A 144,179-nucleotide genomic window follows, 5' to 3' on the forward strand; every position below is an offset into this window, starting at 1 on the left:
CTTCCACATGCTCATATTCGTTGGAGGATTACGTTATTCAAAATTCGATGACTCTATGTACCGTTGTTTTATCACAATACGAGAAATATACATACATTTATGCAGATTTTTCATTATTTAATTTCTTCAAATATAATGCAGGACTCTAACATTTTGTGGCAACAGTTTGAAAAGTGAACCGACATTTATGAGTCCGACGCAAAATGCCAAAACGAAACTAATAGTCCTTCGGGATTCAAATCCCTTTGGACTAAAAATAAACGAATTTAAAAATAGCGTATGTAATTTAATTTTAGTATTAATTTATAATTATTATCTTAGGACTAATTAATAGGATGGCTTTCACTTTGTTTTACTTGAAAAGTTTAAAATTGATTGTTTGGAATGTACACTGCTCAAAAAAAAAAAAAAAAAAAAAGGGGGGGGGGACAGTCCTATATCTCCCGATCTACTGGGCCGATTGACAAAATTCAAACTGCGTTCTTCATGTCTCGAAAGCGCGATTTAGGATATATATTAGATTTATATATAGCACTATTCTAACATAGGTATTTTGACACAAAATCGGACTTTTTCTGATATAACATACCAATTTTTTTACATATTTCGAATTACGCCTAAATATGAAATTTTGTAAAATTTGGAGCGAAATTTACGGAGAAATTCACAAATTTATGTTGGCACTTTTTTGTCAGTTTACGTCAAGAATACTTCACTTGGCGAACTTCTTAATATATGGCAACCTAGTTTCCTTTCCCGTGAGAGGAAGAAAAGTCACCATCGTTCCTTTTTTCCAAATAATATTCTTTATATTATATTTTTAATTATAACTTATTATTTTAAGTAATTTTTTCTTTTTCGAATTTCATTTTAATTGTTTAAGTTGCATTTTTTCTTCGAATAACTGTTTTAAAAATTTCTATTTACCTATTCGAACTGCGTAAATAAAGGTGCAGCGTTTATTTTTTTTCAAATAGTTTTCTTTATATATATTTTTTGTCATAGTTATTATTTTCGGTAATTTTTAAATTCTTATACTTTTATTTTAATTGTTTGTGTTGTATTGTCTCTACAGATAATTGTTTTAAAATTTTCTATTTATTCCTTCGAATTGAGCATTTTAAATAAATTTTCCAGAATTTGATTTTATTTATTTGAATTGCGTTTCTTTCGGAGGAATACTTTGTAACCCAGATTACGATGCGTTTGAAAACTGCATATATTAAAAGAGCAAATACAGTAAAGCATAGTTAACACGCCTTTCAATGTTCTGTTCAGAAAAGATATATATAAATAAGAGAGATGTATAACCGACATTTTAGATAACTTAGGATGACTTGCATACACTGCTTTAAACAGTTTTATCATTGTGCCCATTGCTTTACACAATTTTATCCTACATTTGGTTTCTTAAATGTTATTCATATTTTAGTCAAATATTTTATTTTTGAAATCGTAAAAATCAAATATCATAAGATTAAAAAGTTTTAAATTAAAAAAAAATACAAATACTAAATTTTACCCAAAAATTTATTTTTTCTTCTCTTTTTCTTCAGGCATTCTACTTTATTCTTGCTCTTTTTCTTTAGGCATTCCGCAAGTATATTAGAAAGCATCCAACTTTTCGAAATATCTTGATATTTCTGACAATCATTTTAAATAAAGTTATCGCCTTCCATTTCATAAAGCCCCACAAATGGCCGAGCGGTAAAGTCGCTGAACACTGGTAGTTCACTCCGGGGTTCGAATCCCGGTAAACGGGCTGTTTGCATGGGTGTTTTCGTGGATTTTCTCATGTGTACCGTGTATGCCAGCTGGTTTTCCTTTGAAAGTTCTTCACAAAGGCATCCTTCCTTTTAGGCAGATAACCCTGCTTTGACGTAACTTAATAATCCAATTTAATCCATTTCATCAATATTTGGTCAGAGCCTTTATCAGTCTTTAGAGGCTAAACATTTTGAAGGTATGAGATGAAAGAAAAGACTGGTTTCATCAAGAGGTTTTGGTTTATTTAATTATGACAAAGCACACTAGGGCTATCTGCCTAAGGGGAGGGATGCCTTCGTGGAGGACTTTCTAAGTAAAACTGGCTCGCATACACGTTACACATGGGGAAAACCACGAAAACGCCCATGCAGCCAGCCCGTTCGCGGGATTCGAACCTCGGACCGAACTACCAGAGTTCAGCGACTTTACCGCTCGGCCGCTGTTTCATCAGGAGGGAAAAAAAACGCCTTTAGGTGACATTCACATACAATACTGGATAAACTCCCGAATCTTCAAATAATTCGACTGAGAAAATCATGGGATTCTCCATTTATGGTACGATATGATGTTCTATAACGTAATTTAAATTTATACAACATATAGTCTAAAACCAGTCGCTCTTCACTTTAATCTGCAATGATATCGTTTTTGTCTTTTCTGATAACACAAGCTCAATTGATGGTATTTGCTGGTGTACACGCCCAAGTGTTTTCTCTTTGAACGCTTAAATTCTTTGAAGTAACCTGAAAGTATATTCAAAAGCGTCCAACTTTTTGAAACATCTTGGTATGTCTAAGAGCCAAATTTTCCCTGCAAATTTTTGCTTGCTTTTCTCCCTAATTTTCTTCTTTCCTTCTACAGTTATTTTAAGTGCTCACACAAGAAAATTAAGATTTTTCGATTGCTAGATTTTCATAAATTTTGCATTCTTGTCAATTTTTTAAAATATCAGTTGCATCAACTGTGTTTCAGCTGAAGACAGCTTTTCATTTTCTAGATATTTTAACTATAAACAAAGTATACAGCAAAGTCCAAAGAATAAATATTTTAATTAACAGATTTTTTGCTAAATGACAAAGAAATAAAACAGTCCAGCAGTGTTTATTCTTCACCACCGAGTAACCCGATTCTTATATCGGCTGAAACAATCTAAATCATATTAAAGATCATGTTTTTTTTATACAATCTATAACGCGAGGGAAAAATTAGCTTCTTAAAACATTTTTCCTAAGAAGATTAATATAAACGATTATATTTATATATATATTTTTAAAGCTCGGACTTGAACTAAACTGTCAAACTTTTAAAGTTTAATTTACATGGTGGTTATAATTAAAGTTCCAATTTGAAATGGTCATAAAAGGAAAACTACCGGACCAAATGTTATCAAACTTGGGAATCGTGTAAAGGAGGTTATGGGAATTTATTTTCCGCGGAAAAAAAAAAAAAAAAAGAGTTAAAAAACTCACCACCAGGGGGGAAATGGCGCTGTATACAATATTGTTAAATGAAATAAGACACGAAAACATCTGTTTCAAATGCGTTTAATATTTTCCGAAACGTGTTACAAAGCAGGTTTAATGTAGCGTCCAGTATTTTCCGAAAGCAAGTTAAATCCTGTTACTGCACTCTCGACAGCAGCTCTTAGCATATTAGGAGGAATGTTACGGACATGTCAGTGTATCACATTTTTCATTTCTGCCAAATTGTTTAGATTATCACCATAAACAGTGCTTTTGAGATAACCCCATAGCCAAGAGTCACAGAGGTTGAGGTCTGGTGGGAAGAGGGAAAGTGTTGGCTTATAAGACTTTCATTCGTGAAATGTTGCCTAAGTAACTGTGCGACACACGTGAGGTGGGGCCCAGCCCTGCATAAAATTCCTAGTATCTAAAATGCCACGTTACTGCAGTTCATGTATCACGAAACATTTTAACATTGACTCTAATTGAGCTGCAATCACAGTGGTCCAGCTGTCGACTCCTCTTCAGAGAAAAATGGTTCAGTTATAAAACTAGCTGTCATTCAACATTAAACGGTGTGGAATGACTGTTATGCAATCGAATGCAGTAGGAGAATGCAATGGAACTAGATAGATAACATGAGAGATTTCTTTGGCCCAAATCGATTAAAAGCGTTTAGAATTAGTATTTTCATTTTTTATGGCCGAACTCAGGCTTCAAAAATTACAAATTTGCGATCTGTAAGAAAACGATTTCCAGATTGTACGCACTTGTGCGAGTGATTTGCGATCTCACATTTTCTAATCGCTAATTCGTGGTTTTCACGGACGAATTTCTCACTTACACGGATGGCGCATTCCACTTTTATCGAATTTAACGCCTTTAAATGGTAATTTGCTTACTTCAAAGTTTCTTAAGGGTATACAACACATTAAACCCGTGTAACAAAAGGTTAAGTTAGATTCCGACCCATATTTCGTTTAACAATATTGCATACAGCGCCATTCCCCCCTGGTGGTGAGGTTTCGAACTTCCTTTTTTTTCCCGCAAAATAAATTCCTATGACCTCCTTTACACGATTACCAAGCTTGATAACATTTGATCCAGTAGTTTTCCTTTTATGACCGTTTCAATGTGGAACTTTAATTATAACCACTCTGTATATTATTAAATTTTAATTTGAAGCTATGCGTTATATGTATACCATGCGTAAAATTTTCGCTTTTATGGAAAAATAAAGAATCGAAGCAAATATACTTAGTATAATGGACCAAAACTGAAAAAAATTTCCCTCCCTCCGAAAATAAAATATTGAAATTTCGACCTTGAATTTATTGGGTTATCGAAATATTTAATTTGACTTATCTTCTAAGTCCTAGTTCCGATAGCAATTTTGTCAAAAATTCCGAATTACTTAAGCTGAAGTAAAAGATTTAGAATATATTCACTGTATGTTAATAAAGTAATAAGAGTGTAACAAAAAAATAGATTATAGAATTTACGCTGACGCAACTATTTGTCTGAATGCACAACATGTAATGGAAGAGAAGGCTTGTAGAGATCTGTTTTTGACATGCCTCTAAAAGTAGATGTCATACTCCTTTTGTCTCTTCAATGTCAAAAAACTTTCCTTTGAGAGGCCTTTAGTTTTGGGGAGGAAAAAATCATAAGAAGACAAATTTGAAGAACATGCAGGACAATTGAGTACACATACTTATTTTCGGAGCACAAGCGGTTCTCCGATTGGTTATTGAATAATGAAAAGATGCATTGTCATGCAATACAAAACATTTGGAATACGTTTTCTGACTGGAAACGTAAGATTAAAAGTCATCTGCTTAATTCACAGCCATTTACAAGTCAACTACTCGGGCAACTGCAGAATCGTTTTGATCCTAAGCTTGTAAGACAAACGTAATATCACTGGATTTAAACACTTCTTTAATCTTCCGAGAACGTTCCCTCTTTAGCTCATATTCCAAGAATATTAAGCGAATACAATTATTGCAAAAGAAATTGAATATTCATTTGCACTACGGCTTGGTAGTTTACTAACAAGTTAACAAAACTTAAATTCTGCTTTTTGTGTCTAAGAATACAGCAATATTTTAAATATTTACAAATAAAATATTAAATTGGAGATTTAATTGGAGCCTTACCAGTTGCTTAGCATTTGAAGATTGTTAAATACTAATTGTTTGTTGCGAAGTCTAACCCAGGCTTGCATGGTTGGTTTTCGTAGTTTTCTAGGTTCTCTTTACAAAGGTTCTCTATGAAAGCATCTTAATCAAATAGCTCCCATGTTCTTTCTATGTTCAAATAACCAACTAACCTAGTTTAAGCGCGATTTCCAAGGGAAGTTACTAGCAAAACCCGAATACTCATTAAAAATCAAGTCTCTTGCCAATAGGGAGTAACATGAAAGATACGGCGCCAATAATTGAATTGCTGTTACGGTACGCTGTTTCTAAACTTAGATGGTCATTCCTTAATTAAATAGCCCACCAGCGGCCGAGCGGTAAAGACGCTGATCATTGGTAGTTCGGTCCGAGATTCGAATGTCACACACGGGCTGGCCGCATCGGCGTTTTCGTGGTTTTCCCCATGTATAACGTGTATACGAGCCAGTTTACCTTAGAAAGTCCTCCACGAAGGCATCCCTCCCTTTAGGCAGATAGCCCTCGTGTGCTTTGCCATAATTAAATAATCCAATCCTTAATTAAATATAATTGATTTGTAACTTCTACTGGAACTGACGGTAAGAATCGAAGTGCAAATAAATAATATCGTGTGCAATCTTGATTAATATAAAATTTAAAATATTTGCAGAGAAAAATATTTGCATTCAGACAGAAAGTTTTTTGAAATATTTGCAATTACTTTATAAGAAGGATTTATTAATAACCGTAATAATTACTTATTATATTACTGATGATTAGGATTCAGTTCTTGATAATTACATTCTAAATTAGAATTTTAAGGATATAATGAAAATACGCTACGCACAAAAATACATTTTAGGATAAAAATGAGTTGGTTTTTTTATGTTTTAAAATTCATTTAATAAACATCGTATCCTCGTTGTTAATTGAATCCTGAATGTTGGGTGGCGTTTATAAAATTATTCTTACTTGTCCACAGAATCTGCTGACTTATCCAGCCATTAAGTAGCTGCAGATCATTTCTACATAACCATTGAACTTCCATTAATTCAGTCTCTAGAGGGCTGTATGTTTATATCATAATTTGACTTTTATAAAAATGATTATTCTAAATATTATGTTTCTATAAAAATACACTGTGCTTTAAAAATGTGGATGATAGTATCAGCCGCTCTTTCAGCCTCTTCGAAAGCAACAGTTAATGTCATAAAATTCAAATAAATATCAAACGAAAATTCTCAGTTTTAGACAATTCGATTTAAACGAAGTAAAGTAGCAGACAATAAAACGCCGAAGGTAAAAATTTACTCTTATTTTTTTTTTTTTTTTTTAAAGGAAGATAGAGAGAAATTTTAAAAAAATAGTTAAAAATTTTAATAATATCATCTATAATTTTAAAAAAATAGCTTTTCATATAGTATTAATAAATATTTATTACGCTTCATTGAGGGAAAAAATGTGATATAATTAATTCTTCGTAAAATCTTACTTGAAATTTAAGGTTAAAAATAGCTGTGGCAATTCACTGTAACAAAAATCCATAGACCACATTTGACGGGCGGCTAAAACCCGCCGGTAACTGAAGAAATTCAACCAATCAGAATAAGCTACCGCCGGAGACTGTTTTTGGCGACCAATTTTTATGCCAGCAATTGAAGGGTTTGTTTTGGATTTATTTTCCGCTCATATTCCTCTTTTCGTATCTTTTGATTACGTCTTTTTCGCATCAATTTATAATAGTTTTCTAACTTTTATTGCTATAAAAGACAATGTAGTGAATACGGAAAATTCGGTGGATTATCACGTGAAATGCGTAGTAAAATTTCTAACCTGTTCCCGCAAAAAAAGGTGTACGGTGTTGTATCGCAAAAGTTTTATGCTAAATTGTACATTTCACTTTATTTTGTGGCACTGAAAATTACAGAAAGAATTTATTTTTTGATCATCAAGAAAAAAATACACATGAAAAAGGCTTATTAATTTGGCCTGTGCAGAAGATGTGTTGCTTTTTTCTCTCTTTATATATATATAAGTATTTAATTAGGTACTCAAATTTAGCCAACAAAGCCACATGCAGAACATATATATATATATATATATATATTAGAAGATTCCTAAATAATAATAAATAATTTGATTGAACTTTTTCTAAAATGCATTACGTTTTTGTGTGATATTTGATTTTTAAGAAATGTAGCATGTTGAATAAATTGATAGTAAAAATCTCAAATGTACTGTATTTTTGAAAAGGTTAATATGAAATTTTATTAAATTGTTTTGTTTATCTAATAAAATCTTGAATTCTTTCCTAATTTCAAAAGAAGGATTAATGCATGTAACAAATAGATTTTTAGAAAAATTGTCATTAGCATAACATGAGGAGTGTAAAATGGGAAGATCTTTATAATGTAATATAATGCAGTTGATAATCATCTGAAAAAGAGCCCATGAATGGTAAGACTGCTGAACACTGATAGTTAGGTTTATATCCTAACTATATATTTGGACACCTTTTGCTTAGCTTATCTGGTCTGATGACCTGTATAAAATGGTAAATGAAAAACAAAGTATTTGTACCCAATATTAAGTCTGATCTGCAAACAAGATTACTGTGGCTGCGGAAACCGACATGCCAGTGAAATATATGTGTCGTGTAGATATTACACAAAATACATCAGCTAGAGTACTCTTATCAAGCAGTATGGGGACAGGTGCCATATAACCAAATATGTACATATCAAACATTTGTAATTATGTATTTTAAAGTTATAGGCTTCCAATACAATTAGAATTTATATTTCTGTAATACTTATGAGTCTTCTCTGAAACATGCTTATTTTGCTTAAATCTACTTCCAAAGTACTTTATTTTGATACAACCCATGATTTAGAAAAATTAATGTTTCTGACATTCAAGAGCAGATAAAAGTATGTCATACTTAACTGACAAAAACATATAAAATTAAAGTAAGGCAAAAATAGCAGCTTAACATAAAATCGTGTGTCAGTTTTAAGAAATAAATGACGTAGGTCCCTCTTCTTCAATAAAAATGAAAAAAGGTTTTTATTCCTGGCCTTTTGAAGAATATCGGATAACACTCAAAATTAATAAGAATTATACAAATTCTGCATCATTCTAAGCCTTCTTGATTTATTTTAATCTTGAAATTCATGACCTGACAAATTTTGTGACAACTATATATTTTTGAGAACCTGGGACCACAGGTGGATTTGTTCGAACAGCATTCCAAGTTCTTCGATTACATGCTCGAAATGACTCTGCATGAAAAATTTACAAATTAAATTCGTCAAAAGCTTTAGAAAGTGAAATCTAATGCACTCAGTAAATTTGTTTTTTCTGTGTGAGGAAATCAGCTTTTTCATTACCATCAGTTCTACAATGGAAATGAGCCTGCTTGGCAATTAGTCTGAGTTGAAAGTGTCTTGAAATTTCTAAAGATGTCTGCAAATATAGCTTTGATATATATACAAGTGAAATCTATTTAGCCTATTCTTAGTATCAGTAATATTAGGTGTTTTCAACATTAAATGGGGGTACAAAAAGTCCATTATGATGTCTTCAGTAATGAGATGTACGAAGTTTGCACGCGTCCTTTGCTCAATTTGTCCTTTGTTCTTTTTGTTTGCTTATTACTTATTCCAGGGAAAAACGTCTTCATGTTGTAACCTTACTTTAATAATGTAAAATTAATAATTAAATTTAATAATGTGAAACGTTAAATTTTACATTAAAACATGAAATATAAATAAATTATTTTAGGATTTCCATCAAGATGGTTTTAACATGAAAACTGCATAATGGAATTCCTAATAGTGTAAAGGAAGGTATAGTTATTATAAAGACTATTAGTATTAATAGAGGTGAAGCTAAGCAGGCTTTAAGCTTAACGAAAAGTGTTTCCACAATAAGACCTTCTTTGACTCACATGAAGTTTTAGATTTAAAGACAATGCTAAATGGGGAAACCTTTAGCAGAATAGAAAATTTTTGAAAAATCTCTGCTGGTTCTTAAAACCATACAAATGATCAACTGATGTGAGAAGAAAAGTGAGGGGCAACTTCTGGCACAAATTGTGCACATCATGAAATTTATTTGCTATTTTATGTAATTTCCATGATATTTCCTATTTATTTTTTTTTCATGCACAGTTACTATTTGTTTTCCGTTTTTGTAAAAATTAAAACATTTAAAAATTAAACATAATTTGGTATTTTGAATTTTATAAAATAAAGTGTGTGCTCTTTGTTAATATTTTAATAGCTCACCACTAGATATTTTAATCAAAATTTTATCTAGGTTGATAAATTACAATTTAATATATATTGCTCAAAATATCAGATTATGTAGCATAATATGAATATTTTTTAATAAATTTTTAAACTCTATAAATTTTCTTTTTTAATACTATATTTTAAAATATTTTTTGCGCATGGATCATATGGATAATCACAAAATATAACTTGAAGTTCAAAATTTCAAGTGTTTGTTTTCTATGTATAAGTAAGTTGTTTTTATCAATTTAACACTTCATCAGTCATTTCTTAACATATTAAATATAGCATTGGTCCCTAGGAACCAACCTTAAACCAAGCAAAATAGAATTGTTATTTAACATGTTAGATATCAGGAAAACATAACATTAATGTAAACCATTGTAAAACAATAAATGATTATTACTAATTATTGTAACTAAATGCACACTTATACTCAGATACCACCCATTTGTCTTAAAGCCGTTTTTGACTCTTATACAACACTGGTATAATAAACTGAATGATGTTAATTTATTAAATCTGCTTGGAGAATAATAATTATAAACAGAGTCCTTTGTGTGCAGTTATTCTGCTACTAAGAACAATTATTCCAGATGAGAAAAAAAAAAAAAAAAAAAAAAAAGAAGTTCTCCAATCAGTTTCAATATAAAGAATAAATTATGATATATCATGTAATGATAACTTCATCCAAAGATTCTGGAGCAGACTACAGTGAGAAACTTTCTATAAAATGGTCACAAAATTTTCACACTGAGAAAAATTATTACTATCTTCCATAATTAGTATTCATCAGCAGTCGAGTGGATAAGACTAAGAAGCACTAATAGTTTGAATACTGGTGGACAGGCTAGCTGCATGGGATATTTCTCTTGTGCCGCATGAACAGAAGTCATATTCTTTTAAACATATACTTCATGAAAGTCTTCTACCCTTAAGAAGATACTCTTTTCCTGCTTTGCAATAATGAATTAAATAAATTACTACCATTGATACAAAACTTTTTTAAAAAAAGAAAGAAAACACTTATACAATCTCTTACCAATTGAAATATTTTTATGCGTGCTCTAATATGCATAATACAGAATTGTGAAAATTCACCACAATTCCACAATCAGAAATGATAGCAAATTATAGGAACATAGGCAGCAGATGTGTAGACTACAATATACAATTTGTTGCTCTTTACAAAATAAAAATTAGAGGCATCCAATGGTGATTACTTGATAGCTGTTGGTAAAAGATCCAATAGTAAAAGATTACTTGATAGCTGTTGTTGGAATATTTTATTTGTACAGAAAAAGAAAATGCTTTGGATTTCAAGGAAACTTATACAGAATTTCTGCTAGGGATTAATACATGACATCTGAAATCATAAGCAAGTGGAATTAAAATTGCAGCTTAAAGGCTGTGCGATTTCCTAAAATATAATTAGAAACCCTGGAGACTAATGAAGGTGATAAATTACTGCATATTATTCAGAAAAGTCTTGGCAATGAAAGAAAATAATGTACATAGTAACACATACGGTGTAATATAAAGTGTAAAATACCCCACAGATTCATCATGAATAAAAATTACTTGATTGTGCTAATGTTCCAAGACTTTAAAAATTACATCTTTATTTTTACATAACACAATGAAATGAAACAGAATTATTTCGATGGAGAATAATGCATAAATAAGTTTCATGTTAATTTTTTTAATTTTTTTTTTTTTTTTTTTTTTTTTCTTTTGGGAGTTACTGGGTTACCTGGGTTATTTTATGAGTTATCCCACATCGGCATTTTAATATACAGATTCTCTGAATAATCATTGTATTTTCTATATTTCAGTAGGAGCTTTTGTTAATGTGATTTTTGCCTACGGAAAAATATACAAAAGAGAAATTTCTAAAAGTTTTAAAAGTAGTTTAAATAAAAAAAAAAAAAAAAAAAAAAAAAAAGACACATTCTTAAAATATTTTTCTTTATTGAATTTCATGATGTTTAGAGTACATGAAATAACATGAACCTAGATATCAACAAGCATTTTCAAATACACAAAGAGCCCAGAAATTTCACAGTAAGTAATTTTTATCAATTATTATTTTCACCCTTTATTTAAAAGTAAAGAAAAGTTATTGGGTATCGAGTTAGCCAATTGTGTGGAATATAAAGTTGTATTTGTTTTCGAAATTGAGATTTACATACTTTACTTATCGCTTCTACAGTAAATTAAATATTAAATCATATCAGGACAACACAAAATAACCAAATCAAATGAACTACTTCTACCCAAGAAATACGAACAAGTTACCATAACATTAACAACTGCTTTCTTGTATACCAGTTTTGCACAAAAACTGCGTTTGGCGATCGGAAAATGACGCCAAAAGTTCCTGGCGCAACGGTTGTCTCTGATTGGTTGAATTTCTCCAGTTCCCGGCGGGTTTTAGCCGCCCGTCCACATTTGGCGTTATTATCGCTCAAAAAAAAGATGCCAAATTTCAAAACTCGAAAATATGTAAATTCGTGTATATCTTAGAAAATTTTGAATAAAAAAGTATAATTTTTTGCAGATATGCTTAAAAATACACCTACTTTAAGAGGATGGTAAAAATTTTATAGGTTATAATTCCAATTTTTTTTTCGAAAAATTTATAAAAATTATTTAAAAATAGAAATTAAAAAAATAAAACACAAAAAATGGATAAATTTTATTTGGAATGAACCTAAATTTCGAAATGTGAGAGAAAAAATCAAAAAAGTTTAATGAAAAAAGAGAAATTAATAAATATTTGCCAAATTCAATTAACATTGAGGAGCTAAAATTTTGAGAGCTAATATTTTAAAAACTACTCGTACGATTTTTACAAAACTTGGTATTCTGGCATAATTTGAGACGTAGAATCGAAATATGGAAAAAAATTGGTATGTTATTTCAGAAAAAGTCCGATTTTGTGTCAAAATACCTATGTTAGAAAAGTGCTATATATAAATCTAATATATATCCTAAGTCGCGCTTTCGAGTCATGAAGAACGCAATTTGAATTTCGTGAATCGTCCCAGTAGAACGGGAGATATAGCACTGTCCCTTTTTTTTTTTTTTTTTTTTTGAGCAGTGTACAATCGCCATTTATTAAACTGAGCCGCTTAATAAATTCAAATACGTCTGGAACGGAAGGGATTTTAATAAGCGGCGATTACTGTATACCCTTTTGCAACAATAATTTTGATAGCGTTGAAATTTTTTCATTTTACCAGATCAATACTAATAATACTACTAATAATAAAGGCAAATGAATTCACAATAAAGGGTGTAAATGAATTTTCTTAAAGGCAGGGGGAAAAAAGGTGAAAAGGTTACGCACAGCTCATAGTCTTTCACACGATTGTTCAGCATGCATCCATTACTGCTCTTGAAGAAACTGTAAAAGGTTTTGGCAAAATCTCTCATTGTATACACACAATTTAAACTGTTATTACTAAATTAATATGTCCAAAAGTTAAAGTCAAAGAAATTTGAATTGTTGAACAAATGAAACTCTTGCAAGAATTTTGGAAATCTCTTGTCAAGGCTTGAAATATTGTACTTTGAAAAAAGCTCGGGAAATTTATTCGCCCATCAGACGAATGTATTCATGACAGATTTCATAGAAAAATTGACTTGTAATTATGTTATACGCAGCAATGTTTGATGCAATTAGTTCGTTTAGTCACATAGAGAACTGAACCCAGAGCTATGTTTCTCAACTTCAGCCACTCAGTATCTATTGTTAGGCTTGTTGTCCAAGGGACTGAAAATTAATACTTTTGGAGAAAGAGGTGGACCATGGACGAGGAACAAACGCAGCAGAATAGTAATAACTGTATTCCCTTTTCGAATGCAGGAGATTGAATGAGGAGGTTGTTTCTTTGTTTTTGTAGTTTTCCCACTATAAAGTAAACTTGTAGCTACATTCCTTGGTAATAGAATTAGGAAATGAAGAGCTGCGGTAAAGGAAGGGGAGAAAATTTATCTTGTAATCTTTCCACCTCATTTGACTATGCATTCTTGTCAATTTTTGCTTATGCTTTATTATAGTATAATCATATACGCAGAGCAAAATCCATGCATTACAGTTTCTTGACTGCACTGCAAATATAGAAATAGATGAGAAATTCATCTCTCCAAAAATCTTTAAACTGGGAAAAGAGCCACGTATACACTACTGGCCGACCAAAATGCAATACGAAAGAGGACAAGAGACATCAAAATGAAATTTATTTCAGAATTTACACATAGATCATTGTTAACTGATTATAACACAGTTCCTTTGAGGTGAGGAAGACGAGAAAATAAATAACGGGTGTTTTCACCAAGTTCAACAACCACCGCGGCACAATATATTGGATATATTGTTGGAGAATGGCAACCCATGCAGCCTCTTGACGTAGCCAAAGCTCATCTAGTGTACCCGCGAGTGCGTATGCCAAGCTAGGCGTTTTCCAGTCATTGACCAGACATGAACGATGGACGACAGATCTAGGGAATGGATAGACTAAGGCAAAAATGCCACTTGGCGGGCTAAGAAGAAAGTTTGAACATAACATGCAACATAAAGTATGAATATTGCATGCGAATGCGGTCGCTCATTGTCTTGTTGAAATGTGGCCGCAGACAAGACCTGAACGTAAGAAAAGAGAACAGGGTGGAAATTCTCACGTATAGCCTTAGCTGGTAAGTGCACCGATAGGGGGTGCGGGATTGGAACCCAATACTACCCTACATCATAACACCAGGTGTTGGACCAGTGTAACGATGCATAACTCTACAGTAGAGCAGCCTTTCTCTGCAGTTCTCCAAACTCTGAAATCCAGCTTCGTGGTATATATGTCCACCTCCGTCATTCAGTACAGTTCTGCAAACGCTTGTGGTTTAAAGACAAGCAAAGCAATGGACTCCTAGCGGAGTCTACTCGACTAGCGGACTCAGCGGTGTCTGTTCGTGCAGACACCGATTATTGTGTTACAGACTGTACTCGATGTTATATGATTTGATTGCAGATGTGGGAGAGTGATCCATCAGCTCCACGCATACAATATGCCTCTTTTCCGGTTGAATGGTGCAACGAGACGGTAACGATAGCTTTTGTCCGTTAGTCATTCCCTCCTGCATCCACTGATTCGATATTTCGCATTACTGTTACTTAGCTACATCTGATACGATGACCGATTTTCCAGAATGATAATCCGCAATTTCTGTATGCAATGATTTTGCTTCAGTCGAACGCAGAAACCTTTCGAATAATGCTCATGTTTTTCTACGAGGCATACTGAAGTAGCATACACAAAAAAATCTCATGAGAGAATAATTCTTGTTATTTAAAACGGACATCTTTCTTCTTTTTGTATAAGGATCGTGTGAAGAGCTGCATGATGTATGAAGGCACTGAAATCGCAATCATGTGCATATTCCATCGCAGTATACACATGATGCAAGTTTCATGCTATTTGGGCACTTTTTCTTCTTGGTGTTGCATTTTAGATGGCCAGCAGTTTAATTTATTTGGAACGACTGATATCAGTGTAAATTATGACATACCATTGGCTCAGCGGATAAAAGCACAGAATACTGATAATTCAGCATCGGTAAGAATTTATTCTGTTAGATGTATAACCCTGAAAATCTTATTCAATTAATAAAACCAAAAGAAAATTGCAAAATCACGTAATCATTCTTGGTATACGTGTAACTAATTTTCCCTGTGTACATTTCTGATAACGAAGCTGGAATTCGCAAATTGCAAATTAAGTAAGAATTAAAATTAAGGTTTAGCTTTATTAGTCACGTTATTTGGAGATAAATGCCACTTCTTGAATGTGAAATCTCATTTTTGTTTTCTCATTTCCAATACAGAAATTTCTTTTGGCAACTTCTTCCTTATAAACCACACATTTAAAATTAAAAAGGAGAAGTTTTCAACTAGAAAATTAATTTGAAGTGAAAGTTATTATTTTAGTTTTTCTGTTTTTCCATCATTTATTACTTAGACCATCTACGATGAGTTGCTTTTGATTTATCCCATTCGTAAAGGTCTGATAATTTTAAGACTTTTACTTCGAGTGAGTCAACAGCTACAAAACGATAAGACTTTCGAACGGGATTTCCGGAATTTTTATTTATGAGACCTGTCTTTGCTTCTCTGCTCTGAGAAACTTACGTATTTAAATACACTTTTCTGCTTAGCTAGTCAGCTGCAATTTCGACATATGATGATAAATATATTAAATTTCCTTTTTTTCGTACTTTGGAACTGACGCAAAGAAGTTTAGAAGAATTTTTTTAAAAAATATATGTAGATACATTGTTTGATTTTTCTAAGTTTGAATCATTAGCCCAAAACAATAGCGAATTCAGAAGGAGAAAATAGATGGATAATTAGTCCTCCAAATTTTTTTCGAAATTTTTATTTAAACCATTGTGTTGCTTGTCGCCATCTTGATTGGCAGGTTTGGTTATCCTTCAAACTTCAGACGGGTAACTATTGTCATTCGATATTATGCAAGGCATATGTCTTTCTCGCTGGCAGAAATAATTTCCAAATCAACAATACGGCGCTTAAATGCAAAACTCTGTTAATTATATGTATCATTCATCGTTAAAATAATCATTCAAGTAGGTTTTCACATTTGTTAATTGAAGTCTGTGTTCACATATACAATATTTCTTTAAGTTACTGAAAGCTTTATGAATGCATTCATAGCAAGTTCTAAGGAGACTTCTGAAGGTTAATTTTAGTTTTTATAGTTAATAATAGTAAAGTTAGATACAACTGATTGCATTATATTTGATATGAATATGTAGGTTATTATTAATGTGGGAATACCCGATATTAACACAGGTTGTTACTAATGTGAATTGTGTAAGATAATAATTTCTTTTTCTTTAGTTATTATATATACAATACCCGCCGTTATTAAAATTACAATCGTTCCAAACGTATCTGAGCTTGAAAAACGGTGATTTCTATACTGCAAACGTGATATAAGTTTTAAACTTTTCAAGTAAAATAAGAAATAATAACATTAATTAGCCCTAAAATAATAATTAAAAATTAATGCAAAAATTTAACTATTTACACAATTTTGAAATTCATTTAATTTTTTTAATAAAGCTATTTTTATAATTATGCTCTTGATGAAATCTGCTACAAAATAATATCGTGTCAGTGTTCGTTTCATATATTTAAATGACAGTTTTTCAATTGTATTCTCAATTTCGTAAAACTGTTGGTAGCTTTTCTGATGAGCACCTTTCAGCTTACGTTATTTTTCTTAGAATTTGCAGTGCTTTTCTGGATTCGATTAATGAGAGCATATCATCATCTTTTTCCTCATCACTTTCGCTGCCAGTTTCTGCAGTGTTTTTTTAAATTAGTGTAAAAATAGTGTCTTAGTAAACTTTTTATAAATTATTTCAATATTGTTGTAAATTGAAACGTATTCTAAAAATGAATCTCCATAACTTTCCTCACTGATGGCTGAAACATTAGCTATAGTTTGCGATTCCTTTGAGGCTTTTTACATAAAAGCTACATTTTTTAAAACAGCTTTCAACTCGTTTTAAGAGATTAAATTGTTACATTGACTATAATATTAGTGACTTTTCAAGAATATCGAATTGTTGGTTTTCATTGAAATGCTTGCATTTTCTAAAAAATCAATTCTGTTCATCATTTACTCAAAATGGTTTCTTTAATGACATTTGAAAGCTTTGATATTACCCTAAAACGATCAAAATATTCCAGAAAAGTACAGTAGACGGACCTAGTTGCGTTAAAGATCATTCACACTGGGGTTTATCTGAGCTAACAGAGACATCTGGCATAGCCGATGCAATTCCCAAACTAGTTTTTCTTCATAGCAGAGCGAGCTGAGAAATCTGAACTTCACATATAGTGCGCCAGAAGAAAGGGGGTACCAGACTTGGCATGCTCAAGCGTCACCATCGAGATAGATCTATCCTCGATGGTGACGGCTCAAGGCAGCCTTAAAACGGTTAATACTTCACATATAATAGTAGTAGTATTAGTAATGGAAGACGTGGGCACCATCCGACTACCATTACGGTTAATCGGTTCTGCCCACGTCCGCCCTTGTCTAGTGTTTATTAATAATTCTTAAAATTTTTACATTGCCATATAATGTGGCTGTTTACAAATAAAGTATGTACAGTAATTGTATTCACATTATTAACATAACTTATTACATAAATTTTGGTTGGAGAATTTTCTCTAATAAATTTCTTTCTTCTGTAATTTCTCTTTATTTTTAAGCAGTCTATATATTATTTCTTTATTGTGAAGGTTATCTTTTTTAGGATTTGTACCATTTCAACTGGAGTTTTTTGTATGTCCTCTTGCAAAATTCCTTTCATTTTGTTGCAGTTCTTTCATGAGTCTCTCAGTTTCAAGGTTTCTGTTGTATTCCTTATACATTGTGCTAATGTCTTCCAGAATAGTACTTTTTATTTCCAAAATTTTCGTCTTTTCCTTTTTGCATGTCGCTGAATCCTATCTCTCTTTGATCACACCGAATCAACATTGGTATGCTTTCTTGTAACCTGATTTTCAAGCTTATAATATCTTTATTTTTATGAAAATAAAGATATTATAAGCTTGCTACCAATTGGTCATGTCTTCATAATCGCGAAAAGTCAGTATTTATGTTTCGTAATTTGAACGCATGTACATATTAAATGCATATACATTTTATATATATATATTATGTATGATACTTTTTGCTAGAAATTAATCACTTTTTCAAATTATGAGCACTGATGTTATTCCCTTTAATTATAGATTGCATTTAGTACTTTACTCCTTTACTTATTATACTATTACACCTTTATTATAACCTGTTATATGAAATTATATTACTTGACATAAATCTGTGCCCAATTTTTTTTAGAATATCCGTTGTTTTGGGGATTTTTTGCACTGTGTATTTTTGTTTTGCTAAGAACTTACTAAAAGCTTCAATATTTGTTGTTGGCATTTTAATAGGAAAATCTTTAGTGAGTGGGCGGTTAGTAATGTAATGTTCAGACGTTACCAGCTGACCACATACAGGTACTTGCGTTTGAAATACCGAACCTTTCGAAATATTCGGGGAAAGGTTCATATCCTGAAACAAAGCTCGCGAATTGTTGGATTTGCAATTAGTCGTTGTGGGTTTACTTTGGCAAAGTGTTGATGTGTTCTTTTACCCGTTTCACTGTTATTCCATTCGTCTTGCCATTTTGATATGGTAATTGATATAGGATGCCTTTTTAGATGAGAGGTTGGCACTGGGATATCTATAAATTCTGCGTCTTGTCCTATAGCAGCCTCTTTAGCTAGTCGATACATGGAACCGACTCTTAGCTCAGACAAATCCCAGTATAAAAGGTACTCTGAAGGCGATTTAGAGTGAATGGCACACCAGTGTGATTCCAGTGACATTTCCGTTTAGCTGGCATATCCGACGCATCGCGATGTCAGAAATGATATTTCTTCATAACTCCCAAACTGATATTTCTTCATAACGGAGCGAGCTGAAAAATCTGAACTTCACCATATAGTGGAGCTAATCGACACATGGAATTGACTCTTAGCTCAGATAAATCCTAATATGAGTGGCCCTCTAAAGTTTCACTTAGAGTGAATGGCTCACCATTGTGAATTCAGTGACATTCCCACATAAGCTGATACGATGGAAGGACGAGGAGCTGGGCTAAAACGACCCTTCGTGGAAACATTTGATTGCCGAATTTAACTTCGGCGTTGTCTACCAGCATATGAGAAATACTGAACTCTAAGGCTATTTCACAAAATAAACTTTATACGAAATTCACCTTATACAGAATATAATTTGCATCAATGAAACTACGTTAAAAAAGCTAGAGGGAAGTTTTTGTATAGGTTTTGCTCTGGGCTTAGGGTTTTTCTCTGGGCAAGCTATGAATGCAGTTTGATACTGTACTATATTTTATAGAAAATTTTATTATATTCTAGGTTTATTTTAAAATTTTACAGTTACAATTCTAAAAAAAAAAAAAAAAAAAAAAAAAATGTAAAAATTTAGAATAAATAACGAAATTGCAATCTGGTCTTGATGCGCAGATTTTAATTTAGCACTTAAGCTAGCACAGTTTTAAGCTAAGCAGTTATACTAGACGCACTAAAACTGAACTATGGGATTTAAAGCGAACTTTTCAAAATAGCAAAATCAAATGGTACAAGAACACCTGAAACAAACTTAAAATATGTTGGTCAAAATGAGAAAGCCAAATGATAGAAAAACAAATTTGTCATATTATTTCACCGTAAATTAATGTCACGAGCAGATCTGTGCACTTATTTAATAAAGAAAAAATTTTAATTATTCAAGACGAAATGATGCATTTATTTTCATCGGATAGCCTGTATACGAGGTTTACTATAAATATTCCCCACCAGTGGTTTTGCTTTAAATTTAGCCGAGGTAATAAAAATTCCGCAATAAGCATTTCGAAAAATATTCCTTCGAGGTTCTTTTATTTTTTTATTTTATTTTAATTAATTAATTAATTAATTATTTTTAACAAAGAAAGGGAAAAACGTAAAGAAAAGAAAGTTGAGTTAAAAATAAGCAAAAGCTTTTTATTCTATCCATTCTGAATTTTTTATTCTATCCCTCTTATTCTGTTCCCTTCTGAACGCATAGTATCTAAACTTTTCCATTTTCTGGAAGAAAAAAAAGAACAAAATATGCACAAATGAAAACGCGAAAGAAGTTCCTTTCAAAACATGTACACAGTACATCTATTAAAATATAGGGTGGAAAAAATGATCATAGCTTTAATTTAAACACAGAAAACACCGAGAAAAAGCAGGAGTGAAAAATTCTGCCTCTTAGCTTTTCTTAGCAGTTTTTGTCTTTATACGTGATATAAATTATTTAAATTTAATATAAATATATTAAATGCACTTTTCTTTTCTATAATTTTCAAACTATTTGTTTGAATTCGTTGAATTTGTTGAAGGAATTTGTTTGAATATTCTTTAATTTCAAACTTTCTTTTCTATAATTTTCAAACCTCAAGTAGTATAAAGTCTCCAGCGCAGTTGAAAAGAGTTTAGAGACCGATTCTATTGCAATAAATAAACGCTCATACGCATTAATATCATGATAACATCAAATAGTAAAGTTCATGGAAGTATTATACTCCTTTTCCTTTTTTTATTTGCTCAATAAACCTGACACTTTTGTGTGTACTAAAAAAGGTGGTGGGTGGGAAAGGATGGATGCGTATCTAATCCCAGGCTACACAGTCGGTAGTAGGTAGTTCACAATGAAGCCGGCCGCCTTTGAAATGGTGAGCCCCAAATGATGCCTCAATTTTTTTTTTTATCGTCAACAGGATGTTCCCGCGGGCTTTAAGTCAGGACGGGGAAGATTTTCCCTCCTTCTCTCATACAACCCTCTTTCTTCTTTTTACTTTCTTCTATGAATACAGAATTCACAGCTGGTCATAAATAAGATCGCAATAAGCCCCTCGACAGAACAACCCCCCGTGAGCTTTCCGAAACAGAATAAAATAATAATACTTGTCCGTTCCTACCAGTCTGAAGAAAACATATTCGGTTAGCTCAGGTGGAAACATATTTGATTCAGGTGTAAAGGTATGTAATAGTTACCTGGGAAAGAAATTTCACTTTCACTTAAGATATCTTACCTTTCCTACAGATCTTTGATTGGTGAGAAGCTATGTGGACGATTGAAAAATAGAAAAACGTACTACAATAGTTCTCAAAACATATATCAGTAAATGACATTATATTGTGTACATAAAAGTTAATAAATAAATATATAAATACAAAATTACTGTTTACAATAATAAAATAAGAAATAATGACAAACCACTGAATGTACGATGTAAAAGTATTTACAAAAATATATACAACAGATCATTACAAGAATCGCAGTAAAAAATATACAATTTAAAAGTAACTATTAATGTAATAAACACATGTCATTTTGCCAAGGTACTGAGCCAACAGTATTAAAATAATTAAAAAATATATTTCGTATATACATGTAATTTGAAAGAAAACGTCTCTTTCGCCAATCTGAGCTATAACTGATTCCTGTTTGGCTTTCAAGTTTGTTTACCAAGTACAGATGGTAAGCCGTTTTGCAGAACTTCAGTTCCGAGAAATGTTTCTTTCGACTTTGTGTTCCAGCAATAAATAGCGTATGTGATAGGGGTTTAATGAACAAATAGTTCTTTTCTCTGAAGCAGGCATGGGCAAACGTGGTTCTTTGGTTCCGTAAATGCCAGCGTTGTAATAAACAGTAATTTTATTTTTAAAATATAATTGTAATTTGGAAAACAAGTCGTATTTTTTCACAGTCGATAATTGCATCGTGCGCAATGTGATTTTTAACGATTTCAAATCAATTGTGTGCTAGTCATCAAAACAAAGAAAAAAATGCAAATAATTACATATCTACGAGTTTCTGACATCGCGATGTTAACCTTAAGTAAGAAAGACAGATACGTTTGCGACACTTTGCGCTGATGATACACCTCAAATCTTAATGAAAGACAGGACGAAACGAACGTTCTGCGTAGTTGTAACTTCATTACAGAAGAAGAGGTAATTGATACCTAATTCTCATCAAATGAATTACGTAATTCAATGATTAATTAATTATAGGTAAAAATTATTAATTTAATAAATATGATAAAAATTCATATATATAAATTATCATTATATTTAATGAATATGACAAAATGTTTCTATTAATTTCGTGATTACATAATACCTTAATTTAATCTTAATTTTTTAGCCTTTTTGTGTCATGCGAGTTCAATCACGCCATAATTTTCTTTTATTATGAGTTTTTTAATAACAATCTGTGTCTACCGTCAGCTTTTCTTCCGAAGCTTATTTTATAATAACAGTAGTATAATCTCCTCTTGCTAACTATAGTTTTAAAAAACCTTAGATTTCTATCTTCTAAACAACTATTAGTATAAGATATTTGAAGGTCATGGAATAGATATGTAGTGGCTATTACACATGCATCAACGATGATACATGACTTTCGCAATGACACACATGCCTGCATTTACCAAAACTTGATGCAACTATATAGTTCACCATTGAGAAGTTCACTCGTATGAAGAACTGTGTCGAAATATTTTACTTTGTTATCATTTTGCGTCAGTTCGGTAAAAGTAATAAAATTGTAGGAAAGAGTATCTTTTTTTTTTTTTAAATAAACGTGTGTAATTGTTTCCCTTTTGTAAATCCTTTCAGACCATGAGATATTCATTTACGAACCATTACCACCATCCATCAAAGAGTTTCTAAGCCGAGCTAAAAAATATAGCCATTAAGGTAACAGATCAGAACATAGTTTTAAATACCCGAGTGACGGTTTTGATAGATAGTTATTAAGAAACGAAGTCATCCTGCTTCAAAATCGGCTAAAAAATCAGCTTCTAAATCATTTTTAATACATTAAGTTAATAATTTAGCTGACTATTATGTTGATTCAACATTTTCTAAAACAGAACATTATACATTAAGATGAAAAAAGAATTTTTTTAAAAGAAATGATGTGCAAAATGGAGGGTTGAATGGGAAGGGGAAGGGAAAGAAAGCAAATTTTAAGCCGATAAAATTTGGTTTAATAATCTGGCAATATGGTAAAAGATCTAAAATTTACTTTTATTTCGTTTTTTTTTTTTTTTTTTTTTTTTTTTTTTCAATCAACCCTCCATTTTGCACATCAATTCTTTAATTTTTTTTTTCCTTTCTCATTTTTTCATCGTAATACATAATATGTTCTACTTCAGAGAAATGTTGAATCAATATTTTTCTAATCTAAGCTTAAGTGTGAACTGGAAATATTTTCTTTTCACCAAACATTTGTGGTACTATGTACGTATTATGCATATATTAGTATAGATATTGTAATTCAATGTACTTACAGCTTTGCTCTTATCTCATAAAGAATGCTATACACATTTTACTTCCTCAGTCAATTTTTTTAAAAATCTTTCTTTTAATACAGCTAGAATGGGTGCAATTAAAAATTAAAGTATTCACACTGGGTGGTATTTCGACGTAGTTGCAATGCTCGAAAAAATTAAGCAATAAGACAAAATTTCAATCATCAGCTAACTCATTTATTGATGAAAAAAGTTGAAGGTAATATTTAACATACAGAAGAATGAGAAAGAAATAAGAAATAATACTTTAAGGGAAAAAATATACTTTCCCATTTGTGCTTTTCAATAGCTTACACAAATATTCAGAAAATTATTCAATATTTTGAATGCAATCCATTGTAATTAATAATAACTTAAAAAGTCTTTCCTTTACTGAAAAAGTACTGATTACTTCATTAATTATTTTGGCTTCTTCAGTCTGAATGCACATAATCTTTTGAGCATTGTATAAATTGTTTAATTTGTCATTAATTTCCCGTAACATTAATAACAAAACAAAGGTCTAATTAATCTTCACACATTCCGTGATAATAAGCTTCGAGAAGTTTCAACGACATGATTAAGATCATAACTGTGCAAGACATAATAAGGGATTTCAGTTTCAAGCCTTTGGGGTTAGACCTTAAATTATTCCTCAAAACTGAGATACACCGCCTTCTCACTTCACAAATTTACTAGTAAAGTGTAAATTGCCAAATGCAGAATAAAACATTTTGTAGCCATCTATAATATTTAATTGCAAATGAAATGTTTAGTTTCAATTGTGTATTGTTTGTTTTATAAATGCCGATCATTGAATAATTAGATTTCTAGCTCATTAATATTTTTGAACAATGCAACTCAAACGCATACTCTTCCCAATGATTAGTCGTCATTTGTTGTTAAGAAGGGCTTAAAATACAAGTAAGGAAATCGACAATCTATATCGAGGAAAGGCAAACATGCTTCGTCAAAAAGCTAAATTTTACGACATCTGCATGGCTTGAAAAATCCGAGATCACTGATGGCGTCATACAAGGAACTTTCCCACTGCTTTCGCTTATTATTGCATCGTAATATGAAACTGGAGATCCTGCAGGAAAAGTCTCCAGTTCCATATTACGATGATACCAAAGTATTCTGAGGCCATTTCAGTCAAAACGGTTGAATTTGATTTCGTTAATAAATATATATATATTTTTTTTAAGTTAATAGATTTATTTATATATCTTTTAACCAAAAGCAGTACTGTCTTGCTATGGAATTTTCCTCAGTATCTACAGTAATAATTAACGGTTTTAGAGTTATTTTGAATGGCACAAACACGTTTTACACCTTGATTCAGAAATAGTTCCAGCACGTTTTGTCCTTCGCATTTACATGATAATCTCTGTCAAAAAATTATGGGAGAGTTGAACCAGTTAATTCCATGAACTTGACGCATCAGGTAATCACATACTTAACAGTAAAAAAGTTCTTTTCTAAGTTAAGATAGCTTCAAAATGAAGAGAAAATAACAGTTGCCTTAGAAAATCGGCTACTTAGCAGACATTGCTAGCACATCAAGAAAAATAAAAAATAAATATATTATTGTCATTATTTATATAGCTTTTATTAAAGTTATATAAATAAAATATTTAGAATTTTGATCTGTCAGAATTAATAAATTGATATCTTTTAAGCTAATTATAAGTTATTAAATATTTTATACTGCTGAAAATTTTTGGCTTCAAAACTAGCAGAACTATCACTCTACCAGTGTGTATATTTTTAGATCACCATTATTTTGCTAATGCTATCACATACATATCTTAATTGCGCAATTAATTTGCATAATAAGACCATATTAGAAAAAAATGAAGTTAAATATATATAAATTTCCACAAAAATGTTTAAAAATGTCTACAAATTTCTACAGAAAAATTTTACATGCGGATAACTTTCTGCACTCATTGTATCGCTTCTTAGTATTATAAGGTTCTTGAAGTATTCATAACATTCCTACCAATAATAAACTTGCGATAATATAATTTAATCGCTTACCTCCATGAAAAAATAACTAAATTAAATTTTCTAATTATAATATTTATTGCAATATGAAACTATTATTTTGTATCTCTTCAAATTTTGCACTTCGGTTACGAAATTATTGAATAATGCAAAGTACATTTGATGCATCTCCCCGTAAATTACTTTTAGAAGATGAAAGTTATTTTATTTACTAGTAATAAGGTATCAACTTACCGATCTTATTTATCGGTCAACGGTCATTGATATTTCACTTTCTTTTATTATTGTCAGTGGACTTCAGAATAATGAATAATTAATTCATCGCGCTTCATAAAGAAGAAACTTCCCCGAATACGACTGTGATTACCATTATGATATCTTAAAAATAAAAACCTAATTGACGGAATGGCATATCAAATTTCTGAAGAGTGTGCAATTAAAATATTGATATACAACTAATTAATTCATATCAAAATCTAGTTGTATCTTCAGATTATGCATGGAAGATTTCTGCTCTGATATTGGCCACAGAGAAATATCTATTCAAGCGTAACGGGTATCAGTCAGTTTGATTCCTAATTAACCGTTGATCAATGAAACTTTATACAGTATAAGTGTTTGTTTTAGTTTTTTGAAGTTTCATGTCTAGATTCTTATGAATTTTCAATGACTACATGTTGGGACTTGGTTATTAATAATCCTCACTAAATTTACTTGCATGAAAGAAAATTTAGAATAAATTTGTAAAGAACAGGCTTATTTTTTAATAATATCTACATCTTGCTATAAAGATACTTCAGTTTAAAAACATCTTTTCATGTTTAAAACATCATATAATTTTGGTGAGCAAAGCTGCATATTATTACTTATTTTTTCATTTCTTTATGCATTTTTTTTTATTTTTAAAGTTCAGATTTCTATAGCAATAAAAGTTTCAATCTAAATTTTTGCTTAGATTTAAAAACAAAAATATCGAACTACAGAAAACGTGCAATCATTACCCAGCATGGAAATGCTATTCAGGCTGCTGCCATCTGGTCAACTCATTATTATGTTAGCAAATGAACAGGAAAACCTATAATTTACTGAACATCGCGTGCAAGCGGACTCATATACGCACATTGATCGTAGCTATTAGTGAAAAAAACAGCAGGAGGGAAATATTCGACTTATGTATTTGATATGACTAATTTATCAACGTTAAAGTAAAAGTACAGTACTCTACAAGCATTTCAGGAGAGGAGAACAGAAAGGAATATTTAAAGTATTAAAACAGTATGTGAGGGGGGAAAGGGGGAATTTACATCCGTTTTAACACTCATATAAATTACATTCATGTCATTCTGAAAATTTTTTGAATGTCTTCATAATGTAGGTCCCCCCTTTTTTTATTGTTTTCATAATGTACGCTGCTTTTCTCGGGTTAAAAGCTGAACTTCATAAAGGTAGGAGAAATCCTTAATACCTTTGCGAAGGTTTCAGTTATAACGAAAAGTGGTCGACTAGCATAAGTGCAGCGACTTATTATTATGCAGCGACTGTATTAAAATTTGCTGGAAGTTCACGGAATAAATGTTCTTAAAGAGAAAAAAATAAGATTAAAATGAAATCAAAAGAAATATGTTTAGAATTTCTATGAATGACAACACTTGCGTGAGCGTTTAGAAGGTATGTTATTCTTCTATAAATTGAAATTAATGCCACTGAAAATCCGCAGGAAAACTAAACAAACAAAAACAATAATAACAACAATAAAAAAAGGGGGCGTTTATAACTAGAGTATTCCTTTCACTATAACAGTTTTCCTTTTAGTGCTACAAACAAGACGAAGGAATTTTAAGAGAAAAAAATTGCATCATTAAATTTTTTAAAGACAGCAAAACATACAAAACTAAAATTTGCATTTTGGACTAAAACTAAACTAAAACTAAAATTTGCATTTTGGAAGACATAACAATTGCATTATATGAACCGTTAGATTGTCTGTGCTGAATAACATTAATGTACCTTCATAAAATATGAATGGGGTTTCTAATAAGTTTTCAATTCATTTCCTGAATCCAATAAATTCAATTAATGCAACATTAGTAATTTTTTGTTCATATAGCTTTCTATAGTCAGGCTATGAAATCATCGGGTCGAATTCTTTTATGTTTCACAAATCCAAACTGAGATTTTTTTTTAACTGCAAGATTTTATTGTAAATTTAAACTAACTGTTCGGATCTCCTTTCCTCATGTTTCTGTTTTCGATTTTCCGGAACTAATCATTCCAGATATACGCAAATTAATTTGCTATTATAAAGGATACTGTGGTTAATTAAGATAGCACTTAAATAAAATAATAATTCACAGTTTTGTAACAAGTTGGGATCGGTTACGTGGGTTAAGTGGACGTAGACTCAACGGGCAACTCAAAATTCGCGGACGTAGTGGTCCCTCCGAATTGCAGAAAATGAGAGTAAGGTATCGTAAACCAATTTCCTCCTTAAAATCCCTTCAATTCATTTCTAACGATTGGTCATTTATCCATCTGCTCAGATTAAATTATGAAGATAGCATAGTGATGCAAATTAAGCTTCTATTTATTTAGAGATTTGAAAGCGATTCGAAGCAAAGTAACTTTTTCTCCTAAAACTAAATTCATAGTAATTCATGATGGAGTCAGTTGAATTACTGTCAACTGGAAATGGAAATTCTTGTTTAGTAAGTGATCGTTATGATCTTTGTGTACATAGAATGTACAAAAAACGCATCTTTTAGGTATGTATAAAAGATAAAAGATATGGATGCAAAGAAAGTGTGAAGACCAATTTGCAGTACGGAGTCAAAAACACAAAATGAATCTGTAAAATAACCTGAAAATATTTTATGAATAAGGAAAAGATTATTAACTTTCAAATAAATTTATCTTTTTCAAAATAATCGCCAGAGGAGTTTACAAAATTTTTCTAACATTTCTTCGGGTAAACGAAACACTGCTTACAAACGTTGGAACTAACCGTTCGCAAAATACCTTCAACATTTAATTTAATATCAGAAATGTTTTCCAGTCTCTGTCCTTTCATGGCCATCTTAAGCTTCTGAAAAAGGGAAAAATCAACTTGCGCTAAGTTGATGACAATTTACTGATTGATGATGATTATTTTAATACGATGAGTGATTTATGACTGTAGTTGAATGCTTAGCAAGATATTGTTGTAAAGATAATGCTGTAGGGGGCCTAACATTATCGTTTAAAAGAAATCATTGCCCAGAATCTAGAATTTTACCTTATTCTGTTTCTTAATTGAAAGAGCACCTTCTTGTAAAAATAAAAACTAATTGATTAGTTTTGCAGGGACAAATTCAAGGTGAAAAAGTACTTTGTAATTAAAAAAAATCCAAATCCTTTATCCTTTGAAAGAGAGATTAGTTTCGAGTAGATTAACTTTCATTAAAATTCAAGAGCTCGACGGAGAGAGTTTGGTGTTGTCGGAAATGTCATGAACATTAATACCTTAGGAAAATAAATTAGTGCATGTGCCCATTATATCCCTCTATTCCATACCCGATATAACCCAACTGCGCGAATCAAAGTCCCCCACCCTCACCTGTCTGCCTACAGCCCAACTGAGTGAGTAAAGGTTTTCCCCTTTTCCTTGCCGGGGAATTTAACGACCTCATTCCGAAGAAGATCCCTCTCTTTCAAAATTATTATTATTATTAGTTAATGTTATGAGTTTTTGTCACATCTCATCAATTATTGTAATGAAAATTTAAAAAAAAAAAAAAAAAAATCTTAATCTTGCAGTCTTTCTCATGTTACCAAATCATTTTCTAAAGAATCTTCACCACATCTCTCATAAATCACTGAGGAGAAAGTTTCGAAAGCCAACAAAGGGGCAAAACAAGAAACTATAAATTTTGATTACTGTTTGAAGTGTATTAGCGAAGGACGTACAAGAAGTGAATTGCATTGAGAAATGGCATTTCAGTTCTTTCTCCCTCCACTTGTCCAATCGTAGTTCGAAGCAGGTTGCCTGTGTTATATATTGTAATATTTATGATTGAATTATTATTATTATTAAATATGAAAGAGCCATTACAGGAAGAGAGTTTGTTTCTCCCACTTCAACAAATGGCCATGAATCCTGGGCAAGGGACTCATTGTATGAAATCCAGTTCTTTTGCCTCTGCCAGAACACCCACCTTTCAGTCAACATGGCCGTGTCTTGGCAAGCCAGTTTTATGTGTGCGGTCTCGGTTCGCTGAAGCGTGAAAGCAATCTGCGTGCACGCTCTACCGTATCCTACTACACGAAACGACACTCAGATCTTGAATGGATCGAACTCAGAAGTCGGACCAAAGAACATAAAGGCAAAATCAGATTATTTTTGGATGGACGCATAGAAACCGTCGTAACAAAATATAATAAAAATTATAAATCTCTCTATATAGCTAATGGTAACATAAGGTGTTAAATGCTAATAACACTTCGATGTGTATATTTAACATTTAGATATATAAGCTTTGATATGATATTATGGCAGGAAGGTTCTCTCTAACTACACTCCCTCTAACTAATTAACATTCATGTGAAACTAAAAGCCAGTTAATACTAAACCAATAGATGTTGCATCTGCTTCTTGAACTTAGGATTCTTTGCCTGAAGGCAAGTTACGTAAATTTAGGCTTTGCTTTTAGGAAAAAAGTTTGTATGTTATTACTAGTTCAGAAAAATTATTGCCTAGTCAGAATAGAAATAATATTCACTGGAATACATACTAGCGCTTCTAATATTCCTAGAAGCACAGAAAGAATACTTGTTCTGATATCTATTATAGACTGGCCATCTCATTGTTTCTGATAGCTTAAAATGTTTAAAAACTTTGACACCGTGCAGGCATGTTAATAAAAGAGAATATCAAGGTCAGAGAATTAGAAACCTGGCAAATAAGATGATTGAGGCATGACAAAGATCAATTTTTGATGGTTGCACTTTTTTTTGTTAGTTGCACTTTTTTTTGTTAAACGGCTTTTACTCAAAATATAATATTGCGGTGAATGGTAGAAAAATATTTTAATTTCGTTTGCGCTACAACGCATAATTTCGTTTGCTGTGACGATTCAAACAATGTTACATAGCAAATTTCTTTCACAGAAAGTATGACAATCGTTTCAAGCAGCCAAATTCAAATACTATAAGTTTTATGTACCTGACTCGATATTTTCCACCGATTTTTTTTAATATAAGATTGCTAAATAATTTAGCTTAAAAAGGAATAATAAATTATATATTACATGATCATTATAACAGAATGAAATTACATATTTATGTAAATTAAATTTACTGAAGATTATAAGATTATTATTATTAACTCAAGTAATTGAAGATTATTATTATTAATTCAGTGCGTAAATTAATTTTATTGAAGATTATTAGCTGTTTATAATTTTGCGTCATTTTCCTCGCACTTGATGTAATAGACTTTAAATGAGATTTATCAGATATATTTATTTTGGTAACTGTAACAAACGTACCCGTCTACAAAATTTTGAACGGAGCTGTTTACATCCAACATTTTGGTAAAATTATAAACTACATAAAGATCTAATTTTCCTAAATCAGTATTAGTAAAGCTGAATAAACATTATTTGGTCTAAAAATTTACTTTTCCAGAAATTACTGCTTTCGATAAAAAAATCCTTTCCTTTTAAATTAATATAAAGGATATTCCAGTATTTCGAAAATAATCAATAAAAACATGAATACGAAACCGCAGTCCAGACTCTTATGCCTTTCAAATCAATATTAAAATAGCATATGACTATTAAGATATTACTAATTTTCTCAGCTTTTATTTATTAACGCATTCAATTAAAAAGTTCTATTAAAAACGTAAATTCGCTTATTATAAATCGTCTCACCTTATGATAACAATACAAGTCTCCCATTATATTTATCTTTTATTTTTTCTTGTATAATTATTTTTTGCCTTTAGTTTTGTTAGATTTTGAGGATCAGTTTTTGCATTTTAAGTGCGTTACACCGCCTTGTAATGAGCCTTTTAATAATCTAGGAAAATGCTATATTATTTATGTATTAATCTAGCTATGATTGTATAAAGGTTTCAATTTACAGTTGAGATTTGAACTACAATTCTCTTCGGCATGAGATTAGCTCGTTTCAATTTATTACCTGCTCCAAGTATGGCCAAATTACGTCTCGAGCCCCTTAGATATATTCGCTGAGTAATAAATAGTAGTTTTATTTTTAAAAATATAACTACTATAATTTGAAGCAAGAAATTGCGGCACTTCATGCAGTCTTTCCAAGATTTTGACTCTGTGATGTTTTGCAAAGTTATCAATCACCAAAGAGATTGGGAAGTCAGGCTCTCGTCTTTCTATCTGCTAAGTAGAGCTATTAGTCGCAAGTCTTCTTTAAGACCAATAGCTAAAGTGAAAAAATGAAAAGTTCTTCCTACTACTAATACTGAGATTATTCGAAGACTCTTTTTTTGTGATTGATTTTGCAAGGGATAACTAACTTAAACTCTTATAGTTTCGTCACTGAGATTCTTGTTGATAAAAATTATTGTTAAGCTACATAAAATTATGAGAAAAGTATTAATGTAATCATAAAAATCGAAAATTCTTAATAAAAATAAAAAATAATAATAAGGCGACTTTATTTTAATAACAACAATAGGAGAATATGAACACGGAAATCCCAAGATAGATCAGATATTAATCTGCTTCGAACTGTCCTTCCAGATAAAAGAAGCCGACCGAAGAATGCAAATGACTATCATGTCACCTCGTCCATGCAGTTATTACGCATAGAGGAAGCGTCCGTACAGTTTTACTTTTCTTCCTGCAGATCATTCATAGTTTTCAATTTAAGGTATTATTTATTTGTTGTCCGGACTACAATCACAAGCAAACATGAGCATTCTGAAAACTGGAAGACTGAAAGCATACAATATCAGTCTCCAATTAGAACTGTAATGATGTTGGTCCTTTTATAATGGACTCATGCGAGTCTCTTAATAAAGGGTAGCTTCTGAAGAGGCTGTACCATGAATAAACTATACGCAGGCGGAGTACATAGGTGGCAAATCATGGATGCAAATGCCACAGAAAAGAATGAACTGAATAGTGAGTAGGCTTATGTCTAGGCTTCAGAGCATTTAATGAGTATAAACCAGTATTATATTCGGACGCGCGCTGCTGCACAAATGACGACTATTATTATGTCTGAGTCGTAATGCATATCATGAATACATTCTCTGTTTGATGAGATAGTTGCATTTCAGTCTTTTGAAGTATGTTTCCCCAGCGAGAGTACAGAATAGCATAACAGTTCGTAATGTTCACCGATCTCCATAGCAACGCCTACAAAGCATTTCTGCAGTTCAAGGAAGTGTGGAATTTTTGCCGAAAGGATTATAAAAAACACATTTCAGAAGATAACGTATCTAAACGCTTATGCAGATAAAAAGGACATTATTATGCATATACTTTTCCTTTCGGACATGATATTTCTTTTCTTTTTTTTTAATTTTTAATAAAAAGATCATGGACTTACTTTTTTTGTAACTATTTACTTCGCTTTCATTCTGATATTTCTTACTTCCTTTAAATTTACCCGAAACAATAAGATAGAAATTAATCTTAATCCAAAATCCAAACCCAAACCTGAAACTGCCTTCTACGATTTCCTGTCGGGTCCAATTCGAAGTCCAATGAAACTTTGATAAACTTTTGAATTATAGATAAAGCATATAAAGACGCTAAAGACGCAATCATTATCTGTAATTGATCCATAACCAGTATCGATGCCGAATGATCATTTTCTGAATTTAAAATGGCATTACAAGGCGACTGCTTTAAACAGGATAAGTTATGTACGCTACGTTGTTTCAAATACTTTCCTGTAATATTTGAAATCTTGATCTCATGTTGTAAGATTTATTTTAATTAATATGTTATTTCTTATGTTGAAACTTTCAGGCCCTTCTACTGTTTCGAAAAGCAAAACAAGTGAATTTAATTAACGAATGAAAATCTAAGTTTAGGGAGAGAGCTTTGGCAAGTTATGCGCGAAGCGCGGGGATAATGTTTCTTTCTTTTGGAGGGCTGATTTCTTCCTCCCTTCGAACGGCTGGACGTTGTCTTCTGAAGCATTTATCAGGAATGGTTGAATCTTTCTGTCATTTATCGGCAATGCTGCAAAGGGTGCACCATAATGGGTAGACTGATATTACACGTGCGAGAAGAGGAGCGAAAGGCACACTGAAACTACCAATCCCTACGCGGGTAGTTAGCAGTCAGCCACCGCTTACCATTACACCGCCCATAAGACGGAATGTTGATTGTTAGTGAGTTAAATTTTTACTTGTAGTCACGTGAGAAAGCATCTTATAAAAAGAGACAAATTCTTAAGCATTAATATTTTGATCTTCAAATATCGAGTCACTGTTGCATTATCAAGTCACAAGCAATGGAAGTTTAGTTTCTTGTTCACCCGAGTCGCAATTCAGGCTGAAAATTCCAATAAATATTCAAAACGTTTTGCACATTTGCTGTTATCAGTTTGTGTCGTAGTACCAAAGAACTTGAACTATTCAGATTCTTTGATAGCACTCTGAAACGATACAAAAAATTGTCCATCAGTCTAGAAAAGTTATTTAGTGGTTAGTTTAAGCGAAATTAGAGTTATAACTTTATAGATTTTTATTATTTTTTATTGTCGATAGAGTCAGCTTGCTCATTCCCCTCGATGTTCACATTAGCTAGGATCCTTTTAAAGGTGCGTGATTTCTTCTTTTCCGTAATTAAGTGCAAAAATGTACTTAATTGAGTTAAATGTACTTAATTAATTGTACTGTTTACAGAGCATTCGTAGCATTGCAATCATTTGACTAATTTATAAACTTAAGTAAATATGTAACACAATGCTTATTTATTTATGCCCTAATTATTTATGTTACCACTTTGGAAAAAAAGTAAAGAATCACAAGGTCCTCTGGGTGTGATTAAAAAAAAAAGGAATCACAGGAAATGATTAAAAAAAAAAAAAAGGTCTAGAGACTATATCGAAGCTTACGAAGCCAAAACTGGTCATGGTTTACTCTTCCGACTCGGATTGCCATAGAGGAGGAGCCGGCATCATTTTTAATCTATCCGGATAGCAGCACCTCCAAACACAAAGTTTAAGCAGGAAAGATTGCTTCCAACTTCACGAGCAAACTTGTCGCAATTAGAGAAGCCTTGAACCTCTATCTCACGCTTGCGACACTTGTTCCCTTCGAAGGCATCATTGTTTTCTCGGACTGTAAATCTGCTCTTGCGGCCTTCCAAAATAGCAAGACAAAGCTCTCCCAAGACATCGACACATTTATATACTTAATTGCGGAAGAGAAGAAATCATGCACCTTTCAATGGATCTCAGCCCATGTGAACATCGAGGGGAATGAGCAAGCTGACTATCTCGTCAAGAAAGCCAGAACAGTCGACCCCGCTATCCTGTCCGCCACACTTTCTGATGCTAATGCTGTTGCAAAGCGGAGGCTTTCTGCCCATCCCCGACCGAAATTTTCAATACCTGAATTAAACTTCACCCGAGGTGTCACAATCACAATCGCAAGAACGAGGCACCTGAGAGGCATGTAGATCCTGCCTGATGACACCAGGGTATGTACTGCCCGAACACGCAGCAGTACCCCGGACATCTTTTGACCCTTTTCCACAGCGGCCCTCTTCCAAGTTTACAATAACTGGGTCAGAGACAATCTTTTCACGGACAGAGTCGAGGACGTGGCCAGGGCTATTTGACTTCCCGTCCCTACTCCTTTCTATGTTTTTTCTGCCTCTCTTTCTCTCTTTAGCTCTTGCCCTGGACACGACAGCACAACAATATTACTGTTTTAAATCTGGTAAATTACATTTTTACGCTAATATTAAGATATTTTCTGAGTGTCTGCACTCTCACGAAAAGTCGCGAACTTACTGAGTGAATTGGAGAAAAACCTTTATATGGCTATTTTTACGGCTCATAGATACTTCTCCATTCATAAATTATAGTAAAAAGAAGCATTTTATAAGAAATAGGATGTTTTATGAGGAAAAAGTGAAAATCTGTATGACCGATATTTAGAATTCCACAGCTATGGCTACTGTTCAGCTAAAAAGCATGTAGGTCCACGAATACTCAAACAACTGTGTGATGCGTACATATGTGAGTTGACTACCGAAAATACGCTAGAATCACAGCATTTTCATCGAAGTTGAATATGGTAATGGAGATAATTAGAAAGTCTTTGGCAATAAAATTTTGTGAAATTATTAGTAAAAATCCTCGGCAGCGAAATTTTGCAATTCACCCCACCAAGCTAATTTTGCTCCTTTTCTCCCCCAATAAGATGGTTCACCAGCAATCGAGTGGATAAGATGGCTGAACATTGGTATTTCGACGTGCCCATACAGCACACATAGTTGCTGTGATGTTACAGTGATGTCTCAATGTTACGTTTTCATTACATTACATTTGTGACCACAGTACAATGTCACATTGTCATGTGGACGTATATACACTTTACATCCCATATTCAATGGGACCACGAGAAAATTCTTAGTCGTACCCTGATTTTTCTTGAACTTGCTCACTTAATTTTTTCTTCAATAAGAATTATCTTTATGCGCTGGCCTTGCTCAAGATTCCATTACTCAGTGATCCCACGCTCTAATCTCGCCCCCGATTCTTTGTTAAACGTTTCAACAAACCTTTCGAAGTATATTATTTTTTATGCTAATAGCTTGTGATTTTAATTAGTTCTTTTTCTTCAAAATATTTATGGTTCATAGCGTGCTTTTTCTGGGTGTGATACTAAAAAATCGTGGAACTGTATTCTGTAATGAATGCATACAGGAATCCACCATATCCATATCCACCATATCTAGTGTTACCAAAAGAGACTGACGAAAGTTTAGAGCAGAATTTTTTTTTTTTTTTTTTTTTTTTTTTTTTGTGTGTGTGTGTGTGTGTGTCCTTGAGGATTTGAGGATTTTCGCGATCCTTCTTTTAAGTCTCTTCCTTCCACTAGCTGAGCATTTCACAGCTAAATTTTCAAGTAAGCACTGTTTATTGTATATTGATGTGAATGATATCAGTAATAGTTAGTACATAGAAATTAAAGCGCAATTTGAAACTTATGAACAAAAAATGAATAATGAATTGAGAACCGGTTAACTTTTTGTATTAACAAGAATGCGGAAGCAAAAGGCGTCAGGAAAAAAGTCTCATTTTTGTTTCTCTGCTTAAAATTTTTAACTTAGGGAGTTAGTTTTATTTGGAAGATACAATTCAACTTCTATTGGTTGTAAAGATAATTTGGATTTTAAAAGAAAATGTGAAAAAGTAATTTATTTGATACATTTCATTCCTCTACTTTGTATCGTAATTTGCTATTATTTTAAATTCATTTTGAAAATTCATTAGCTACTTGTATGTGGGGTACCTTGGGTCAAAAAACAAATGATACTGTACTTCCAAAACTCTCATTTCAAATTTTTAATTTAAATATCACATAAAATTGTAATTTGTTGACTGAGAAAGAACGGTGAAGAATATACGTTTTATGTTAACTAACCTTCCCCCCCCCCCGGGGATCGACGTAGAGAATTCTGCGAAGCTACAGCTTAGGATCTGTACCTAGGTAGTCTCGAGCAGGGAATATAAATTTATGAACCTGGTGGTTCTGGAGGCCCCGAAAGGGTCACTTATTGGCCGTTCCGGTGGTCTGTCGAGTCCTAGAGCAGTGTGGCTCTAGTAGCCCGGGGAGGCGTAGCGCCCTCGGATCCACTGGGTAATGTCCCACTGTGACGAGCCCGAGCGACTGGCAGGTAGCAAATCTGACGACCCAGTGTCGCCTAAAGCGATGCGTCCTTCTTTATCATGGGGGTCGGAAGTAAGTTCCATGTTCTTTATATGGTGAGAGTACAAACCATATAGAGGTAAACCATATAGTACAAAGCGGAGGTTGAACCTTTGTGCCTGGTCCTAAGGGGCGAAAGAACTCATAGTGCAGTTCAGTCTCGCGGAATGAGGAAGCCTTATCTTATCTTAACGTAACTAAATATAAATTTTCTATTTTTTATCTTCCAGAGCCACGTTTTGGTCGACTGATTGTTTTGTTTGTATCCATAACTATTTGTTGTACTGCAGATTAAGCAACAAATGACTAATTTGAAAATTAAAATTTGATTTTAGTGAATGAGCATTTAGCATTACAAAAATGTACTTCTTGAGAATATAATACTTTATTACACAAGAAAATTATTCAAGTAGGTATGTATCCTATATATAATAGAAAAACAGTTTTTTTTTTCATCTAATTTTCGAATTAGAAAATCTAATAATTTAACTGATTTTCTAGATGAAAAGCCAATTAAGAAAACGGGAGAAATGGAGAAGAAAAAGTAGCATTAAAAGCCATATTATTTTAAAAAATATGGCAAACCAAATAGGAAAAAATAAATTTTTTAAATATCTCAGTTTAAAGAGAGAGATGGGTGGGGGGAAGAAAAGAAGAGGGAACTTGTGTTAAATCAAGAAATGAAGTTAAGTTTTAATAAGCTAAAAAGAACTCAAAATTTTAATAAATTTAGAAATAAAAAAACAAGCGTTTTTAATTATTAAATTCTAAAGCTATACGGTTCTAAAGTAAGAAAGTAAAATTATATCACTTCTGAACAGTTAAAATTAAAAAAATAAGTAGATAGAAAATAAGAGTTCACCTACACGCGGCGTGCGTTGGGGTGTGAGATGTGGACGTGGTCAGTGACGTTTGTGGAAGGGAGGCTACGTCATGCATGGTATCACCGGAAAGGGTAGAGATTGTGAAGGAGTTCGCATGCTGCTGGTATGGAATTGGATTAGGCAACACTAAAGGTTTACATTTGATCGACTCACAAAAAGCAAACATGAAGACATACCTACAAGTGACCAAGACGTTGCGTGACGGGGATGCAATGTTGTAAATTTCGCAGTGTGACTTGTTTGTAGCAAATATCACAGGGTGACAGCGAAGCCGCTGTACTCATGGGGTGGATTCAAATCCCGATGAACACCATGGTTACATGGTTTTCGGCGTATTCTGGTTTTCCCCAAATAATAATGAGAAAAACGATGCAGTTTCCCTTACACACGTCCTTTACAAAGGCATCCATTTCTTTAGGCAGAAAGCCTCTGTGTGCTTTGCCTTATTCAGATAATCAATGCACAGTACTGTTCTAATGATACCAGCTTATTTCTGCAATCTAATACAACTATATAAACGTAGAATGCAGCTATATAATAGAAAATAAACGTAGAATGCAACTATATTTATACAACAATACAAACGTAGAAATATGTGAACGGCGCTTAAATAAAACTAAGCCAAATTAAGAATTTAAAAGCGTAAGTTAGCAATCGCGAGGAAGTTAATTACATTTTTTAATCGTAAACTGCATAAAATCGTAAATTGCATAAAATCAAAAGTTCGTCTCTTGATTTAATTAATCAAGAGACCATAAATTGGGAATAATTTATCATCGTTCTGAATAGGTTACTGGATATTCAATTTACAGTATTATTTTTGAAAATTATTAGTAATAAAATATGATTTAATTGATTTATCATGTGAAACACTAAGTTAAAAGATTTTCCACCCAAAGAGAAAGATACCGCTCAAATTCTAGCGTGTAAGCATTACTATTTCGTCAGCCTGATCATCGTTACGGATTATCGACATCGCGTTATGAATAACATTAAAACAGAATCTAAAATTAGGTTTCTTATCAGCGCTGGTGGTGATAAATTTCCAAATTCTGAATTTTACACATAAACATTAAACCTGGATTATCCGACTAATGTTGCTTGGCGCTACTGAGAATATGTGAATTTTTGATTAAATCGGATGGTCAAATTAAAAATTACTGACATTAAAATTGGTCAGGTTTAAAGCTTTTTTTATAACTAAGTAATATTAATGTTATACAGAAACAAACACTGAAATAGTGAATAGTCGGTTTAAAACCACAGTTCAAAGGCTTTCTTTGAACAAAGAACTGGGTAAATTCTAATTTTTGCATCAAGAGAAAAGGATTTGATTAAACTGCAACTTAATCCAAAATAATAAAGATTAAAAAAAAAAAAAAATTATTTCCCTCTCGCTTTGGATAGGTAATGCTTACTTTATTTTGCTTCACTTAATCCCATATTTTTGTATATATGTGTTAGAATCTCGATCTGTCATTTCTCAGAAATTGTTTTCTTGTATGCATCCTCATCCGTATATTTCCTGATTTATTGTTTTCCAGCATTAAGCAGTTTATAAATCATGTTTCTGGTATGATGTTTTCCACATGGATCGAATGAGAAAGAAACTTTGAATTAATTATTCGCATTACCTTCTTTTTTTAATTATACATTTGGTAAGGCAGTTTAAAGCAGTAACGGTTGGCACGTTATCCTTAGCTGAACGCTCGAGTTATTATCCTCGTTTGCAAATGTTGTTTCATTGCAAGTTAATCCAAGCTTATTACTATAAGCTATCAGTTTAGGTCCGCAAATAGTACGGAAAAGACTAAAATGATCAGGAATAGCAAATGCTGTGTAGCTTCAGTAAGATTTTACAAAAGTTTACAATAATTTAAAGCGTTTTTCTAAGCTTATATTGGAGGCTATTCAAACCGTGAATTAACTCTAGAAAGTGGTTTTTCAGTTGAAGGTAAATTCAGCCAAGAAACAAAGGGTTACTTGCAACTTTTTTGTTGAAAATTAGTTTTTTAATATCATAAGGTAAAAATGAGCAACACCTTCGCCGGGATTTGAACCGCGAACCTCTGGAATACGCGCCCAGCTTGCAGACCACCAGGAAGGCACGCTAAGATAGCGAGAGAAGTACCTTTACCCTTTTTTATTTAATTTAATTATTTATCTTAATTAATAAGTTCTTCGCTGAAAGTACAAGAGAAAGTTTCCTCTTTCTCTTTAAAATTTGCCTTTCGGCTTAAATCTCGTTACTGATTTCTTTGAAAACTCTATCATTAAAATGTATTTACTTACAAAAGAATTTTAATAAAGGAAAAGAAAAGTTTTTGTGATCATTATTTACTAGAAAGTTTACGTTTTATTTCTGAGTTATCTAAACTATACATTAAATTCTAATTTAAAACGTTTGTTAAAATATTATTTATTTACTCTGAAATTTTTAGTACATTTTACATTTTTTTCTATTTAGTATACATAGTATAATTTTTAACGAACCTAACGCAATAATATTCTGCTTAAAAGAAAGCAAAATTTCACTGAACTTTACAGCAGTTATCTTTCCGTATTTGAAATTAATTGACAACAGAACAAGATATGTTTCCGACAGTACAACTATAGAGGTTTAGGTAATCAAACAAAGAAATTAACTCCATACGGGTAAAGCGCAAGTCTTGCTACGACTGACTTGAATTTAACTGGTTCTTAAAGATTTTTTTTTTAAATTTAATGTCTAAGGTTAAGCTTAATTAACTTTTAAACTATTCCTATTTAGACTTCCTTTGCTTTCGATGAATTCTCGTCTTGCTTTTAGCTGCTGCAGTTTAAAACTCTAAGAATACAGCCAATAAGAAAAAATAAAATTTAGTTAGAAATTTTTTAAAACTACCTCTTGTAGATAAAATTAAAATAATAATAAAATATTTGCAAAGAGCTTAGAAATACAAATTCTTAAATGACTATAACCCAAGTAACTTCCGTGCCTAACCAGGCCAATCGTAGCTCTGGTTTCTGACTCTCCGGGCAAACACATTAAAAATCGCCTATCAAATGCATATTGTTACGCAAGTGGACGGCTCAAATAATATGCGCTCTCTCACGTTGCCACAGCTGTTTCTCTCCAAACTACAAATCCATTGATTATTTAAGCCGAATATATATTGTGGTTAGGCCTGAAGGAAAAAATAACAGTTGCATAAGAAGAAAATAACATAAAAATGGAAGTTATTGTTTATCAAAGTAAAGAAAACAAAAAAGATGTTTCTCAGGTTTCAAACAAATATTTCTGGGAGAAAATATAGCACTTTTACATTTTAGAGTATAAGGGTTTATCACTCCAACAGGCGGCCTTTGTGATTTAATAGTTAATACATTCAACCGGCAGCTGGAAGATTTCTGATAAAATTTCCTGATGAGGGTACAGTTGATTGATTTCCCGCTCCGCAAACCTGTGTAAAACCTATGTAAACCTATGTAACACAGTAAAACAGTAACAGTAAAACCTATGTAAAAGCATAAGTTTTTACAGTCTTTACAGTCCTAATAGTCTTTACAGTAAAACCTATGTAACCTAACAAAAACCTATGTAAAAGCATTAGAAATCTATATAACCTATATATAGCATAAACTTTTCATTTTCGAAGTAAAAATATGAATAAATTTTGGGTGAATACAGATTGACTGTAATTTTGATTTAATTGTGAATTTACATTGTGATTTAATTATGAATTTTGATTTAATTGTTAATTGTGCAGCTTACTGTAATTTTGATTAATTTGTAATTCGCATAGAAGAAACAGTAACGATAAAATAGGATATACTTAAATTTTTGTTCCCATGCCGTATCTTGCTCCATTTTATTTTATTTTATAACTTGTAGTTGTAGGTAAAATAATATTTGTTACGTTTGTTTTGTTTTATGTCTGAAGCCGAAAAAGAAAGATAAGCAAATACTAATATTAGATTTTATCTTCATCACGTCTAGCTTAACAGTTTATCTCGAAGCGATTTCAAAGGGAGTGAGGATTTAATGAATAAATTCTCACGCCTTTTCATTCTAATTTTTCTGATACACATCACTTTTGCCAGAAGCACGTAAAAGGATTATAGAAGAAAAAGCGGGAAGTTAAATTACGTAGACCTTAGCTGAATTACTGAGAAACTTTCATTGTGTACAACTACATTGGTGTCTTGCACGATTGCACCGTAAGTCGTGAATCGTGAGCAAGAGATGCAGGCAGTTCCACCAAGTGAAATTTAAAATCTTTAATAACAGTTTAAATCCGTTTCTAACTTCGCGTTAGAAATCATTGTGCCTGATCTCCCTTTTAACTTTTTAATAAAATTCTCAAACGGCTCAGAATCAAGGTTTGATTACGCTTTAAATCACATCGTTACACATAAAAATTTGAATTCTACTAGTTAGAAATATTATTAAAAATTGAATAATGATATAAATTATACCAAGTATATTTATTATTTTTAAGTACCTAAATGTTAAAGCAATTACAGTTAAAATTTTAAAGAAAATTAAAAAACCTTATGCCATGTAAAATAACAAAACCTTGAGTACTTGTTTTTTGCCAGGCCACGAGGGGAATCAAATCTTATATTTGGTGGAGAAGCAACGCTTGAGGGCTACGAAGAGGAATGCCCTGGTAAAGCAACTTAACCTAATGTAACGACTAAAATATAAAAAAGAATAAGTTATAGAAGTTTCTATAGATAATAATGATATAAATGGCTAAGAAGTATGTATACTATTTTAAAATGACTCAGTTAATGAGTAATGTATTTGTTCGATGTTATGCAAATTGTATTTCTTTCTTTGTACCGAGGAGCGGCGCAGACGCAAATTTGTTAGGTTTTAAAAGCTCGCGTTTAGAGCTTTGAGGTTGCTGTGGATTACTGGAGTTTCAATTAAGCAGAGATTCTTCTGAGTTTGTTTGGTAAGCCGCTACCGAAGTCGAAGTTTGCAATGCGGTCTTCGCCGTTCCTCAACCAACTTCGCCGTTCCTCAAACATAAACATATATGTTCCGTCGTTTAAAAATAGTGGACTGTAATTGACTTGATATTCCCTCAGTATAGAACCCAAGAAACCTCAGAGTAATAAATAATGTTCATCGAAACTTCTTTATTGGTCTTCAAACATTAAAATGGCTGAGGAACGGCGAAGAACACGTTGAAACCTCCGACTTCAGTAGCGGCTTACCAAGCAAACTCAGAAGAACCTCTGCTTAGTTGAAACTCCAGTAATTCACAGCTCCTTTTTTTGTTGCTTCTCATACTCCTTCATTCGTCTAGCTATCTCCTTTTACTGATGAATAATATACTCGAGAACGGCTTCTTTGTCGTATAAGTATCCATCTGGAGTAACAACAGGATTTCGACACGGCTGGAGTGTTAAACAACAACAGTCAAAATCTTTAACAGAATCCTTATCAATGCGACCCTGCAGTGTACCATAACCACAAGCTGAAAATTAAAGTCTGAAACACAAGATTTCATTATTGGACTAGAACTTGCGATATTCTCCCCTGACCCAGCCGATTGAGCGCGAGGTTCTGGCTCAGGAAAAAATGGCTCAGCCGTCACTGATAATTAATTCGAACTGTTCGTAACATACTGTATGCTACCTACTCACTGCTCACTGGGATGCTGCCTAACTGGTCTGCTGCCTACTCACTGCTTACTGGGATGCTGCCTAACTGGTCTGCTGCCTACTCACTGATTACTGGGATGCTGCGTACTCACTGCTCACTGGGCTGCTGCGTACTCACTGGCGCTATCCCACTATTGCACCATGCGGGAACTTTCGCTCCTCATTACACGACCTGGTAAATCCGGGCTCCCCCAGGTCCACCATATCGACACAGCGCAACAGAGGACAGAACCCCCAACCTCAAGCCGTCCAACAGCCTCGAAAAACATGTACGTTTGGTAAGGCGCTACCGAAGTCGAAGTTTGCAATGCGGTCTTCGCCGTTGCTCAACCAACTTGATGTTTGAAAGCCAATAAAGAAGTTTCAGTTAACATTATTACTCTGAGGTTTCTTGGGTTCTACACTGAGGGAATATCAAGTCAATTACAGTCCACTATTTTTAAACGACGGATTCCATCGTACATCCATAGGTCGCTCAAATCCAAAGGCCAAAAACATGTACGTTGCGTCGTTTAAAAATAGTGGACTGTAATTGACTTGATATTCCCTCAGTGTAAAACCCAAGAAACCTCAGAGTAATAATGTTGACTGAAACTTCTTTATTGGCCTTTCAAACATCAAGTTGGTTGAGGAACGGCGAAGACCGCATTGCAAACTCCGACTTCGATGTTTGAAAGCCAATAAAGAAGTTTCGGTCAACATTATTACTCTGAGGTTTCTTGGGTTCTACACTGAGAGAATATCAAGTCAATCACATTCCACTATTTTTAAACGACAGAACGTACATGTTTTTGGTCCATCGAGCCGGAGTCGCAGTAAAATTGGTGAGTCAGTGTGTTTTTATATCTTTCTTATTAGATAATGGAATTTACAACGCTTAAGACTAAAAAGCGTGTAGCTAAAGCTAAGTTGAGCAAACTGAAGGAGAAAATTACAGTGACTTACGATTCTGCTGATATTGATCAGTTAGAACTTTTTAAATCTAGATTAAATAATGTAATGACCGAACTTTCGGATATTTTTAGTAACATATTTGTAGTGTGGGAAGAAAAAGATATTGATGTCTTTATAGAAGAACAGCAGGTCATACAAGATACTGTTGATGAGCTAATTTTAATGCTAACCAGAGTTAAGAATGTTAAAGACATTAGTGTGGAAACTAAATCTTGTGAAATATAGCGAGTATACGCTTACCTAAGCTAACTCTTCCTGTATTTAGAGGCAGTGCTGAAGAATGATTATCATTTTTTTATTTATTTAAAACGGCGATAGTGGATAATGACCGTTTATCAGGTGCACAAAAGCTACAATATTTAAAGTAATCTTTAAAAGGAGATGCTTTGCGGATTGTTCAAGCTTTAACTATTTGTGACAGGAATTTCGAAATAGCGTGGCATTTATTGTGTCAAAGATTTTCACATAAGAGAGAATTACTTTCATCGTTATTAAAGAAAATCTTGTATTTATCAAATTTACAAGCTGAAATTCCTAGTCAGATATTAGCGTTAGTAGACACTGTAAGAGAATGTGTATGTTCGTTTGAAAATCTAGGATTCAAAGTGGAGCAATTCGTGGATACTATTTTAATGTTAATAGTACAGTTTAAATTGGATTCTTCTCTTATTCTTTAAATTGGATTAAATTGGATGTGGGAAAGAACATTAAAGAGTGAGGAACTACCAACACTTAATGAGATGTTAGAGTTCTTGAAATCTCATTCCCGAACCTTGCAAGCAGGTAAAACGCAAGGTGTTAAAAAAGAAGTTACAAAAGACAAATTAACTTTATTGGCTTCAGAGATTCGCGCGCAGTGTACGTATTGTAAAGCCGGTCATTCAATTTTTAAATGTAATAAGTTTTTAAATCTGAATGTTCAGGAACGCGTTAATTTTGTCAAGAGAAATAATGTTTGTTTTAATTGTTTGGTTTCAAATCATAAAGCTTTCGAGTGTAGAAGTACACATAAATGTAAAAAGTGCTTTAAAAATCATCACACACTACTGCATTTGGAAAGAGTTCAAAATGAACCAAAGGCACGTAAAGGAGTTGCGAACAGTTCGAATGAATTATCAGTGACGGCTAAGCCATTTTTTCCTGAGCCAGAACCTCGCGCTCAATCGGCTGGGTCAGGGGAGAATATCGCAAGTTCTAGGCCAGTAATTAAAACTTGTGTTTCAGACTTTAATTTTCAGCGTGAAGTTTTATTATGTACGGCTGTTATTAAAGTGTTAGATTCATCGGGGGAATACCAGTTGTGTAGAGCCCTCCTTGACCCTGGCAGTGAAGCAAGCCTGTTTTCAGAAGATTGTGTACAAAGGCTGGGGTTAGCAAGAAGAAATGCCAAAGTTTTTGTTTCATGTTTTTGGGTCTTTGGATACGAAAACTAATGGAATTACGGAAATAAACTTCGTTCCGCATTTTCCGGCGAAAGTGTCATTTAAAACACCAGTATTTATCATCAATAGAATTATTGGAACTTTGCCGCATTTTACATTGGATAAGAAGTACGTTGAGGAATATAATGATTTAATGTTAGCAGGTCCAACATTTTACAGGTTTCAGACATTGATTTTAAATTTAAATCTAAGTCAAAGATCATAGGAAATGTTCAAGGAAACACCTCCATAAAATGGTAGTTTTCCTGGCCGCATGGCTAATAAATGCCGTGTAGTTTAAGGTAATGCAGCGATGACAAAAAGTGACCTTCGTGTATTTTTATCTTCATTAATGATTTATTTAAAGTCTGTACATGAGTGTCTCTGTCTACAGACTGCAGAAATTATGTTTGCATTCAAATCAGAGTGTGTGATAGGTTATTGCAACCATCAAAATCATTTAAGTTTTTGTTTATTTACATATTTACATGGCCATTTACTGTCTTAGGTTCTATGAATGTTTTGTAGAGACATTAAGATTTTGGGGACAGGCAAGATGAAAAATTAGCAAGCGCCTTCGCCGGGAATCGAACCACGGACCTCTGGAATACCGGCCCAGCGTGCAGAACCACTACACCACGAAGGCACGCTAGGAAAGCGGAAGAAGTACCTCATATACTGCCCTTTCTAAAGAGCGACTGGGGTTTTTAGGGGACCCAAGCGCCAAATCCTGGGTGTGGAGAGTCATCATCCACAATCCTTTTAGTTCGGGAGCCACTGTAGAGACGTAAGGATTTTTTTTTTTTTTTGGGGGAATTAGGCAAGATGAAAAATTAGCAAGCGCCTTCGCCGGGAATCGAACCACTGACATCTGGAATACCGGCCCAGCGTGCAGAACCACTACACCACGAAGGCACGCTAGGAAAGCTGGAGAAATACCTAGTTTTCAAATCAAATTTTAAGACTAGCCAGCTAGTAAGAAACTACTTTATTGCTCAGTGGTAAGATCTTGCAGTTTCATAAAGGGCTGATAGAATTTTAATATCACATGTACAGAATAATGTATAATTTGGTTTCTTAACCTAGCTTTTGCTGTATCACCTCTTGAAACTTAATTTAACGTGAAAGAAGCTGGAAGGGGGCATGTGAAGCCAAATTTTATACTGTCTTAAATTCATCTTTTACATTAAATACATAAGACAGTGCTGTACTTTTAAGAATCCTTAGTTTGGGGTAAAAATAATCCTGATTGATAGCTGCCTGAATTATTTATATGAGAAACTAAGAGTAGATGATCTTTAAAGGAATACAGGTATAAATCCGGCTCAGCATAGTTAAATGTTCACAGAGATAAAAATTTATCATTTATATAAATTTACCTTCGAGTAAGGTTGTTGGGATACAATAGGGTTATTACGACACACGGATCGAATATGACAAGCAATTTATGTGCAACTTTGCGCATCGGTGAGCACTTTCACTCCCATCGAAGAAGATGATCCTTGACGGCCAACTGCAAAACAAGAGGAAATGGACTTTCTGCCGGTCTCTTATATCAATAATATTTGATTTACGAACGTTACCCTTCTTCCCGTCTTTTTCGACGACAGTGCTCATTGTCTTCTTTTCTGGAGTATTCTCAAGTCTTGACAAGGTGGCTTTGTTTAGGTATTTTATATTCTCCGAATTATTATTTCTAATGAGGTGACGGAAGCAATTTGAGAATAGGAATTTACTTTTCATGAAAGAAATTTTTGATAGTTCCGACAAGTGCCAGATTTTATAACCATAATGAATCAAGCAGCCTGCCAAGTCTTTCTTAAGACAGCTTTCTTTTAGAATTTTGACAGCTTTCAAGACACTTCCTGCGTACATAGCGTTCTTAGAAAGATATTTTTTCAAGTGAGTTAAAGATTTTGATAACTAACATTATAAGGTATTTTCTAAAGCCTTTTTGGCATGCCTTCGTGGTGTGGTGATCTGCACGCTGGGCGCGTATTCTAGATTCCGCGGTTCGATAATCGGCGAAGGCGTTTGCTCATTTTTCAAGTCTCTTGCTTTCAAAAAATCCTAATGTCTCTACAGTGGCGCCCGGACAAAAAGGTGGCGGATGATGATTTTCCCCGCCTAGGATTTAGCGATTGAGTTCTATAAAATCCCCAGTCGCCCTTTAAAAGGATGAGTATATAAGGTATCTCTCCCGCTTTCTTGGCATGCCTTCGTGGTGCGGAGGTCTGTACGCTGGGCGCGTATTCCAGAGTTCCGCGGATCGATTCCCGGCGAAGGCCTTTGCTCATTTTTGAAGTCTCTTGCTTTCAAAAAATCCTAATGTCTTTACAACATCTCATATTTTTTCGAAATTACTAGATAGGTCTTTATTAATGATACACTTTAAATAATAAATAAAATTTTTTCTTCACCGCTATTTAACTGCTCCCATTCATAATATTAATTGGTGGAAATATGCCATTCTTAACAGCAGTTAATGAAAATATGCTTGTGTATGTCTTAACACCTTGACTGCCAGACACGAGATAACTCGTAATAGATATTCTGCTGATAGACGTCCACCACGAGTTATTTCGTTTGTACACAGTAACTTTTCAGTGCGAGCTACGAGTTAAAATGCTGTAAATGCATGAGAATTTAGGGAGCTCGAGTCTATTAAAAGGTTTTAGATTACAGGAAAGGCATTGTGTCACAAAAAGTACTTATTTATATTTCTATCTAAGACTTTCAAAATATAAAAAAAGAAACTGAATTAAACAATAAGAAAAAATTTAATGGTTATATGCTTTTAACATTATTCTACTCATAAAGGTTGCTTTTATTTAGCGTGTTGGGCAAAAATACTGTGTTTTTCAACATCTGTTCTGAGTAGTTAAAACATTGCAAACCCTTATTCTTGTTTTCTTGGAGGGCTATGTCTGGGAGATAAGCCTTTTTAAAGTTATAAGGTATTTTCTGCCTCATTTCCTCATGCCTTCGTGGTGTAATTGAAAGTATACTCGACGCGTATTCGAAAGGTCCAGGGTTCGAATCCCGGCGAGGGCACTGCATATTTTTCAAGTCTCCTGCTTAAAAAAAATTTCTACGAAGTAATTAAATTCAATTTCTTCCGATTCATTTTCAGCTTATTTATATTTTTTTTACAATTTGGTTTAATTATGTACAATAACTTGAATAAAACATGTTGGTATCAAGACCAGACTTTCAGGCTTGGCAGTCAGCATGTTAAAAATAATATCTGGCAAATGTTGGTAGTTATACACCTCGACTTGACGTACTCTACCCAGGGAATTAGTCAAAACTCGAGTTAGAGTTTCGAATATTTTGACTGTCTTCAGAGTCGTAGCTAGGGTTTTCAGCGCCCAAGGACAACTGAAGATTTCGCGCTCTCTACTGCTTGCCAAGGATGGAAAACATTTAATTCTAAAATGTCGTAACATCAGTTTGGCGCCCCTTAGATTCCGCGCCCGGGGACAGATGACCCCCTTGCCCCTCTCTAGCTACGCCCCTGACTGGCTTGTTGATAGTTGATAGTTGACGGGGGACGTGTGCACCATCCCTTTACCGTAATGGTTAATTGGCATATGCAACACGTCCACCTCTATCTTGAGCCAGATGGGCCACACAGGCGCCTCGCACTATACACCGAAACCCAGCGACCAGGCCATCCAGGTGGCAGTCCAAAAGACCAAAGAAGCCCCCAGAAGCATGTTCACACCAACCGCCTGACTGGCTTGTCGAATATTGGCTTTAAACTATTGTATATTCATTTAAGCAGCCCAGAGAAATTTCATATATATAGGTAAATATAGGGACAGCGATGGCTTGTTAAAATTCGTTAATCGGGAAATTGTACGACTGCCAAAAATTTTCATCAAGAAAGGCATTGTTGGTCGTTTGGGAATGCTGAACCAATCGGTAAGCTGTTGCAGCACTGGGTGTGTTCGGAACAATAAAGAAGTTAGAGTATGCTCGTTACGTCAAAATAATTAAGTTTCGATTTTCAAAGTAAAACTGATTAATTTTCGGCTATGCTTGGTAGTGAAATTTTCTATCCTGTAATTTTCAAATTTTATTTATACAGCCACAAGAAGTAAAAGGAAAAATACAATACCAGAGAAAAGTTATTTACAGTTTAAATCATTAAGCTGATTATGAGCCACTTCATAAAAATGCGAGAAAGTCCAAAAATCCATTTAATTTCCCAGATATGACTTAGATAATCTGGTTAATCGCTTTTATTTTTAAAAACTTAAATTACTTTAACAGTCTCTAGTTTAACAGTTTCTAGAAATTTTGGTGTTAACGGAAAGACCTACCTGCTTCTAATTTAACACATAATTAACATTTTTATACTATTGCCACTTTGTTGTAACAATTTACTTTTTATTTAGGCAGTGATTTCTGACACTGCACTATGACAAAAAATTTGACATTATTATGAATGCCGTAGCTGTGATTTAGTTATATTTTTCAGTATGGTCACCAATGCCTTGATTGTGAATAATATCACAAATGCAGTCAGTAAACAAAACGCTCTGGTCCTTGCTCCATCTGCCTTAAACATTTCTTCCGGCAATGAACCCATTTTTTGTATTACTGGCAAAAATTACTTTTTTTTTCTTTTATGCAATTGTTTCTAGGTTGCTCCAAAGGCGTGATCTTGATATCTTTGAGAGTAAGTATTTTTATATTTAAGAAATTCGGGAAATAGATTGGTCTGCCAGAAAAATAAGCTTAAAATACATTGATTCTATCGGTTTCAGTTCATCTTGGTCAGGAGTGTTATTAGTAACAAAATTATGTTTTGAGAGAAAAAAAGCAGCTATTCTGTCGAAAAGGGCAGGAAAAAAATTAAGGAATCTATCTAAATCATTTCTTTTAAATTAAACGGAATTTTGCTACTCTTCACATGTAATTTGCAAACGCAGTGTTAAAGATCTTTTCTAATTAAAGCCATAAATAATTAATCCTTAATTATGCCTGAGGAGGTTTTGCTTGATGGTATAATTATCGGTACCTAATTGCATCCAAATTCAGTATTTAATAACATGAAAATAAAATCCATGATTGCATTTGCTAAAATTTTTGCATCCGTTTGGTTTCTAAAACATTTAAAGTAATTAAATCAAATTTGAAATTTCTGAAATTTGAAATAGAATTTTTTTTTTAATTAATGAACTTCGAGAAACAGAAGAATGAAGTATATTTTTCGTTTTGTTAAACGTATTCTGAATAATATCTAGTTGCTCTGAAAGCGGAAATTAATTTTACACTTTTTCTAACTTACAAACATTTGAGGTCGCTTGGAATGTGAACTCATTTTTCTTGTTAGCAGATTTTAATTTGTGCAACGAAATATGATTTTAATGCTGTTGGGAAGTTCAAAGATGTTTTAGAAAAAGATCCTTTCAAAATGTTTAAAAAATCAGTAAACCATTATGTGTGCCTGGTATTTATATTTCTGACTTAATATGAAAGGGCCCATTGTCAAGAGATTATATAGTCTTCAGTGTAGTGTAATTTGCAGTTTTAAACCTCGAACTTTGCAAGGTGAACTGAAGTTTTTTTCTTCCTCAGAAACTGACTTTTCTTTCTTCTGTAATAGAATTCCAAAACTAAATTCTTTTACTCGAACAGCTGGAAGTTTAATTACAGTGGCTGACCCCTTTTTCGCTTTACCTTAGAATTTATATTTTTTTATCTTTTATTTCCCAAACTACTTTAATATGAAAAACTCTTCGCTTGCAAAGATCAGAATCATCTTTTCTTTGCATTCTGTTCCAAATAAGCTTCTCATATACTACAATTTACAAGCAAAAGAGATGCTCATCTTTTTTTCAAATGTCCTATTTTTTTCCAACTTTGCGAAGAACTCTTCGGACGGAACAAATGGTGATACTATCGCTAAAGAAATCGCTAGACTTTGGAACAGCGAACAATAATTTATGAATGGGTGATAAATTTTAAATCAGGAAAGGATATTTATCTATTCATGCCATTTATGTTTCGTGAGATTTCTCAAGCATAAGGAAACGCCCGAAAATTCAAATCTGTGAAAGTTAATTTCCTCGTGCGCGCCCGTTTTTTATTCTTTACGATACTCAGAAAGTGTGGCATTTTAACCACGACCTGTCAACTTCAGTTTAGAGCAACTTAGAAGACTTTTTTTACTCTTAACTAAGATCAATGCATTTAAAACAATTAAAAATTAAAATTAAATAGTTTGCTCTCGTGATGCTTATTAGTTAATCAACTAACTGGCCTAATTCAAATTATAACTAACAGGAACTTAAACTATGACAGCTTTTAGACTACAGAAGCTTCAAAAGCTTGTTGCCTTTCGTTTATCTTATGTGTTTTCCTTATCTATAAAAATTCTATGGTGAAAAAAATTGGAGGTATGTTTCATTAGATGAAAATTCTCCAATTATTATTGTTATTGGCATTTTTAGAATACTGAATGTCATTCTTGAAATGCATTTTATATTTAATAAGTAGTTCTTCGAAAAATTTCTAACTTGCTGAAATATTTCTTCCTTATATATCTCATAATAAATATGGTATTTAAATGCGTTTAAGAGTCAATCGGATATTCGAATACGAGTTTATATTTGATCATAGATATTACTCATATTCCACAGCTTCACGAGACATTAGATTTATTGTTGTGCAAGGAGCATGAAAAATCAGCAGTGCTGTCTCCTGGATTTGAACATCGGACCTCCCGATTGCTAACGCACCAGATCAGGAAGGAAAAAAATTCTTTATAAACTTATCAACTATTCACAAATATTTCCTCTAACATCAGTCAATGATTTACATGTGTTATTTAGGGTAATAATTTATATATATTCACGAAATGTTCCATACAGAATACTGAAATAACTTTAAGTGCGTTTGGAAATAAAGAAAGCAGCAAAGATAATGTAAGGTGTTTCAAAAGGGTTTCTTAAATAATGTCTTTCGAATAGTCGTTTGTAGACTCCTCGTTCCAGTTGAAGAAATGAATCAAATAAGGCATGAGACTGCAGCAATTTTGGTGATAAGATGTCTTTCAATAAAAATATACGAAACTTAATACAGCCACCAAAGAAAAAGTAAAAGCTAACGAGGAAAATGTTTTCAACAATCGAATCAAAAAAAGCAATGGAATAGTAAAAAAACTTGTTTGACCAAAATTACTCAATATTTTGTTAAATGGACATTTTGAACATCGCTTAAGATTGGCTTTCTCACTATGTTTTTAATAGGTACATTTTTATGTCAGAAAAAATATTAGAATTTTTGTAATTAATTCAGAAGTACTTTTTTAAAATTTCTGCTTGCAGAAATGCTATAGTTCTGAATTTTATATTTAATAAAAGTCGGTTTTTATAGGATCCTTAAAAAATTCGACGCTTTATAATCAAACTAGTTCCGATTCATCCCGTTCCCACCTCAATCTAAAAGCATTTTATTTCAAATTGATACTCACAAAGAAGGTAAACACGGATTGGAATTAGGGTCGTTAACTAGAACTAATTAACGTTCGTAGCACGGACGGAATTAGGGTCGTTAACTAGAACTAACTTTTATGACTTAGATACTCCTCTAGAAAGTCTAATTCGCCAACAGATGATGATTTTTGAATCATTTTGGTTGCAGAAAAGTCGAAATTGGGATTTCTGACCAACAAATGTTGGACAACAAAGTATTTATGTTTCTTTTTGCTTAACAAGTCCCCATGTGCCTTAACACGGAATTTTAAGGCTTTGTTAGTTTGGGTAATGTAAATAAAACCACATTGGCAAGGTATCCTGTAGCCAGGAATTCATATCCGGAAAGAGGTCCCGAAGTACGGAACTGCGAATTTTATTGATAGAAAAGAAACAACTGAGAATTTTATTGATAGAAAAGAAACAACTGAGAATTTAATTGATAGAAAAGAAACAACTGAGAATTTAATTGATAGAAAAGAAACAACTGAGAATTTTATTGATAGAAAAGGAAACGAACCGGAACTTGAATTTCTGTAAAATACATGCAGTTTTATAGCTAATGATGGAAAGAAATGAAGATGGAAAGAAAATGGCAACAGAATTCTTATAGTCTCCTAAAACGAGAAGGTGCTTTTTGATGCGTTGAGATAAGAAACTTTTAACCACTTGGTCAATACTGTTGAGTGAATGTGTAGCGTCTGCGAATAGCAACTGCTTTTAAGCAGTTTAGCTGTTGACCAAGAGCCAATTTGGAGAAGCAAATCTTGAAGAGCACAGAAAACAAAGGAATAAAATGAAGCTAACTTCTTTTTAGTCAAATGACATGATTTGAAGTGTGGTGGAAGGCAAATAGATGAAAGTTTAAAGACTGGTACTAAAGTATATCTTACGTTGTGTCCAAGATGTCGAGGAGCGGAAGAGAATTGGATGCTTCAAGTTCAAAAATGACCTAAAATGCAGGATCAGTAGAATTCATTATTGAAAGAACTTTATTTAAATCATCTTTATTACCGTCAAGCAGGGTAAAAGTTTTTGTCAAAGTAGCGGAATCACACAAGGAAGCTTAACATTTCAAATAATTTGATTTATGACAATGCATCTACATATGAGCAAGGGAAGGACTAAGAGGGCTTCCTATGAGTAACAAACACGTTTTGTTTTCCAAAATAAGTACTACAACCCATCTGAGGCATTAACCATGGCTTATAAATATAAGTGTTGCAGTTATTAGCTTTCATCAAACTCTTTACATGAGAGTAAAGAAACCAAAAAAACCTCCCCCCCCCGAAAAAAAGCCCTACTACCCTTAGACTACGAATTTAAAAAAATTATCCTGTTTTCTATCCAAATGAACAAAATATGTCATAAATAAGGTAAATTTAACATTTGGGATTTTTTTTCGACAAACGGTTTTCAAGCTAAAGGCTGAAACACATATATCCCAGTCGTAGTTAATGGTGGTATACATAATGTCCCACACGTAGCGATCGACTTACTATAAGCACACCTATTATTCTGGAAAACTTTATTATAGGAAATAGATTTACATCGTATGATAAAGGGTAAAGCATTCTTTACATAACCCAACATTACACTGTAAAGGCTGTATTGTATTCTAGGTAATTATTTTTAGTTTTAGAAAGTTTCCTTTCCTTTCTGATTCCACTTTCCTGCCAGAATGTAAATTTTAATGACGTGTACGCAAATTCAAAGTTCAAAAGCAGTATTTAATCAGCGGTTTTACGAGTTCATAGTAGTAGGAGAGTTAATTTCAAATTTATATCGCGTTTTTGAAGTAGTTCTGCACGTGAATATTTGGTGCCTCTCTTTTAGAACATATTGATATTTTAGACTCGGCTTTATTGTGTGCTGCCGAATTAGCGGTTTAGATTAAGAAGGAGCCAGTAGTGTAGCTAATCTTTACTTTTATTGTGACTGTCTCTTTTATTTTCGATTCACGTTACTTAGGCGCAAGTGGTGGTAATTCCTGAGCACCGAGTGAATGCGTTTCTGTGTAAATTCAAATAAAAAGAGGTTATTTAAACCTTCTTCTGCAGTCATCTGTTCTTCCAAGACTTAGCGAGAATTCGCTACTTAGTCTTTTCAGTAGTGTCTACAGTGTATGATTTCAAAACATACTAGAAGACTCTACGACACATTGGGCAACTCATATTTGCTCTATATTCATTTGCCCTATATTCATATTTGCTCCATATTAATTTCTATAGATTCATTTGTGTACAACGGGTATAGCGGTGTTTTGATTTTCCAACTATTGGAAGATAATCACCAACATTCAGGATTTTCTCCTTTCTCTCCTTCTCCTGAATAGATTTTTCTCGTGAATGAATTTTGATTCTCTCCTTGTCCTTTTTAAACTTTTAGCGGGACACATATGTCCCGTTAGTAGTGAAAGGGGAAATACGAAGCCATTGTAAGCTAAGCAGAAAGTTTTCCGCCACGAACTATGTGTCCGTATATATGACTTAACATTTTAAAAATTACTTTTCTCGCAGCCATGATTAACGAAACAAGGCACTGGAATACTTGATTTCTTATCACTTATTAAGCGATAAGAGGAGTATTTAATAGCTCTAATTTATTGATTTTACATCCATTTTTCATAGAATTTTAATAAAATTATTCTTCACGTTTCACAAATCATATGATATGTAAGTAAAGTAAAACTGTAAAAATGCTAAGTGTAATACATTAAGTGTGTAAACTTTTAAGGGAAATTCATATACGAAATGAAACTTTTTAAAAGAACGAAGTAATTATTAAATATATTAGGACTTTTATGAGACCGAACAGCATAAACATAGGAATTTTCTCGTAAATCTTGCTATTTAAGACTTTCATTGACTCGAAACTACGAATGGCTAACTTTATTTTCTGACTTAAAAGTTTAAAAACCAAGATAAGGATAAGTTAGGTTAAGCGACAGCAATTAATGTACACAGTTTTGTACTAAAAAAATTATATTTATATACCATCTCTTTACAGCCTTTTATACTTCCCTCTTTATATACCATCTCTTGCATCTCTCTTTGTATGTATTTATATACCATCTCTTACAGCTTTTGTTATATTTAAAAATGCATGCCGTGAGCAATAAAATTTTTAACACGTGCTTTTTTCCATAGAATGCGTATGTGTGAAAGCAAACATAAAACGTACTTTCAGCAAAATTAAAATCAAAGAAAATTACCTTGAAAGTCTTTCTCGAACTATTTACTACACGATAAACTCATATTAGGTGAAGATTAACCTGCCACTAAAAGATTTCTTTAAATTTCAGTGGAGGGACTAGGAATTCTTGAGGGACGTATGTTGTGGAGCTCTTATTTGAGTTAAACCGTTTGTTAAAATTTTTTTGAAAATACTAGTGAATGGAAATTAATTAATTTCTGGCTAATTATCGTGTCGTAACGATTAAGAAATTAAAAAAAGGAAGAAAGGAATTTTCACTGTCAAAGAGCTATTTTACTGCAGAAATTGCTTTTCACTCAAAATTGAATTAGCTAAAATGCTTAATCGGAATGAGTTCTTTGGTTCTCTGCATTAGTTCTTAATCCCTTCTATTCATGGAAATGTTTGGCCAGACTTGAATTGCCGGTTTGGCATCGCCTTATTGCTCGAGTAAAGGACGAAATACTTTCGTATTTATTTCTTAATTATTGTTCATTGAACGGGAGTTGGTTTATTCCCCTTGAAAAGTCAACTAATTTCCAATCAATGGCAATGATTATTTTCATTTAATTTATCAGGTTCAATATTCCGCCTTACTTGCTTGGGGAACATTCAAGAACCTGACTCGGAACAGGGAGCTTACTAAAGCTATGTTCAATAAATGTGGGAAGTAGACAATACACACAGGAAGGGTATACGAAACCCTTTATTTTTCTCTCTTTACAATGATTTCCGGAACTTCGGAATACAGAGACCAACTACTTGTGGTCTGAACGTAAGAATATAAAAATATTTAACTAAACTCTAACTTAACTTTGGAATAATAAACAAGGGCCTACGTGGAAGATTGGCCGTATATTAACAGGAAGCCGTATGTAGTACAGAGAACTGTTAGCACTACAATACGTTTAAAATTATCACGAGGATTAAACCTCTGGCCTGGAAGGCAACCAGCAACCGAGTAAAACTGCTAAGGTAAGTGGCCTGCTTCGACTAACTCCTTCCTCTCTCTCGCTTGGCAAAAAGCCACAACTTAAGTACTTGGCGTTCGCCCGACAAATTTGCATAAATAAGTTAAAGCTTTTAATTCTGGCCGGAAGTAGAAAATAAGAAGTGATAGTAAAGATTTAAAATAAAATAAACGTTAGTAAAACTTAAGATCCTTACAAATTTAATTACTTGCTTTTAATTTATTTCTTTTTACAATTGAAATTTTATTATCCATGATTTAATTCAAGTCCCCGTTAAACATTTTTAACAATTTACATTCATGTTATTTGAAAACATCTTTTGAAATAGAACTTACTAAGTATGGATTCACTCTTTTAAGATAATTCTACTAAAATTAATTTTAGAAGATAATATAATCAATATTATTTAGTAAATATATATATACATAATTTTTAAGAACATATATATATATATATATATACTGCCTGTTTAGATAATTGCATTATTTTAATAAAAACGTTAGAATATTATCACGTTTTTTTATGTGTTATAAAGGCATGACAAACTCAGAGACCGCTTTGAGAGCATAAACGTGAGTTACGCCACTACAGCACTATCAACTGAATTAAAATTTGACAAAGCTGTGATTTTAGGCATTAATCAAAAAGTATGACTTTATATTATACTTTTTAACCTTTTATTAAAAAACGAGTACACATATGAGATTATACTGTTTAGTCCAAAAGAATACAAATATCAGCTCTCACAGAACTTTTTGGAAGTCTCTGTTTTAAAGATTAGAATGACAACTGATAACATAAGAATAAATGTTAAAATGCGGAAGCAGTTAAATTCATGGGTCCGAAAAAAGCTATCAAAAACACATTGTAGAATTCTTCTATATAATGAAGAATCTCTATAACTTTCTCAAAGGATTGCGCATAATGTAAACAATTTATATCTTACTGTTTAAGAAAGACAGCGGGGAAAATATTCACATTACTATGCTATTATTCCGATCTATAATGGACTTCGGTGAGTCTGCGCCTAATAATGTTATAAGCGCATAAAGACGCGTAGCACGTACATGCATATATGGAAAACGCATTTAGCAGTAATGTATTCAGAAAGAAATCGTCAGTTCGCGCATCCAGTGGAAAGACAAACATGCATAAAGAGAAGAGTAACTCGGAGAATAGCATGTTTCAAAATTTGTGAGTATCTAACAAATCCTCGAAGCATGAAATGCTGTTCATATTATGAGAAGTTATTCTGAGAAGAACCTTTCTGACCCATCTGCTTATTTTTGGGCACATTATCTGCAAAATTAAATCATAAAATCGAATCTCATTTCCTTAGCATGAAGATCAACAACAGCGTGTAAATACCACAAATGGATCGTGAAAAACTCGTACTAAATGTCGTCTCTCAGTGGTCCATTTGGAACTGCAGAATCCATATTGTAGAAAGAAGATAAAAATTAAGCAGAACACGACATGTATTTAAAGCAGAGATGTCCAGCCCGTTAGTAAAAGCATTTTCTTAAACTTTTCTTTCTTAAACATTTTCTTAAAATTTCCTGCCCATATAGGTGACATATATTTTGTCAACAATTTCATAACAGAAATTAAATAATGTATTTAAAAAAGTAAATACAGAAGTATGGTCATGATTATTTCAGTCATTCTTGCACTTGATTTATTGATTATATCATCATTCTTGATCATTCTTGGTTTATTGATTATATCATCAAATCTCAGTATGTATTCCTTTGCATTTGACTTCGATAAATTCTGTATCGCGATGCTTAAAGTTTTCCTCCTAAGCTTCCAGTATTTTACCACATGTAGTAAACTTTCTCGTACTGACAACCTTCCTAAAGCGAATATCTCTCTAGTAATCAGAATCTCTTGGAAAATAAAGAAACATTAGTACTGAATATTACTACTTTAAGACGACAGCTTCAGAAAATCAGAATGATCTCGAATAACGGGTGGTCGTTTTAGAAAGCATTTGTTATAATTAAACAACCATACCAATGAATTCTCTACCACAAAGAAATTCTGTTAGGTATTTCCTAGAATTTGTTTCAACGAATTATCCATTTACATGCTCAATTACATATACCGGCAAGACAAGACAAATTTGTACTCCTTTTCCTGCATTTGAATGCAACTAAAGGGCCGTTCCCACAGGTGTTTATCTGAGCTAACGGAGACAACTGGCATAGCCGACCCATCTCCAAAACCAGTTTTTTCCCATAGGGCAGCAAGTTGAAAAATATGAGCTGCAGGCATATCGAAGATAGTCGACACTCAGTTAGCTCAGATAGACCCTAGTGGGAACAGCCGTTAAGGGCGGCTGGTCCCTGCTGAGAAACACCCATATTAAGCAGAGGGAGTAGTAGCCGATCTACCACAATTTGAACTGTCTCATTTGAGCTGGAGATCTGGGCGATCAAACTCCCAAATTTGTAGCCTCAACCCATCTATCGAAAATTCCACACAGGAGTTCCTCTAATCTTCTGGAGAACCGGGCACCAAGGCAAGTAATAAATGCTGCTCCAATGATGTTATTATTTTCCAAATAAGTGTTAGAGAATAGTAAAATCAAGGATGGTATTCAGTTATTCAGTTCGGATAAGAGTGTGAGAAATAAAAATAAATTATTTATTTGAATAGGTTTAATTGTATCAGTGTAGATAAACGCTTCATTTATGGTTCGAAATGTAATACAAAGACGTTCCTTTGTTTAAATTTTAGGTCTATTTCTGTTGGCCTTAAGCGAAAAAACTTTTTTAACTATTTAGCTAAAAACTTCTTCCCCCTTTCTACTACGACAACCGAATTTTATTCAGGCATTGCGAGTATAAAGAAAATATTTCTGCTTAATTTGCTTCACATAATTCATTATATTTTATAATAGCAGTAAGTAACAGAAACCAAGAAAATTTTAAAATGTGCAATGAGATGCGAAATTTGCGAAATGCATGATAAAACATTCGTGCGATTCAGTTCATTTCTTCGAAATAAATCATTAAACACAGTTTTCTTAAATAGGAACTGTATCTTTAAAACTTCCTTTTTTTTTCTTTTTTTTTTTCTTTTCTTTATTCTCTTTTTCGAATTTAATAAGGACGCAGTTCCTAAAATATGTAAAATAGTTATTGGAAAAGTATAAAAAGAAGTCCTCATTTGCTTTTAAAGGAAAGTAATAAAATTTTAAAAACAATTTTTTGTATTACTGAATCATGAAAAATCTATACATATATATTAAAAAATTTCAGTGATGTAAAAAATATTTTCAAATTTAATCAACGAAGTCAACCATTTTAAAAAATGTGTTACCACTGCCAGAAATAAAATATTTCTATCTTCTATGCCCCAATATGTTGTCATTCAGCAAAGCATAACATATTTAATTTATTTTAGATTTAATCTGTCTGTTACTGAATAACAAACTAAGCGATTTAAAAGGGGGAAAAAGTTTTTTAAATCTGTTATCACTAATTACTAGCTGGATTTATTAAATTATACTAGCTGCACACATTAAAATCATTACATATATTTAAAAAAATCTCAATGGAAATTAAAAAAAAAAAAAAAAAAAAAAAAAGAAAAGAAAAGAAAAGAAAGAAAGAAAGAAAGGAAATCTGAAAGCTTTCAGATTTTATATTACGCCCAAAGGGGGGTATTTTTAACGTTTTGTATGTTACCTTTATTTATTAAATATAAAAAAAAAAGGATAAAGTAATTTATAAAAATGAAAATATTTTACTACTTCCATGAAAAATGAAATATTTTACTATGATCACATAGCAAAGTTTGTAATACATGAAATTAGAAGTTTTCTTTAGTAATTACAAGAATTCTCAACGGAATACATAAATAATTGGATAGAATGTATCTAAGTATACTATTGTTAGGATTCATTTGTCAAAAGGTCAAATAGAAGTACATATATTATTTTTAAATTACTCAATTTGTTAAGCAATATAGTTTAGAGGATACGCTAAATATATTATTATACGTTGAATAATAATGTGCTGAAAACTGGCTGTTTCGGAAGCCGTGAAAGATAAATTAAAAATTCTTCTCAGTTCTAACTCTATAACCAAGAGGCATGGCTAGTAAATTCGTCATAAGAAAACGTAACGTAGCAGTCCAAATGTTTTGGGAAGACTTCAGTAAAGGCATTTCTAATATCAAAACTTTGTTATTATTATGCATATATGTCTTCAATTCAAATTTTCAATCTAAATAAAGGATAAAGCGTTTTATTTCCAAAATAACGAGGTTAAGTATCGTGCTCACCGATCGTAAGAAGCTTCCGATACCAATTTTGAACGAAATCGGATTATTTTCAGATATTCGCTTTTATCTGAAGACTTCAGAATTTTCAGCCTGTTTCGTATTCAGAGAAACGAAGTATGAGCGCAGCCGGATCTCGGTTGATATGAATAATCCTATCGCAGACAGAGAAAATTTTATACTTCCAATTTATATTTAAATTGTTAAAACTAAAAGAGTTGTTTTCAGATTTACCTTTTCTTTAATTCGTCAGTTTAACTTAGCTATAAATCTAGATATTAAATCGCTATTACTGTCTATATTAGTTTGAGAGCCGCCCAGACGGTATAGCAGACAGCCGACTGCGATACCGAAGGGTCTGGGTTCGAATCCCGGAGAAGGCATAGCTGTGAATTGTCTGTCCCCTCATAAGAGGTAACGGTGGCGGCCTAGGTGCCTCCCACAAAGGCCACCACTTCTGGCCTTAGGAGTGGCCGATGCTGGAAAAAGGCAAGTGCCTGCCATTCGATTAAAAATATATATATACATTAGTCTGAAATGCTTAAACGCTTCATTACTTCTTCTGAATACAATTTTACGTTGTATTCTGAAACATACCACTTTTGAGAGCTCAAACTATTTTATTTGGTTATTGACAATAATTACAAACTTCACGTTTTAAAAACAAACTATCATTTCTTGCATGAATACTTAGGTGAAGAAAAGAAAGCCATGCAAGTTTTGAAGTCTTATAATAATCCCATTGAGGAAGTATTCTTTTGCTTTTAAGTATATATCTCAGTGCTTGTAACATAATTACAATGTTCCCTGAATTCTTCTAATTGAAGTATTTTAACACTCTTGGAAATGAACATGAATATTTTCTACGGAGTTAGTGTCTTAATTTGAAACATATAGTGACGCATAGCTACCATTCTGCGAATGAGCAACAAGCTTCAAAATAAAAGACTTTATGCGGTACTTACGGAAAATCCCGTCGAACACAAGAGACAGCGACAATCGCTTCAACCCCCCCCCAAAAAAAACGAAATATAAGAAAAAACGTTTTAGTCTTAATTTTCTTTCAAATTTATTATATTAATATTTATTTATATTTAATTTTTCATTAAAAATTTCCATTTTTTTTTTTTATTAAGGAGATATACTGTAAAAGCAATTATTTTCGTTAGGTTTAAATTTTCGCGAGAAAATGTAAGTCTCGCGAAATATCTTTTAATAACTGCCTCTCAGTTTTTAAATAAAGCGCCATTTCGTGGCCATTAACACTTTTTTTTTTTTTTTGAGGCCGTCAAGATTCTATAACTTTGGATATATTCAATCCTCTTTTGTAGTAGGCAGGTCCCAAATTTTAATCTTTTTTTTTTTTTTTTTTTTTTCCGTAAATGCGTGATAGAGGGAAAAAAGGAGTCTTTATTCAAGAATAACTAACATATGTAATCAAAGCTACACCAAACCCAGCGTGTTTGAAGAAAATTTTTCTATTTTTGACGAACAATCGCGTAGTTTGGGTCTTTTCTTTAATAGGCAAAAATGATCGACGGGATTTTCCGTACCCTTTATGCTTCCGAAAACCAAACAGAGCTTGGAAAGCTAAATGTGCAACAAAGACAACCTGTTTTCAGATATGCATTTCAACTGTAACAGAGCACCGTTTGAGATTGCTTAACATACCCTTAAATTGAGTTCATTTCAGAATCTTCTTAAACCAGGAGGCAAAATAGTCCCAAGAAATTTCTGAACAGTAAAGCTGTATGGGGTTTTAACATTATCATGCAAGAGAAGTTGTTGACTAGATGCCGGACTAGCAGCACGGTCACTGGCCCCAAATTGTGTTCTGTAAACACTTATTGTAGTCTGCCGATAAATGGCACCATAAAAAAACAGATTGCCATTACACGCATTTCGGACTGTCGCACAGCTGCGAAAATCATTGATCAAGATGGCTTCGTCAAGCATACAACCATCTCTGCGATACCGGTATGACTGACTAACAGAAATTTGCAGGTAAAAATGAGAGCTAAACTGTACAGTGGGGCCTTAATTAGCACTAATATGAAATGGAGGAAATGAAGTCCTTAATTTACCTTCGCTTGATTAGCCTTGGATAAATATAAGCATTAGCATAGATGTAAAACACTAAAATAGATGCAACTTGGAACCTGAAATAACATATAGAGTTGAATTTTTCAAAAACAGTATGGAAAACTGTGCACAGCACTTGAGAATGCTAAACTAGTCTTGAATAAATAAGTGCAGTCTTCTAAGTACTATATATACTACATACATTCGCAAATTGCTGCTTAATAAATAGTATTACGATAGATGATTCGAAACCATTTGAACGGATGTTCGACCGTTGTATCCTTATTTACAAATTTGGCAATATAGATATAATTTGAATTCATGATCTGCGTGAAAAAATTATGAGAACTTATCAGTGCAAAGTCTTGAGCATTATCTCACAGCAAGGAGTGAATCTCTGCAGAATATTCTGAATTAAGCAGAGAAATTGTATCATTCCCGGAAATAGAAAACAACTGAAATTACACCAAAAGTATGAGGTTTGCAAAATCTCTTAGGCATCAAGTAATGCTATTATGTAAACTTTAACTAACTTGTGGAATACCATAAACTTGAAGCAGCTATCAATATCTACTCAAACTTCATGCGGAAATTATGTGCCCCTCAATTATAAGGTATGGATCTTCTGAACTCTTACTAGCTTGTATAAATACGCAGAGAAAATAAGTGCAGAATTGTAATGTGTATAGCTTATGGTTGTGTCAGTGATAGTGTACATAGTTTATTTAAGTGCAGTAATTTTGTGTCTTTAGTAACCACTTGTGGAACGTCTGGGTGATTAATGTTATTTAGCTAATACTAGAAAGGGAATTCCTGGTTTTGTTAAAAGGATTGGCATGGTACTTCAAGAGACTAACTGAACCTAGATTAGCATTAGGAAGAAATTATATGCATCAAGATATCTAGCTGTAAATATCTGTGTGTTTACTATCCTGCCCAAATATATAGAATAAATAAGTACAAAAGATAATATATATAAAGTATTTAGTGATCCTATAATGTTCACTGAAAATTAAGTGTAGTGTTATATAGAGTTATATAGATGTGTATAGAGTAATATAGATGTGGAATATCAATGCGTTAATTTCCTGCCCCCCCCCAAAAAAAAGCAGATAATTACAGAACAGAACAGAGCGCCACTAGAGTAAGTCCTTGCCCTGGCGAAGATGTTTGTACGAAGATGGTTGCCAACGTTTTTTCGGCAGATGTATTCAAGTACAAGTTACATTATAACATTATTTAAACACGATTAAGTACTTATGGTGCAGTCAAGATATGTACAGAGAAGTTGCTTTTACAAATTTGAATAACATTATGGGCTGCATACTGTAAGGGCAAAAGATACACTGAATTACAAAACTCAGTTTACAACAGAGTATCGTAATGCCAGTTGTAATGAATATTGAAATTAAATGTAGTATTTTATAGCTGCGAAATATCAAGGCATTCATTATTCTTCAAATTTGAAACAAATCAATGGAAAATGTAGCGTACGTGGAACATCAGAACGTTCGTTGTCCTGCAAAGGTAATGCAAATAAATGCAAAATGCAGTATTTAAATAGAATATTCTCTAGCTGTGTGAAATATCAGTGCGTTCACTATCCTGTGAAATAACAGCAAATAAATCCAAAATGAAATGTACGTAGAGTGTTGTAGTGCCAATTATATAGTGAACATTATAATTAAGTGTTGTACTATGTAGCTGCGGAATATTAGTGCCTTTACTATCCTACAAAATAAATGCAAAATGTAGAGTACGTAGAGTATAATAGCTGCAGTTATAACGAGTTATACATACTGTTCTTTAGGCGGGAATATCAGAGTCTTGATCATCCTACAAAATAAATGCAAATTGCAAAATATACTGTACATCGAGAATCGATGCGTTCATTGTATCCTTTGTCTGACATAACGATGTTGAAGGTCTTTGATGTATTGTACCATCCTGTACTGACACGCTAACTTGTACAAACTTCTTGCATATTCAAACTCACAAGATCCTGATAAGGTTCTTTTCATAATACTCTCACTTCAGAATTTCGTGGAACTATTTTCACGATCACAGTTTTACAGACCGGTAATCCATCATTTATTAAATAACTAAAATATATCTTTGCTGAAATATGCAATTTGTTTCAGAAATTTCCTGAGATAGGTAATAATGAATTATCCCTTTCTTCCTGGCGCGTTCTCGTCGGATAAGCGTATTATCTTTTTTGAATCCCGGCGAAGGCATAGTTGAGTTATCACACTTCTCACACTGACAATCGTAATGTCTTTACAGCTGCACGTGAACTAAAATGTTGTAGACAATAATTCATCGTCACCTGAATTTGGCCGATTGGGTCTCGGTCCATTAAATGGAGAAGAATATAAGATATTATCGCATTATCTCGTACGTGCTGCAATGTTATAAATAATAGCTCCTCCTGATAGCAACTGAAAGATCGCGGTTCGAATCGCGATCAAGATATTTCCGCACTTCACCGATGTCACATTCCTGTTCTTCGAAAAAATATAATGTCTCTGCAAGGTTGCAGTAACGTTGTTGCTTAAGTTAAATCTTTTAAATAGATTAAGAACTTGGGAAAGTAATTTAAAATATAAAAGGTCTAATATTTTGAGGTTTTAGTTCATTATGAAGTTAAAAAATGTTTGATTAAATGTAAAACATATAAGCTTTATTATGAATGAGTGAATATTTGTTATATACAAAATGTGACAAAAAAAAAAAAAAAAAAAAAAAAAAGACTGGTCCGTTTTACTTGCAAAGTCAGTTCTCCGTGACATTATCACCTTCAAAATAGTTCCCTTCAGTATTCACACACTTCTACGTTCGGTGCTGCCATTGCTGGTAACAGTTCTGGAACGAGGTTTTTGGAAGGCCGTTCCTCCGTTTTTGCCTGAACCTCTTCAGGTGAGAAAAAATTGGTTCCCTTTAAGTAAAATTTAACTTTAGGAAATAAAAAAAAAGTCGCATGGAGCCAAATCAGGTGAATCAGGAGGATGCCCCATCACAGTAATGTTTTTGCTGGTCAGAAACTGTTTGACAATTCAGGCCGTGTGAGCGTGTGCATTGTCCTGGTGCGACAGCCATCCGTCACTCCACAACTGTGGCCTTTTTTTCCCTAATTTTTTCACGAAGTCTTTTTAGTACTTCAATGTAATAGCGTTGAGTAACAGTCTGACCACTGGGAACCCATTCAATCATGAGGAACGTGCTGGGCGTCCAAGGGGGCGCGTTCATCATCTTCCACACTGTCTCTTACCCCTGAAAACCATTTACGACATTCAATCACACGTGATGAGACAAAGTTTCATCTCCATAAGCCTCAGTTAACATTTGAAATATTTCTTCCGTGGCTGATTTCTTAAGTTTCACAAGAAACCTGATGTTGATTCGCTGTTCGGTTTTTGCATTAGACATTTTTTCGGCAGAATACAATTGCACATGTTCACTTAATGACGTAGTACCCCCCCCCCACTGGCATGGTTGGTTAAATCGAAACTGGCCGCATGGATAGAGGAGGTGTGTGGCATGATGTCACCAAAACAGTTGTTGCCAACTCTACTTTGTTTTCAAGCTACACAGTCTTTTTTTTTTTTTTTGTTTTTGTTTGTTTGTTTGTTTGTTTGTTTTTGCTTTCTGTTGATCAGACCTCGTGTATATGTATATGTAAAATATAAAAAAATACGATGGCTTTGCTCTGTGCGAACAGGCAACCTATAATTAACTTTCCGCAATTTTAGGATCTTTCCCTAGACCAGAACTTTCGAGAACATTCTTGCATGTTGTATAACCCGCTAGTATAAATAAAGAGTATGCGCTATTTTTCGTTAGACTGCTTTCTTCTGCTGTTGCTACCAGACCTTGCTGTTGCTCTTCCCATCTTTCTTCTCTTTGTTATAACAGTTATGACGTAGAAAGTCTAAATTTAATCTTACTTAGTTTAAATCACTATCGAATATGTAATTTGGATAATTTCATCCAAAGGAAAAATTATCTGCGGTGAAAATTGAATAAAGATGTGGAATTTAAAAAGCTAAAGCCTTCTTTGCTGTCAATATGCAGCCTTCCACTCAGCCACAACAATGTCCGGACTATGATGTAGTTATATCGTCAAGCTTTGTTATTCTCGTGCCCGCCTGCCAAAATATTACATATAGATAGATATATGTTTTGTTCATTGAACGAGAGTTGGTTTGTTCCCCTTGAAAAGTCAACTAATTTCGGATCAATGACAATGATTACATGCATTTAATTTAATTCTTGCCTTTAATTTATTCCATTTACAATTGAAAATTTGTTGTTCATGATTTAATTCCAGTCCTCGTTAAAACATTTTTAACATTTTACTTTCAAGTTACTTCAAAACATCTTTCAAAATATAACTTACTAGTATGGATTCACTCTTTTAAGATAATCCTACTATAATTAAACTTAGGAGATAATATAATCAATTAATCAATATTATTTAGTAAATAAATTATCATACAACATTATATATAGATATAGATATAGATAGCTTCTGAGCGGTACCGCATTTTGGAGACACTTGTAAAATGATAAATTTGTATAGATATTATTACTTTGGATCATAAAATAAGTAAATTTAGTTTATTTTCAAAACGTATAGAATATGATAATGATTTCCAGATCATTAATGAGACTATAAAGACAATTTTGATTGAAAGTGACATTGTTTAATTAACATGTCATACATTCATTGGAAGAAGTATACTGATTAATGTCCAGTATTAATGTATACTGATTAAGGGTAATTAATTAATGATTAATGTTTTGAGTTCTTTTAAAATGCTTTTTTATTTATTTTTTGTCTGTACTAAAGATGATGATATTCTGAACGAGACAATCTTTTATTTCTGCATTAAAATATGCTTTATATTTACCGTCAGCTCTATAGCAAATATTTAACGTCATCTCTATAGTAAGTTCTGTATCTATCTATAGATACTCTATAGATACAGAACTTACTATAGAGATGACGATAAATATTTGCTTCACTCTTTTGTTAAGGAATTCAAAATTTATGATATTTTGAAATAAATGTTTGCTTCATTTACTGGCTCTGATTCTAATTTGGCCATTTTTACAGGGATGTTTCTTTTCGAGTTTATGTAGATGTTTATTGTATCAGAAGCAACTAAAATAACCCGAGTACTTGAGAAAAGCGAGTTTTATTTAGGACATTTCCGTTATAAATCTAAAATCTGTCAATTTTTGGTTCAACTCAGTTAAGCAGAACGGATAATTTTCTGAAAATAAAGTCCAAAACTTCAGCGTTGAAATAAATAAACTAAATAAGTTGTTATAAAATTTCAGACGTAAGCTAGCATGAACATTTTTCGCCTCATTTGATTGTATGGTAAAAGCATCGGAAAATAAATTGCTGCATTGAATTTACCAGAAACTAATTATGCGATTTCACTCTTTTTCATTCTGTTAAATAGTAGTGTTTATTAAGCCTAGAATTACAGCCAGATTCTCAAATCTGTTGTCATCATACCATAATTAATATCTATTGGAACAGAGTGTAAAATAAGCTGAAGAACTTTCAGCAATTTTTTTCTTCTTCAGTTGCTTATCCGAGAGACAAAGAAGCAAAAACAAAACGACATGGCATCTTTCAAAAAATATCTTCACTTTTTAAGTGCATGAGATGACTTTGTGAAACTGCATTAAAATTCGTGAGAAAAATATTAAGGATAAAGTCCGAAGCTTTAAATTCTGATGGTCTTAAAACATAAATGATTGCTGCATGAAATCTTATCATTCGCTTTTCTACATCCTGACAGCTTAGAAGATAACTTGATTTGTAAGCTTCATTGCTAACTAACTGATCTACGTGATGACATGGTAATCAATAATTAGATGTGGTGTACTCTCTTGTGCAATACTTATAATTTTTTTAATGTTTAGAGGCCTTAAAAAAGTCTTAGAAACAGATGTAATCTATTTTATTTTTAGAGTTTTATTTGAAACTTTTCTCTTAATGAGATAAATGCATCATTAAGAGAACTTTCAGCCTTAACTACATTTAATTCACTCAAAATATATTAGTAGTTAGTGGTTAGTGCACACCCAGAACCTGATGCCTTTGCAAGACCCGGGTGTTTAAAAAAGATAGTTACAGGCCTTATTTCCTTATGCGTTATTTCTATATATCTCAAAATATTAAAGGAATTGATGAAAACACTTTCGAGATTAGAGATCAGAGAGCTGTGTATCTGAAAAATCTAATATTTTATACGATTTCCATGGGCCGAAACGTTTGTTATGCTGTAACATTTTAAATTAGACTGCGTATAAAGGTATGCTAAAACTGCATCTCTTTATATGCAAAGTTATACCTGCAAATATCACGGAATGAATTTAGTGATTTAAGTCACTTCCCAGTATATACTGTTAAATTGTTTTTGAACACATTTCTAACAGATTTGGGAAGAAATTAATTTTAGCGATTTCAGGTTCCGCAAGAGAAAACATGATTTTCGTAATTAATTCTATAGCTGTGAGTCAATGAAGCTCTTAATTACTAATATATTCGCCAATTTTTCATTTGAAAGTATGGAACCTTTTTTTAATCTACTGAAGCATAATAAAATTTTATTGATTATAATTTTCGCTGTCTAAGAATTATACATATAAAGTTCAGGTTTATAATTACAAATATCTTTACTTAGTACTAAAACTGTTTTCATAAAATCCCCTTGGCCCACCAGCGGCCGAGCGGTAAAGGCGCTGAACACTGGTAGTTCGGTCTGAGGTTCGAATCCCGCGAACGGGCTGGCTGCATGGGCGTTTTCGTGGTTTTCCCCATGTGTAACGTGTATACGAGCCAGTTTCCCTTAGAAAGTCCTCCACGAAAGGCATCCCTCCCTTTAGGCAGATAGCCCTCGTGTGCTTTGCCATAATTAAATACACACACACACCATAAAATCCCCTTATTTATTTGAAGAAATTAATCTGTAGCCACTTTCTTCCACAGTTTGTGAAATCAACTTGAGTAGTTTACTCTTATAAATAAAGCTATATATATAAAATCTCTAAAATCTTAAAATATAAAAAATAGTTCGAAGAAAAAAACGTGACTTTATAAACAATTACTACATAAATTAAGTCTTTATTTTTAAAATTTAGAAGTGCCTCAGACCTATATGCAAAACTTTCTAGAAAGGTTATCAGGTTCTGTGTTCCTCCTTACTTGCTTTGGGAACATTAACTGTCCTGACTCGGAACAGGGAGCTTACTAAAGCTATGTTCAATAAATTTGGGAAGTAGACAATACACACAGGAAGGGTACACGAAACCCTTTATTTTTCTCTCTTTACAATGATTTCCGGAACTTCGGAATACAGAGACCAACCACTTGTGGTCTGAACGTAAGAATATAAAAAATATTAACTAAAAATCTAACTAAACTAACTTTGGATTCATAAACAAGTGCCTAACTCCAAGATTGGCCGTATATTAACAAAAAGCCGTATGTAGTACAGAGAACTGCTAACACTACGATACGTTTAAAATTATCAAGAGGATTAAACCTCTGGCCTTGAAGGCAACCAGCAAACGAGTAAAACTACTATGGCAAGCGGCCTGCTTCTAATAACTCCTTCCTCTCTCTTGCTTGGCAAAAAGCCCCAACTTAATTACTTGGCGTTAGCAAGACAAATTTGCATAAATAAGTTAAAAGCTTTTAATTCTGGCCGGAAGTAGAAAATAAGAAGTGATAGTAAAGATTTAAAACAAAATAAACGTTAGTAAAACTTAGGATCCTTACATACTTCCCGCCAGAGTTAATTAGTTTGAAACTGAGGTCTAAAACGACCTTGTTGAAAACTTTTAGCTCTAGAATCTAACGCGAGGCCAATCTTTTACAAACATTTCGCACTAGAAACTAGAAATTAAAGAAAGTCGTTTTTACATTATCAACTCCTTGGACAAGATTTTTCATCTGTACTGCATCTAAACAGGAGTTCTTAGTTGAAATCTGGTTCCTTCCAGAGATCTGGAAGAAAAACTAGTTTAATGAAATGTTACACAATTAAATGGCAAGTAACATGAATACTTATATTTCTGTTTTAACATATTTATTTCATTCATGACGTTACTTAATTATCTCCCCGTGCTCTCTGACATGTGTTGTAAAGGAAAACACCAAACACGAACGTATCTATGTACAAGTGTTCAACACTACCGCCTGCAATCAAAACACTAACGTGTTAAAATTCAACATAACAAGACCTCAGAACACACCTTATATTCATCTCTAAACCCTGAGGTACTATTCTGAAAAGTGGCTAACTCTGAAGTGTAGCGTCAGAGAGCCTAACTACATTCATTCAACCTTTAACACATATTCACAATAATTTGCTCTTTTTACAGTCACACGAATAAGTTAAAATTTTTGGCATTACTTTCACTTTTAACATATCACGGTATTTCTTAACGTTTAAAATAACAGTTCACATTGTATATAAGGACATATTAACATGCCGTTAATTTTACGCATTTTAAAACATACATTAGTAGTACATTGTTAACTTCTATTCTTTTCCAAGCAAGTGCCAATTCTTCTACATTGAAATACTACATTTCAAAAGTCTTTCAAACTAAAACTTCTTTCTTGCCAGAATCTTTTAAATAAAATTTTATACAATAACTTTTACAATTTTCTTAAGGTACCTTTCTCAAAGATTATCAATGCTTTTACAATATTCAAGTATTTACACATTCCTATTATACATTAATTTTAGTTTTACTCGCGAGTAATTGAAAGACATAATACCAAAATAGGTAACAACTCATTTCTCGCCTTTTTGGCGATAAAGGTAGGCCTCACATGAGGTAAAACGTCTTGAATTCTGCCACTTGCAGTAAGAATGAAGAATTAACTTAAGGTTTCTTAGTAACTTAAAGTTTTACTTATCTTTGTGATATTCGGACATCCTTTTTTCTGCCCAGTCCTGGAAGGTAGCGAAGGTTTGGTTTGGTTTGGTACCTGGAACGGTTTGGTTTATTTTCCTTCTTGTGCGGGTTCGCCCTTCAGTTCCTTCCTCCATGAGCTTTCTTTTCCTTCCAGTCTGGTCACCCTTGAAGACCTTCTTTTTAGCCTCTGCCTGTGGTCTCGGCCGTTAGATGACAGCTGGTTTTGGCGGAACCGGGACAACTCTCTCTCGTTCCTGCTTGGATCTCGTTGCTGGCTGTTCAAATTTTTCTTGCTTCTTTGCATCTGCAGCTGGTCTTCCTTTATCCATTCGTCGACATTTGCTGCGTAGACTCCTATCCGATGGGTAGATCTTCCGTTTTGGAGCCGGGTTATAGTTGCCGTCATTTCTCCTCGCTCTCTTTGCATTCGTCGTACTTCTCCCTTCTTCATTCTGGGGGTGGTCGTGCTCTCTCTTTTCTGGTCGGTGGAACGGCTTCTTTTTCTTGTTACCTTCAATTTTCCAACGGGGAAACTTTCTTTTCAATTGCTCCTGCCTCCTAATGGCTTGCCCTTGTGATTGTCGTTGTTCCACCTCTGGAGCTTGTGCCTGCAGTGCCTGCCGTGCCGGATCCTGCGAAAGATCTTTAAATATTGGTATTTTATTACGATTATAGAATGGTTTTATCTGGTCAATGTTTGCGGAGCATGTTTCACCATTCCTGGCTTTTAACACCACTACAGCGTGAGTTATTTTTTCTATGACATATGGTCCTTCAAATCGTGGAAAAAATTATCTTCTGGTGCTGAAGAAAGTGAATGCTTAATTTTTAACACTTCATCTCCTACTTCATAAGTTACTCCCCGTCGTTTCATATCATAATAAAGTTTCTGTTTTCTCTGTTCTACTTCAGTGTTCTTTTTTGCTTCTTTAATTAATTTTTCTATATCGCCCATTTTAAATTCTGGGGCTCTTTGTTGAACATAAAATAATTTATCTAACGACGTTATAATCTTTCTGCCTAAAAATAACTCAGCAGGAGTTTTGCCCGTCGTATCATGTTTTGCGGTCCTAAGGGCGAAAGCCAATTCATTGACATAGTTATCCCAGCTTTTATGAAAATTTTTAACATAACTACGGATAATTTTCACTATATTTCTATTGACCCGTTCCGCTATATTTGATTGCGGCCGATAAGGGGCCATTTTTAAATGACGTATGCCCAGTTTTTGGCACATGTCTTCAAATATATTACTTACAAATTTAGGACCATTATCCGATATAACTTTTAGGGGCACCCCGTATTTTAAAATATATTTATTTAAAATAGAATCAGTAACTAATTTCGCGGAGGCTCGTTTTAAGGGAACAATTTCGGTCCACTTACTAAAATGATCAACCATAACAAGGAGATACTGACTTTTATTTAACTGACTTTTTGGGAAAGGGCCCAATAAATCGATGCCAATTATTTCATTTGGAAATTCGGATTTAATGCTATTTAGAAATCCGGCCGGGCGGAAATTAATATAATTAACTGCTTGACATGTTGGGAAGGACTGGACATACGCCCTTGTTAACTGTTGCAGCTCAGGAAAATAAACTGCTTCGCGTACGCGTTGGATGGTTTTTCGAATACCAGCATGAGAAGCTAATGGGCAGTCGTGTAACTCCTGCAGTATATTTAATCTAAGACTAGCTGGGATAACAGGTCGAAATTCGTTGTTGGAATTCGTAGTTTTTGTATAAAATAATAGACCATCTATTAGTTCGTAATGGGCCGCCCTATTTCTTATCGCCACAATATCTTGGAGGCTAAAATTTTCAGGATCCTTTAAATACTCATAAATGTTTTTAAATTCAGGATCCTTACCCAGTTCGGTTATTACAGTTTCTCGGGAATGTATCGTACATGCTGTGAGCATTGCCACCTTTACAGTATTACCTTCTTCATCTATTTTTATTCTGGATAGGGCATCTGCTACGATATTTTCCTTTCCGGGGGTGTGCTTGATTACCAGATTATACTCTTGTAACTTGAGTGCCCATCTTATTAACCTTGGGGATATATTTTTCCGGGAGTACAATCTAGTTACCGCCGCATGATCAGAATACACTGTTACTGGCGCCCTTCCAAAATAGACTCGGAACCTTTGCACTGCTAACAGAACTGCAAGTGCCTCTCTCTCAATCGCGGAATAATTTCTTTGTGTTTGATTTAAAGTTCGACTAAAAAATGCCACGGGCTGCTGATTTTGCGAAAGTACCGCTCCTACCGCATAATCCGAATCATCCGCTGAAATTTCTAAATTCTCATCATTTTCAGGAAATTTCAAAACAGGGGCTTGCGTTAATGCTTGCTTTAATTTTTCGAAAGCACTATTGGCTTCGGCCGTCCACTTGAATCTTGCCTTTTTCCTTTTTAATTTTAACAATGGTTCAGCAATAGCTGCAAAATCTTTTATAAAGGACCTATAATATGAACAAAGTCCTAGAAAAGAAGAGAGCTTCTTCGCCGTATTTGGCGGCGGATACTTTTGCACAGCGATTATTTTTGATTCGTCTGTCTCGATTCCTTTCTGAGATATTTTGTAACCTAAGTATTTTAATTCAGGGGCTGCAAATTTGCACTTTTCGACATTAACTTTTAGACCGGCCTCATTTAATAATGAAAACACCTGTCTTAAATCCTGTACATGTTGGTCCAGATTATCACTAGTAATAATGATATCGTCTAAATAGATAAATGTGGACTTTCCAAGAACAGGCCTTAGCACAATGTCCATACATCGCTGAAATATTGCCGGTGCTCCTGAAAGGCCAAACGGCATACGCAGGAATGCATAAGTGCTAGACTTGGTTATAAAAGCAGTCTTAGGCACATTCTTCCGGTCTAACCCCTATTTGAAAATAACCAGTCGTTAAGTCTAAAGTAGTCATATATTTGGTAGAAGTTATGTTCCTTAGAATTACTTCGATAATAGGTAACGGATATACCGGATATTTAGTCATGGAGTTTAATTTACGATAGTCAATTGCAAAACGCCACCTTTTTGGATGTGTTACCGGATAGTCATTATTTTTCCTTCATAACACAACCGGGCTAGCATAACTACTTGAGATGGGCGTTATGATCTTTTTACGTAACATATCTCGAATGTGCCACTCTATAATCTTTTCTTTATTCTTATCATATCGGTATGGTTTGTGGCGAACTGGCAGTGAATCTCCGGTGTCGATACTATGGTTAGTAACTTGAGTAAATCCGGGAATATCACTAAATAACGAAGCAAATTCACTTACCATTTGTCGAATTTTTTGTTGCTCTTCCTTAGGCAGGTGGTCGAGGTTTAATGTCGGTGGTTCTGTTTTTTCTTCTCGAACTGGTTTCATCGTCAGCTTAAGGGACGCTTCGTTAAAATCCAGCGTTGCTTATGCCTCTGAAAGAAAATCTATCCCTAAAATGACATGTGCTTGCAAATTCTTTACGATAAAAAACATAATCTTTACTTGCTCGTCCTTGATACAAATGTATAAAGGTAATTTACCTATGCACTTGCATCTTTCTCCCTGCGCAGATAACACTGTCGTATTATCCGAATTATATATGCGGTATTTACGGAAATACTTCCTAAAAAAATCTTCTGCCACACAGGAACACTGCGCGCTTGTATCCAGGAGTGGGTGGCTGGGATGTTATTCACCAACACTTCAATCTTTGGAAGAGTCAAATTTTTCACCATCACTGTATTTAACTTGAAGGAAGAAGGGTTTTCTGGGCCTTCGGATTTCCGCACCCTCCCGTCAGCAGAAATCCGTTTTAGTTTAAATCTTGTTTCTTCCTTTCCATGCCTTCCTTCTTTTTCCGCTGGCCTTCAGACTTTTTTTTCTAGCTTACTATTGAACTGTCGACGTTCGCCGGTTGTTTTTGGATACTCGGGTTTCCTTGCCCACTGATTCGCTTTGCTTCCGTAGCCGTGTTCTTGACTTTGCTGTGGTCTTGGCACACCAAATTGGCTTCGTTGCTCATACTGGCGTCTTCTTTCAATGTCCGCCGTTCTTCTACTTTCAAACTGTATTGCTAGCTCAAATAACTTTTCCAGTGTAGTCGGATTCCTTAATTCAAAAAAGTCTTGTACTTGGGGAAGTAACCTCGGCAAAATCACTTGAATTATCTCAGGATCCGGACGATTTCCATACAAGAGTTTAAAGACGTGAATTTTTCTTAAAATAAAGGTGGAAAGGTTTTCGATTCGTTGCTGATATATGCTGAAGAGTTCCGTTTCTAATCTTGCACGATCTCTTACGACAGGGAAGGCTTTTACTAAGGCAGTCTTAAAATTTTCATAAGTATAGGTGGGACTTCCCGCTTGACCCAAGAGGCTTCTGCCTATACATTTGAACCAATTAAGCGCTTGGCCCCTCAAAGCGCTACTAGCTAAGGTGACTTTCTGGAACTCATGTACTGGATACAGCATGAAGTGGTCATCCAATTTTTCCAAAAAACTGGTTACCGGTGAGTTTCCATTAAATGTTGCTTCTGGTTTCATCGATGCGCGCATGGTCTGGACGATGTAACCAAATCCTTCCAGGGCGGCAGCTGGCATTTCTGGATTCTGAGCCGCTTCTGGAGGCAGCACAGGTTCTTCTTGAAATTCGGCCATTGTTATTCTTCTTCGTTGGGCGCCACTATCAGGTTCTGTGTTCCTCCTCACTTGCTTTGGGAATATTAACTGTCCTGACTCGGAACAGGGAGCTTACTAAAGCTATGTTCAATAAATTTGGGAAGTAGACAATACACACAGGAAGGGTATACGAAACCCTTTATTTTTCTCTCTTTACAATGATTTCCGGAACTTCGGAATACAGAGACCAACCACTTGTGGTCTGAACGTAAGAATATAAAAAATATTAACTAAAAATCTAACTAAACTAACTTTGGATTCATAAACAAGTGCCTAACTCCAAGATTGGCCGTATATTAACAAAAAGCCGTATGTAGTACAGAGAACTGCTAACACTACGATACGTTTAAAATTATCAAGAGGATTAAACCTCTGGCCTTGAAGGCAACCAGCAAACGAGTAAAACTACTATGGCAAGCGGCCTGCTTCTAATAACTCCTTCCTCTCTCTTGCTTGGCAAAAAGCCCCAACTTAATTACTTGGCGTTAGCAAGACAAATTTGCATAAATAAGTTAAAAGCTTTTAATTCTGGCCGGAAGTAGAAAATAAGAAGTGATAGTAAAGATTTAAAACAAAATAAACGTTAGTAAAACTTAGGATCCTTACATACTTCCCGCCAGAGTTAATTAGTTTGAAACTGAGGTCTAAAACGACCTTGTTGAAAACTTTTAGCTCTAGAATCTAACGCGAGGCCAATCTTTTACAAACATTTCGCACTAGAAACTAGAAATTAAAGAAAGTCGTTTTTACATTATCAACTCCTTGGACAAGATTTTTCATCTGTACTGCATCTAAACAGGAGTTCTTAGTTGAAATCTAAACAGGAGTTCTTAGTACTGCATCTAAACAGGAGTTCTTAGTTGAAAAAACATTTCATTAAACTAGTTTTTCTTCCAGAGATCTGGAAGAAAAACTAGTTTAATGAAATGTTACACAATTAAATGGCAAGTAACATGAATACTTATATTTCTGTTTTAACATATTTATTTCATTCATGACGTTACTTAATTATCTCCCCGTGCTCTCTGACATGTGTTGTAAAGGAAAACACCAAACACGAACGTGTCTATGTACAAGTGTTCAACACTACCGCCTGCAATCAAAACACTAACGTGTTAAAATTCAACATAACAAGACCTCAGAACACACCTTATATTCATCTCTAAACCCTGAGGTACTATTCTGAAAAGTGGCTAACTCTGAAGTGTAGCGTCAGAGAGCCTAACTACATTCATTCAACCTTTAACACATATTCACAATAATTTGCTCTTTTTACAGTCACACGAATAAGTTAAAATTTTTGGCATTACTTTCACTTTTAACATATCACGGTATTTCTTAACGTTTAAAATAACAGTTCACATTGTATATAAGGACATATTAACATGCCGTTAATTTTACGCATTTTAAAACATACATTAGTAGTACATTGTTAACTTCTATTCTTTTCCAAGCAAGTGCCAATTCTTCTACATTGAAATACTACATTTCAAAAGTCTTTCAAACTAAAACTTCTTTCTTGCCAGAATCTTTTAAATAAAATTTTATACAATAACTTTTACAATTTTCTTAAGGTACCTTTCTCAAAGATTATCAATGCTTTTACAATATTCAAGTATTTACACATTCCTATTATACATTAATTTTAGTTTTACTCGCGAGTAACTGAAAGACATAATACCAAAATAGGTAACAACTCATTTCTCGCCTTTTTGGCGATAAAGGTAGGCCTCACATGAGGTAAAACGTCTTGAATTCTGCCACTTGCTGTAAGAATGAAGAATTAACTTAAGGTTTCTTAGTAACTTAAAGTTTTACTTATCTTTGTGATATTCGGACATCCTTTTTTCTGCCCAGTCCTGGAAGGTAGCGAAGGTTTGGTTTGGTTTGGTACCTGGAACGGTTTGGTTTATTTTCCTTCTTGTGCGGGTTCGCCCTTCAGTTCCTTCCTCCATGAGCTTTCTTTTCCTTCCAGTCTGGTCACCCTTGAAGACCTTCTTTTTAGCCTCTGCCTGTGGTCTCGGCCGTTAGATGGCAGCTGGTCTTGGCGGAACCGGGACAACTCTCTCTCGTTCCTGCTTGGATCTCGTTGCTGGCTGTTCAAATTTTTCTTGCTTCTTTGCATCTGCAGCTGGTCTTCCTTTATCCATTCGTCGACATTTGCTGCGTAGACTCCTATCCGATGGGTAGATCTTCCGTTTTGGAGCCGGGTTATAGTTGCCGTCATTTCTCCTCGCTCTCTTTGCATTCGTCGTACTTCTCCCTTCTTCATTCTGGGGGTGGTCGTGCTCTCTCTTTTCTGGTCGGTGGAACGGCTTCTTTTTCTTGTTACCTTCAATTTTCCAACGGGGAAACTTTCTTTTCAATTGCTCCTGCCTCCTAATGGCTTGCCCTTGTGATTGTCGTTGTTCCACCTCTGGAGCTTGTGCCTGCAGTGCCTGCCGTGCCGGATCCTGCGAAAGATCTTTAAATATTGGTATTTTATTACGATTATAGAATGGTTTTATCTGGTCAATGTTTGCGGAGCATGTTTCACCATTCCTGGCTTTTAACACCACTACAGCGTGAGTTATTTTTTCTATGACATATGGTCCTTCAAATCGTGGAAAAAATTATCTTCTGGTGCTGAAGAAAGTGAATGCTTAATTTTTAACACTTCATCTCCTACTTCATAAGTTACTCCCCGTCGTTTCATATCATAATAAAGTTTCTGTTTTCTCTGTTCTACTTCAGTGTTCTTTTTTGCTTCTTTAATTAATTTTTCTATATCGCCCATTTTAAATTCTGGGGCTCTTTGTTGAACATAAAATAATTTATCTAACGACGTTATAATCTTTCTGCCTAAAAATAACTCAGCAGGAGTTTTGCCCGTCGTATCATGTTTTGCGGTCCTAAGGGCGAAAGCCAATTCATTGACATAGTTATCCCAGCTTTTATGAAAATTTTTAACATAACTACGGATAATTTTCACTATATTTCTATTGACCCGTTCCGCTATATTTGATTGCGGCCGATAAGGGGCCATTTTTAAATGACGTATGCCCAGTTTTTGGCACATGTCTTCAAATATATTACTTACAAATTTAGGACCATTATCCGATATAACTTTTAGGGGCACCCCGTATTTTAAAATATATTTATTTAAAATAGAATCAGTAACTAATTTCGCGGAGGCTCGTTTTAAGGGAACAATTTCGGTCCACTTACTAAAATGATCAACCATAACAAGGAGATACTGACTTTTATTTAACTGACTTTTTGGGAAAGGGCCCAATAAATCGATGCCAATTATTTCATTTGGAAATTCGGATTTAATGCTATTTAGAAATCCGGCCGGGCGGAAATTAATATAATTAACTGCTCGACATGTTGGGAAGGACTGGACATACGCCCTTGTTAACTGTTGCAGCTCAGGAAAATAAACTGCTTCGCGTACGCGTTGGATGGTTTTTCGAATACCAGCATGAGAAGCTAATGGGCAGTCGTGTAACTCCTGCAGTATATTTAATCTAAGACTAGCTGGGATAACAGGTCGAAATTCGTTGTTGGAATTCGTAGTTTTTGTATAAAATAATAGACCATCTATTAGTTCGTAATGGGCCGCCCTATTTCTTATCGCCACAATATCTTGGAGGCTAAAATTTTCAGGATCCTTTAAATACTCATAAATGTTTTTAAATTCAGGATCCTTACCCAGTTCGGTTATTACAGTTTCTCGGGAATGTATCGTACATGCTGTGAGCATTGCCACCTTTACAGTATTACCTTCTTCATCTATTTTTATTCTGGATAGGGCATCTGCTACGATATTTTCCTTTCCGGGGGTGTGCTTGATTACCAGATTATACTCTTGTAACTTGAGTGCCCATCTTATTAACCTTGGGGATATATTTTTCCGGGAGTACAATCTAGTTACCGCCGCATGATCAGAATACACTGTTACTGGCGCCCTTCCAAAATAGACTCGGAACCTTTGCACTGCTAACAGAACTGCAAGTGCCTCTCTCTCAATCGCGGAATAATTTCTTTGTGTTTGATTTAAAGTTCGACTAAAAAATGCCACGGGCTGCTGATTTTGCGAAAGTACCGCTCCTACCGCATAATCCGAATCATCCGCTGAAATTTCTAAATTCTCATCATTTTCAGGAAATTTCAAAACAGGGGCTTGCGTTAATGCTTGCTTTAATTTTTCGAAAGCACTATTGGCTTCGGCCGTCCACTTGAATCTTGCCTTTTTCCTTTTTAATTTTAACAATGGTTCAGCAATAGCTGCAAAATCTTTTATAAAGGACCTATAATATGAACAAAGTCCTAGAAAAGAAGAGAGCTTCTTCGCCGTATTTGGCGGCGGATACTTTTGCACAGCGATTATTTTTGATTCGTCTGTCTCGATTCCTTTCTGAGATATTTTGTAACCTAAGTATTTTAATTCAGGGGCTGCAAATTTGCACTTTTCGACATTAACTTTTAGACCGGCCTCATTTAATAATGAAAACACCTGTCTTAAATCCTGTACATGTTGGTCCAGATTATCACTAGTAATAATGATATCGTCTAAATAGATAAATGTGGACTTTCCAAGAACAGGCCTTAGCACAATGTCCATACATCGCTGAAATGTTGCCGGTGCTCCTGAAAGGCCAAACGGCATACGCAGGAATGCATAAGTGCTAGACTTGGTTATAAAAGCAGTCTTAGGCACATTCTTCCGGTCTAACCCCTATTTGAAAATAACCAGTCGTTAAGTCTAAAGTAGTCATATATTTGGTAGAAGTTATGTTCCTTAGAATTTCTTCGATAATAGGTAACGGATATACCGGATATTTAGTCATGGAGTTTAATTTACGATAGTCAATTGCAAAACGCCACCTTTTTGGATGTGTTACCGGATAGTCATTATTTTTCCTTCATAACACAACCGGGCTAGCATAACTACTTGAGATGGGCGTTATGATCTTTTTACGTAACATATCTCGAATGTGCCACTCTATAATCTTTTCTTTATTCTTATCATATCGGTATGGTTTGTGGCGAACTGGCAGTGAATCTCCGGTGTCGATACTATGGTTAGTAACTTGAGTAAATCCGGGAATATCACTAAATAACGAAGCAAATTCACTTACCATTTGTCGAATTTTTTGTTGCTCTTCCTTAGGCAGGTGGTCGAGGTTTAATGTCGGTGGTTCTGTTTTTTCTTCTCGAACTGGTTTCATCGTCAGCTTAAGGGACGCTTCGTTAAAATCCAGCGTTGCTTATGCCTCTGAAAGAAAATCTATCCCTAAAATGACATGTGCTTGCAAATTCTTTACGATAAAAAACATAATCTTTACTTGCTCGTCCTTGATACAAATGTATAAAGGTAATTTACCTATGCACTTGCATCTTTCTCCCTGCGCAGATAACACTGTCGTATTATCCGAATTATATATGCGGTATTTACGGAAATACTTCCTAAAAAAATCTTCTGCCACACAGGAACACTGCGCGCTTGTATCCAGGAGTGGGTGGCTGGGATGTTATTCACCAACACTTCAATCTTTGGAAGAGTCAAATTTTTCACCATCACTGTATTTAACTTGAAGGAAGAAGGGTTTTCTGGGCCTTCGGATTTCCGCACCCTCCCGTCAGCAGAAATCCGTTTTAGTTTAAATCTTGTTTCTTCCTTTCCATGCCTTCCTTCTTTTTCCGCTGGCCTTCAGACTTTTTTTTCTAGCTTACTATTGAACTGTCGACGTTCGCCGGTTGTTTTTGGATACTCGGGTTTCCTTGCCCACTGATTCGCTTTGCTTCCGTAGCCGTGTTCTTGACTTTGCTGTGGTCTTGGCACACCAAATTGGCTTCGTTGCTCATACTGGCGTCTTCTTTCAATGTCCGCCGTTCTTCTACTTTCAAACTGTATTGCTAGCTCAAATAACTTTTCCAGTGTAGTCGGATTCCTTAATTCAAAAAAGTCTTGTACTTGGGGAAGTAACCTCGGCAAAATCACTTGAATTATCTCAGGATCCGGACGATTTCCATACAAGAGTTTAAAGACGTGAATTTTTCTTAAAATAAAGGTGGAAAGGTTTTCGATTCGTTGCTGATATATGCTGAAGAGTTCCGTTTCTAATCTTGCACGATCTCTTACGACAGGGAAGGCTTTTACTAAGGCAGTCTTAAAATTTTCATAAGTATAGGTGGGACTTCCCGCTTGACCCAAGAGGCTTCTGCCTATACATTTGAACCAATTAAGCGCTTGGCCCCTCAAAGCGCTACTAGCTAAGGTGACTTTCTGGAACTCATGTACTGGATACAGCATGAAGTGGTCATCCAATTTTTCCAAAAAACTGGTTACCGGTGAGTTTCCATTAAATGTTGCTTCTGGTTTCATCGATGCGCGCATGGTCTGGACGATGTAACCAAATCCTTCCAGGGCGGCAGCTGGCATTTCTGGATTCTGAGCCGCTTCTGGAGGCAGCACAGGTTCTTCTTGAAATTCGGCCATTGTTATTCTTCTTCGTTGGGCGCCACTATCAGGTTCTGTGTTCCTCCTCACTTGCTTTGGGAATATTAACTGTCCTGACTCGGAACAGGGAGCTTACTAAAGCTATGTTCAATAAATTTGGGAAGTAGACAATACACACAGGAAGGGTATACGAAACCCTTTATTTTTCTCTCTTTACAATGATTTCCGGAACTTCGGAATACAGAGACCAACCACTTGTGGTCTGAACGTAAGAATATAAAAAATATTAACTAAAAATCTAACTAAACTAACTTTGGATTAATATACAAGTGCCTAACTCCAAGATTGGCCGTATATTAACAAAAAGCCGTATGTAGTACGGAGAACTGCTAACACTACGATACGTTTAAAATTATCAAGAGGATTAAACCTCTGGCCTTGAAGGCAACCAGCAAACGAGTAAAACTACTATGGCAGACTACTATGGCATCCTTCCTCTCTCTTGCTTGGCAAAAAGCCACAACTTAAGTACTTGGCGTTAGCAAGACAAATTTGCATAAATAAGTTAAAAGCTTTTAATTCTGGCCGGAAGTAGAAAATAAGAAGTGATAGTAAAGATTTAAAACAAAATAAACGTTAATAAAACTTAGGATCCTTACAAGGTACACAGAATTAAACATATAAAATAATAAATAATGAATAGAAAGATAGTTAAAGGTAAATGAAATGTGAAAAAATTAATAAATAGAAAACTAATAAATTAAATTAATGACAAGTAGTTAAGTAAGGAACTAAAACACCAGAGATCATGCTGCTTGGGGCTTCAGCTGAAATTAAATCCCGAGCCAATCGAGAATGAAAATATTTCCTTTTGATAAACTTCACGAACGCTTTTTGAAACGCTTCAAAATCTGTTGGGAGGGGGCAGTTATAGGAATGACCTTTGTGAATATGATGAAATTATTATACTCATTCGAAAACATATGCGAAATATAACGTACTAGAACTTAATCCTTAGTTAAAAGAATGAACAAGATCTTTCAAGTGGTGCAATTAAAATTTTGAAAGAAATCAAGTATTTACAAAAAATTGGAATTAATAACAACAAATCAGTTTTTTGGAAATTTTTTTAGTATTTAGCATACTTTTGCTTCATAAAATTTTATTTGAAATATTATTTGCAGAATGTTTCGAAATGGAAGAGAGACACTCTTCATTGATGAAATTCAATATACAGTCATTTGCAACATATTTTATAGATGTGATTTCTCTTAATTGAAGTTAACAGTTTGTGTTCTCTTTTCTCAATTTGCCGATGTCGATTTATCACTGAATTTTTAGGTATTTCATCTTTCAAACTATCTTTTGTTGGAGAGTGATTCTTCTAAATACTTTTGCAAGTCTACGCTCAGAAAATTTTAATTGAACACTTCATCAAACTAAAAAGTGCTTCTGTTAGATATCTCTTTGATATTCTCTTGATTTTACACTTTTTAGAATGTCATTTAATATGTTGCACATCAATGGCTTCTATTTGAAAGCTAAGTAAAGCAGAAACTACTCGGTTGCTTTAGTTAAATAGGTTTTGAAGTACGGAAATTTCTTTCGTAGTTATATCAAAGCCTGAAAAATGTTGGAAATTTACAGTTTTAGATTGGAAAAAATAACTACAGCAAATACATGGGATGAAGATCTGTCATTTTTTTCTAGCATGAGAAGTGTGGAAAAGTGTTTTACATGCCAGAAAAGTACAATGGTAAATATTTACATGAATTATGTTTGATGAAATTATTGTCTCCTCTCGCTAAACAGAGCTTCAAACTAGCAGTAAATGGTCTCTATAGGTTAGAACATGAGGGTGTATAAGCAAATGACCGGATAATCGGGGGGGGGGGGAAAACCATTTAAAACAGCATTTATAAGTTACAAATCAGATAAAAAATTTTGTTTACATATTGTATATAAATATTTTTTGAGTGTTTATACACTAAATTTTAAAAAGTCAGTAATTTTCGTTTTTTTTTTTTTTTTTTTTATTTTTAATTTTATTTTAAAGAAAATTCAGGTTACTTTTTCGTTAAGATAATTTTAATAGCAAATGATAATTACTTGTATGTTTGATACGTGATCATTCATTCCAATATTTAACGTGTGAGACACTCCATTGCAATCTTTCGAGATAATCATTAACATTTTCATTCAGTTTATGTTAAATTGAAGAAACAACAAGTATTAACGAAAAGATTATGTATAAAATCGATGATAATCTGAAAAGTGCAAATAAAAAATCACTAACTAAAGCTCGAGAACTTTCAAAATTAAAATTTAAAATGATGTTACTTTACTCTGTTTTCTGGATGATATACTGCTACTGCGTTGTCTATAAATATTGTGCAGAGTATTTCTTCCTAGAACTGACAATGGAAGTCTGATTTCCTTAAAACTTCTTAACCAGATTACGGTCAGTTTCAGTCAAGACTACTTAAAACGAGGTCTACATTTTAGTGCATTAACTTCAAAATGCAAAAAAAAAAAAAAAAAAAAAAAAAAAAAAAAAAGACCACTTCCACTAGCAATGTCAGATTCTTACTATTAATTGTAAGCGATGGATTGTACCTAATAACTCGGTAAAGAAATAAATATGTCTTTCATTTTAAAAATAATATAAGTCTTCGAATAGCCGTTAACACTGATATGTATGTGCGAAGTAGTTAAAGTTCTAAATTAAACTTTTAAAGGCATCAGTAAATAATAATGGAATGCTATATAATAAAACTCAATATCTTTTTCTCAATTTTATTCATATAAAATTTGAAAATCCATGAAGATATTTAGCTGCCTTTGAATATTAACTTTTCCACTGTTAACTCAATTCTGTAGCTTCATATATCATTGACATTTGTCCAAATGAAACGAAGAATCTTATTTGGATTCTATAGATGCTGTTCATTCCGGATTAAGAAACGCGTCGAAGAGCATAACAGTACATTTGTACATATACCTATCAACCAAATAGAGCGTCAGGCGTCGTGGGGCAAGACAGATAAAATTAAAAAGCTGAAACAATAGTTGTAAAATTAAAACGCTCCAATGATCTTTGTCATTAAAGTCACGTTCTTTATCCCGAAGTAGACAACTACTCTTTTTGTTTCTAGCAGCTTTTAAAGCTGTTGTTTGAGAGTTTCAGTCCCTGCAGAAAATCATTAACTTCGATTCTATGAATGTTCTGAAAAAATATCACAGAAAAGCAATAAAAAATTCAACGACGTTGAATAGGATATATTTATAACACCTTGTAAAAAGATTTACTTTTGTGCATTCTATCCCTAAAACGTTTGAAAAAGAAGACTGAATATCTACAGAATTATTTAATCCACTTTAGAAAGTAAGCTTTTTCAAGCTCTGCAAAACTGCATATGAAAATCAATAAGATTAAAAAAGTAATCGGGAGTATGCAGGATGTTGAACGAAAAAGAATAATTGTCTGTGACTTGTATCATTGTGCAAATACACATATTTGTAAAAACAGTGAAATTCCGCAGTGGTCGCATGCATAAACCGTAAACATTAACAACTAAAAAATCAATACAAGTATTCAACTAATATTTTCATCCGTTAACGAAGTTATTTTTTGTATTAATTCAGAAGTCCAACAACAAAAATCAGCGTTATATTTGCAAATTTCCACAGGACTAGTTTCGATGGTTTTACCGAATCCAGCTGCCAAAGCGCACTTGAGAATGATGGTTCGGTAAAACCACCGAAACTAGTTCTGTGAAAATTTGCAAATATAACTCTGATTTTTATTGTTTGACTTCTAAATTAGTACTTGTTTGCCGTGTTATTTTATTTTAGGCCTAGAACATCATTCGCAGCATTTTACAGTATAAGTTTTTAAATAACAACATTCGGACTTCATAAAAAGAAATACTGCCATTTTAAATTGCTGTTGCAAAATAAGTAAATAGATGTACTTTAAAAAATTACTACATAAATGTAAATCAGTTGGTGTAGAAAGAATCCTCAACCAAAGGCAGCAAGTATATGTTTGCATCAGTCATAAGTTTTAAGTTAAGTCAAAAATATATTAATTAAAGCTATTAAACTGACATTTTAAAGCACTGAAGTAAATTATAAATGAAGGCTCTGATTTTCTGTAAGCAAATCGTATGTATTTGAGCCACGCGTGAATCCACTTGCTGCCAAATAATTTCAGATATTTGAATGCGCATATTTCTATTATAATTGCTATTAGGAGCTAGTGCTTGTGCAATTATTTCTATGAATTTTAGGCATTTATAATATAAGAAAACAATATGAAACAATAAAAGAAACAGCTAAAAATGCTCCCAAAATGAATGCAAAAGAAGATTTGTTATTCACATTTTATAACTTGACACATATCATTATTTCAGACTTACAATGTTAATATCAATTCATCACTACAGACAGTCGTATGATAAGCGGTTTACAATACTACCGAATTAGAAGTCAATAATTTCCCAAACTCACTATAAAATTTTGAGCTTCGCAGGAACATTCGCAGCCACATACCCTCACCCCCCCAGAACATTCCCAGTGCAATTAAAAAAAATTGTCTTGCATGTGAGTATATATGACAATAAATGAAGAACACATCGAACATGACCCTTCCATGGAAAGTCTATTTAACAACTTTGATAATAAGAAGGTACATATATAAGGTCTATTTTTTAGGAAATATATATACAATCACATGCTAATCAGTCAAATCGACAGACGATACGAAAGAGATGCTAGGATAGGAAATTCTCAGGCTAAATCATTTCAAATGACAGCTGGAATTTTGCAAGCGTCTGATAAATAACTTCGAAACCAGCTGAAAGTGTGATCAGCATGCAATGTGACTTCGAAAGAATAGTGCTAAAGCCTCAGTTATCATGGATGCTATCGTAAAATGCCATCAGTAAACAGCACCTAAAATCCACAATATCTGGTAGAAAAACGTGGTGCAAAATAAAGAATCCTAACGTCAACAGCACTATGGTAGTTAAAGAGGTCTCATAAACTATCTGTGAATTAAATGGAACGCGCAATGAGAACTGAATTGAACTGCTGCCTTAGTTGTAATTCTATCAGGACAATAGTCAAGAGAATCTAGGAAGTTCGCGATTTAGGTCTCTTAATTAACTTTACGAAGTTACAAAATTTATTATTGATATATTTCTTATAAATATATTTCTTACTTAATTAATTCAATTCTCACTTCACAGCAAGGCCAAAATACATAAAAGCTCAAAAGATCGGCACTAAAAATTGTAAAATATAGAAAACATTAAACACCAAATACAGTTAAGAAACAATTTTTTTCAATTAAAATTAGAGTTTCTGAGCAAAAACAAGCTATTCGGCCATCGAGCAGGAAGACCGAAGACACTAAAGTTGGTGCACAAATTGACTTAGCTCACTATTCTCGTAAGAGTTTCATACGTAAACAAATGTCGACCTCGTTAGGCTTATTACTAAATTAACAACTCTTAAATTGCTGATAATGCTACAACTATTGCATACAGGTTAAGTAAAGACATAAAAACCTTAACCAAAACTTAAGAACAACATAATTCAACCACTTTTAAAGCAAAAAATGCACACTTTACCAACATATAAGAATAAAAAATACAGAGCTCACTGAGCTCGGTAACAAAATGGTTGTATATACAGTCTTCCTACCACTTTCCGGTTGGTCTGACCATAGAACTTTTCTGACGTTCGAACCCGTGTATAAAAGAGTATACACTCAGGGGATAATGGAAGCTTCTTTGCTGGGCACCATGAATGATATCATTTGAAACCTTCAAAACTTTTTTTTTTTTTTATGTTAAAGAAAAGAGGAAGGAATAGTTGTGGACGGGCGTTTCAGTATTTTAAGTATTCAGGTTAGCGACGGCCTTGGCCTTCTAAGGGTTAAAAGGACAAAGGAAAATATCAATTTGGTCATTTATCAGGATTTTACTCTCGTTACCTGGAACAACAACCATGTTATAAGCACAGGCAATTTCAAAATTAAACGCCTTACATACTTGTAAAATGAATTAAAATTTGGTTTATAAATGTCTAAAATTCAAAAAGGAGTAAATGAACGTAAAATTCATGTTAATGAGTCAATGAATTCTTATGAACGATTTGTGCAAATCCCCTTTTATTACTCTTTTTTTTTTTTTTTTTTTCTAAGAATTTTTTATTAAAAAAGCAGAAACCCAATGAGTCATTGTAACCTTCTACTTTATCAATAAAGTTGCGCCTTCTTGATATGGCGCCTTTGTTTGGGGTAAAAATTGGCCGCTCTTACCCATGAACTATCTCCCAAGCAGCACACGACGTTGCAAACTGGTCCGAGAGGTTGCACAGTGGTCGTGATAACTTTAACGACGTCTTTACAACGTTGCGAAGACGCAAAATATTTGCCGTTGCATCTTGACAATTTGTCAACGTAGCTGAAACGTCATGATATGACCGCTTTTAGACATGGTCGTTTTCGCATCTTTTTCATAGTTCATCAACGTTACTTTTAGAATGAAAAAAGGCTAAATCTGCCCTTTCAAGAATCTGAAGTTCGTAAGATTTATTTTGCAATGTTTCATTACTTTATTTCATCTAAATATATGAATCTAAGGTAGATTCATCTAATGAAATATAAATTTAATATAAATACTTGAATTATTAAATTTAATTAGTACTAAAAATACGTGCTAAATTATTATTTAAATTTTTGAAAAATAATTAATACTTAAAATATTTTTTATAAATATTGTATCAACATATTAAAAAATGAAACTAATCTATAAAATAAGTTGCATTTTATGTTCTATAAGTAGTTATGCATTTTATATATTTAAAAAAATCAAATTTCCGAAATCAATGCAAATCACATGTTAGCAATTATTTCACTGCTAAAATGTGACTTTATTTATTATTTTTCAAGTAAGGACGAATTTATTTGAATTAATATTCAGCATATATATGAAACATATTCAGCATAATATGAAACATTTCACTGCATACAGTGCAAAAGGTACACTTTTCGCAAAGATGTATACACAGATAAAAATGGGGCGATTTTAAGAATGAGAAAACGTCCAATGTTAAAAGACGATGCATATCCATACATTTTTAACGTCTGTTCAATATATATGACGGAAAACTCACCGACAGTCAGAAGCAGAACGGAAAAATTAATGGAAAAGGAGAAAGGAATATTAACAATTTTAATGGAAAACAACAAAATTAATGGCTTTGATAAATTACTAATAAATGTTGATATCAAAATTAGAGAAACTGTGAACAAAAATACGAAATTCATTACCTATAAAAATATGATGAACTGTTTGTTATGTTTTTACGTTTTTCCCGTGCATTCAAAAATGTTTGGTTTAATCCTAGCATTACGGTACACTCGGGATTTAGCGACATTGACATCACAAATATTTTAGCAAGCCCAATAAATATTTTTTTGTAAATTTCGTATTTTGTGAATATTGTTCGTAATTCTATTCAGTTGAAATAATTCTTCTAAGCCATTTAAAAAAGATTCTATTAAATTATCGGAAGAACCGTTCGAAAGGTAACGAATAAAACCTTGAAACGTAGGACTGAATTGCTGTTCGACACTCCATGTATATTATTTACTGGATGATTATATACACGAACATCTGTGCTCGAGGCTTTGGCTAGCTGCCAAATTCGAACAAGAATGTCAAATAATAGCTAAAGCTTGCGCGCTTTGGCTAGCTGCCAAATTCGAACAAGTTAGTAACTGCGCAATAATTTGACTCCATCTTATTTTCGGGAATCTTTTCTCCACGCTTTTGTAATTCTCGGAATTAAATACTAGAGATCTTCAATACAAAAAGAGAACGACGTGCAAAAATATAATGACAGTTTATTTTGAATTGAAGAGAAATCATTGCGGTAATGCCGAATTTCTGCTTATTTTGTTTTTGAATATCTGCTTGCAACGTGCTAAAATCGCCCATACAGTTAAATAGCGTTCTGTTTTGGTGTTTTATGACTTTCCGGTGATTAAAATTATTTGCGGTTTTGCAATCTTCAGTGGCTCCAGCGGTGCAATATTTGGATACACGGATTATCGTTATATTTGGATACACGGATTCGGTTATAACATCTTCTAAAAAGTAAAATGAAACTAAAACATAAAGCTATGTTTGCGACCGTTTATCGAAAAAAAAAAATCGTTTGTCTGCAAATAATGGAAATAAGCTAAAAAGATTTGCACCCCTAATCAAGCTTCTCTCATAGGGAATCCTGCTTTCGCACCGCCACAGTTACGAGACTAGAGGTAGTCCCTCAGAAAATATCACCTTAGTTGATGTTCAGTACTGCTACATAATAATTTTTCAGAAGTATTAATCATTTAAAAAAAGAGATCTTCCTTGGGGTGGGTAGCAATCAGAAGCTTCAGTTCATTTTATAATGGAAACACAAGATTTCAGAATGTAGCTAAAAAACGAGTCTGTTCTAGTTACGTAATATATGGGCTTGGAGGTGTCATTTATGAATTATAATAGAGGTACCATGTCCATAAAATTTATCATTTAGCCATATTAAGAGTTAAATATGTTAAAAATTATGTTAATTAAATAGATTACTAAAAGAAACCCACAGTGAGAAGCGTCAGGTTTGCTGGTCATCAGTGATTTATTAGTTGACGTCATCGGTGTGTGTAGCAAAATATATTTAGATAAATTATTGAAATAAAATTAAATGAAAAAACATTGGCTATCAGTTATTTCATGTGTGTTGAGGGAGGGAATAAGCTTAGTAGTATAATTATGTATGTTGTATACACGCTTGTAGGGTATTAAACAGATTCAGCATGTAAGATTTGTTTCAATTACCCCATTATTTTCTCATGTTAAATCTTTCTGGCATTTCTGCTCTGTGTTTGGCTCCACCAGAAATACAAATTAATTTGGTTTAAATAATTAGCAGATGTAAGTTTAGTGAGTGAGCGTTGGAAGCTTTAGTCAGAAAGACTGTGACTGTCAGATTGTATTTGCCACAATGCTGTCCTGGTTGTCGGGAATTTAGCTTTAGCTTGTTTGCTACAGTTTGTGAAAACTGCAACACCATGAAGGAATCATACGAAAAAACTGAAACACAAGAAAACGCCCAGGGATTAGATTTATGCGAATGATTAGAATTGTAAAATGATAAATGTGCTGAGCAGCTCTCTCTGAACTTCCTGTTAGCCTTATAAATAGAGGACAGTAATGAAACTTTGAAAGTAGTGTTTTCTTATCTAGCGGCGGTAATCGCTTTATGAGAACATACTACACTGGTGTGCAAAAATTAAGGACGAAGTCGAAAAATTAGCATATCAGCTGAACGAAGAGGCAGAGCGGACAGAAAGACCAATCAGGAGATTAAGTAAGGTGATGTACAGTAGCACATGCGCAGATATGAAGGTAGACGTAATGGGGGAGTGTCTGAGTAGTATAAAGCATGTTGTCGGTGTAAGATCAGTATTTCTGGCAAAGAGATTGCACGCCGTATAGCAGTTAAAATCACACCGAGTTGCTGCCTCAGCGAGAAATGGCGAATAATCAATCTGTTAGACGACATCTGGATGCTTTTAACTGAGGTCGAATCATTGGGAAGTTGGAGGAAGGCCGAAGTGTGACAAGTGTGGCTGCAGAGTTCGGAATTGCTCACAGCATCGTTTCACGACTTTGGAGACAATTTCAAACTACAGGAACAGCTATCTGGGGGTTTAGTAGTGGTTGTCCACGAGGAACCACACCCGCAGATGACCGGTATATTGCCTTACAGGCCTGAAGAAACAGGCGGCAGACAGCGGGAGAAATCGCTAGACACACGACACAGGCGACTGGACGACCGATATCGCGTTTTACCGTGGCCAGAAGACTGCACGGTGGTGGTCTGTTTGCATGAAGCCCTGTACGGTGTGTACCTCTAACGCTTGCCCATTGGAGAAGGCGTTCTCTGTGGTGCCAGGAACACCGGAATTGGAGAGACAATGAATGGGGACGAATACTCTTTACAGAGGAGAGCAGATTCAGTCTGAGTAGCGGATTGTCATCGCATACTCATCTGGAGAGAGCGTGGAAGCCGCAATCCTCCCTCGAACATCATTGAAAGGGACAGGTATGGAGGTGGCGGTGTTCTCGTTTGGGGAGGCATCATGCTTGGTAGTCGTACAGACCTTCACATCTTCGACGCAGGTTCAGTCAACGGGACCCGTTATTGTAACGAGATTCTTCTTCCATATGTGCATCTTTTTAGAGGCGCTATGGGTCCGCAGTTTCTTTTCATGGACGACAATGCACCATGTCATCGCACAGTAGCTGCCGAACAGCTCTTGGAGAGTGAGGATATTGAACGTATGGATTGGCCGGCACGATCTCCGGATCTCAATCCCATCGAGCATGTATGGGATTTTCTAGGCAGACGCTTGGCAGCTCGTACCTTACCTCCAGTAACAATTCCGGAGCTTCGATTGGCGCTGCAAGACGAATGGGCAGCAATGCCTCAACAACTCATTGACACCCTCATTCTCAGCATGAGCAGACGCTGTGAAACCTGCCTAGCAGTCAGGCGAGGTCATATCCCCTATTAAAGACCGGATGTTTCTTGCTGGACACCCATCACAGGGATGTTTCGGCCTTCAGTCGCATTGCTCTCCATGCTATTTTTTCAATGAAGCTTCTTTTTATCCTCTGATTTCTCTTTAAATAAGTGTTGCTTACATTACTCATGTCCTTACGTATTGGGGATATTACGGTATTAAATGTGTTGATTCGGAAAGCTTTTGTACAAAGTTATATTGAAAAAACTGTCTCGTCCTTAATTTTTGCACACCATTGTAGTAAGGATCGTACACAAGCAAATTACGCCATTTGAAAAGGAGGAAATGATCAGCCTGTGAGAAGAAGGATTTTTCTATTTGAAATCATAACTTGTACGGGCTTAAGGCCTTGTCAATGAGAGCGTTGTCAATGTCAAGTGAGCTTAGGAGTATCGAACAAGTCTCAAACCTAGCAATGGATTACTAAATGTTAAATCAACAACGGATGAATGAAATGTCATCCTCAAGTCAATGACGGACCATGCAGCTTCATCTCGACAGTTGGCACAATGTTCAAGCACTCCTAAAGATATGCTTCAGTTCAACAACTCGCCGATGTCTACCAAGCCTTGGATTACGTGCCGCATACTTTTGTGCAGGATTTCCCTGGTTATGCTACCATTTGGGGTACCAACTCGGCATGTTGATTATCAAAAGGGCATCCTTTATCGATAAATACTGATTCAATTTAGAGCACAACGATAGATTGGGGTGAAAGCCATCTTCCGAAGGGCAATATTCAGCGACGTCATACTGGATAATGGCCAAGCGTGATGGTTTTGGGCGCCATTTGGTATGATGGGTGATCTCGTTTGCTAAAAACTGAAGGCACTCTCCCCAGTAGCCCAACAGGAAGTTGTGGGAGCTCGCGTCACGGAGGTTGTGGAACATTCAAATCATTCAGTTATATTTCAACATAATAATGCCTGTCTACATATTGCTAGAAAAGTCCAGATTTCTTTTCATCATGTTATATATCACTTATGCCTTGGCCTTCCTATTTACAGACATATTGGCTATTGAAAATAATCTAGGATTTTATAGATAGACAGCCCCACTAGCGGTCGAGTGGATAAGACCGCTGAATGCTGGGAACTCAATCCGTGTGGAATCCCAGGCAAGAAAACTAGATGTATGGTTTATTTTTGTGGTTTTATCCACGTATAAATATGAATACGACATAGTTTCGCTTAAAAAATCCTTCCCCAAAGTTATCCCTACCTCTAGGCAGCTAGCCCTCATGTGCTTTGCTTTATTTAAATAACCTAACCTTCGCAGACAGGCAACTTGCTCGTGACTGTCGTTTCGCAGCAATACGGTTCAGTTTTGGAATTGGATGAAAGCAGTATGGAATTTTATTTCTCAGGTATAAATTTAAAATTTATTTGAGTCAATGCTTTGAGTAAAAGCTGTTATTGCAGCTCATGGGAGCTTTGACGAATACCGATTTTTAGCATATGTTATTTTTACATTGCCTTTTTAGTTAAAATTTATTTGAGTCAATGCTTTGAGTAAAAGCTGTTATTGCAGCTCATGGCAGCTTTGACGAATACCGATTTTTAGCATATGTTATTTTTACATTGCCTTTTTAGTTAAAATTTATTTGAGTCAATGCTTTGAGTAAAAGCTGTTATTGCAGCTCATGGCAGCTTTGACGAATACCGATTTTTAGCATATGTTATTTTTACATTGCCTTTTTAGTTAAAATTTATTTGAGTCAATGCTTTGAGTAAAAGCTGTTATTGCAGCTCATGGCAGCTTTGACGAATACCGATTTTTAGCATATGTTATTTTTACATTGCCTTTTTAGTTAAAATTTATTTGAGTCAATGCTTTGAATAAAAGCTGTTATTGAAGCTCATGGCAGCTTTGACGAATACCGATTTTTAGCATATGTTATTTTTACATTGCCTTTTTAGTTAAAATTTATTTGAGTCAATGCTTTGAGTAAAAGCTGTTATTGCAGCTCATGGGAGCTTTGACGAATACCGATTTTTAGCATATGTTATTTTTACATTGCCTTTTTAGTTAAAATTTATTTGAGTCAATGCTTTGAGTAAAAGCTGTTATTGCAGCTCATGGCAGCTTTGACGAATACCGATTTTTAGCATATGTTATTTTTACATTGCCTTTTTAGTTAAAATTTATTTGAGTCAATGCTTTGAGTAAAAGCTGTTATTGCAGCTCATGGCAGCTTTGACGAATACCGATTTTTAGCATATGTTATTTTTACATTGCCTTTTTAGTTAAAATTTATTTGAGTCAATGCTTTGAGTAAAAGCTGTTATTGCAGCTCATGGCAGCTTTGACGAATACCGATTTTTAGCATATGTTATTTTTACATTGCCTTTTTAGTTAAAATTTATTTGAGTCAATGCTTTGAGTAAAAGCTGTTATTGCAGCTCATGGCAGCTTTGACGAATACCGATTTTTAGCATATGTTATTTTTACATTGCCTTTTTAGTTAAAATTTATTTGAGTCAATGCTTTGAGTAAAAGCTGTTATTGCAGCTCATGGCAGCTTTGACGAATACCGATTTTTAGCATATGTTATTTTTACATTGCCTTTTTAGTTAAAATTTATTTGAGTCAATGCTTTGAGTAAAAGCTGTTATTGCAGCTCATGGCAGCTTTGACGAATACCGATTTTTAGCATATGTTATTTTTACATTGCCTTTTTAGTTAAAATTTATTTGAGTCAATGCTTTGAGTAAAAGCTGTTATTGCAGCTCATGGCAGCTTTGACGAATACCGATTTTTAGCATATGTTATTTTTACATTGCCTTTTTAGTTAAAATTTATTTGAGTCAATGCTTTGAGTAAAAGCTGTTATTGCAGCTCATGGCAGCTTTGACGAATACCGATTTTTAGCATATGTTATTTTTACATTGCCTTTTTAGTTAAAATTTATTTGAGTCAATGCTTTGAGTAAAAGCTGTTATTGCAGCTCATGGCAGCTTTGACGAATACCGATTTTTAGCATATGTTATTTTTACATTGCCTTTTTAGTTAAAATTTATTTGAGTCAATGCTTTGAGTAAAAGCTGTTATTGCAGCTCATGGGAGCTTTGACGAATACCGATTTTTAGCATATGTTATTTTTACATTGCCTTTTTAGTTAAAATTTATTTGAGTCAATGCTTTGAGTAAAAGCTGTTATTGCAGCTCATGGCAGCTTTGACGAATACCGATTTTTAGCATATGTTATTTTTACATTGCCTTTTTAGTTAAAATTTATTTGAGTCAATGCTTTGAGTAAAAGCTGTTATTGCAGCTCATGGCAGCTTTGACGAATACCGATTTTTAGCATATGTTATTTTTACATTGCCTTTTTAGTTAAAATTTATTTGAGTCAATGCTTTGAGTAAAAGCTGTTATTGCAGCTCATGGCAGCTTTGACGAATACCGATTTTTAGCATATGTTATTTTTACATTGCCTTTTTAGTTAAAATTTATTTGAGTCAATGCTTTGAGTAAAAGCTGTTATTGCAGCTCATGGCAGCTTTGACGAATACCGATTTTTAGCATATGTTATTTTTACATTGCCTTTTTAGTTAAAATTTATTTGAGTCAATGCTTTGAGTAAAAGCTGTTATTGCAGCTCATGGCAGCTTTGACGAATACCGATTTTTAGCATATGTTATTTTTACATTGCCTTTTTAGTTAAAATTTATTTGAGTCAATGCTTTGAGTAAAAGCTGTTATTGCAGCTCATGGCAGCTTTGACGAATACCGATTTTTAGCATATGTTATTTTTACATTGCCTTTTTAGTTAAAATTTATTTGAGTCAATGCTTTGAGTAAAAGCTGTTATTGCAGCTCATGGCAGCTTTGACGAATACCGATTTTTAGCATATGTTATTTTTACATTGCCTTTTTAGTTAAAATTTATTTGAGTCAATGCTTTGAGTAAAAGCTGTTATTGCAGCTCATGGCAGCTTTGACGAATACCGATTTTTAGCATATGTTATTTTTACATTGCCTTTTTAGTTAAAATTTATTTGAGTCAATGCTTTGAGTAAAAGCTGTTATTGCAGCTCATGGCAGCTTTGACGAATACCGATTTTTAGCATATGTTATTTTTACATTGCCTTTTTAGTTAAAATTTATTTGAGTCAATGCTTTGAGTAAAAGCTGTTATTGCAGCTCATGGCAGCTTTGACGAATACCGATTTTTAGCATATGTTATTTTTACATTGCCTTTTTAGTTAAAATTTATTTGAGTCAATGCTTTGAGTAAAAGCTGTTATTGCAGCTCATGGCAGCTTTGACGAATACCGATTTTTAGCATATGTTATTTTTACATTGCCTTTTTAGTTAAAATTTATTTGAGTCAATGCTTTGAGTAAAAGCTGTTATTGCAGCTCATGGCAGCTTTGACGAATACCGATTTTTAGCATATGTTATTTTTACATTGCCTTTTTAGTTAAAATTTATTTGAGTCAATGCTTTGAGTAAAAGCTGTTATTGCAGCTCATGGCAGCTTTGACGAATACCGATTTTTAGCATATGTTATTTTTACATTGCCTTTTTAGTTAAAATTTATTTGAGTCAATGCTTTGAGTAAAAGCTGTTATTGCAGCTCATGGCAGCTTTGACGAATACCGATTTTTAGCATATGTTATTTTTACATTGCCTTTTTAGTTAAAATTTATTTGAGTCAATGCTTTGAGTAAAAGCTGTTATTGCAGCTCATGGCAGCTTTGACGAATACCGATTTTTAGCATATGTTATTTTTACATTGCCTTTTTAGTTAAAATTTATTTGAGTCAATGCTTTGAGTAAAAGCTGTTATTGCAGCTCATGGCAGCTTTGACGAATACCGATTTTTAGCATATGTTATTTTTACATTGCCTTTTTAGTTAAAATTTATTTGAGTCAATGCTTTGAGTAAAAGCTGTTATTGCAGCTCATGGGAGCTTTGACGAATACCGATTTTTAGCATATGTTATTTTTACATTGCCTTTTTAGTTAAAATTTATTTGAGTCAATGCTTTGAGTAAAAGCTGTTATTGCAGCTCATGGCAGCTTTGACGAATACCGATTTTTAGCATATGTTATTTTTACATTGCCTTTTTAGTTAAAATTTATTTGAGTCAATGCTTTGAGTAAAAGCTGTTATTGCAGCTCATGGCAGCTTTGACGAATACCGATTTTTAGCATATGTTATTTTTACATTGCCTTTTTAGTTAAAATTTATTTGAGTCAATGCTTTGAGTAAAAGCTGTTATTGCAGCTCATGGCAGCTTTGACGAATACCGATTTTTAGCATATGTTATTTTTACATTGCCTTTTTAGTTAAAATTTATTTGAGTCAATGCTTTGAGTAAAAGCTGTTATTGCAGCTCATGGCAGCTTTGACGAATACCGATTTTTAGCATATGTTATTTTTACATTGCCTTTTAGTTAAAATTTATTTGAGTCAATGCTTTGAGTAAAAGCTGTTATTGAAGCTCATGGCAGCTTTGACGAATACCCATTTTTAGCATATGTTATTTTTACATTGCCTTTTTAGTTAAAATTTATTTGAGTCAATGCTTTGAGTAAAAGCTGTTATTGCAGCTCATGGGAGCTTTGACGAATACCGATTTTTAGCATATGTTATTTTTACATTGCCTTTTTAGTTAAAATTTATTTGAGTCAATGCTTTGAGTAAAAGCTGTTATTGCAGCTCATGGCAGCTTTGACGAATACCGATTTTTAGCATATGTTATTTTTACATTGCCTTTTTAGTTAAAATTTATTTGAGTCAATGCTTTGAGTAAAAGCTGTTATTGCAGCTCATGGCAGCTTTGACGAATACCGATTTTTAGCATATGTTATTTTTACATTGCCTTTTTAGTTAAAATTTATTTGAGTCAATGCTTTGAGTAAAAGCTGTTATTGCAGCTCATGGCAGCTTTGACGAATACCGATTTTTAGCATATGTTATTTTTACATTGCCTTTTTAGTTAAAATTTATTTGAGTCAATGCTTTGAGTAAAAGCTGTTATTGCAGCTCATGGCAGCTTTGACGAATACCGATTTTTAGCATATGTTATTTTTACATTGCCTTTTTAGTTAAAATTTATTTGAGTCAATGCTTTGAGTAAAAGCTGTTATTGCAGCTCATGGGAGCTTTGACGAATACCGATTTTTAGCATATGTTATTTTTACATTGCCTTTTTAGTTAAAATTTATTTGAGTCAATGCTTTGAGTAAAAGCTGTTATTGCAGCTCATGGCAGCTTTGACGAATACCGATTTTTAGCATATGTTATTTTTACATTGCCTTTTTAGTTAAAATTTATTTGAGTCAATGCTTTGAGTAAAAGCTGTTATTGCAGCTCATGGCAGCTTTGACGAATACCGATTTTTAGCATATGTTATTTTTACATTGCCTTTTTAGTTAAAATTTATTTGAGTCAATGCTTTGAGTAAAAGCTGTTATTGCAGCTCATGGCAGCTTTGACGAATACCGATTTTTAGCATATGTTATTTTTACATTGCCTTTTTAGTTAAAATTTATTTGAGTCAATGCTTTGAGTAAAAGCTGTTATTGCAGCTCATGGGAGCTTTGACGAATACCGATTTTTAGCATATGTTATTTTTACATTGCCTTTTTAGTTAAAATTTATTTGAGTCAATGCTTTGAGTAAAAGCTGTTATTGCAGCTCATGGCAGCTTTGACGAATACCGATTTTTAGCATATGTTATTTTTACATTGCCTTTTTAGTTAAAATTTATTTGAGTCAATGCTTTGAGTAAAAGCTGTTATTGCAGCTCATGGCAGCTTTGACGAATACCGATTTTTAGCATATGTTATTTTTACATTGCCTTTTTAGTTAAAATTTATTTGAGTCAATGCTTTGAGTAAAAGCTGTTATTGCAGCTCATGGCAGCTTTGACGAATACCGATTTTTAGCATATGTTATTTTTACATTGCCTTTTTAGTTAAAATTTATTTGAGTCAATGCTTTGAGTAAAAGCTGTTATTGCAGCTCATGGCAGCTTTGACGAATACCGATTTTTAGCATATGTTATTTTTACATTGCCTTTTTAGTTAAAATTTATTTGAGTCAATGCTTTGAGTAAAAGCTGTTATTGCAGCTCATGGCAGCTTTGACGAATACCGATTTTTAGCATATGTTATTTTTACATTGCCTTTTTAGTTAAAATTTATTTGAGTCAATGCTTTGAGTAAAAGCTGTTATTGCAGCTCATGGGAGCTTTGACGAATACCGATTTTTAGCATATGTTATTTTTACATTGCCTTTTTAGTTAAAATTTATTTGAGTCAATGCTTTGAGTAAAAGCTGTTATTGCAGCTCATGGCAGCTTTGACGAATACCGATTTTTAGCATATGTTATTTTTACATTGCCTTTTTAGTTAAAATTTATTTGAGTCAATGCTTTGAGTAAAAGCTGTTATTGCAGCTCATGGCAGCTTTGACGAATACCGATTTTTAGCATATGTTATTTTTACATTGCCTTTTTAGTTAAAATTTATTTGAGTCAATGCTTTGAGTAAAAGCTGTTATTGCAGCTCATGGCAGCTTTGACGAATACCGATTTTTAGCATATGTTATTTTTACATTGCCTTTTTAGTTAAAATTTATTTGAGTCAATGCTTTGAGTAAAAGCTGTTATTGCAGCTCATGGGAGCTTTGACGAATACCGATTTTTAGCATATGTTATTTTTACATTGCCTTTTTAGTTAAAATTTATTTGAGTCAATGCTTTGAGTAAAAGCTGTTATTGCAGCTCATGGCAGCTTTGACGAATACCGATTTTTAGCATATGTTATTTTTACATTGCCTTTTTAGTTAAAATTTATTTGAGTCAATGCTTTGAGTAAAAGCTGTTATTGCAGCTCATGGCAGCTTTGACGAATACCGATTTTTAGCATATGTTATTTTTACATTGCCTTTTTAGTTAAAATTTATTTGAGTCAATGCTTTGAGTAAAAGCTGTTATTGCAGCTCATGGCAGCTTTGACGAATACCGATTTTTAGCATATGTTATTTTTACATTGCCTTTTTAGTTAAAATTTATTTGAGTCAATGCTTTGAGTAAAAGCTGTTATTGCAGCTCATGGGAGCTTTGACGAATACCGATTTTTAGCATATGTTATTTTTACATTGCCTTTTTAGTTAAAATTTATTTGAGTCAATGCTTTGAGTAAAAGCTGTTATTGCAGCTCATGGCAGCTTTGACGAATACCGATTTTTAGCATATGTTATTTTTACATTGCCTTTTTAGTTAAAATTTATTTGAGTCAATGCTTTGAGTAAAAGCTGTTATTGCAGCTCATGGCAGCTTTGACGAATACCGATTTTTAGCATATGTTATTTTTACATTGCCTTTTTAGTTAAAATTTATTTGAGTCAATGCTTTGAGTAAAAGCTGTTATTGCAGCTCATGGCAGCTTTGACGAATACCGATTTTTAGCATATGTTATTTTTACATTGCCTTTTTAGTTAAAACTTATTTGAGTCAATGCTTTGAGTAAAAGCTGTTATTGCAGCTCATGGCAGCTTTGACGAATACCGATTTTTAGCATATGTTATTTTTACATTGCCTTTTTAGTTAAAATTTATTTGAGTCAATGCTTTGAGTAAAAGCTGTTATTGAAGCTCATGGCAGCTTTGACGAATACCGATTTTTAGCATATGTTATTTTTACATTGCCTTTTTAGTTAAAATTTATTTGAGTCAATGCTTTGAGTAAAAGCTGTTATTGCAGCTCATGGCAGCTTTGACGAATACCGATTTTTAGCATATGTTATTTTTACATTGCCTTTTTAGTTAAAATTTATTTGAGTCAATGCTTTGAGTAAAAGCTGTTATTGCAGCTCATGGCAGCTTTGACGAATACCGATTTTTAGCATACGTTATTTTTACATTGCCTTTTTAGTTAAAATTTATTTGAGTCAATGCTTTGAGTAAAAGCTGTTATTGCAGCTCATGGCAGCTTTGACGAATACCGATTTTTAGCATATGTTATTTTTACATTGCCTTTTTAGTTTAATCGTTTCTTTGTATCACTACAAGTTGTATGTAGAATACATTTCATTCAGTTATGATTATTCTTTTATAGTACTGCAGTATGCACGAACAGTAGTATTAACATTAGAAAGCTACGTTAAAATGTTAGCTCTAGGAACTTACAAGGTATTTCTCCCGCTTTTCTAGCGTGCCTTCGCTGTGTAGTGGTTCTGCACGCTGGACCGGTATTCTCGAGCTCCGTGGTTCGAATCCCGGCGAAGGCGATTGCTCATTTATCATCTCTCCGGCTATTCCAATTAACCTAATGTCTCTACAAGGAAATAAATCTTTGAAAGCACAATAGCGTAGGAATCGTAATTTTTGTTTCTAATTTGATATTTGCTAGGTAAATATAGAGACTGCTCTTACACTTTTAAATGATTTTGCTTTGCTATAAAAAATTCGTCGGCTTGGAATTTTTTTTTTTTTTTTTAACTGAAGCTATGTTTTTGAAAGTATTAATTATCATCTGCTACTTGAAAGTTTTGTTTATATGCAAAATGGCAGTTTTAAAGAAGCAATGGATGGAAGGTTATATCTGTGTTCTTTCCGAAGAAAATTATCCGTATTTAGTTATTACAAAACACGTGAAACCCATGGTTTTTCGATATATAAAGCTACGATAGGTAACATTGTGAACAAGAAAGTGGGAAAAAAAACGTCAATTTAGCTTCAAGTGAAAAAATTGTTCCAAAAACGTATCCAAAAATGGAATGTTTCGAATTTTGCAAAGGCAAGATCTCTAATCTTAAAAGAAATACTGCCAAGTCAAAGGACAGTAACAAAAATCATTAAAATTCTCACTGTCAAATGTAAACAAAATGATTAATGCCGATTATAATTTTAAAAAGGCGAAAAGTCATAATGTCTATCATCTTTCCCTACGACATATCGCCGAACGCAGAACGCGCTGCAGAATTCTTTAAGAGAAAATTTATCAGGACCAAAATAGAAAAATGTTGTCATAATAGATGAATCTTAAATTTATTTAAATGACGGAAATAAAAATAGATTTATTATTATCATCGAAGAGGAGAAAAAAGTCTTGAAACATAGTTCAAAGAATTTAAGAAAGCTTTCTAAAAGGATTTAGGATTGTTGCTGGTTTTTCATACAACGGCAAATTAAAAAATAAAGAGAGTGGAGAAAAATGTTAAGATCAAATCCATATATTATCAGGAACATAACTGATGCACACTTTTTAAATATGAAATATTTAAGCCTTCTCTTTAGCCACAGGGCCGTCAATCAGTAGAACTGCATCAAGACAAAGCAAACAGCCACACGTCAAAATCTACTATTAGTTTCACAGAAAAAATCTGATGTGTTGTACATCACATAACTTCCTTGTATGGAATATTAAATTATACCCATTTTTTCTTGCATTTCATTTAAACTTATTGGATTGAATTAAATCTACTTCATCGACAGCGCATAAACCACAATAGAATAAATTCACTCTTTAAAATTCATTGCATTTGTTTACCATAGCGACACTCTGGCGCTAGGTTCACTTAGCAGCGTTATATTTCGTTCATATTATAAGGAATCTAGAAATCGTCACTTCAATTATGGTGTCAAGTACTAAAGAGTTTTTACCATTCTTTCAAATAATGCCAATGGCAGTTCGCAGTTGTTTAAAAAATCAGTGGTGCCTAGAGCACCGCGCTCGCAGGCGAAATTCTGGTTAAAGGTGGCAAGTCTTAGGAAAGTTACAGATCGTAACATACATGAGTTCAAGTCATAAGCAATTAAATGTGCATAATCAGGTCGTATTGAAAACTAGAGTAGGTGCTGGCTGGTGAGTAGCAATTTTGACGTGCAGAGTAGCTGAGAGTTCTAATCAGACTGGGATGAGCAGCGATAACATAAGGTTACTGAGCCGTATCACGTGAATTAATAAAGCATTGTGTATGGTACGAAAGCCTATAAGCAATACTTGAAGTATAATTAATACATCATTTTGTACAATCAAAAATACAATAAATCCTTTTAAGGAGGAGCTCATTCACATTATATAACTCAGAATGCACAAAATTTATATCATTTGAAGAGTTATCTAATCGTTGCCACATGTTCTATTCAAATACTATAATAAATCTAGAACGATGTATAAAAGAAATTATGCAAACAAAACAAAAAAGAAACAGTTTTTCACAGACGATTCAGTATTTCTCATTCAATTAATTCAGTTCTCACTTCGCGACAAGGCAAAAATACATAAAAACTCAAAATATTTATATTAAAAATTACGAAGTAAATCTTAAACACTTATTTCCTCGAAAACATTCCAGAATGGATTAAGATTTGTTACCAATCTAGAGATACAATAGTAGATTAGTTGCCAATCTAGAGATTGGCAACAAATCTACTATTCTGCTGTTTCAAATGTAAACAAACATTTCATTTGCGCTATGTTTTTTAAATATTAGGCTTAACCGCACTTAAACAGCTTTTAAATTGTTGATAATTCCACAAATATTGCTTGCAGATTTCCTAAAGGCATAAAAACCTTAACCGGAGGATAAGAACAACATGATTCAATAATTTTCAAAGCAAAAAATGCACAATTTACAAACATGTAAGAGTAAAGAAGCTGAGATTAATGAGCCAGGTAATAGAGTGGATATATATATAAATATATTTATATACGTTTGGTTCGGCCGACTGCAACCAAAATACAAACACCACGGAAAATTCTCTTCAGAATTCATTTTAAAGCAGTTATATATATATATATATATATATATATATACTTTTTTTTTGGAGAAAAAGAGTCTTTTATTTTGTCCTTACCTACAGATGTCACGAAAAAACATCGTTAAATTGCATTAGATAGCGGTAAAAATGGATATTTTCGATGAAATATGCTGTTTGAAACTTTTCGCGATTACAATACTTCCTTTTTACTTCGTACAAGGAAGTAAATATGAAACAAGAAACGTTTTTCACTCAAATCCCTACTAAATATTCCGATGTATCACCTGTGGATTTTTGCGATTTTGGCCTTTTAAAAAGCAAATTGTCCAAACGTCAACCTACAACCCTCCTTGGACTTTGGAAAACTGTTCAAGAAGAATGGGATAAAATACACTGGTGTGCAAAAATTAAGGACGAAGTCGAAAAATTAGCATATCAGCTGAACGAAGAGGAAGAGCGGACAGAAAGGCCAATCAGGAGATTAAGTAAGGTGATGTATGGTAGCACATGCGCAGATATGAAGGTAGACGTAATGGGGTAGTGTCTGAGTAGTATAAAGCATGTTGTGGGTGTAAGATCAGTATTTCTGGCAAAGAGATTGCACGCCGTATAGCAGTTAAAATCACACCGAGTTGCTGCCTCAGCGAGAAATGGCGAAAAATTAATCTGTTAGACGACATGTGGATGCTTTTACCCGAGGTCGAATCATTGGGAAGTTGGAGGAAGGCCGAAGTGTGACAAGTGTGCCTGCAGAGTTCGGAATTGCTCAAAGCATCGTTTCACGACTTTGGAGACAATTTCAAACTACAAGAACAGCTATCCGGGGGTTTAGTAGTGGTCGTCCACGAGGAACCACACCCGCAGATGACCGGTATATTGCCTTACAGGCCAGAAGAAACAGGCGGCAGACAGCGGGAGAAATCGCCAGACACACGACACAGGCGACTGGACGACCGATATCGCGTTTTACCGTAGCCAGAAGACTGCACGGTGGTAGTCTGTTTGCACGACGCCCTGTACGGTGTGTACCTCTAACGCCTGCCCATCGGAGAAGGCGTTCTCTGTGGTGCCGGGAACACCGGAATTGGAGAGACAATGAATGGGGACGAGTACTCTTTACAGATAAGAGCAGATTCAGTCTGAGTAGCGATTCTCATCGCATACTCATCTGGAGAGAGCGGGTAAGCCGCAATCATCCCTCGAACATCATTGAAAGGGACAGGTATGGAGGTGGCGGTGTTCTCGTTTGGGGAGGCATCATGCTTGGTAGTCGTACAGACCTTCACATCTTCGACGCAGGTTCAGTCAACGGGACCCGTATTGTAACGAGATTCTTCTTCCATATGTGCGTCTTTTTAGAGGCGCTATGGGTCCGCAGTTTCTTTTCATGGACGACAATGCACCATGTCATCGCACGGTACCTGCCGAACAGCTCTTAGCTCTTAGAGAGTGAGGATATTGAACGTATGGATTGGCCGGCACGATCTCCGGATCTCAATCCCATCGAGCATGTATGGGATTTTCTAGGCAGACGCTTGGCAGCTCGTACCTTACCACCAGTAACGATTCCAGAGCTTCGATTGGCGCTGCAAGACGAATGGGCAGGATTGCTTCAACAACTCATTGACACCCTCATTCTCAGCATAGGCAAACGCTGTGAAACCTGCCTTGCAGTCAGGGGAGATCATATCCCCTATTAAAGACCGGATGTTTCTTGCTTTACACCCATCACAGGGATGTTTCGGTCTTCAGTCGCATTGCGCTCCATGCTACTTTTTCAATAAAGCTTCTTTTTATCCCTCTGATTTCTCTTTTAGTAAGTGTTGCTTACATTACTCATGTCCTTACGTATTGGGGATATTACGGTATTAAATGTGTTGATTTGGAAAGCTTTTGTACAAAGTTATATTGAAAAAACCGTCTCGTCCTTAATTTTTGCGCACCAGTGTATATCTTCCGACACCTACAAAAAGCTGCAGAAAGTTAGTGAAGAATACAGGTTATCAAACAGAACATTTAAAACACAAAAATTTTAGATGAAATATTTCTGTAAATACAAAGAAAGTCGTCTAAAAAATGTGCTAAGAGCCTCCGTAATTGAAATATTTTTGCACTTCAGCCTTCAAGAAGCGGAGACTCTGTTAAGTTTTAGTTCTTGTAGATTTAAACAAATGCAAATAAATGTCGCAGTTACTTTTCCTTTTGTGTTATTGGATTTTTTATTAAGGATGGAACGAGAACTCGTCTGACAATCTAGGAAAGTTATCTAATATTTAGATTAAGTGCAAATTAGAATTATGAGTTAAATTATTCACAAAAATAAAAAGAACCAACTATTTTTGTTTCCTTTACGACATGAGAACGAAACAGTAATTCTGTCCACTTGTTGGTTATTAGAGTAGACCGTATTTCTCAATCATTCTACGAAAGATTGTAAAAACTAAACGTAGTTTTTACGAAATACTTCGCGTTGTATTTGAAAACAAATATTTCCCGATTTTCAGTGCAAACTGAACAATTTTCCGTGAAATACAGTTTTTATTTTTATTTAATTTTACTTATTTATTTATTATTTTTCTGGGCAATAGGAATAAAACGTTTCAAGTAATATATTACTTTTTATTTTTAATATTATCTGTTATTCCAGGATAAGTCTAAATTTAAAGTGCATTGCGGATTATTATGGAGTTTCGACATACTTTCTAGGCTTATTTTTCCCATAAAAAAGATACTTTTACTACCATTCAAAAAGCTCCATCATCCGAAATGTGATCGAAAAAAGGAAAATGGGAATTGGCAGAGATTGATTGCGAAAGCTCTATTTTAAACATGTTTCATTTATCTACCCTACTTTGTTTTTCTTACGCCAGAGCAAGAAGTCAAAGCAAACGAGGCGTTTAGAGGATTAAAAACGTCCTCTTTTAAGACTGCCAATGAACTTGGCCAGCTTTATGAAATCTTTTAAAGTATCAGTTATCTAATTTATTCCGTTTTATAATACTATAATGCTCAAGAAATTGACTAAATGATACATATTTTTTTAACAAAATATAAAAAAGTGATAAAAGATGGGTGAGGAATATTTCTTTCATTTATAAGATTAGCTTTTATTTCTTAAAGTGGTATGTGTACATTATTATGGTACTTTCTCGTTGTAACGTGAGATGTTAATTTATGTCAGAATTTACTCCGTATTCTAAAACAATTTCTATGATAGAAAATGAATGCTTAATAAAAGAAATGAGAATGTTTATTTATTTTCTTATAATAAAGAAAATAATAATTGCCTTTCTTGGCATATTATACACCCCTTTTCTTTTACCAATTTTGTCGTCCGAAAATCGGGAGGGGAAATTATGCGACTAATTTAATTTGTGAAGGATATAGTTAAAGTAAAAACATAACAGAGATAAGTAATCACGGATAAACTACAGGTAACTATCACAAAACTATTTCTTTACAAGAAACATACATTCCAATAAAATGCACAATAATATTAGCATTACAATATCTAATACGATATCTTCATTTCTACTTCCTTGTAACTTGAATCTCCCTGGTTCTTACTATTTTCTTTGCTATTTATTAGATCTCAAATCATCCATAAATACATAGAAAAGATGAATGTGAAGATGACTCACAGAAATAGTAGACTGAATGTTAGTGTTTGCTTTGCTGTAATTGTTCAGTTCTCGTATTAGGCTGGCATAAAGGTCAGCCTAATACGAGAACCAGTTAGAAGGGAATGGTTCGGTGGGATCTTCGCATGTAGTTTGCGAAAGTTTGTTTTTGTTAATAAAGCGAAAATAATCACTAAATGGACGAATCAATTATAATATTTAGGGTAGCTCGTTCTCTGGACGCACTGAGGAAGGGAAAAATAACGTTAATACTTTTAAAAATTTCAGAAAATGGTGTTAATAGATAAATTACGCGAAGAAATACTGTACACGAAATATGTATGTAATAGTGAACTTCAAACACTTTTTATACACTTAGTGAGTAAATTTTATATTCGAAAAACAAAATGATTTAAATCGAAAATACAAAATACACTCCATATGTAAAACCCAGGCTGATGGGATTTCAAATAACTACAATATCGTATTTATTAACCAATTTTTAATGGGATATTGTAAATGCTATTCCTAAAATGTTAGTATATTACCATAATATTTATCATGTTTTCTGAATGAAACGCGGTACTTCTGCATTAGTCGACATGCGTCGGTACACCTCCACAATCCATTGGCACCTTTTGGCGATGATACATATTTTCGTCGACAACAGATCGGGAAACGGGATTTATTTCTGGCAAGTATATTATTTTGCATTCGTTTTTAAAATCGCATCGGGTTATTATTCTCCATAACTTATCATATTTCTGCTTCCCTATGATTGCTGCGAAATAAGGAGGTAGGCGACTTCTTTCAAACTATTTCCTAATTCTTATTTTAATATGTAATTAGTTGTTGACATTTACATAACCATCATATATCTTCCGTCATGTACAGTTTCATTCCCTAAGAAATCGAACGCTTGAGATTTTTTGGCAAATTAGCTGGAAATGTACTGAAATACCTGGAGTTATGTTATTGCCTGGAAATAATGGATTACTTCTGTTTGATTTCTTAACAAATCATACCAAATAGTACCAATGAGTTACCAAATAATAACGCAATATGCACACATATGCTTGTTCTAACTGATCTGAAGTTAAAATTAAAAAAAAAAAAAAAAAAATGCATCCCACTTAAGCCGCCTCTGCTCCCCAAAAGAGGAGGACTCTTGGGCTCAGAATCCTTGGTGTGGACTGTAGAATATATCGTTCAACGGAAGCTAAGGCTCATGGATGCGTAATATAACGTAACACAACTTTTCAAAAATTTTGGATAGATTCCATTAAAGCCATTTCTAAAATCCAAATAATTAAGTCAAATAGCAATGAGATAAATCTTAATATAAAATCAAAGTTTTCTCTAAGCTGCGCTCTTAAATTTGTGAAGCTGCTACAGCTACTTTTGTTTTTCGAACAGACAATTAATCATAGGACACAGGACTATAGAGCACCAGCGCTGATTCCAATAATACATCACTGTGCAACTATACATCTGTGCTCCGCATAGTAAAATACAGTTTCTAAAACTCGGACCCATAAGATAATTTAGAATGAACGTTGTCTAAATTTAGATGAAATTTTTTAAACAATTTTAAAATTGTTGTTTACGTAGTAAAATGTAATGTACAAATAATAAGAGGAAAAGTGAAATAAAATTATAATTGCTTTCTTAAAGTATAATATATATCCAAAACTACTCGCCTTTTAAAAGGCAATTCCTAACTTGTGATTCATATACCATTGGGAGCTAAATGTTGACTTAGTCTGGGATACGCGAAAAAATTATTAGTCATGGCGGAAAACAAAAAAATTTTTATATACGGCACAATATTCGGAAAATTTCAATTTAGGATTTGATGAAAGAAAGAACGATTCGATTATCTTTGAAGTGACTGTTACTGGCCAAAATAGTATGTACAAAAGCAATGTATTGAGTTGTAATTAGCCTGGCCAAAATAGTATGTACAAAAGCAATGTATTGAGTTGTAATTAGCCTGGCCCACACCTGTCATAATTCTCGATACCTTTTGCCTCATTTTTCATACAGTTCTTTTTCATAAAGATTTCATCTTACAGATATGAACCTAGTGCTGTGGACTTAACATTTTGATACTCAGCGAAAGGGATTTCCTAGGAACCCTTCTGCATGGCCTGCGGTCACCTAAGAAGATACGCATCATAGATAAACACTCCCTTCTTTCACAGCGAATTTCATACCGCGATTAGCAGTTCACTGCATTTTCAATAATCAGTGAATCCTGAAGTCAATTATATTTCTCTCTTTCTGTAAACTGTGATATTCAAACTAAGTTGATTGCTTAATTTTGTTTTAAAGTCGTGTTCTTTTAAAGATGCAAAATGTAATTTTTTTATTATTATTAAAATGAATAAACAGTTAAAACGCAAATCTTTGCACAGAACAGACACAACTTGTGGATGATGTGTCTCCTGCAGCAAGCACATTTTTGAAGACCACTTATTTCAGTGTAATTGAAAATTTCATAATGATGAATGGTTACAAGAACTTGCAGAACTACCCAATATTTTTTCAAAAATAAATAAACTTAAATTAAAATTTCAGTATTTTTTAAAAAATAAATAAACTTAACTTAAGACTAAAACAGTTAAATAACTGTTTACAAAGCTTCTGACAGAAATATTATTCTATGCTAAGCAAATTAGATTTTTGGGAATCATGTACTGAAAAAATTCATAAAAAATCATGTACTGAACTTACACTGTTATGATTTATTGATTTTAGTTTATTCATTTTACGGTATTAAAAATATAAGATTTGTAATTTCTGAGCTATAATGAAAAAATAGTGAAAAGAGTTAAGGGCGTCATAGATTTTGAAGGGTAGGGCTATTTTAGAATTATAGTCTCATTAAAGAATACGCAAAAGAAAAAAGGTTAGGAACTGATATTTTAAAAGACAAATTATCTCAATCATTCATTTGAAAAGAAGTGAATGTGTTTTGAGGTATGATGATTTTCCTACAGTGGCATTAATAAAAAATGCACTGAACGAAAATTTGAAAATTCGAATGAGTAACACCCTACGACATTTTAACAGTTTTTACTTAAATAGAGCAGAGAACAAGCGGCTTATTTTTCTGCCGGGAGGGGTGCCTATATGGAGAACTTCCTAGGAGAAACTGACTCATATTTAAGTGATTAAAATGATTTTGAAAACTGAAGACATTTCAAAAAGTAAATAATACTGTGTTATTTCCTTTTCCACTCCTCTCCCTTTTTTTATTCCAATTAACTTTTCTTAAATTATGATTGAGTTAAAGATGACAACAGTAATAACAAAGATAGTGCAATCAATTAAAATATGAGGCAAGGATAATAAACCGTAGGATCATTGTTAGCACAAATCACTACTCTCATCGTTTCATTTGCTGCTGATCTGCGAGTCTTGAGAAGTCTTTGTTAATCTTTCTGCCCTGGAGAAAACCTTCAAGCAATATTTAATGTTTCGGAAACTGGCATAAAATGTTACTAAGTTTACAGGTCACGATACTTAGCGTCATTCGTAATTACAGATGTAATCACTTAGTACTACTTTCAACGCTGTTTTGAATACAGTATATTCCTTTGCGTATTCTTTTATTTTTCATTATTCCACCAGGCTTTTGTATTTTCTCCTACACAAAAAATATTCATCCGATAGCAAATTAGTATTATCGTAGAAGGAAATTAAATTTTCAGAGTTTAAAATTTTTTGTTCTGTTTACTCAAACACTATTAAAAATGTTATAAAAAATTTCACCATACATAATTCTATTGATATCTATGCAAAAAAAAAATCATTATATAATCCATATACTGGCATACTACTAGAATTTCATGTTGTTACATTTGACAAGGGATATAATTTAAAAACGGAAGAAATTAAATAACATTACAATAAAAAATTAATTTGCAAATGATGTAACTGCTGTAATTTCTTAATGAACGGAATCTACATAAATGGACTTCTTTTGCGATTCGAAATCAAGATGTACTTCTCCAAGGACAGAAAAGCAAGTTATAAGGTATTTGGTCCGTAATTTGGTTCCCGGCGAAGGTGTTGCTCATTTTTCAAGTCTCCTGCTTTTAAAAAAAAAAAAAAAAAAAAAAATACTTAATGACTCTACAGTGGCGCCCGAACTAAAAGGGTGGTGGATGAAGATTCACCACACCCAGGATTTGGCGACTGGGTCCCCTAAAAACCCCAGTCGCCGTTTAAAAAAGGGGGAGTATATAAGGTATTTCTTCTGCCTTCTTAGCGAGCCTTCGTGGTGTAGTGGTCTGCACGCTGGGCGCGTATTCCAGAAGTCCGTGGTTCGATTCCCGGCGAAGGTGTTGCTCATTTTTCAAGTCTATTGCTTTAAAAAAAATACCTAATGACTCTACGAAGCCAATAATTAGGTTTTGTTTACTTAAAGGCTCGTTGACCTGATGTGCCTTTTCTGAGATTGACTGAAGTCTAATCTATTGATTAAATTCTTATATTGAAGTGACATAACATTAAGTTCTGCAGGCTTCTACTCTTTTTAATTAGCAGAAAACGCAGATATAATAATTATGTATTTGCGAGTTCCTGTCAAAAATTGAAAGGTTCTTTATTGTGAGTAATTTTAACTTAACTTTAGTTTTTTAACCCTAGCTAGATTGCCGAGAATGTTTTAGCTCCGTCTGTGGAAGTTCAACAAAGTCCGTGAAATTTTAAATAACCTTTTTATTGAAACCTTGAAATTATAAATTGCAGAATTTGTACATACAAAATAAAAACCCGCTATTTGCGGGTATTAAATAACAGAACTTATCCCAAATTAAAATTATTCGTAGCAGGAGACTATAATCCAATAGCCTACTGTAAGTGTTGGCTCATATCCTAAGAACCCGATTTATCTTCTAAATTTATCAAGAATTTCGCATTAAATTGTCGTACACCACTAATCTGAGAAAGTTAAAGAAAAAAAAGAGAATGAACATTATAAATCCAGGTGAACTCCATCAAAACTCTATCCGACACTTAGCCGGTAAGAAATTTGCATACCGGGCAGTCGGAAACTTGTAAATACAAATTTAGTAAGTTCGATAAACCGGATGAAGATATGATAGACGTTTCTCTCTGTTACCTAGAACTGCATTTCTGTGACTCACTAATGAGATCCCCATTTATAGCGTTGGACAGGAACAAGATACCTTTTAGCTACACAACTTTTAAGATCATCCCAGAAGAGATCCACTAAGTGCAAAAGTTTTATCATAGCTGTGGAAATAATTCATTGAGGTAACCACTATTGTAAGAAAATCTAGACAAGTTCGTCCAAAGAAATAAAACAGCAAATAATTACCGCGATTTATTTTCTCTAGTGTTATGAATCAAATATGTAGTGATAATTAACTTACATACAACTCTTTGCAAAATGTATATCAGGGCAAACAATATATCGAAGGCCAGATGAAAATGGCCTGCTATTCAGAAGATCAGACGTTTGTTAAATCTGACCTCTTTTCACAGTAAAGCTTGTTCGAACTTTTTGCATATATCATTTACTGCGTTAGAAACGATTGGATTCATTTCTCATCACTGATGAAAGAAGATTTACTTACATAGCAATAATTGCTATCAAATCATCCAACTAAAAGATTACTATATCATCATCATCACAAGATTTTTTACAGATTGTGATTCATTCGAGAAGAAATATGCAGGATTTTTATTCTCAGATGGTTGCAATTGTCGACGGCTTCTTACAAAGAAAAGACATTTTTATAGGAGATTTGGTCAGCCAGGTCTGCAGATTACAATCCAATTATATAGAGCTGTTTGGGAAAACAGCCTACTATTTGTATATCATAATCCAAAACCCCTGATCAGTTAAGAATGCATTAATTGAAAATGGGATACTTTGGATGGATAAATGGCCTGGGTTTCAAAACGTCTCGCCGTTGTTGCTCTTTTATGCGATAAAAGGCCGAAATATCTGAATTCAAAAATATTTCATGTTTATATACAAATTATTTGAGGCTATTTAATACATTTTCTTATATGTAAAAATCATATATACACATTTTCCCATGAACATCTATCTTCCCCTTTCCCAAATGGGCATTTTTATATGCACATCTAAATCTTTCTTAAGAATTTTTCCTTCCATCTTTAAGATTGCATTTTAGACTTTCATTTGGAAGTGTAATGGAAGCATAAAAGTTGAGTACATCATTCAAAAAGTAATTTAATTTTTTAAAAAGTGCAAAAAAAATAGACATTTTATGTCTTGAAAAATTGTTTAATCTTCAATTCTAGTAATAACAGAAATAGTTTGTTCTTCCAGAGAAATTGCAGAATAAATTGCAGAATTTGTACATACAAAATAAAAACCCGCTATTTGCGGGTATTAAATAACAGAACTTATCCCAAATTAAAATTATTCGTAGCAGGAGACTATAATCCAGTAGCCTACTGTAAGTGTTGGCTCATATCCTAGTAGTTCCTGTAAATAGATATTATATTTATTTACTCCATAAAGCATTTTTTAAAGACATTTCTTCTTTCCCTTTCTTTTAGGCCTTTCAAAAAGAAATTAAAACAAACAATGTTGAACACTTTTATTAGATAAATAACCGGCGGCAAAATAAACCGGCGAGGAAATTTAAATGTGATGTAAGCTACAAGAATTTGCTGAGGCTTCTTAATAAATATAAGAAATGTATATTATCAATCATAAAGTCAGAAACAACTTTTTCCGCCACCCGTAACACCCACATTCGAGACGGCACAAAAGAGGATATGCATATATGTGGGCGGTTCGTTTTTGAAAGAAATAATTTGAATTTAAAGAGGGGGGAGGGAGAAACATTGTCATCTCTCTGCAGGAAGGGCAAAAATGTCAGAAGAGTAATATCAGCGATCTCCAGCAGAGCTGCAGCCGTTGAAACACCACCTTGTTTTGAAAGCTGTAATTACAACAATTTTGTGCTCTCGCTACTGTAAACTTCAGAAAAAAAGGTCTCAATGAAAAATTAATTGCTCATTTGCTCTGTTATAGAAACTAGGATTGTGAAAATATACATTTGTAAAGTTTTCATTATTCATTAAATCTGTAACTTTAAAAACTTAAAGAAGCTTGCGTCTACTTGCTTTGAAGCATGTAAAGTAATTTGTAAAGTACTATTGTAAAGACTATCGCTTCCTAACGGAATTTGCTGACATAAATTTTGATACTTAAAGCGCTATCAGCTTTCTGGTATCTGTAAAGATACTTATACGGATTGTTTCAAAATCATTTCAACACATAAGGAAGTTTTCAGCGTTCAAATAAGAAGAGTTCTTCATACTTGATGAAAAAATTAGAGAGTCACTAAAAAAACGATTATCAGTTTTCTAAAAGCATGTTACTTCATAGCGATCCAATATGTGTCATTAAAATACACTATACCCAAAATTATCTTTACATGCATAAAAACATTCATTTCTTAACTATCGAATAAAATTTATTTAGTGCGATATAGCATCTCAACATATAAAGAGAGACATCGAATATGAATAAAGATGAGACAAATCTATATTATGAAATAACTGAAACTTCTTATAATAAGTGAATAAATAAGATGAAAACAAGAGATTTTGAATATTAGTAGGAAATATGATCTACTTTACTTCATGCGTAGCTATCACAATGTGATTTCATTCTTTAGATGTTAATTATATCTGGGGCAGTAAGTTTCAGAAATTCAGACGGTAAACATTTTTAAAACGAATATTTGCTTCATTTCGTTTTCCTTACATGTAAGGAACACATTTAAAATTCTAACTCTAATAAGATTTACAATGGACGCGTAAAGTGTCCAATGGAATTACAACCACATACCCTCTCTTGCGTTTTTATATAAATCAATACACGAATAACAAATTTAATGGCTTTTATTCCTCACACTAATACGATCTAATGTACTTTTGAACAGACTTCATCCTTACAATTCATGATTAACTTAATTTCGTAGGAATAAACTGACATTAAAGCAAAACACTTGGATTTCTGTTGACGGTATTTTAGTTGTTACCAAAACATTTTACTTATTCTTGTCGAACTCATAGTATGTTCCTCAAAGTTATGGGTTATTTGGAGCTGTCGGTTTTCCTTTTTGACTTCATATTTATTTGTGTTTTATAGAAATACTTAATTTTCATGTTATTCTGCTTATAGAGTTATGAGTGATTTTGGAAGTAGACACAACCAAAACGTTTTTCGCCTTCTGAAGGGTCTTTTATCTCATTTAATGTAATTAATAGAGTCGATACAGTGTTCTTAGATTTTCAATAATAAATACAGCGTGAGTATAAGTTAACTTCTGGATTATAGTGTTGTAAAGACTTTTTTAGTTTTAAACTAACCAGTTTTGTTCAGTTATTTACCGTTTCTACTTTTTTCTTATTTCCATTTCCTGCCAGAACGATATTTCAATTTCACGCGTTATAACTAGGTTAGAAAGGTACTTTTTAAGCCGATGCCTGAGTTATTTCAGACACAGCGTGTTCTGCCTTTCGGTCACGTTGATTCGCTGATATTTAAGCTTACTGCGTTATGGCCGTGCATGTTAATTGCCGGTTTGTCTACGTCGGTGGTAGAGATAAGGGCTAGTTAATTCTCTCTGTGCAGCTTCAGCCTATTGTTCAACACAGGCTGTTTTAATTTTATATTTCAATTCTGAGTTACAGTATTCTGAGTATTGGTTGAGTTTTGTAAGCACCAGGAGTGCCGATTGTAAATCCTTTCTTGAGCTGAATAAAAGGTTGTTTTTTCCCCCTTCGCTTGGCGTGCCATTGATATAATTGAACTTAGCTAATAATCTCTTTTCAAAGTTCAAGTTAAGATCTAGCCAACAAAAGTAAATTTAGCTAGTATCTTAGTGTATTATTGCATTATAACGAGAAAGGATAGTGAACATAGTTAAATGTAATGAAAAGGAAATCTCTGACACACTTTGTAAGTTCTGGATGTGACTACTTTTCATGAGCCGGAAAATATCTCTGTTACTCAACTATTTGTCCCACTGTTATTTCAAAGTTACATTTTCCGTATGAAAAATAAAAGTAATGCATAATTTTGTTCCTTTAAACCTTAAGATAATAAACAGGATTTCATTTCACTTGCATGCCATATTTCGGTGAGAAATTACGCGAAAGGAAGACTGAATGTGAGTTTGTAGGCAAAATGATTACATTCTGCTTTGAAGCTTTATTAAACGGAGTGAACCTCATGTAAACGCTTCTTCTAGGGCTACGTTTAAGGAAACGTTTGCAGCATACTTTGATTATCACAAAGGACATAAGCAGCATAAATTTGCTATTAGGCAGCGAGATCTTAGTACGCCATTACAGCTTAATTAACGCATTCGAATTAAAAGCTCCAACTCTTCGAGCTTATGCCAAAACTGATATAAACAAGACTACAGAGGACCATCCACAGCGAAATAAGTAATATCATTTTCGACGTTTTGAATGAAATTTCTGTATTAAGCTTAGAAAAATCGTTGCATTTCATAATAAACCTTGATTTTCCCCCTTTTTTAATTGCATTAAAATATGGATGCTTAACTTTCTGCTGCAGCAACAGCAAATTATTTAACTGCAAATATCTATTGGAAGTGGAGTTGGGAGTGAGACATTTAAAAATTTCTGAAGAAATATACTCACCGGGACTTAGAATTCGCAGGAAATTTGGGCAGAACTAAATAGCTTTTCGTAATGACCCGCAGTTTAGAACACAGCCGTTCTAAGCCACAGAACATTTTTCACAGTGAACATTACTGTGATACCTAGAATATAGAAAAACTTTGGTAATATTTTAAGCCATAGTGTAAGCGTAACCCTGAAGTGCCAAATGCCCTTACCGCATTTGCCCCAATACTCAGCAGAACTGAAATAAAGGCATTAAGTTGCTGTTTCACAGATGGACCAAGCAAAGCTGAAGTTAATGAGAGTTCACCTCGATTACAGGGTACATTCTGTTATATTAAAAGAGTGGACACATTAAGAATTTGTAAAATTCGTAAAAATTTTGAACATTTGTCTGAAGAGAAACGTATTTATGGTACGTGAACGTAACCATAGAGTAACATTACACTGTTGTTTTCATTTTAATAAAATTGTCATGTGTAACTGAAGGAGAGAACATTAATTGTAAAAACAATATTATTAAGTGTTTCTTTAATAATGATTATAAAAATCAGTATTAATTTATATAATTCGTAATTAAAGTTAGCCAAAAAACAAACCTTAGATTAGTATAGGTTCAGACCTTCCTATGGATATTTCAGACCTTCCTATGGATATTTCAGACCTTCCTATGAAGTACTGGCCTCTTATTCTATCAATATCGCTTCGCTGCTAATGTTCTGTTTCAAATCACTTAATAAGCCGTGTAACATAGAACTTTAAGCAGAATATTATCAACGAATATATAGTAAATAGTGATACAACAGTATTCCAGTGAAGGACAGCAACAATATGTTTAACTGGACCTTTAGGGAAGGAAGACATTTTTAAGATTTATTGTAAAGGGTAATTATGTCCCATACGTATTTTTATATTCAATTGTTACAGTTTTATTTCTGTTCAAAGATATAGGTAATATATAATAAAATCAACAGTTGTATGATACTTATTTAGTATGTTCTCGTTTGAAGATCAGTGTAAGATTGAGTCTTTTGCAAACAAGGTAATCTTTATGGTTTGACCTTTGTCATCGCAATGCCTTCCACTTTAAAACCACTTCTATTTAAAAAGAAATCCCTGGCTAAGATGCCAGGGATCTCTTTCAGCTTTAAAAGACGCTGTAAGTATTGTGTTTTGAGAGATGTGCGTTCGGGACCGTTTTATGTGGGCTTAATCTAAATGTAAAGTTGTATGGCTGTTCTCATTTTCTATTCAAAATTATGTACCCTTTGTTTCTATTTTGCTTTTAATGGAAGGTGAATGATGAAAATTTTAATGTGTATTTAAAATCATTATGCATAAGTATCCTCTAGTTGCCCAATCATTTCCTTCATTTTTGACCTTCAATTTTAACCCTGATTTCTATGCAAAAAGTCATTTACACAAGGAAAAATGATAATTGCAAGCATTTTTATTTTATGACGTGATGCCGAAAGGAAAAATAATACTCCTATTATTTCAAATGGATATCGACTTTATATTCTTATATTTATATCACTCCAAATGCGCCTTTCATCCTCTTGTTCCGGCACGCATGCTGGGCTATGCACACACGCAACTATCCATGCGACCGGAAACTCTTCCATTGTTATCACGTGACTTTGGTGAAGGTTGTTGCGTCACTGCGCGAGCAATGGCGGTCGACTACCTCCAAGGGATAACTTGAGGAGGAAAAAAAACATGAAAAGTAATGATACAGGCGTCCGTGACCACGAAACACCGTTGCATAACATGGCACTGGGTCGATTTACAATGCAACTGCCAAGTCTGCGGGGGTAGCTTTTAGAAACAGGCGTAGCACTACGGGGGTTAGAAAGGAATTTGAGTTTACAGGTTACAAGAGGATTCTTAAACTGTGTTTCTTACTTTAAGGTTACGAGCCTCGCGGAATCGTTCATTAAATATCTTCATGCATTTTAATTACTCTGAAAACTTCCTTTGAGTGTGCTCAGTATATGTTCATATGAAACTCAGATATTTTATGAATATAATAAGCAAAACAATGTCACTGCAGTCAAATCTCTCTAAAACGACCAGCCATCGCATCTCAGAATGCTGGTTTTTTGTGGTCATGACAGTATGCGTTGCAGTGATGTTTAATGGGTTATTTAACAATGTTTGGGAAGTACTGCTCATTTTCAGACATGGTTACAATGCGAGATTGTTTCTAAATACTGATTCATCATATCATATATTCAAACACAAATTTTGTATTTAGTGGGAAACAAAAGATAAAAATAAAATTCAATGACACCGAAAGATAAAAACGTTCCTATTTCTGATCGCAAATTTCAAGCAAAATTCTGTAAATTAATGTAAATAGAATAATAAAATATTCAAATTTTAAAGCTTGTATAGGATTTGCAAAGCAATAAAATTTATTTTGTTCATTGCAGTTGTAAAATTTATTATTTAAATTAACCAGCTATTTATAATTTCAGAAGGTTTTTGGGTTTTGAGACAGAGCGTTTCTCTATCTCCAGCGAGCAGATTACGTAGTTCCTGTCAGCTCTGACATGTTTGTAGTTATTCGGCTTAGCGTTATTGCTGCTAACATTTAAATCTGAGTTCTAAGCCAGCTTAGATTTAAATATAATTGTGTAATGTTTGAATACTCATTTTCTTTAGTTACATTCATCACAAGTTTGTGGTCGATTCTGTTAGCACAAAAACGTGCACTTATGTGCTAAGTTCTGTTTAAATAGAAAGGTTTGTGTAAACCTTTAAGTCTCCGTAGTTACTTCAGACATAGAGATAATTCGCTCTGCATCTGTTAGGGGTTGGAATATTTAAAGCATTGCCAGTTTAAGTAAAATCCTACACAGTTTTTTTTCCCCCTCATTCTTGTTGCTTTATCGATCTTTCATGTACTTTTCATTTTATAAAAATATGTTTGATCAAGCTAGCTTCGTAAGCTACGATTATAATGAAACATCTACTGTAAATTGAGGAATATACCATGAATATTTTAGATTTTTTTAAATAAATTTTCTATTATGTCTTAAACATTTTATGAGAACAAATGTTTTTAAACATAAAATTGCATATTACTGCTATAAATAAAAATATATTTGGGTAATTCTAGTCTATATAAATTTTTGTTAATTAATAACTTGCTACTGAATTTATTAACTGTTCAGGATTAATTAAATAATTAATTATTAAATTAAAAGTTTCATATTGCACTTAAAATTTTAAAAGTAAGCCGTTTTAATACCTGAAATAACATATTAGTCTGAAAATAAAACTGCTTAACCTATCGAACGATCTGCATTTTTAAAACGTAAACGTTTCGAAATGAAAACGAAAGGATACATATCAGCCGGTCTCATAATTATGAATATAATATGCTGAGAATGTTCTATAAATAAGATAATTATATGATCTGAGTGTCCATACGAAACTATGTTCCTTCGTTATTTGCAAGATCCGCTAAGTCATTCTTTTATTTTTTAACGTATTTTACTTACTTAAAAAACTTTACTGAAGGATACAAAAAATCTGAAATTGTTGTCTGGCTGTAACTAAGTAAATATTTTTTTAACGTAAAATGTTAAATAATGAGTTTTAAATTGTTTTAATATACTATACCTTTTTAATGTTCCTGTGGGCATGTAAGAATAATAAAATTTCAGATCAGCGTTTTTAGAAGGATGAGAAATTGTCTTAAAGTATTGGAGCCATTACTTTAATTCAAACATATCAGATGCAGACAGTAAATATAAAATGTTCAAGTACTTAAGATAGATTAGCAATTAAATTCAAACTTAGCAATGTGTTGCTCAACTTTACTTTAATGAGGAGAGAAAACCAAAGGAAAATCAAACAATCTGCTACTCACTGATAACAGTTATACCTAGCACAAACACTGAATTTGTACTCATACTTCAACAAACGAATGGATATGGACCAGAATTTAAACTGACTTATCTCATTTAAAATTATCTTAGTATGCATGTATTTTGCAGAATAAGTTTTACGAAGGAATGCAATCTCATACGTTATTTGTTGAGTTTCTACTTAAAACTATTTTTATAAATTAGTAGTTTATTCCAGCTTTTGCTCTCAGTGCGGCTTGAAATTTTTATGGTCAAGGTTTTTCAGATTTGCTGTCTATTTCCCGAGGCAAATGGCTTAGATGAGATAATGTTTTGCTTGCTGAAGATTTGATAAAAACTCACCTATATGTGCAATCGTCTTTCTTATTCTCCTTCCATGATTCATCCGTTTTTCTTTAATAATTTAAATATATCTAGAAATAATTCAACAAAGTAAATCTCGAGAGAAAGCAATTGTGAAATTTAGACTTGTTGGACAAGACTGTCTGACAAATCGTTTGCACAGACAGCAGTGACATTTTAACAACCTGGACTGCTCGCTGTGTGAGAAAAGATGAAGAACTGAACAGATACCACATTGCGTGAATATTGCTTTGTCCAATATTGTATGGAACCCTTGACGTCGTTAAGTATTGGAGCGCTGCCAGCCTGTTGAGACATTCTCTTTTTGACGTTTCCTTGTTTTGTGTTTTACGTATTCTTGTAAAATATTTAAAGTTGTTCCCCTGTCATTGGAAATAAATAGTAAGTAAACATATAAACTGTGTACTGAAATGTGTTTGGCAAGACAGAAGGAAAATCTTTGAACTGGTTAAAATACGAAGCGTACACACATCAATGTACAGTACCCGCCGCTTATTAAACTCACTGATTAATGTCAGCCGCTTATTACATTAAGAACCAGAAAGAAATATGCAAAATCAATAGAAAAACAATCGTCTGTTAAATCATCTCCTCCGCTTAAAAAACTCAGATTGGTAAAAGACTGATTTTTCAGTGCTGAAATATCCTACTTGTATCTATCAAAGCTTTAAACAGTTCATCCGTTTAACGTATTGTAGACGGTGGCTTTATTGTTCAGATATGTAGAGCTTCAATAAAACAAAAAATAAAAAAGCAAAAACGTTTGACAGAATTTTTTTTACCTCCCTGTCCTTAAACCTGTGATATACTGTTTTCAGAGTTTTTATCCGCACTAGGCTTCAAACGACTGGAATGTTCTTATCTTAAGATTAACAAAAACGTTTTTCTAAAAGCATTGTAAAGTGGTGAAGTTTCTTTCTTGAATATCAGCTGATAGGAGGTGGAAGTTCAACTTGTATATGTCATCTTTTAAATTTTCCACATTCAAAATCTTCCTTTGGAGACAGACACATTATGCTCACAAAGAGTTATAAGAAAAGTTCATGAAATGATTCTTAATATAACTGTGCCGCGAAATCTTTGAATAATCTTTGAATGGAAAGGAAGTGATAAGTGCAGGTTGAAAAAGAAGCAAAGAAAGTCTGCTTGTGATCGGGAAGTGATAGACCGATTAAATAGGTAAAGGAGACTCTCTCTGCTTGCTAGAAACATAAGTTTTGAAATTTGAATAAATCACCGGGAAAAGCATTTTTAAAATTTGCTATGTGCTTAACTTGCAACATGTCGAAAATGCCAAGTGAGACTTAAGTCTGAAAGAAAAGGATAAATTGTTAAAGGATTTTGATGGTCTTGATAATTGAAGCTAGAGAAGAACTAACTACATTTAAATTGGGAATTTCTCAAACAACATTGTGAAATTTGTTTAAAAAAGGAATTATAATGAATGGAAAATTAATTAGAAATACAAATGTCTCAAAGAAGATAGAAAAAGTCAGAAAATCGAGAGATATTGAAACTGCTTTTCCAGAATAGTTTCAAAATAAAAAATTTTTAAATGTTTCCGTTTCTAGAGCTTTTTTCACTAATTCTGTAAATGCTAGGAGAGAATATCATACCAGCAGACAGGTAGCTCACAAGTTGGAGAGAGAAAAATTCACAACTGTTCATCAGAAACTTCATAGTAAGAAGGAAGAGGCAGATCTGTTAACTGGAGACGTTTTACTTGGGCTGCTAAATAAATGCCAGCCACACGGAATTTATAATACAGATGAAATTGGACAGCGTTACAAAACATTACCAGAATACACATTAAAAGTTAAACAGAAGCTGGTTTAAGAAACGAATTGAATAAGATATTATGTTAGTTTGGCGCAATATAGATCCAACAATTAAGAAGGCAACACTGGTCACCGACAAAAAGCAGAAAACCTCTATGTTGGAAAGAAGTTAAGAATTTAACTTTAATTTCATCAAAGCAACGAGAACTCATGTATGTCAAATATTGTTCTCGCCGATTTTCTTCTGAAATAGGAGAGCGAACTAAAAAGGAAAAAATATAGCTTTAATAATTAGATAACTGACACACATCTCTAATCTCTTTCTGAAAAATATCAATGCCGCTTCCTGCAAATACAACTTCTATGATTCACCCCTTTAGACCAAGGTATTACAAAAGCTTTCAAATGTCATTAGAGAAATGATGTTTAGAAAATGATGAATAGAATTGAATTTTGGAAAATGAAAACATTTCGAATGAAACAAGTTTGGAGGAAATAAGTAAGTCGTTAGCTCTGCTAGAGGCCTTGTAAACTGTAGTCATTACAAGGGATTCATCTCCTAAAATCGGTTTAAAACAATTTTCGAAAGATGTGCTTTTATGTAGAAACTTCCGAGGCATTGCAAACTAGAGATCCTTGAGACATCAATGATTGAACCTATGAAATTTTGTTTTTATAATATGTGTCATTCGCAAAAGTATTGAGAAAACATGTGTAAAAACTGACAACAAGCGTAAAAACAAAATAAATTATTAAAAGAACTGCAGAAATTAACAGTGAAAGTGGCAAAGAAAAAATGATGATATGCCAACATCAATCTAATCTAGAAAAGTACTGCAAACTCTAATGAAAAACTCTTGAACAGAAATGTGCTGCTCAAAAAAGATATTAGCAGTTTTACAAAATTAAGAGTACAATTGAAATAGTGTTGTTGAACTATAGGAATAAAATTTACATAAAGTAGTTGTTTACAAGAAAGTATAATTCATTAAAAGTCTTAGTATAAAAATATTTTTATATAAAATTAAAAAATGAGTTTCGAAATTGCATAAATAATTTAATTTTAGCATTAATTTTTAATTATTATTTTAGTATTAATCCCTGAATTAACTACCAGTTATTCTTTTACTTTAAACTGTTGTCATGATTTGCAATACACAAATCGCTTTCTAGTATTAAACTCAGCCATTTAATAAACTCAAATTTATTTGGAACGGAAATGATTTCAATAAGCGGCGGATACTGTACATAACACAATTCTACTAATTCTTAGACAGCAGTTTCGTGTTTCCGAAAAGTTACAGAACTCTGGTATTTCAGCGAGATGCTTGCATATTGTACAGTAATATTTTGATATTTATTACTTTTCTATAGATCTTGTTTTCTGCTAATAATTTCTTACGTCTTGCATTAATTTTTTCTTCTTCGTCTTGCATTAATTAACTAATAATTTCTTGCGTCTGAACATTAAATTTCTTCACAACTGCTCTAAATTTCTTCCGAAGAAAGAGGATATCTATTATTTGTAGCAATTAAAGAAATTTTTGCATCGAAATTTCTTAGCATGTCTACGATCCATTCGTAATAACATTTTTCACAAACTATTTTTTATCATCATTTACAATATTAATGAGCATAGCGTTTGGAAAAAAATCTTCTGAACTTTATTTGTATTTCAGCATCAACTCAGCTCTAGTTTACCCAAGAAAAAATTAAATATAAAAAATGCTAGAATGATTTACAGAATAACGGTAATATATAACTACATAAATTGTTCATAACATTAAAAAAAAGTAATGTTTGATCTAGCTTATTAGCAAGAAGGCAACATATATATTATTTTACGCATATGATTATTTTTGCGTTTCCGTTGTGTAAAATAGTTCTTAAAATTCTGATTATATTTTTAACAAATAAAAACATATCTAACACAAATTTCATTCATGTATAAATGCAACTTTACAAAACAAGTGACATAAGCAGTAGATCTGCTCCACACTTGCAGTAGCTGGTAGACTTCAGCAAAAATAACTCGGTTTTGCATCACTGATTATTTCAAAATACACAAATGTTTAAAATAATAAAAAATCTTGTTTCCTTCTTTTTCTGCAAAAGAAAACATTCTGTCAGTTATTTACGGAAAGAGATCAATCACAAAACTTCTTTCCTTACTCAGTAGAACTTTTGTTTGAGGGTAAAAGTGCTGCTCATCAGTTTGCTTTTCTAACATACTTCCAATCGATCAATATTTGCTAGTATTATTAGAGTTATTCTTTTTTTCAGTCTTCTATTTTCCTAAAAGCTTTTCTCGACACATGTTATGGTTATTAGAGGAATTTTAGAATGCTGTTATATTTTCTGTTTTCAGAGTTATAAATTTCTAAATTTGCGTATATTTCTTATATGAAGATTAATATCTTCGTGAATTCCCCAACTTGGGGCAAAAATTTCTTGTGTTAAACCAATAAAATTTTTAAAAATCGTAAAACTTTCCACACTGAAAAATTTCTCTAAATGCGACTACGTAATAGACGATAGAACAGATACTCCCCAATGCATTATTTGGAGACTTTCATTACAAATTCCGTTATTTAATGCATATGTTTCAAAAGCATTTAAGCAATTTTTGAATAAAAGGAAATGTTTCAAGTAATTTAATAAAGATGCCACTTTTTAGTAATTAATATAGTTATTTAGTATAAAAAAATAAACAAATTTTCTCAAATTTCTATATTTGGGATAGCATTTCCTACGGTATTGTTTACACAGATTTTAAACTTTATCATTTTAAAAATTTTGGACTTTGAATTTTATACTGATCATTGTCTTTTCAAATACCAAGCACTTTCGTCTGAATTAAAAAAAAATTATTCTAATTGTCAACTGATTTTAATAGGAGTAAATTAAAAAAAAAAAGAAATGTAACGGTCTTTACAATAATGTTAAGAAGCATTTAATTTGACTGAAGAATAATGCAGTAATTTTAAAAAAATAATTTTCAACTTTTATCAGCTTTAATGTAAATGAGATGGAAAAAGCCTTGTACACTGGACCTGAAATCCGATATAAAAAAATTTAAAACAAAATGACAACTTAGCAGAGTTTAACTTGCCTCTGCAACTAAGAAGAAAATTAACATTTGGAAATGCAAGCTAAATCATTTAACTAATTCATTAAATGTAAGCTGGGTCATGACATGTGCTTCCTTTCTTCCAATGCGAGTTCAGCTAAACATATTTATAGTGTCATTCAGTAAGACTTAAGATACATGACCAACACGAAGTACTGCTAACACCCATCTATCTTACCTATGGCCTGATAGTGCTTACTAAAAAAATTAAATAATATTTTCGCCACAGTAGGTTGGCAGATGCACATTTTGAAAATGTCCAAAATTAAAATATTATATTTTAAAAGTGTATAGCGTCTTGTCCTCTTTTCTATCACAAACTAATGAGACACTATAGAAAACTTTGTGAAGAATTATCCTCAAGTACGACAAATTCCACAGAAGGGTGTAAAAAAATTTTATTCGATATAATCACCGACACCGACTCGTGCTTCTAGAAGTGCTTATCAATTAATATGATTCTTGTAAAGAAACATGACTGTGATATTTGTAAATTCAACTGAATGTTTAAAAGTGTTTAAGATCTTTTAAAAGTTCATTTTAGCTTTAAAAATGTTTGAGCAAATAAATTTTCCAGGAGTGTTCTTATTAATCATTTGCTTCTGAATACTGCCACTCGGATCACTAATACGCTTCTAGATTTCCTCATCGCCCACTGATGGCTGATAAGCCAACGTTGAGAAAACGGTTATATAGTAAATTCTTATCATTTAAGTATCTATAGCAGAATGGTGTAAAAGTCCTAGCTGGACATCTTTATAGCAACGTACAGGGCAGAGAGGAGGAATTCTGCAGGACTAAATGAGGACCATATTATCAAAATATGAGACTGGAAAACGAAAGCAATGAAGTCATTGATAGAATACCAATTCATTTCACTTGAATAACAAAAAGCAATGAGAACCATATCGTTTTCTTTCTTTATGCTGACGGAGTCATGAAAAGTCATTTACATTTATGAATTAAGATTTAAAAAAATAAAACTCCAAGGTCAGTGTACTACATTTATATCTCTAATTAAATGGCAATAAACACGAGTTCTTTGTTCTTGCGATTCGTGGTTGTTTACTTTCGTTCAGTTATTTCATCTTTGATCATTTTAAGACTGCATTTGAAACCGCAATACATTTCTTTACATGGTTATAAACCTCATTTAAAGAACAAATTGCTTTGAACATGCATTGTTTTAAGCAACATTTATGAAATAGGTTCACTCACCTCTTATTTTTGCTTTGCATGCGCTTATGCCTGTGTGTGTGTGTAACCAGTGCCAAACAAAACATCTTTCGTATAAACAAGGTGTACTTCTGTTTGAAAAGAACAAATGGCTAGAAACTGAGCAACTTAATTACTAAGTTTATATATGCTAGAAAGTTCAAAAGTTAAATTTTATGATTTTGTACCTAGTGAAATAGTAATACTAGCATTCTCATCATAAAATCTGTTTTGCTATTCCTAAACTACTGTTAGTCATTGTTTTGCAATTCTTTAAAGATAGATTTTTGCGGGTTCTTACGTCGCATAACCTTTTGATTTGAGCAAATGTATATAAATAAAAGAGAAGAAATATTACTGTTTAAGTTGAGTTCAGCTTAACTTTTACTAAAACCTAAAAATAATTGTCACAATATAATGAAGTTTATACTAGTTACACCGATATCGAGATTGATGGAAACATATTAATCAATATTTACTTACACATAACAGCACAATTTTACCGAATTCATTAGTTTGCTAGTGTTAATTAAAAAGAGTTATATTAAATGCTTCTAAATGCTAAATGAATAATAAGAATACATGGCATGATGCATGAAGTAGATAAGAATCCCGGTGGGAATTATTACAAAAGCTAATTAACATGCATTCGACATACAAAACGATATAGATAGCATTTCATAATGATACTAGTTTTCTTATCAAAATTTATGTAACGCCAGGCGACCTAAAACTACACCATGCCCAAACCCTAAGGTTCCAACAGTCACATAAATTTCGAACCCAGAGTGCGTTCGGCTAAATACGCCGTGACAAAAATAACAATTAAGTAGCTTCGGCTTAAAAAGAAGCGCGAAAATCTTTTGGGGTTCAACTTCTAGAGGTTTTGCTATCTTTTGACCTTGTCTAAACCTGAACTTGTTTTAGCCTTTTGTGCTGATGAAGATTTCTCGTGGCCTTTTACATTTATTCATGGACGTTGAAACAAATTGTTCCTTTATCGTTCGCTGAAGTGACGATAAAAGATAACTTACAAAGAAGAAACTTCTTAAAGTTAGGGCAGAGCTACCGAGAAGTTCCATACTATTGCCTATTAATAAGAATTATGAGGGAAAAAAAAAAAAAAAAAGCAGTGCAATGTAATGTTCGCGCTCTGCCTAATAAAAGTTGACACGAGAGGAACTTCGGGAAAGAGGAACATTTTACAGGTTTCCGTTTCAAACGTATTATGCAAGTAAAGCAAATTTTGAAATATAACTGCTTCTGTAATGTGACAGTTGGCTACAAACGTTGAGTGCTTTTGTTTAATTTAACTCCTCGGCTGCTACTTTTGCTGGAACGTAATTAAAAATGAGAAAATTTGTTTCATAAATTAGTATTGCACGTTTTGAACTCGAACTCTTGAAGCTTCTGAATGATGATGAACTCCCCTGCCTTCTGAAGTGAAAAGATTCAGCTTCCAAACTATATATTATTGCTTACGATAAAATGTGCTGTGTAACAATAGAGCTTTATTTATTCATTTATGGTACTAACCAGAACCGGGACAAGGGTGAGGCAAGTGAGACACCTTCATCAGGTAAACAACTAAAAAGAGTTCAAAATTAGCTGCGAAATTTCAGAAATGCATTAAAAAATCATCATTGTTAACTTTTAGCTTTGGAACGTATCTCGAAGCACCGTTTGGAAGTAGCACATTTAAAGCAACAAAAAGCATGCAAAATCTTTCAGCACTTGTGCACTCACGTACTTTTTCTTAATCAGTTAACCGAACAATATCAAAAACTTAATAACTCTTAACGATTAAAACTTTAAGACATGACAGAGAATTCATTATCGTGCATTTTATATAATTCCCATCTCTTTATTATTATTTTATACAAATTTCAGATTTTTATAAGGCATCAAATAATGGGTCCAAATTAATAACGTCTTTAGGCAATTGCGTATGCCATCGCAGAATTTAATACCCCAAGAAAAAGAAAAGATAAATATAGCCTTTAATTAGCCAAAGCCTTGCAATATAAGGAAGGCTTGTAATGCCAGAGTTAAACGTGGAATTTTTGTGGAGTTTAAAGACACAAAAATTCTACATTTAACTCTAGGATTAACCTAATATGGAATTCTGACGAATGGGTTGGCTGCAAGGATGATTTCATAGTTTACCCCATGTGTAATGTAAATATAAGCTAGTTTCAGCTAGAAAATATCCCTTATATTGGAATTAAACATATTGATTTGTGTATTGAATTAAACAAACAAACATAATAAAAGGAATATTTTCTTTTTCTTTACAAAAAAAGAAAAAGAAAAAAAAAAAAAAAGGGGGGGGGGAAGAAAGGAAAAGAAAAAAGAAAACAAATATTCTATTCTTGAGAAATGCGAAAATTTAGCTTTAAAGGTAAATATGCTAACAGAACATGAAGAGAAATGAAAACGCAAGATTGATAAATCATATTTTCAATAATCAACTGATTAAAGAACTCATTTCATCAAAAAAATATTTTTTCGCAATAAAAATGAAGGAAGAATTTCACATATAAAGTAGAGATATCAAAAATTAAATGAGATAATTTCCGATTGTCTGTTTCTAACTAGTGAAAAATTTAATTTCATTGTATTTAAGTATTTTGAAATGAAAAGTTTAGTATTTAAATATCCAAATGGTACAAATGCTTCATTTTTTCCCTCAGAAATATCTAGTTTTGAAACCCAAGCTAACTTCAACAGTTATGGTAGCTAAGCAAAGTGAGGGTTTTTAAAAATAATTCAGGTATTCAGCTTAGTTCAATTATATCTGAATTCGGAAATTGCGTTTAGAATGTTTTTAACGTTGCCAGTTACTCATGTTAGGGTGAAAGAAGCTTCAGAAAACTTAAAATAAAATATCTGATGTGGACACAACTTGAGTGTCTTGTACGGCCTATTAAATTATATACATAATTTTTGCTGCACTTAATTGAAACTTATTTTCTCGAATTTTACTAATTCAGTTATCACTTCGCGGCAAGGCAAAAATGAATAAAACCTTAAACATCTTCATTAAAATTTTAAAGTTGTAATATGTTTAAAGTTTAAAGTTGTAAAATGTAAAACATCAAATATAGCTGAAAATAGTTTAAAAAAAAAGTTTTTACATTAAAAATTAGAGTTTCTACGCAAAAATAAGCAAATCAGCCAGGGGCAAAAAGACAACATTTCGGTGCCTAAAACTGAAAGTTAACTTTTGACCACACTGAGCAAAAAGATATTGAAGTTGGTGCACCAGCTGACTTTATTCACTGCTCTACTAAGAGTTTCAAATGTAAACAAATAGCCGCCTCATTAGGCTTAGCGCCACTTCTAAATTATCGATAATTCTACATCTGTTAAGTGAATATTAACTAAAGGCATAAAAAGCCTTAACCGAAACGTAAGGACAACATAATTCAATCATTTTCAAAGCAAGAAATTGTGAATTGTGAATTTAAGCATATCTTATATGCTCATAAAAATAAAAAAAATTAAAAAAAACTGAGCTTATCGAGTCTAGTAATACATATATATATATATACACTTTTGGTGTGGCCAATTGCAAATAAAAATGAAGATGCACAACTATATACTATAGCACTCCCATAGGCAAAATATCATCGTTCTACTACTACTCGTTCTTGAATTGTGGTTGATACATATATACGTATATACAGACGTCAAGAAAAATCTCTTCTGATTCCCTTTTGAATCCATTCCACAATCCGTTTTGGAAAAGAAACAGTCCCTTATTCTGTCCGTACGTACAGATTCACGCAAAAACATCGTTCAAATGTATTGGAGAGGGGTCAAATGGATAGTTTCGTTGAAGTACTATACTCGAACATTTTCGCAATTACAATTCTTCCTTTAATTCGTATAAGGAAGTAAAAATAGTTGTGCAAAATCTTCTCTTGGTTCCCCCAAACTTTAAAATATGTATAAGACATAAATTACATAATGAAGTACACTGTGAAAGACATTGCTGTCGATTTTATTTCACTCAAAGGAAGCAATTTAAAACATTTGTTTTAAAAATTAATTTTAAAATGCTTTGTAATTTGAAAAATTAAATTAAAAAAGAGCTCCATTATAAATTTAATACATTTTATATTAATTGTTGTATTGTTTATATTATTTCATTGTCAAATGCTTTGTATGAAAAGTGCTTTTTAATGTTGTCATTTAAAAATTCTAACTTATTAAGTGGTTTGGTTTATTTGATTATGGCAACGAACTCGAGAGCTATCTGCCTAAGAAGAGGGATGCCTTCGTGAAGGGCTTTCAAAGGGGAACTGACTCGTACACCCGTTACACATTGATAAGCCACGAATGCATCCATACAGCCAGTCCATTCGCCGGAATCCGATCCCGAACAGAATTACCAACGTTCAGAGACTTTACCGCTCAGCCGCTGGTGGGCCCATAAATTATTAAATGTATTAATTTTCTGAATACATAAAGTTACGAGTAAAAAATCATTATAAGAGTTATGATATGCTTTGTTGATATAGACGTATACACATATTGTTAATATAATTGAATTTAAGGAGCCGCATTTACCTCTTTGCCTCAGACAAAAAAATATCTTGGCACGGCTGTGATACTAACGTGCTTTCCCATCGGCCATGTTTGATATAAATTCCGACTAACACGCTAGAGTCATTTCCGGCTACAATTTGAGAAAACATATATCTCCTTATTTAATTAGATAACAAGTATAAAGGTTATAGCATAGAAAAAATGGAAATAAATATGAATTTGCCGACCAGCGGCCAAGCGGTAAAAGTCATTGAACACTGGTACTTCGGTCCGGTGTTCGAGTTTCGGCGAACGGACTGACTGCATATGTAACATGGATACGAGCAAGTTTCTCTTAAAGCGTCCTCCATGAGGCATCCCTCTATTTCCGTGTATTGCCAAATGGTGGAGGACGTAATAATAATAATTCAAAAATACACATACATATGAGCTTAAACTTAAGTACAGAAGGATTAGCAGTTAGCTGATATCCTTCTATCCAAAAGAAAACTGAAATCAAAAGTGGTACCGAAGTCGTAATACGGATTACATAAAACCAAGCTGAAGATCGTGTGTTGCGACTTCACACTTATACATTGCTAGCGATAATTACATGTTGGCGACAAATTTTGTTTGCAATAATTGGTCGACGGGACCGTATGTAAGTACTTCATTTACTTATTTATCTGTTTGTTTATTTTTACTTTCGAATGTTTATTTTTCTCAAATGTAGCATTTTAATTTGAATGTAATTATGGAGTAAGTACTCTGAGAGGTTTTAAATTAATTCACTTATTTGCCATGCATTTGACTTATTACTCATGAAATCTCCAACCCAAGTTCAAAAGTAATTTGAAGATCAGTGACTTTTTTTTTTTTTTTTTTTTTTTTTTTTACTTACTTAAGAAACTTTTAAGTCTAAAATCTATGTAGAGACATTAGGTTTTTTTTTTTTTTTTTGGGGGGGGGAAGGTAGGAGAGATGAAAAATTAGCAACGCCTTCGCCGGTAATCGAACCACGGACCTCTGGAATACCGGCCCAGCGTGCAGAACCACTACACCACGAAGGCATGCTAGGAAGACGGGAGAAATACCTTATATACTCCCCCTTTTAAAGGGCGACTGGGGTGTTTTTAGGGGATCCAATCGCCAAATCCTGGGGGAGGAGAATCATCATCCAATACCCTTTGAGTTCGGCGCCAGTGTAAAGTCATTAGTTTTTTTTTGGGGGGGGAAGCAGGAGAGATGAAAAATTAGCAACGCCTTCGCCGAGCATCGAACCACGGACCTCTGGAATACCGGCCCAGCGTGCAGAACCACTACATCACGAAGGAATCCTAGGAAAGCGGGAGAAATACCTTATAACTGATAAAATTTGAGAAACAAAATCTGTTGAGAAAAATGCGATTTTGACAATAATTGCGATTTTGCAATAAATCCCTTTTTTAGAGTTAATATTTCACCAGCTTTCTTTTCCACCTTCGTTATTATTATCAGGCACTTAATATAACATAATTTTAATATACATTTAATAGAAAAGCGAAGTGTGAAAAATAAAGCAATTTCTTTTTTAATGGGTAAAAAACATAGATTTATAAGTATACCTGTATTTACTCTCAAGGAATACCTTAGTTAACAGAAATCTTGATTTATGCGACAGAGGAAATTTTAAAATTTAACCCCATGTTCCGAACAATTTGAAAATTTTCTCAGCAAACAGCGTGTAAATAGTTCATTACTGCAATGTATGAGCTTTCAGGAGTGCAGGGCAGAGAGGACGGGGAACTGGATTAACGACTGATTTTTACAGCTTTACTGATACAAAGGTGTACAGGTAGAAGAGAAGGGGATACCAAAATCTCATTGCTGTTGATACAGGTACAGTCCTGCTGCACTAACTGCTCGGTTCCGCCTCAATTTTGAGGGAGAACACCCCTGGAGATAGTTCCAGGGTCTCCCACCCATCTTCTCCTACCACCATCCTCTCCAGAGGGCATTCGGTTCGCCATGTATTTTAAGTGACGCGTTGCAGCACAGACCTTACACGCTTACAAACATCCATGCCTTCTCTATGATTCGAAACCGGGCCCATCAGTACGGCATTCAACGTCAATAACCACTACACCAATTAGGCAGCGAAATACATGTATACAGTTGTATATATAATTAGCGTAAACGGTTATGTGATCATGAAGGAACTATGGAAACGAGTGAGAGCCATTATCCACCATTGTTAACGAATGGTTTGGCGAAAGTGTCCCCGCTAATATTACCGACGCTGTTGCGAGTGGTGTGACCTTTTCAGACACTGATATTATTAACTTAAAAAACTTGAAAGACCAAGCGAAGAATTTAAACGCGGAATATGGAGCACAGAGGTGAGGAAATTATGATTAAATCTGCAATAAAGCAAGCAATCCTGGAACAATTCAGCAACCGATCAATGAAGGAGATACAGAGAGAAACCAAAGAACAATAAGGACACTACAGGGGTGAGGGTATCAGAGTTTTCACTACAGCTCTTTGTCTCCTCTAATTTAAGTTTTAGTGCACAGTCGTATATACAGTTAAAGTACGGAAAGAACGAGATATACAGGTACATATAGTGGTTGTTAAACAGTCTCTAAATTGTGACTTATAATGCAGGACCAGCGGCCGAGAAGTGAATACGATTCCACGCGAACGGGGTGGCTGCATGGGTTTTCCGTGGTTTTCGTCGCATGTAACGTGGATACGAGTCAATTTCCCTTAGAAATTTCTGCACGAAGGCATCTTTAACCTTAGGTAAATAGCTCTCATGTACTTTGCGATAATGAAACGAAACAAACCGATGCATGATTCATTTAACCAGCAATTTCCTACCAATAGGACAATAGGATGAACAATGGTCATTTGACGAACCACCAGAATCCACTTAATACATTTCTTCTTTTGGGCTCTTGTTATATGGTGTTTAAAAAAAAAAAAACCCACCACATGAGACATAAGCCAGTTAGTAAAAATAGATGAGAATAAATGAATTTATTCTCAAGCACACTTGAGTGTTCAGTGAAGACTATAGGAATATACGAGTCTCAAAGGCAAATAACTTGAAATTTTAAGAGATTAATATTAAAAATGTTATAAAAATAAAACAATAGTGTTTAAAATTTACGCTTACGCTTTTTTTGCATATTTCATTACTGTATATCTACTTTTGTAACCTTTCATATTACTTTTTTTTTAACCCAAACGGCTATTTTCTTTCCGTGATCATTTTGCGTGGTTCACAATAAATGTCCGTTTCACTTTCCAAATTGTTGCCACCAAATATTAGAGCCCTGTATTATATTAAAAAAATTAAATAATGAAGAAACTGCACGAATGGATGCATGTTCCTCGCATTGTGAAAAAACAACGGTATCTAGAGGCATCAAATTTTGAATAACGTAGTCCTCCATCCGGGCACGTGGAAGCCCGAATTTTTAATTTTTAATTTTTTTATGGTCCATTTTTCATATTTTGTAAAACTTGAATGAATTTTTTATTAATAAACTCAAAATGAGCATGGCGAAAATGTACGGTTTTTTTTTTTTTTTTTTTTTTTTTTTTTTTTTTTTTTAAATCTACAGCGCGTAAGATTGTCTATCGGAAATTCTAAAATATGCTGTTTTTAAGTATTTTTAACCCAAAGGGATGTGATCCAAATGCTCTCGAAACGGTTATGTGTATGTAAATAAAGAGAAACGCTCCTTTAGGCATAATATAAAACCTGAAATTTTCGAAAATTGTTTTTTTAAGTCCAAAAGGGCTATTAATCATGATATTGCGTTGTTTAAATTTAATGCGTTTTTTTACGTCTCATTCGAGTTTGTTGCCGTTCGGAAAAACCTAAGCTATTATTCTTTCATATATTTGATTTGTCTGTTGTTCATTGACAAACTAAACTATTTAAGAGCAATATATACCGTTCTTAAGAATATTACTTTTTTATTTTTTAATCTGATCTATTTAAATAAAAATGCATTTAATTCATGTTATAGCTAATTAAAAATATCCAATATATTTACCGAATTATATAACATATTGCTTCACTTTTCAGATATACAGAAGATATGTAACGTTCCTGTGATTGGCTAAAGGCATATTCCTATAAAATGTTTCCCTGTTCCACCTGGACCATCTCTATCGATAATCTCATAAAGAATATTAAACTTTTAAAAAAGGTCCTTGCGTTATCGTTAAAATCTAAACCCTTGCAAACTTTTTCTTTTTAAATGGCAAATCGCTTTTTAAGGTAGGAAACGAGCTCTGAGCAATGTTTTTACACCACAAGAGCAGATAGTATAGGATTTATCATGCTCCTGTATTATCTAGTCTTGTGGATAATATAGGAGGAATGTGAAGAATTACATTCTGTTTATAAGAATGTAATTCTTTACATTCTTCCTTCCACCTAAATAAAACCAAGAGGCAGCCTGGACGATCCTAGTCGACAAGTTCTGGTTCTGTAACTAAGGGTTGTTCACACTTTAGGATTAAGATTTTTGCAAGGAAAAGGAAGTTCAGGCTAGGAATCGGAAGAAATTGGACCGTCTTCTTACCAGACTTTCGGATTTCGGATGGTTAATTCAGTATACCAAAAGAGCATTCGGAAGAAAAGCCTCTGAAGTTATCTCTTGGTTTAATGCGTAGTATTTAATTCTTTACAACTTTCAAAATATTATAATTGTAACTGTCATGCTTTTAAACTCTAAATGAACCAGATACCGTACATATAATTCCGGTATCCGATGTCATTTTGAAAAAATTCCCAAGCCCTCAAAGCCTAGGCTTGTAACTTTATAGGGGAGAAGCACACAGTTTCTGGCTGGATCATGTATAGATATGGTTGCCATAGAATAGCTATCCTTGCCATGGAAAGCTTGCCATTTAATACCCTTGGATAGATAAGCTTGCCATGGAAAATTCTGTTTGTAATCTCTAGAATGGGAACTCCCCCCCCCCCCAAAAAAAACCTCTAAGCATAAGAAAGTAAAACTCTGCAATTGACGCACCAACTACACGGGTATAGTGGGATTATCTATAAAATAATCAGTTGTATGAATTATGAGCTATTGAAAGTTTGTTATATGATAATGATTTCTATAATTAAAAAAAACAATTTGAATGCATCGTCAGGCGTTTTAGGATCATTACACAGTTTCTCCCATTCTCAGTTTCTGAATTCGAAAAGGATACCCGGTAAAAGTTAAACGCAATAAAAAATATTAAGTGCAATTGTTTTAGCTAGTAGTAAGGTAATATCATAGTAATTAAATGCAAAAGAATATCATTGTTAACTCATACAACAATAAAAAATTATTTTCAAAATTATTAGCCCAAAGGGGCATAAGTCCAGAAAGGCTGTTAGGCTCGAAACGGCATTTTGCGTCTAGTCACTATAAACGGCTATATCACTTTTAAAATTTTCAAACGCAAAATACAGGGCAAATATTATCTCCTCTTTAAATACAGGGCAAATATTATCACCCCATACTTAAAGAAATTAAAAAATGAAAAATCTGCATTAATACATGCATGTTTCTCGCATTGTGAAAAAACAACGATATCTAGAGCCGTCAAATTTTGAATAACGTAATCCTGCACTGGAACACCTGGAAGCCCGAATTTTGAATTTATTTTATTAGCTATTCCATGTTATTTAAACTTTAATAAATTTTTGATTAAGAAACTCAACGATTTCAAAGAGAGCAGTGGCAACACACTGTACGGAATAAAATATTTTTATCTCCAGCGCGCGAAACTGTCTATCGGAAATTCTAAACATTTGCTGTTTTTAAATATTTTTAGACCAGGGGGGGGGGGGCGTTAACCCTGCTCTCGGAACTTGTATGTATGTATAAATGAAAAAAAAAAAGGCCCCTTTAGGCGTAATATAAATTCTGAAAGCCTTCAGATTTCTTTTATATCTACATTGGAGAAAAGGATGCATTCCATTTGAAGTTTAGTTAATTACACATTTCTCAAATAATTCACTTTCAACATGAGTAAGCAAATAGATATGAATTCTTAAAGAATCGTTATCTTTGACAACAATATGTAATCGGTGAGTGAAAAGTAGATCAAAATGAGTGCAAGATAAATTTGTTTCTGGCAAGAGAAAACAGAAATTTAGTTTCTGATCTTAAATAGAGCAGACGTAGCTGAATTTTTCGATTAGCATCGGGTGCGAACTGTTTCTTGGCGTGTGGCTCACTTCATTAAACTTTACGAGTTTCGCTCCGATTAATAATCGTGTCATGGACATTTATTTTCAGAATTCTGTTCCTTTTGAATGGCTGATGGCAAATAATTTTCGAAATTGTTTCTGCTCTTAAAATCATTTCATGATTCATCGTTATCGTGTTTTTACACTGTCGAACGTTTTGACGTACAGATTGTTTTATGACGAGTGAACTACTGTAACGTTTAGTTTTTGGCACTTGAAGAAGTTGTAGCTTTCTCTTTAAGGCTAATACTAACAGTAATTTTCGGTTTCAGTAAAGCGGAAAATAATGATTTTTAACAAGTAATTTTTATATCTTGAGTAAAACTTTAAAATGCTACGAAAAAGTTCAACATATCTTTTCTACAGTTCACGAAAGGTGGAACTATAGGAGACGAGGCTGTTGTCGTCTCTGTCAAGTATGAATCTCAGCTTTTAATGAACTATGAATAAAAAAAATATCAAAAAGAGCTGGAATTGAGAAAATGGTTGACGGAACTAATCCATACATTTTATTTTTAAATGAGCAATTGTTATCGCCAAGGAAAAAATTCTAAGATTTCTAAATCAAATAAATAAGGTCTTCATGTACATATATCTCTACATAATAGCTACATTTAAAGCTAAAATATATATTTACACAATAGCAAATTAATTCATTTTTTATTTACCCTATAAAACTGCTCAGATGATAATGGATTAAAAGGCCAAGTTTATCCAGATTTTTTTTTTTTAACTTTAAGTGATTTCTCCTTTTTAACATATTTGGTTTTTTACATAGTTAAAAAAGTTTTTTAATTTGCTGTTAAATCTTTTCATCCAATATTTAATGGTTTAACGCGGGGATGTCAAACTCATAGGTACACTTGAGCCAAACAAACAAGGTTTAACTTTAAGGGGGCCGCGGAAAAAAAAAAAAAAAAAAAAATCAATATTTATAGAAACGTAGATTTATTTCGAATAATACAATAATAAACATATATATATATTTATATAGAAAAGAACAAGAAAAACTTAATGTTTACGTCCTGATACTTGACATCTCTTCTCTGCTATTATCTTCCCTATTTCGGGAGAAATTTTGTTTGCAGTGATAACTTTCAACGCTGACCCAAGGTGAGCATCATTAATACGGTTTCTAATAGGAGACTTATTACCTTTCATGACTGAAAATAACTGCTCGCACCGATAAGTGCTACCAAACATGGAAATAATTTCATATGCGAATTTTCGAATATTTTCAAACCTGGCTGGTAAATATTTGTAAAATTCAGGCACCCCCACTTCAATGAATTTTGCTTTCAAATTTGAGTTGCATTGAATCTCGATCACCTCCATTTGCATATGGCTGGGTACTGAGTCAATACTTATTGAGAAAATCGAAGAAAACAGAAAAAAAAAAAATTGTCTTCGAGGGAACTAAAATCATTAAACCTCGTTTCAAATTCAGTTGTTAAATTTGCAATTTTTTCTGCGTATTTTTGATACATATATTTTTGAACAAGTATCATCTAAACTTGATTTGTTCATGCTGCACGTCGGGAAGTGCGTCAAATCTTCATTTTTAAGTTGTTTTTCCCAAAGAACTAGTTGACATTTGAATGCTTTAATTATGTCAAACATGTTCGTAATGATATGATCTTTTCTTTGTAACGATAAATTTAAATCGGTTAAGTGTTTGGTTATATCAACCAAGAAAAATAAATCTTGTATCCATATTGGATCGTAAAACAAACTTACGTCTTGATTTTTCGTTTTTAAAAAAATACATATTTCTTCTTTCAAATCCCAGAATTGTTTGAGAATCTTGGAGCAAGATAACCAACGTACCTCGGTATAGTAGAACAAACCCGAATATTCACTATCTAACTCACTTAAGAAAGCAGTGAATTGACGCTGATTTAAACCTCGAGATCTTATAAAATTTATAACTTTTTTTATATATGACAAAATATTCTCCATATTTATTACTTTCGTGCATAGAACTTCTTGATGTATAATACAATGCATATGATGAATGTTTGAACCGTGAATTTCACTAAGTTTTTTTCTTAGTAATGCTACGAAGCCCTTGTTTTTCCCGGTCATTGATGGAGCGCCATCTGTAGCTACAGAATTTAATTTTGCCAAAAGTAGATTGTATTTCTGCAGAAGTCCAAAAACACAAGTAAATATATCTTCTCCTGTGGTAGTACCAGGCATCGGTATTAGTTCCAGTAATTCCTCAAAAATGTTAAAATTCTTGTCACAAGAACGAAGAAACACTGCTAATTGAGCTTTGCCACTAATGTCCGTGCTCTCGTCACAGGCAATGGAGAAACTTTCGAAACTAGATGATTTTGCTTTGATCTGATCACTTAAATTCGCGGCTAAATCAGCAACTCTTTCCGCAACTGTATTTCGAGACAATGAAATTGATTGAAAAGCCTTCACATTTCCAGGACAAACAATTTCTCCGGCTTTCATTAGGCATTCCTTGATGAAATCACCGTCAGTAAAAGGCTTCAAATGTTTAGCTATCAACTCGGACAAGACGTAGCTTGCATGTACCGCCGCTTCACTTTCTTGCAATACTTTATTAAACATGGACTGTTGCTTTTTCACTCCTAACTTGAGCTCTTTCAACTTTTCTTCTCTCATTAATTCTTCGTAATTGTTATATTTCGATTTGTGTTGTTCGTAATGAATGAAGTTTAATATTATATAACTTTGGTACATTAATAGTATTATTACATATCAAG

Source organism: Stegodyphus dumicola, chromosome 4 (assembly GCF_044657685.1).
Source record: "Stegodyphus dumicola isolate Sdum_Otavi_A_Nest chromosome 4, ASM4465768v1".
Lineage (NCBI taxonomy): Eukaryota > Metazoa > Arthropoda > Arachnida > Araneae > Eresidae > Stegodyphus > Stegodyphus dumicola.